The 124,080-nt window shown below is 48.5% G+C and overlaps 1 protein-coding gene across 1 annotated transcript; it reads right to left on the bottom strand.

Annotated features, from left to right (window-relative positions):
- Window positions 1-21,111: 21,111 nt before the first annotated feature.
- On the bottom strand, window positions 21,112-93,589 carry LOC140351369 (polycomb group RING finger protein 5-A-like). Its single transcript, XM_072437179.1, has 9 exons — window positions 93,435-93,589; window positions 90,366-90,892; window positions 88,921-89,017; window positions 82,383-82,438; window positions 53,654-53,713; window positions 47,519-47,697; window positions 37,845-37,943; window positions 28,599-28,688; window positions 21,112-21,408 (listed from the first exon to the last, which is right to left on the bottom strand). Exons 2-9 carry the CDS (start codon window positions 90,490-90,492, stop codon window positions 21,361-21,363), a joined length of 756 nt encoding a protein of 251 aa, XP_072293280.1. The 5' UTR covers window positions 90,493-90,892; window positions 93,435-93,589; the 3' UTR covers window positions 21,112-21,360.
- Window positions 93,590-124,080: the final 30,491 nt, after the last annotated feature.

The raw sequence follows: 124,080 nt of genomic DNA, 5'->3' as shown, positions 1-124,080 counted from the left end.
GGGAGAGGGAGAAAGAGAGAGAGAGAGAAGAGGGGGAGAGGGAGAGGGAGAGAGAGAAGAGGGGGAGAGAGAGAGAGAAAGAGAGAGAGAGAGGGGAAGAGAGAGAGAGAGGGGAAGAGAGAGAGAGAGAAGAGGGGGAGAGAGAAATGAGAAAGAGAAACAAGGGAGGAAAAGAGAGAGACAAGAGCAAGAGAAGAGGAAGAGAGAAACAAATAGGGGGAAAAGATAGAGAGAAGAGAGCGGGAGAGAAGTGGGGTTATAAAACAGTGGTTCCTGTCCAGCGTGTCCATATGTCCAGCGTGTCCAGCGTGTCCATATGTCCAGCGTGTCATGTGTCCAGCACGTCCATATGTCCAGCGTGTCCATGTGTCCAGCACGTCCATATGTCCAGCTTGTCTATATATCCAGAGTGTCCAGCGTGTCCATATGTCCAGCGTTGTCCATGTGTCCAGCACGTCCATATGTCCAGCGTGTCCATGTGTCCAGTATGTCTATATATCCAGAGTGTCCAGCACGTCCATATGTCCAGCTTGTCTATATATCCAGAGTGTCCAGCGTTGTCCATATGTCCAGCACGTCCATATGTCCAGCTTGTCTATATATCCAGAGTGTCCAGCGTGTCCATATGTCCAGCGTGTCCATGTGTCCAGTATGTCTATATATCCAGAGTGTCCAGCACGTCCATATGTCCAGCTTGTCTATATATCCAGAGTGTCCAGCGTGTCCATATGTCCATGTGTCCATATGTCCAGCTTGTCTATATATCCAGAGTGTCCAGCGTGTCCATATGTCCAGCGTGTTCATATGTCCAGCTTGTCTATATATCCGGAGTGTCCAGCGTGTCCATATGTCCAGCGTGTCCATATGTCCAGCGTGTCCATGTGTCCAGCGTGTTCATATGTCCAGCATGTCCATGTGTCCAGCGTGTCCATATGTCCAGCGTGTCTATATGTCCAGCGTGTCCATATGTCCAGCGTGTCCATATGTCCAGCGTGTCTATATGTCCAGCGTGTTCATATGTCCAGCGTGTCCATATGTCCCAGCGTGTCCATGTGTCCAGCGTGTCCATATGTCCAGCGTGTCCATGTGTCCAGTGTGTCTATATGTACAGCGTGTTCATATGTCCAGCGTGTCCATATGTCCAGCGTGTCCATGTGTCTATATGTCCAGCGTGTCCATGTGTCCGGCGTGTCCATGTGTCCAGCGTGTCCATATGTCCAGCGTGTCCAGCATGTCCATGTGTCCAGCGTGTCCATGTGTCCAGCGTGTTCATTTGTCCAGCATGTCCAGCGTGTCCATATGTCCAGCGTGTCCAGCATGTCCATGTGTCCAGCGTGTCCATATGTCCAGCGTGTTCATTTGTCCAGCATGTCCATATGTCCAGCGTCTCAAACTCTCTCTGTACAGCAGGTCCTCCCCACCTGTCCTCCTTCCTCCACCTGTCCTCCTTCCTCCACCTGTCCTCCTTCCTTCACCTGTCCTCCTTCATCCACCTGTCCTCCTTCCTCCACCTGTCCTCCTTCCTCCACCTGTCCTCCTTCCTTCACCTGTCCTCCTTCATCCACCTGTCCTCCTTCCTCCACCTGTCCTCCTTCCTCCACCTGTCCTCCTTCCTTCACCTGTCCTCCTTCATCCACCTGTCCTCCTTCCTCCACCTGTCCTGCTTCATCCACCTGTCCTCCTTCCTCCACCTGTCCTCCTTCATCCACCTGTCCTCCTTCCCTCACCTGTCCTGCTCCCTCCACCTGTCCTCCTTCATCCACCTGTCCTCCTTCCCTCACCTGTCCTCCTCCCTCCACCTGTCCTCCTTCATCCACCTGTCCTCCTTCCCTCACCTGTCCTCCTCCCTCCACCTGTCCTCCTTCCCTCACCTGTCCTACATCCTCCACCTGTCCTCCTTCATCCACCTGTCCTCCTTCCTCCACCTGTCCTCCTTCCTCCACCTGTCCTCCTTCATCCACCTGTCCTCCTTCCCTCACCTGTCACCCTCCCTCCACCTGTCCTCCTTCCCTCACCTGTCCTACATCCTCCACCTGTCCTCCTTCATCCACCTGTCCTCCTTCCCCCACCTGTCCTCCTTCATCCACCTGTCCTCCTTCCTCCACCTGTCCTCCTTCATCCACCTGTCCTCCTTCCTCCACCTGTCCTCCTTCCTCCACCTGTCCTCCTTCATCCACCTGTCCTCCTTCCCTCACCTGTCCTCCTCCCTCCACCTGTCCTCCTTCATCCACCTGTCCTCCTTCCTCCACCTGTCCTCCTTCCTCCACCTGTCCTCCTTCATCCACCTGTCCTCCTTCCTCCACCTGTCCTCCTTCATCCACCTGTCCTCCTTCCTCCACCTGTCCTCCTTCCTCCACCTGTCCTCCTTCATCCACCTGTCCTCCTTCATCCACCTGTCCTCCTTCATCCACCTGTCCTCCATCCTCGACCTGTCCTCCTTCCTCCACCTGTCCTCCTTCCTCCACCTGTCCTCCTTCATCCACCTGTCCTCCTTCCCTCACCTGTCCTCCTACCTCCACCTGTCCTCCATCCTCCACCTGTCCTCCATCCTCCATTTGTCCTCCTTCATCCACCTGTCCTCCTTCCTCCACCTGTCCTCCTTCCTCCACCTGTCCTCCTTCATCCACCTGTCTTCCTTCATCCACCTGTCCTCCTTCATCCACCTGTCCTACATCCTCCACCTGTCCTCCTTCATCCACTCCTTCCTCCACCTGTCCTCCTTCCTCCACCTGTCCTCCTCCCTCCTCTGTCCTCCTTCCCTCACCTGTCCTCCTTCCTCCACCTGTCCTCCTTCCTCCACCTGTCCTCCTTCATCCACCTGTCCTCCTTCCTCCACCTGTCCTCCTTCATCCACCTGTCCTCCTTCCTCCACCTGTCCTCCTTCATCCACCTGTCCTCCTTCATCCACCTGTCCTCCATCCTCGACCTGTCCTCCTTCCTCCACCTGTCCTCCTTCCTCCACCTGTCCTCCTTCATCCACCTGTCCTCCTTCCCTCACCTGTCCTCCTACCTCCATCTGTCCTCCATCCTCCACCTGTCCTCCATCCTCATTTGTCCTCCTTCATCCACCTGTCCTCCTTCCTCCACCTGTCCTCCTTCCTCCACCTGTCCTCCTTCATCCACCTGTCCTCCTTCCCTCACCTGTCCTCCTACCTCCACCTGTCCTCCATCCTCCATTTGTCCTCCATTTGTCCTCCTTCATCCACCTGTCCTCCTTCCTCCACCTGTCCTCCTTCCTCCACCTTTCCTCCTTCCTCCACCTGTCCTCCTTCCTCCACCTGTCCTCCTTCCTTCACCTGTCCTCCTTCATCCACCTGTCCTCCTTCATCCACCTGTCCTCCTTCCCTCACCTGTCCTCCTCCCTCCACCTGTCCTCCTTCATCCACCTGTCCTCCTTCCCTCACCTGTCCTCCTCCCTCCACCTGTCCTCCTTCATCCACCTGTCCTCCTTCCCTCACCTGTCCTCCTCCCTCCACCTGTCCTCCTTCCCTCACCTGTCCTACATCCTCCACCTGTCCTCCTTCATCCACCTGTCCTCCTTCCTCCACCTGTCCTCCTTCCTCCACCTGTCCTCCTTCATCCACCTGTCCTCCTTCCCTCACCTGTCCTCCTCCCTCCACCTGTCCTCCTTCCCTCACCTGTCCTACATCCTCCACCTGTCCTCCTTCATCCACCTGTCCTCCTTCCTCCACCTGTCCTCCTTCATCCACCTGTCCTCCTTCCTCCACCTGTCCTCCTTCATCCACCTGTCCTCCTTCCTCCACCTGTCCTCCTTCCTCCACCTGTCCTCCTTCATCCACCTGTCCTCCTTCCCTCACCTGTCCTCCTCCCTCCACCTGTCCTCCTTCCCTCACCTGTCCTCCTTCCCTCACCTGTCCTACATCCTCCACCTGTCCTCCTTCATCCACCTGTCCTCCTTCCTCCACCTGTCCTCCTTCCTCCACCTGTCCTCCTTCATCCACCTGTCCTCCTTCCCTCACCTGTCCTCCTCCCTCCACCTGTCCTCCTTCCCTCACCTGTCCTACATCCTCCACCTGTCCTCCTTCATCCACCTGTCCTCCTTCCTCCACCTGTCCTCCTTCATCCACCTGTCCTCCTTCCTCCACCTGTCCTCCTTCATCCACCTGTCCTCCTTCATCCACCTGTCCTCCTTCCTCCACCTGTCCTCCTTCATCCACCTGTCCTCCTTCCTCCACCTGTCCTCCTTCCTCCACCTGTCCTCCTTCATCCACCTGTCCTCCTTCATCCACCTGTCCTCCTTCATCCACCTGTCCTCCATCCTCGACCTGTCCTCCTTCCTCCACCTGTCCTCCTTCCTCCACCTGTCCTCCTTCATCCACCTGTCCTCCTTCCCTCACCTGTCCTCCTACCTCCACCTGTCCTCCATCCTCCACCTGTCCTCCATCCTCCATTTGTCCTCCTTCATCCACCTGTCCTCCTTCCTCCACCTGTCCTCCTTCCTCCACCTGTCCTCCTTCATCCACCTGTCTTCCTTCATCCACCTGTCCTCCTTCCTCCACCTGTCCTACATCCTCCACCTGTCCTCCTTCATCCACTCCTTCCTCCACCTGTCCTCCTTCCTCCACCTGTCCTCCTCCCTCCTCTGTCCTCCTTCCCTCATCTGTCCTCCTTCCTCCACCTGTCCTCCTTCCTCCACCTGTCCTCCTTCCTCCACCTGTCCTCCTTCCTCCACCTGTCCTCCTTCATCCACCTGTCCTCCTTCCTCCACCTGTCCTCCTTCCTCCACCTGTCCTCCTTCATCCACCTGTCCTCCATCCTCCACCTGTCCTCCATCCTCCATTTGTCCTCCTTCATCCACCTGTCCTCCTTCCTCCACCTGTCCTCCTTCCTCCACCTGTCCTCCTTCCTCCACCTGTCCTCCTTCATCCACCTGTCCTCCTTCCCTCACCTGTCCTCCTCCCTCCACCTGTCCTCCTTCCCTCACCTGTCCTCCTTCCCTCACCTGTCCTACATCCTCCACCTGTCCTCCTTCATCCACCTGTCCTCCTTCCTCCACCTGTCCTCCTTCCTCCACCTGTCCTCCTTCATCCACCTGTCCTCCTTCCCTCACCTGTCCTCCTCCCTCCACCTGTCCTCCTTCCCTCACCTGTCCTACATCCTCCACCTGTCCTCCTTCATCCACCTGTCCTCCTTCCTCCACCTGTCCTCCTTCATCCACCTGTCCTCCTTCCTCCACCTGTCCTCCTTCATCCACCTGTCCTCCTTCATCCACCTGTCCTCCTTCCTCCACCTGTCCTCCTTCATCCACCTGTCCTCCTTCCTCCACCTGTCCTCCTTCCTCCACCTGTCCTCCTTCATCCACCTGTCCTCCTTCATCCACCTGTCCTCCTTCATCCACCTGTCCTCCATCCTCGACCTGTCCTCCTTCCTCCACCTGTCCTCCTTCCTCCACCTGTCCTCCTTCATCCACCTGTCCTCCTTCCCTCACCTGTCCTCCTACCTCCACCTGTCCTCCATCCTCCACCTGTCCTCCATCCTCCATTTGTCCTCCTTCATCCACCTGTCCTCCTTCCTCCACCTGTCCTCCTTCCTCCACCTGTCCTCCTTCATCCACCTGTCTTCCTTCATCCACCTGTCCTCCTTCCTCCACCTGTCCTACATCCTCCACCTGTCCTCCTTCATCCACTCCTTCCTCCACCTGTCCTCCTTCCTCCACCTGTCCTCCTCCCTCCTCTGTCCTCCTTCCCTCATCTGTCCTCCTTCCTCCACCTGTCCTCCTTCCTCCACCTGTCCTCCTTCCTCCACCTGTCCTCCTTCCTCCACCTGTCCTCCTTCATCCACCTGTCCTCCTTCCTCCACCTGTCCTCCTTCCTCCACCTGTCCTCCTTCATCCACCTGTCCTCCTTCCTCCACCTGTCCTCCTTCCTCCACCTGTCCTCCTTCCTCCACCTGTCCTCCTTCCTCCACCTGTCCTCCTTCCTCCACCTGTCCTCCCTGAGTCAGGGCGGGGCTCAGATGAAGCAGTTTGATAAGTTGCAAACAACAACAATCAATATTTTATATTGATGTAACAAGATGATTTATTTCAAATGTAATTATAAATATTCTATTATAACAAATGAACTTTTAAAAAGAGTCAAAATAAAACAGACGTGAGACGTCTTATTTACAACTGTCTTCCACATCATCATCAGATGAGTCTCATTTACATATTCATCGTCGTTACTCTCACAAGTGACATCACCACCAGAGTCGTCATGACGACGAGCTGTTTGTATCAGAGCGACTTCTCTTCCTCCTCTGGAATGTTCCAGTGACATGAGTGAGTCACAGGGAGAGCGGGAGGAGCCACCGGGAGAGCGGGAGGAGCCACGGTGAGAGCGGGAGGAGCCACGGTGAGAGTGGGAGGAGCCACGGTGAGAGCGGGAGGAGCCACCGGGAGAGCGGGAGGAGCCACGGTGAGAGCGGGAGGAGCCACGGTGAGAGTGGGAGGAGCCACGGTGAGAGTGGGAGGAGCCACGGTGAGAGCGGGAGGAGCCACGGTGAGAGCGGGAGGAGCCACGGTGAGAGCGGGAGGAGCCACGGTGAGAGTGGGAGGAGCCACGGTGAGAGCGGGAGGAGCCACGGTGAGAGCGGGAGGAGCCACGGTGAGAGCGGGAGGAGCCACGGTGAGAGTGGGAGGAGCCACGGGGAGAGCGGGAGGAGCCACGGTGAGAGTGGGAGGAGCCACGGGGAAAGTGGGAGGAGCCACGGGGATCAATCAGTGTTTTTTTCGTTGACTAAAATATTTGTAGTTTTGTCAATGTCATATTTTTGAGAACTTTAATCTCATCATATGGAGTTGCTCTGTGGCATATGGACAGCACATGTGCCAGGCTCAAGTCCAGCTCTGGCATTACCTCATGTCTTTCCCTTTTCTCATCCCCATGTCATGCTCCACAGGACAAACATCCTTAGAACGCTTTAAAAAGAAAGAGAAAGGACTAAAGCTACAACTAAATGACAAAGTAGATATTTCCATGAGATAAAACTGAACTAAAACTAAAAACATGATGTCATTCATTGACTAAAACTCAGAACACCACGCAGCACTGACCACGCCCTCTCCAGAGGCCGCCGCCCTCTCCAGAGGCCGCCGCCCTCATTTTCCTCCCACACAAATAAAGTCACAGTCTTTCATTATCCTTGGATTTCCAAAGCTTTTCCACTCCTGATGGTTCCTCCAGCTCCAGCCTGGACGCCCTGAGCCACAGCTTTTTCCCACAAATCTTTGCTGAGTGTGCGTATTCCAGGAGCCACCTCATGGGCAGGGCTGGCAGGGCTGGCAGGGCTGGCAGGGCTGGCAGGGCTGACAGGGCTGGCAGGGCTGGCAGGGCTGGCAGGGCTGAAGCTACACAAACGCTGACTTAAGGCCGTTTTCTCCCATTACAACTTGTTCTGGCATCAGCTTCACTCACATCACTTTTCTGGTTTCCATGGAGACGTGCTCTGTCTGGAACGTTCCACAGAGAGAGCATAAAACCTTTGTCACCTCTTCACGAGTGGCAAGTTACAGGTCACATCTGTGGAGAGGCGAGCCCACTGCAAAAACACACATGGGGAGAGCGGGAGGAGCCACGGGGAGAGCGGGAGGAGCCACGGGGAGAGCGGGAGGAGCCACGGGGGGAGCGGGAGGAGCCACGGGGAGAGCGGGAGGAGCCACGGGGGGAGCGGGAGGAGCCACGGGGGGAGCGGGAGGAGCCACGGGGAGAGCGGGAGGAGCCACGGGGAGAGCGGGAGGAGCCACGGGGGGAGCGGGAGGAGCCACGGGGGGAGCGGGAGGAGCCACGGGGGGAGCGGGAGGAGCCACGGGGGGAGCGGGAGGAGCCACTGGACGAGTGGAAGGAGCCACCAGGACATGAACAATACAAAATGCTGGTGTGAAGACTGGACACATGTGGAGTGTGTCGTGTGCGAGGGTCTGTGTTCTGCCTTGTTCTTTCTGTCCTCTGATCCATGAGCCGGTCACTGCTGCAGAGGTCACCACGGCAACAGTGGAAGCTCAACGTTCAACTGACCAGAACAACTGACCGGAACAACTGACCAGAACAACTGACCAGAACAACTGACCAGAACAACTGACCGGAACAACTGACCAGAACAACTGACCAGAACAAGCCACAAAACGTTATTTTCTCACGTTGTTTTCTCGGCTCTTTCCCAGGAAACGTGACGTGTGCGTGGTCAGCGCCTCCATGTTTGTTTTCCTAGTTGTGCGTCTTCCATGGACTGGAGCGCGCTCTGGTGGTCATTCAGCAGAACACGGCCTCCACATCAGACACGAGACAGGGATTCTTCTGTTTGTCTTCTTTACGACACTTTCATAACTTTCACACATTTGCTCCGGAGCTGCTCAGGAGCTGCTCAGGAGCTGCTGCTCTGATCTGAAGCTCCATCTCTCCGTCATTGTGTCCTTGGGCAAGACACCTGAACCTCCTTGTCCCCAGTGCGTTCGCTGCATGAACGTGTGAACGGTTCTTTGAGGCTTTCATGTAGAAAAGTGCGTTATAAATGTGACCGTTTACTTTGCAGTTGGTTTGAGTCATATTTGTTGAACTAGTTTTGGTCACGATTGAACTGCATAAATCTGGTCAGGCTCTGAGAACATCCAAACCTCTTCTTGTTGTGCTGCTCAGTACTTTGTCTTTTACCCACTCTCACTTTTCCTTTTTTGCAGGAAAGTAAAGCGGGGATAATTGTGTCCGTGGCCTTCAGAGACGTGTTGGTTTGAGCAGGAGCCGCGCTAATGACACAAAAACACGGCGGCGATGCCACTTTCCACTGCTCACTGCTCTCGCCGCGCAGAGTCCAGTCCGAGCCGCGCAGAGTCCAGTCCGAGCCGCGCAGAGTCCAGTCCGAGCCGCGCAGAGTCCAGTCCGAGCCGTGCAGAGTCCAGTCCGAGCCGCGCAGAGTCCAGTCCGAGCCGCGCAGAGTCCAGTCCGAGCCGCGCAGAGTCCAGTCCGAGCCGCGCAGAGTCCAGTCCGAGCCGCGCAGAGTCCAGTCCGAGCCGCGCAGAGTCCAGTCCGAGCCGCGCAGAGTCCAGTCCGAGCCGCGCAGAGTCCAGTCTGAGCCGCGCAGAGTCCAGTCCGAGCCGCGCAGAGTCCAGTCCGAGCCGCGCAGAGTCCAGTCCGAGCCGCGCAGAGTCCAGTCTGAGCCGCGCAGAGTCCAGTCCGAGCCGCGCAGAGTCCAGTCCAACATGAAGCGTTCTGGGATCATAACCCGACATAACACACACCTCATTTTGTCTTGTTGGAAGAAAACTGAACATTATATTCAGCTTTTCCTCGTAAAGTCTGTATCAAGTTCACCTGAAATGTCCATCCAGCCAGATTTATGTGACAAAATGTGTTTTCTAAGTGTAATATAAACCATTTTGCACGAAAAAATGTTTTTTAATAAAAAGACAGCACTTATTTATTCAAAATGAGACAAGAATAACACATAAAAGAAGAGGACATTTTGCGAGTGTCTCCACTTGGGACAGAGGACCACCTCTTCTCTTGCCTGACCAGCCGTTCCCAACACAAACGACTTCTCCAAACTGTGTGAGGGCGGGGCTCGACTGCTGGAGGGCGGAGTTTAGAGCAGAGACAGAACCAATCACATAAAGCCAGAAGTGACACAAAAAACGCGGCCTCAGCGGATGTTACGTAGCCCATGTCAACAAGGCGTGTCCCGCGTTATCCGTCCTGACGCAGAAAATGTCTCCTGAATCGCAATGACGCCCTTCGTATAACCGCATCTAACGCACGTTCACGGGTCACGAGCCGGGTCACGAGCCGGGTCACGAGCCGGGTCACGGGCCGGGTCACGGGCCGGGTCACGAGCCGGGTCACGGGCCGGGTCACGGGCCGGGTCACGGGCCGGGTCACAGGCCGGGTCCGCCATCTTGAATGTTTTGAACGGGGGTGAAGAGCTACTTCAGCATCTCAGTGCGAGGCGTTCAAACCTGGGCCTGTGATTGGTCGGTAAATGGACGAGCGACGACTTCATTGGCTCTGACTCGGGGTCCAGCCCCTTACGCATTGGAACAGAATGTGGGCGGGGCCGGCGGGTTAAACTGTTGCCATGGAAACACAGCTGACATGTCTGACTCACAAACACATGGATGACAATAAATTGCACCGGGACAGACATTATGATGGACATTCAGCAAAATGGACTTATCTTTACGTCCTGTTCCCTCTTTGGTCTTTTTATGACATCATGTATTTCAGAATCAGAATTAATTATTAATTAATAATTATTGTCAATGACTTGCTTTGGTGATTCAGTGCAACATAAAACAACGATAAACAACTTCTATCAAATCAAAAGGTGAAACAATTTAAATTTGGTGTAGAATAAAGACAATTTAAAAAAGAACAACAATAAAAGGGCTAAAGTCCATTTCACTGTCACTGACCTGTACCTGTCACTGAGCTGTACCTGTCACTGACCTGTACCTGTCACTGACCTGTACCTGTCACTGAGCTGTACCTGTCACTGACCTGTACCTGTCACTGACCTGTACCTGTCACTGACCTGTACCTGTCACTGACCTGTACCTGTCACTGATCTGTACCTGTCGCTGACATGTCACTGACCTGTACCTGTCACTGAGCTGTACCTGTCACTGACCTGTACCTGTCACTGACCTGTACCTGTCACTGAGCTGTACCTGTCACTGACCTGTACCTGTCACTGACCTGTACCTGTCACTGAGCTGTACCTGTCACTGACCTGTACCTGTCACTGAGCTGTACCTGTCACTGACCTGTACCTGTCACTGACCTGTACCTGTCACTGAGCTGTACCTGTCACTGACCTGTACCTGTCACTGATCTGTACCTGTCACTGACCTGTACCTGTCACTGACCTGTACCTGTCACTGACCTGTACCTGTCACTGATCTGTACCTGTCACTGAGCTGTACCTGTCACTGATCTGTACCTGTCACTGATCTGTACCTGTCACTGAGCTGTACCTGTCACTGACCTGTACCTGTCACTGATCTGTACCTGTCACTGAGCTGTACCTGTCACTGACCTGTACCTGTCACTGACCTGTACCTGTCACTGATCTGTACCTGTCACTGAGCTGTACCTGTCACTGACCTGTACCTGTCACTGACCTGTACCTGTCACTGATCTGTACCTGTCGCTGACATGTCACTGACCTGTACCTGTCACTGAGCTGTACCTGTCACTGACCTGTACCTGTCACTGACCTGTACCTGTCACTGACCTGTACCTGTCACTGATCTGTACCTGTCGCTGACATGTCACTGACCTGTACCTGTCACTGACCTGTACCTGTCACTGAGCTGTACCTGTCACTGAGCTGTACCTGTCACTGACCTGTACCTGTCACTGACCTGTACCTGTCACTGACATGTCACTGACCTGTACCTGTCACTGACCTGTACCTGTCACTGACCTGTACCTGTCGCTGACATGTCACTGACCTGTACCTGTCACTGACCTGTACCTGTCACTGACCTGTACCTGTCGCTGACATGTCACTGACCTGTACCTGTCACTGACCTGTACCTGTCACTGACCTGTACCTGTCACTGACCTGTACCTGTCACTGACATGTCACTGACCTGTACCTGTCACTGACCTGTACCTGTCACTGACCTGTACCTGTCACTGAGCTGTACCTGTCACTGATCTGTACCTGTCACTGAGCTGTACCTGTCACTGATCTGTACCTGTCACTGACCTGTACCTGTCACTGATCTGTACCTGTCACTGAGCTGTACCTGTCACTGATCTGTACCTGTCGCTGACATGTCACTGACCTGTACCTGTCACTGAGCTGTACCTGTCACTGATCTGTACCTGTCGCTGACATGTCACTGACCTGTACCTGTCACTGAGCTGTACCTGTCACTGACCTGTACCTGTCACTGACCTGTACCTGTCACTGAGCTGTACCTGTCACTGACCTGTACCTGTCACTGACCTGTACCTGTCACTGATCTGTACCTGTCGCTGACATGTCACTGACCTGTACCTGTCACTGAGCTGTACCTGTCACTGACCTGTACCTGTCACTGACCTGTACCTGTCACTGACCTGTACCTGTCACTGAGCTGTACCTGTCACTGACCTGTACCTGTCACTGAGCTGTACCTGTCACTGACCTGTACCTGTCGCTGACATGTCACTGACCTGTACCTGTCACTGACCTGTACCTGTCACTGACCTGTACCTGTCACTGACCTGTACCTGTCACTGAGCTGTACCTGTCACTGACCTGTACCTGTCACTGACCTGTACCTGTCACTGAGCTGTACCTGTCACTGACCTGTACCTGTCGCTGACATGTCACTGACCTGTACCTGTCACTGACCTGTACCTGTCACTGACCTGTACCTGTCACTGACCTGTACCTGTCGCTGACCTGTACCTGTCACTGAGCTGTACCTGTCACTGACCTGTACCTGTCACTGACATGTCACTGACCTGTACCTGTCACTGATCTGTACCTGTCACTGACCTGTACCTGTCACTGACCTGTACCTGTCACTGACCTGTACCTGTCGCTGACCTGTACCTGTCACTGACCTGTACCTGTCACTGACCTGTACCTGTCGCTGACATGTCACTGACCTGTACCTGTCACTGACCTGTACCTGTCGCTGACCTGTACCTGTCACTGACATGTCACTGACCTGTACCTGTCACTGACCTGTACCTGTCACTGACCTGTACCTGTCACTGACATGTCACTGACCTGTACCTGTCACTGACCTGTACCTGTCACTGACCTGTCACTGACCTGTCGCTGACCTTTACCTGTCACTGACCTGTACCTGTCACTGACTTGTACCTGTCACTGACCTGTCGCTGACCTGTACCTGTCACTGACCTGTACCTGTTACTAACCTGTACCTGTCACTGACCTGTCGCTGACCTGAACCTGTCACTGACCTGTACCTGTCACTGACCTGTACCTGTCACTGACCTGTCGCTGACCTGTACCTGTCACTGACCTGTTGCTGACATGTACCTGTCACTGACCTGTACCTGTCACTGACCTGTCACTGACCTGTCGCTGACGTCACTGACCTGTCACTGATCTGTACCTGTCACTGACCTGTCAATGACCTGTACCTGACCTGTCGCTGACCTGTACCTGTCACTGACCTGTACCTGTCACTGACCTGTCACTGACCTGTCGCTGACCTGTCGCTGACCTGTCACTGACCTGTCACTGACCTGTTGCTGACCTGTCACTGACCTGTCATTGACCTGTCACTGACCTGTCACTGACCTGTACCTGTCACTGACCTGTACCTGTCACTGACCTGTCGCTGACATGTCACTGACCTGTCACTGACCTGTCACTGACCTGTACCTGTCACTGACCTGTTCCTGTCACTGACCTGTCGCTGACATGTCACTGACCTGTACCACAACCTGGCCCAACCACAAGGGGCGCTAGTATAAAAATGGCCGAACCACCAAGCCATTTCCGCTTCCTGCTCCGGCTGTGGACTGAAACGTCTGGTTATGAACTGTTGAAAACGTCTCGAAACTAACTGAAGCGGTTACAGATCATTCCAAGACTCAATGGTCAGGTTTTTTCCCCCCTGACACCCCCTGATTTTTATCCTCTGCAAGAGGTGGCGAGCGACCCATGTGAACCGAGAATCTGGATCACCCTTTGTTTTTCCCCGGATACGGACACCCTAAGTTGGAATATTTTTTTCGTTTCACTCGGAATATATTCACCTTTTTTTGAGATCCTACAAACTGAACTTAAGAACCCAAAGGAACAGACCTTTGCTGGGAACCTTTTTGTTGTTTTGAATATTTGTTTATATTTATTTATATTAATACAATTTATACAATTTATACTGCAACGTCCTCCTGTGTTACTTTTTTTCCCCACAAGCTCCTGTGGCCGAACTTAGTCACTTCTGACAGTCACATGCGTATTATTTTAAGTTAGTGTTACATGTCACTGACCTGTCACTGACCTGTACCTGTCACTGACCTGTCACTGACCTGTACCTGTCACTGACCTGTCACTGACCTGTCACTGACCTGTACCTGTCACTGACCTGTACCTGTCACTGACCTGTCACTGACCTGTCACTGACCTGTCACTGACCTGTACCTGTCACTGACCTGTACCTGTCACTGACCTGTACCTGTCACTGACCTGTACCTGTCACTGACCTGTCACTGACCTGTACCTGTCACTGACCTGTCACTGACCTGTCACTGACCTGTCACTGACCTGTACCTGTCACTGACCTGTACCTGTCACTGACCTGTCACTGACCTGTCACTGACCTGTACCTGTCACTGACCTGTCACTGACCTGTCACTGACCTGTACCTGTCACTGACCTGTACCTGTCACTGACCTGTCACTGACCTGTCACTGACCTGTCACTGACCTGTACCTGTCACTGACCTGTACCTGTCACTGACCTGTCACTGACCTGTCACTGACCTGTACCTGTCACTGACCTGTACCTGTCACTGACCTGTCACTGACCTGTCACTGACCTGTCACTGACCTGTCACTGACCTGTACCTGTCACTGACCTGTCACTGACCTGTACCTGTCACTGACCTGTCACTGACCTGTCGCTGACCTGTACCTGTCACTGACCTGTACCTGTCACTGACCTGTACCTGTCGCTGACATGTCACTGACCTGTACCTGTCACTGACCTGTACCTGTCACTGACCTGTCACTGACCTGTCACTGACCTGTACCTGTCACTGACCTGTACCCCTGTACCTGTCACTGACCTGTACCTGTCGCTGACATGTCACTGACCTGTCGCTGACCTGTACCTGTCACTGACCTGTACCTGTCACTGACCTGTACCTGTCGCTGACATGTCACTGACCTGTACCTGTCACTGACCTGTCACTGACCTGTACCTGTCACTGACCTGTCACTGACCTGTACCTGTCGCTGACATGTCACTGACCTGTACCTGTCACTGACCTGTCACTGACCTGTACCTGTCACTGACCTGTCACTGACATGTCACTGACCTGTACCTGTCACTGACCTGTACCTGTCGCTGACATGTCACTGACCTGTACCTGTCACTGACCTGTCACTGACCTGTACCTGTCACTGACCTGTCACTGACCTGTACCTGTCGCTGACATGTCACTGACCTGTACCTGTCACTGACCTGTCACTGACCTGTACCTGTCACTGACCTGTCACTGACCTGTCACTGACCTGTCATTGACCTGTTGCTGACCTGTCACTGACCTGTCACTGACCTGTCACTGACCTGTACCTGTCACTGACCTGTCACTGACCTGTCACTGACCTGTCATTGACCTGTTGCTGACCTGTCACTGACCTGTCACTGACCTGTCACTGACCTGTCATTGACCTGTTGCTGACCTGTCACTGACCTGTACCTGTCGCTGACATGTCACTGACCTGTACCTGTCACTGACCTGTCACTGACCTGTACCTGTCGCTGACATGTCACTGACCTGTACCTGTCACTGACCTGTCACTGACCTGTACCTGTCACTGACCTGTCACTGACCTGTACCTGTCGCTGACCTGTCAATGACCTGTCACTGACCTGTCGCTGACATGTCACTGACCTGTACCTGTCACTGACCTGTCGCTGACCTGTCACTGACCTGTCACTGACCTGTCACTGACCTGTCAATGTTCCGGTATACAATGTTTTATATATATATATGTATAGATGTATATCTTTAGAAAGAACACAAATACCTCTTCCCGGAGTAGACGGGACCGGAGTAGGAGACTTCCCGGTGGTGGACACCGGAAGTAAGGGATGTCGTCAGACTGAAGAAGGAGGCCTATCAGGCCACTCTGGCTTGTGGGTCTCCGGAGGTCATCGAGGGGTATCGGCAGGCCAAGCGAGCCGCGGCTCGTGCTGTCGCAGAGGCAAAAACCCGGGCCTGGGAGGAGTTCGGGGAGGCCATGGAGGAGGACTATCGGTCGGCACCAAAGAAATTCTGGCAAACCGTCCGGCGCCTCAGGAGGGGGAAGCAGTGTCTCACCAACACCGTTTACGGTGCGGGTGGAGGCCTGCTGACCTCGACTGGGGATGTCGTCGGACGGTGGAAGGAATACTTTGAGGATCTCCTTAATCCCTCAGTTATGTCTTCCGAAGAGCAAGTAGAGACCGGGGACTCAGACGTTGGCTCATCCATCACCCAAGCTGAAGTCACTGAGGTTGTTGGCAAACTCCTCGGTGGCAGGGCTCCGGGGGTGGATGAGATCCGCCCTGAGTACCTAAAGTATCTGGATGTTGTAGGACTGTCTTGGTTGACACGTCTCTGCAACATCGCGTGGCGTTTGGGGACCGTGCCTCTGGACTGGCAGACCGGGGTGGTGGCCCCTCTGTTCAAGAAGGGGGACCGGAGGGTGTGTTCCAACTACAGAGGGATCACACTCCTCAGCCTCCCGGGTAAGGTCTATTCCAAGGTACTGGAGAGGAGAATCCGACCGATAGTCGAACCTCGGATTCAGGAGGAGCAGAGTGGTTTTCGTCCCGGTCGTGGATCACTGGACCAGCTCTATACCCTCCATCGGGTGCTCGAGGGTTCATGGGAGTTTGCCCAACCAGTCCACACGTGCTTTGTGGATCTGGAGAAGGCTTTCGACCGTGTCCCTCGGGGTGTCTTTTGGAGGGTGCTCCGGGAGTACGGGGTCCGGGGCCCTTTGCTCAGGGCTGTCCGGTCCCTGTATGACCGGAGCAGGAGCTGTGTTCATTGCCGGCAGTAAGTCAGACCTGTTCCCAGTGCATGTTGGACTCCGCCAGGGCTGCGCTTTGTCACCGGTTCTGTTCATCATTTTTATGGACAGAATTTCCAGGCGCAGTCAGGGGTCGGAGGGTGTGGTCAGGGGTCGGAGGGTGTGGTCAGGGGTTGGAGGGTGTCCGGTTTGGGGACCACAGGATCTCATCTCTGCTGTTTGCAGACGATGTTGTCCTGATGGCTCCATCAAACCCGGACCTGCAACATGCACTGGGACGGTTTGAGCCGAGTGTGAAGCGTCTGGGATGAGAATCAGCACCTCCAAATCCGAGGCCATGGTTCTCGACCGGAAAAAGGTGGCTTGCCCTCTTCAGGTGGGTGGGGAGTCCTTGCCCCAAGTGGAGGAGTTCAAGTATCTCGGGGTCTTGTTCACGAGTGAGGGAAGGATGGAGCGTGAGATCGACAGTTGGATCGGTGCAGCAGCTGCAGTGATACAGTCGCTGCATCGGACCGTTGTGGTGAAGAAGGAGCTGAGTCAAAAGACAAAGCTCTCGATTTACCGGTCGGTCTACGTTCTGACCTCACCTATGGTCATGAGCTTTGGGTAGTGACCGAAAGAACAAGATCGCGGATACAAGCGGTCGAAATGAGTTTCCTCCGCTGTGTGGCTGGGCGCTCCCTTAGAGATAAGGTGAGGAGCTCGGCCACACGGGGGGAGCTCGGAGTAGAGCCGCTGCTCCTCCACGTCGAGAGGAGCCAGCTGAGGTGGCTCGGGCATCTGTTCCGGAGCCTCCTGGGCGCCTCCCTGGGGAGGTGTTCCAGGCATGTCCCACCGGGAAGAGGCCCCGGGGAAGACCCAGGACACGCTGGAGAGACTATGTCTCTCGGCTGGCCTGGGAACGCCTCAGGATCCCCCCGGAGGAGTTAGAGGAAGTGTCTGGGGAGAAGGAAGTCTGGGAGTCCCTGCTCAGACTGCTGCCCCCGCGACCCGGCCCCGGATAAAGCGGAAGAAGATGGATAGATGGAAGAACACAAATACTTCTGCTACTTTACTCATATATTTCATGTGGTTTTCCGACTCTCAATTTTTTACCTGATCAATTTTCAACTCGATACGGTTGTTTATTTTATGCTTCCCAAAAAGAATGAATTTAGTTTTATTTAAAGATCTAAAGATGCATCTAACCAGCAGGAGGGCGGGCTCCAATGTGCCACTCCACCCACAGAGGTTGAGGTAAATTGGGGGTAAATAACTATTTTTGTATTATTTTAGTAAATTTGTAAAATGGCAAATATACAAAATACATAAAATTGCATTAATCGAAAACGATTTAATCAAAATTAAAAGATCAAATTTAACAGAATTTCTTTTTTTAAATAGCACCTTAAAGACTTGCCACCCCTGTGCCGCCCCTGTGCCACCCCTGTGCCGCCCCTGTGCCGCCCCTGTGCCGCCCCTGTGCCGCCACATGTGCAGCTCTGGAGGTGCCGCTGGGTTAGAGTGAGCACATGTGCAGCTCTGGAGGTGCCGCTGGGTTAGAGTGAGCACATGTGCAGCTCTGGAGGTGCCGCTGGGTTAGTGTGAGCACATGTGCAGCTCTGGAGGTGCCGCTGGGGTAGAGTGAGCACATGTGCAGCTCTGGAGGTGCCGCTGGGTTAGTGTGAGCACATGTGCAGCTCTGGAGGTGCCGCTGGGTTAGAGTGAGCACATGTGCAGCTCCAGTGGACTTGAGCTCTGCAGTGAGAGTGTTTGGCCAGAGGAGGCGCTGCCTCTCTTGTCAGGAGGACAGAGCTCACATGTGGGACTGACTCCACAGCGCCCTCCTCTGGCCTCTGTGTGCATCACACCACACTGAGGTTCCGCCAGGTCAGTTCACGTCGCGTGGATCATAACTACTGATCAGGATCAGAACCAGAACCAGAACCAGAACCAGAACCAGAACCAGAACCAGAACCAGAACCAGGTTTATTGCCATTGTCAATGAACAAAATTCAAAAACATAGGAACTCGTCTTGGTCGATCATCGATGAGACTTTTCTTGATAAATTAAATCTAATTCTCCTTAGCTTTTTATGCATTCATTATCAATATAATATTATTGTGCCAAGTTCATATGGATCTTATCTCTACAGCCCCTTCTAGTTTCAATATAAAGTTATTATGTTTTACTTCCTGTTTATTCTTTAATATTAGTAAAATACTTTTAGTCATGTGACTGGGACATAGTACATCAAGTAATACAGTTTTAAGGCTTAAATGTTTAAACAGTAACTGTAATAGTGCAACATGTGTATTTAAGAAACGTGTGTATTTATGAAACGTGTGTATTTAAGAAACGTGTGTATTTAAGAAACGTGTGTATTTATGAAACGTGTGTATTTAAGAAACGTGTGTATTTATGAAACGTGTGTATTTATGAAACGTGTGTATTTAAGAAACGTGTGTATTTATGAAACGTGTGTATTTATGAAACGTGTGTATTTAAGAAACGTGTGTATTTATGAAATGTGTGTATTTATGAAACATGTGTATTTATGAAACGTGTGTATTTAAGAAACATGTGTATTTATGAAACATGTGTATTTAAGAAACATGTGTATTTATGAAACGTGTGTATTTATGAAACGTGTGTATTTATGAAATGTGTGTATTTATGAAATGTGTGTATTTATGAAACATGTGTATTTATGAAACATGTGTTCTCCCTCAGCCCGAACTTCTCTGTGGTGTTTTTTAGAAGTTTGAAGTAGTCTTCCAGGTGGCTGCCCACGAGTCCGAAGGTTCATTAGTCCGAAAATTCTGAAATTTTAAGGTTCATGAGTCTGAAGCTGTGTCTCCGTGCAGCGGGCTCTCCTCGCCTCCCTTTGTCCCACACACTGCTTTTTGGACTTTTCTAGTGTTGATGCACTTTTTATGATTAAACTCACGTATTTTCCATAACCGACTTGTTTCTGTGCATAGCCTGAGCTCCTTATCCTATTATTATTGAATTAATTAACTCAAATAGCAGCAGTTTCGGCCGCGCGCCGCGGCTCTGTAGACACTCCCGTCTTAGCGAGCTGAATTTCCTTTTTGACCAATCCTACGGTGATCGGATCACGCGTTTCTATATATACATATATCATTTCTATACTTTGATCAAATGAAGGCATAGAGTGGAGGATTCGAGATGTTCCCTTGTTATTTTCACCTACACAGTACAACATGGAGCCTCCTGTGACAAGTTAGCCACTGTCCAGGGTGTACCCCGCCTAAGGCCCGAAGTCACTGGGATAGGCTCCAGTCACCCGCGACCCCAAAAGGGAACAAGCGGTAGAAAATGGATGGATGGAGTACAACATGGAGCCTCCTGTGAGCAGCTGGTACATTAAACGTGACGAGCCCCTGTGCGTGTCTTCGCGCTTCGTGCGCATTTTACAGACTGACTACATCCCGATGCCGTCTGCACCTTCACTTTAGCCAATGAGGAACTTTCGGACCAGTGAACCTTAGGACTAGTGAACCTTCGGTCTTGTGGGGGGTAACCGGTGCAGCAGCTGCAGTGATGCAGTCGCTGCATCGGACCGTTGTGGTAAAGAAGGAGCTGAGTCGAAAGACAAAGCTCTCGATTTACCGGTCGGTCTACGTTCCTACCCTCACCTATGGTCATGAGCTTTGGGTAGTGACCGAAAGAACAAGATCGCGGATACAAGCGGTCGAAATGAGTTTCCTCCGCCGTGTGGCTGGGCGCTCCCTTAGAGATAAGGTGAGGAGCTCGGCCACACGGGGGGAGCTCGGAGTAGAGCCGCTGCTCCTCCAGCTGAGGTGGCTCGGGCATCTGTCCCGGATGCCTCCTGGGCGCCTCCCTCGGGAGGTGTTTCAGGCATGTCCCACCGGGAAGAGGCCCCGGGGAAGACCCAGGACACGCTGGAGAAACTATGTCTCTCGGCTGGCCTGGGAACGCCTCGGGATCCCCCCGGAGGAGTTAGAGGAAGTGTCTGGGGAGGAGGAAGTCTGGGAGTCCCTGCTCAGACTGCTGCCCCCGCGACCCGGCCCCGGATAAAGCGGAAGAAGATGGATGGATGGATGTACTGTAGCTCTACTGTAGCTCTACTGTAGCTCTACTGTAGCTCTGGTGGCTCTAGCACTCACACGTAACATCAGAGGGTTGCAGGTTTGACTCCTGGGCCAGACCTGACCTTTCTGTGCAGAGTTTGCCTCTTGGTGGAGAATTGAGGTTTTAATAAGTGATTATTAAAGTTGACCCTAAGTTTATAATGCCACAGAGTGGAACATTCAATGCAGGGCAATAACATCTCCAAGGAGACAAGCAGGTGACTAAGTCTGATGTAGGAGCGTATCCTTCATCAGAAAAGTGACCTAGTGTCCCTTTAAGACAAACACACACCCAAACTTCAACAATATAAAATCACCATTTAATCTACAATTAGTGAGACAGGGAAGTGACGATATGCTCAGACTTCATTGTCAGGCTTAGGCACACGGACATACATTTAAAAATATCATATATAATAGCATATATATTATTCTATTTAGTAGCATAAAACCTCTCTACCATAACAATGCCTGCACTTCTTTGTTAGCTGTACAAAAATACATTTAAATCTCTTGGTTAAGTGCTTGAAACAAGTGTGTGGGGTCTTCAGCCAAAGTCGATCCGGGGTCTGTACTCGAGGACCATGGGATACGTCTGCAAGAGGAGACAGGAAACACAAGTGTGAGAGTCGTTCTGGTGTGAAGGAAAGGATTCCATTTCAGGCAAAGAATAAACCAATCAAAAATAAGAGTAATACGATATTACACATGGTAGAAAAGGTTTCAAATGTGTCATATTCTGGACAGTTTTAGAAATCAAGGCATCAGCAGCAGCATTTATACTCTTTAACCCTTAACCTCCTTCACTTTCAAACTGTCCCCTCTTCCTTCAGACATGTATTACCTCAGATTAGTAGAGATATAGAATTGAGATGTTTGTGATTGAGATGCAATTTGTGTTTGAATCACACTTGTCCTCATGTAGAAGAAGCTCTGAGTGAAGTGCTGCAGGTGGATGTTTGTCCCGTCCTCTCATGTGTTCCTGTATCAAACACCAGGGGGATAAAGCAGGTGCAGGACCAGGTGCAGGACCAGGTGCATGACCAGGTGCAGCCCAGTAATCGTGCTCTAATTGTGCTCTCTCTCCTGGTCACTGCCACACCTGTCAATCAGCCCCTGTCTCAGACACAGGGACAAACTGGTCTCTGCTGTGGCCCAACATTCACTTTGTTTAATCAAGTCTTTATATATTCAAATTCTAAGTAACCCGAAGCCTCTGCGATGTTCCTGCAGCCGAAAGGTTTCATAGGAACACAAAGTACACGAAGTGCTTCACACGACAGGACAAAAAGAAATGACAGAAACGACAAAACCTTAATTCATTCAACTTAATATTTTTGCTGACATGAATCATGCATTTTGTCCGTGCTTAGTGATCCGCCAGATGGAAAACCAAATCTATTGGCCCACACTGGCCCACACTCTTTCCCATATTTGTTTCACATTGCCAGCGTTTCTGGGGCCAAAGACGATGATTTCAGTCTTGTCTGAGTTCAGCTGGAGAAAGTTGTTTTGCCTCCACACACTGATCTGTTACACCAGCAGGAGGCCCTCTGGCACCAGCAGGAGGCCCTCTGGCACCAGCAGGAGGCCCTCTGGCACCAGCAGGAGGACGGTCCACACACTGATCTGTTACACCAGCAGGAGGCCCTCTGGCACCAGCATTAGGCCCTCTGGCACCAGCAGGAGGCCCTCTGGCACCAGCAGGAGGCCCTCTGGCACCAGCAGGAGGACGGTCCACACACTGATCTGTTACACCAGCAGGAGGCCCTCTGGCACCAGCATTAGGCCCTCTGGCACCAGCAGGAGGCCCTCTGGCACCAGCAGGAGGCCGGTCCACACACTGATCTGTTGGATGCAGTGACAGAGTGAATCCACTGGTCCATATTCACCTGCCACAGTGAAACATAGATCTGACTCGTCTGCATCATTGTGATAGGACACAATGATGCGTATCATCTGACCTAACGGCAGCATGTAGAGGTTGAACAGAAGGGGACCCAGGACTGACCCTTGTGACACTCCCCAGGTCAGGGGCATGTGGTCTGAGACACAAAGTACTTCCTGTCTTCCAGATAGGACCTTAACCAGTTTAGGGCGGGGCCAGTGATGCCCACCCAGTCCTCTAGTCTCTGTAAGAGGATCCCATGATCGACAGTGTCAAAAGCAGCACTCAGATCTAACAGAATTCAGACTGAGGCTTTGCCCGTGTCAGTGTTCAGGAGGATGTCATTTGTCACCTTGACAACAGCAGTCTCAGTGTGATGAAGTCTAAAACCTGACTGAAAAACATCTAATGATATATATATATATATATATATATATATATATATATATATATATATATATATATATATATATATATATATATATATATATATATATAGCACTTTTCTACTGTTAAAGCACTCAAAGCTTTACATCAAGGAATCAGTCACCCATTCACACACACAATCACACAGCAGTGTTCACAGACACTGGGGGAGTCAGGCTAAGTGTCTTGCCCAAGTACACAACAACAGTATTCACATGAGGCAACTGCGATTGCATCGCCAACCTGTGGGCCAGTGGATCTGACTGCTCTACCGGAGTGGGATTTGAACTGCCGCCCCAAAGGTTAGAGATAGGGTAATGACTCAGTGCTGCAGCATCAAGACTGCTCTTCTTTAGGAGAGGCTTTATGACCACTCCCCCTGACCCCTGCTCTTCTTTAGGAGGCTTCATGACCACTCCCCCTGACCCCTGCTCTTCTTTAGGAGGCTTCATGACCACTCCCCCTGACCCCTGCTCTTCTTTAGGAGAGGCTTTATGACCACTCCCCCTGACCCCTGCTCTTCTTTAGGAGAGGCTTTATGACCGCAGTTTTCAAAGACATTGGGAATGTTCCAGATTGAAGCGACATGTTAACTATGTGAGTGATGGTGCAAACAAACTGTTCAGCACAGACTTTAGAAATCTGGAGGTCACACATGGACGCAGCTGTAGATGAACTCAGACTGGTGATGATCTCATGGACAGTTTTGTCAGTTACTGGTGCAAAGTGAGTTAGCTCTAAGTGTCTTGGTGGTTTTAGGGTAATTTTTTGCATTGTGGGATTTATAGCATTTTTAATGCCCTGAACTTTGTCATTAAAGAATAATGCAAACTCATTACACTTGGAGGTGGAAATGAGTTCTAACGGCAGCTGAGCTGGAGGGTTTGTTAATCTGTTTACTGTGGCAACAGGACACGCAAGTTGTTACTGCAGCTTCCAATTATTTCAGAGAAATATCTTTCCCTAGTTCTACATAAGATTAGGTTGTACATGTTCAGCTTTTCTTTGTAAATCTCTTTTTGAACCTGGAGCTTTGACTTGTGTCATTTCCGTTCGGCCCTGCGGCACTCCCTTTTCTGTGCCCTGACCCAATCATCATTTCTCCACGGCAACTTCTGCTTATTTTTAACCATTTTAGCCTTTATAGGGGCGATGGTGTCCAGAACATTCAAAACACTAGATGTAACAGAGTTCAACAAATCATTTACATTAGAACATGAGACATTTTCAAAGTTTATCATTTCCATAAACAGTGCACCTGTCAATCACTTATGTGTCTCCGCTGAACAACTGCAGGACCAGCCTCTGAACAGCTGCAGGACCAGCCTCTGAACAGCTGCAGGACCAGCCTCTGTACAGCTGCAGGACCAGCCTCTGAACAGCTGTAGGACCAGCCTCTAAACAGCTGCAGGACCAGCCTCTGAACAGCTGCAGGACCAGCCTCTGTACAGCTGCAGGACCAGCCTCTGAACAGCTGCAGGACCAGCCTCTGAACAGCTGCAGGACCAGCCTCTGTACAGCTGCAGGACCAGCCTCTGAACAGCTGCAGGACCAGCCTCTGTACAGCTGCAGGACCAGCCTCTGAACAACTGCAGGACCAGCCTCTGAACAGCTGCAGGACCAGCCTCTGTACAGCTGCAGGACCAGCCTCTGAACAGCTGCAGGACCAGCCTCTGAACAGCTGCAGGACCAGCCCCTGAACAGCTGCAGGACCAGCCGGAGGTTTGGGAGAAACAGAAAGGTCAAAGAAGACACAGAAATGATCAGACAGAGCAACATCGATCACATTAACATTTGAAATATTTACCCCCTTTGTAATTATGAGATCTAGAGTGTGTCCTTTGCTGTGGGTGGGGCCTCTCACATGCTGAGTAAGACTGAAGGTTTCAAGGACAGCATCAAGCTCTTTAGCGTTTCTGTCACAAATATTATCAACATGCACATTGAAATCACCTGTAATGACCAAACCATCAAAGTCTGTGCATAAGACTGAAAGCATCTCAGTAAAATCATCAATAAAACTTTGGCAGTGCTGGGGAGGCTTGTATAAAACAATGAAGAGTGTTTAAGCTCCATTTTTTAAATGAAAGAACATATAAAAACAAACACAGAGAAAGAGAAACATGATAAACTAGAGAGAAAGCAAACACAAAATAAAAGCAGCAGACATCAGACAAATAAATGAAAAATAAAATCATGGCCTTGAGAACCCTAAAAGAAACATGTCCCATTTTGTCCAGAGTCTGTCAAATTTGTCCATTTTCAATTATGGTCCAAATGTATTTTCTTTCCATTTTAAGTATGTCCAGTATAATCTCAGTCCAGCCCTTGATCGTCGGTGCATTTCGTGTCATAAATTTTGGTTTGGTAGGGCCTTTTCCACTGCTGTCAGGAGGAGAGCTGCTGGTTGGCCCGAATACAAAGTCCTGAGGTCCAAATACAGAGTCCTGAGGCCAAATACAGAGTCCTGAGGCCCAAATACAGAGTCCTGAGGCGCAAATACAGAATCCTGAGGCTCAAATACAGAGTCCTGAGGCTCAAATACAGAGTCCTGAGGCGCAAATACAGAGTCCTGAGGCCTAAATACAGAGTCCTGAGGCCCAAATACAGAGTCCTGAGGCCAAATACAGAGTCCTGAGGCGCAAATACAGAGTCCTGAGGCCCAAATACAGAGTCCTGAGGCCCAAATACAGAGTCCTGAGGCCCAAATACAGAGTCCTGAGGCCCAAATACAGAGTCCTGAGGCCCAAATACAGAGTCCTGAGGCCAAATACAGAGTCCTGAGGCGCAAATACAGAGTCCTGAGGCCCAAATACAGAGTCCTGAGGCCCAAATACAGAGTCCTGAGGCCCAAATACAGAGTCCTGAGGCTCAAATACAGAATCCTGAGGCTCAAATACAGAGTCCTGAGGCGCATATACAGAGTCCTGAGGCTCAAATACAGAATCCTGAGGCCCAAATACAGAGTCCTGAGGCCCAAATACAGAGTCCTGAGGCCCAAATACAGAGTCCTGAGGCCCAAATACAGAGTCCTGAGGCCCAAATACAGAGTCCTGAGGCCCAAATACAGAGTCCTGAGGCCCAAATACAGAGTCCTGACGCCCGAATACAGAGTCATGAGGCCCAAATACAGAGCCCTCCCTCACGGTTCTAAGCATCAGGAGCTCTCCTCTGGAGGTGTCTGTAGTTTTATTTTACCAGCGTTGCTTTGTTTTAAGGCTAATTTATGCTTCTCCGTTAAATCTATGACGCACGCGTCCCCGGCGCACGCGTCCCCGGCGCACGCGTCCCTGACGCACACAGCAGCCACTCTGAAAGTTTGCGTCTCTTGCTGTGCCATGTACATGCTGTGTTCGTGCTCCTACTTCCAACAGCCAAGCTGTGATTGGTTGATCCATGTGGACCATATTGGAAATGTATTAAATTAGAACTGCTGAGGTTTGGCACATAAATGTTTGCACATGAGCCTAATGTGATAGTTTATTGCGCTGGTAAATACATAATAATACAGAGGCCCCTGATCAGCTCAGCAGAAGCTCTGATGGTTCAGATTTGCGTGAGCACGGGAGCATGTGACTCACATGGGAGTCATGGGAGCATGTGCAAGGACTCACATGGTCAAAGCATTGTCCTGTGATATGTCCTGGTCAGAGCGCTGGTCAGAGCTCTCCTCCTCATATCCAGCTGCTGTGCTCTGTCCCACACACAAACACACACCAACTCCGCTGCCCTGTGAGAACATGAGCAGGACGTCCGTTCTGCTCCAGGCCAAACAATCTCGTCAGATCCCGCAGCATTTGTGTTCTTGGGGCCCAACACGGCCCAGACACTTGTGGCGCTGCTGGCCTCCTCCACGCGCCCCTCGCTGGTGGAGGCGGAGCTGTGTGATAAACATCTGCACTCACAGCACCACAGATCATGCCACAGTGTTACTCCACCTCCTCCGGGACGTGCCCACTCTGAATAAGCCAGATTTAGGCAAGTAATAAACTAAACTACACTTTATTTGTACAGTGCTTTTCACTGGCATATACTGTAGTCACAAAGAGCTTCACACAGATGGAAAACAAAACAGCTCAAAATACAATCAAATATAAAACACTATGCAGTGAAATTTTAGAAGCTGAGCCAGTCAGGCTTGTGCAGCTCGGACAATTTACTGCATGTCCTCACTTCTCTCCATCTCACGCTGAGCGATCCTGTCTTACAAAGCCTACAGGTCAAAGCATTTTTAAAAATAAAATAAAATCTCCAAGAATTAAAATAAATTATCAGAGAGAAGATGAAAATGCATGAAACCAGCAGGGCCTGGGAGACCAAAGCAATAAAACATGTCAGAAGAGTCAACTTTCATGATCTGTGCTTCAAAAGGAGCGTGACTGTCCAGTAAGGCCGCCGCTACAGCCACAGGGGCGGGGCTCTCTAACAGCAGAGCAGCGGTCAGGGCGGAGCTCATTTAGATGAATGACCCTCTGCAGGTGATGAATAGGACGTTCAAGCTTCCCCATGTGAACAGCTCATTGAGAACAAATGGTTTATTTGCAATTGAACGAGCATTTTATTGCCCCAGAAGACCCTATGACACCATCTCCCACGGTCATCTGATGTCCGGCTGCTGATGATCCCAGGGACCAGTCAGGCCGGTTTAGGTCCTGCAGCTCGGGATTGTGGCGAGGCAGTGGCGCAGGAGGGTTTCCAGGCATGTCCTGTTGGAGGAAAGGAATCAGCCGTAGCTCAACTTGTAGCTCCGCTTTGGACAGGACAAGCCAGCTGACCGCTCAGCCTTTCTGACCTTAGCCTGGACGCCTGCCCCCTGCAGCCGCAATCTCTTTTGACACTTTTGACAGCAGCACGTGTTGTGAGGAAGTTTGGCAAACACATAAAACTGTGCGAGTTTGTTTGTAACCACCTCAATCACTCAATATGTTCTCCGTATCCACGATGGTGGACTGGGCTCATAGGACTGCAGAGGCCACACCCATTCACAACAGACACGCCCCCCTCTCCGCCCCCGCCGCACTTTACTGTGAACATAAAAGGATGTCTTTAAATCATCTCGTGACCCCCATCTCAGTGCCCCGCGACCCCCACTTTGGGAACCACTGGTGTAATGCATGTTGCAAAATATTAGCACAAATGTCCTTAGGGTAAACTATGAATCAGGAAATATAGCAAAAGGTCATATAAAGCCGTAATATTGTAAATTATTGAAAAGTTCAGTTTTATTTAGCAAATTAGTAGAAAAACTAGCACGTTTTTCTTCTTCTGAGGCCAAACTAAAACTAGATCATGTGGAATCATGATCCATGTGTTGACAAAACTCTATCATACCTCCATGTTTAAATACATCATGTTTACAATATTTGTGCAGATTTATGAGGAAAACTCTTTATATTCCAAGAGTAAATATGATCAAACAAAGGCCCATAACTCCAAACCAGTAAAGTGCGGTAACAGGAAGTGCGACTCACGTTTTCCCCGTGCAGCCTCCAGCGCGTCATGTAGATAAACTCCAGAGTGTGGTCGCGGCCCATGATCTCACCGTTACACAACACGTCCAGCTGCAGACGCACAACACACACAACACACACAACAGAGCGGTCAGATGGGCACAGGAGCGCAGAGCAGAAGTGTGTCAGAATGTGTGACTGTCAGGAAGTCAGGTGCAAACAGGAAGTGAAAGGGAAAGTACATGGTGGTCATGTGCCGTGAGCTGGAGGCTGTGACTCATGTGGGACTTTCACTCTGTTAAAGAGAAACGTGTCAGACTCAAAAGAACAGAGGGTTCATGTGCACGTGCAAGTCACTGCGCCACTTCCTGGAGCCACGTCCTGGAAACCACTTTGGGCCTGTGTAGAACTTATTTGCTATAAAGGCCCAAAGCACACGTATGCCAGGCTCCCTGTGCAGCCGGCCCCCGGGCTCCGGCCCCCAGGCTCCGTGTGCGGGCGGCCCCCAGGCTCCGTGTGCGGCCGGCCCCCGGGTCCGGCCCCCAGGCTCCGTGTGCGGCCGGCCCCCAGGCTCCGGCCCCCAGGCTCCGTGTGCGGCCGGCCCCCAGGCTCCGGCCCCCAGGCTCCGTGTGCGGCCGGCCCCCAGGCTCCGTGTGCAGCCGGCCCCCAGGCTCCGTGTGCAGCCGGCCCCCAGGCTCTGACACTTTACTGCATGTCCTCCCTTCTCTCTCATCCCCATTTCACGCTGAGCTGTCCTGTCTAAAGCCGTAACAGTGAGAAAAAGAGCAAAAACACTCATGCAGGGCTGATGTAGGGCTCATGCAGGGCTCATGTAGGGCTCATGCAGGGCTCATGCAGGGCTCATGCAGGGCTCATGCAGGGCTGATGTAGGGCTCATGCAGGGCTGATGCAGGGCTGATGTAGGGCTCATGCAGGGCTGATGTAGGGCTCATGCAGGGCTCATGCAGGGCTGATGTAGGGCTCATGCAGGGCTGATGTAGGGCTCATGCAGGGCTGATGTAGGGCTGATGTAGGGCTCATGCAGGGCTGATGTAGGGCTCATGCAGGGCTGATGTAGGGCTCATGCAGGGCTCATGCAAGGCTGATGTAGGGCTCATGCAGGGCTGATGTAGGGCTCATGCGGGGCTGATGTAGGGTTCATGCGGGGCTGATGTAGGGCTGATGTGGGGCTCATGCAGGGCTGATGCAGGGCTCATGCAGGGCTCATGCAAGGCTGATGTAGGGCTCATGCAGGGCTGATGTAGGGCTCATGCAGGGTTGATGTAGGGCTCATGCAGGGCTGATGTAGGGCTCATGCAGGGCTGATGTAGGGCTCATGCAGGGCTGATGCAGGGCTGATGTAGGGCTCATGTAGGGCTGATGTAGGGCTCATGCAGGGCTGATGTAGGGCTCATGCAGGGCTGATGTAGGGCTCATGCAGGGCTGATGTAGGGCTCATGCAGGGCTCATGTAGGGCTGATGTAGGGCTCATGCAGGGCTGATGTAGGGCTCATGCAGGGCTGATGTAGGGCTCATGCAGGGCTGACGTAGGGCTCATGCAGGGCTGATGTAGGGCTCATGCAGGGCTGATGTAGGGCTCATGCAGGGCTGATGTAGGGCTGATGTGGGGCTCATGCAGGGCTGATGTAGGGCTCATGCAGGGCTCATGCTGGGCTGATGTAGGGCTCATGCTGGGCTGATGTAGGGCTCATGCAGGGCTGATGTAGGGCTCATGCAGGGCTGATGTAGGGCTCATGCAGGGCTGATGCAGGGCTCATGCAGGGCTGATGCAGGGCTGATGTAGGGCTCATGCAGGGCTGATGTAGGGCTCATGCAGGGCTGATGTAGGGCTCATGCAGGGCTGATGTAGGGCTCATGCAGGGCTGATGTAGGGCTGATGTAGGGCTCATGCAGGGCTGATGTAGGGCTCATGCAGGGCTGATGTAGGGCTCATGCAGGGCTGATGTAGGGCTCATGCAGGGCTCATGCAAGGCTGATGTAGGGCTCATGCAGGGCTGATGTAGGGCTCATGCAGGGCTGATGTAGGGCTCATGCAGGGCTGATGTAGGGCTCATGCAGGGCTGATGTAGGGCTGATGTGGGGCTCATGCAGGGCTGATGTAGGGCTCATGCAAGGCTGATGTAGGGCTCATGCTGGGCTGATGTAGGGCTCATGCAGGGCTGATGTAGGGCTCATGCAGGGCTGATGTAGGGCTCATGCAGGGCTGATGTAGGGCTCATGCAGGGCTGATGCAGGGCTGATGTAGGGCTCATGTAGGGCTGATGTAGGGCTCATGCAGGGCTGATGTACGGCTCATGCAGGGCTGATGTAGGGCTCATGCAGGGCTCATGTAGGGCTGATGTAGGGCTCATGCAGGGCTGATGTAGGGCTCATGCAGGGCTGATGTAGGGCTCATGCAGGGCTCATGCAAGGCTGATGTAGGGCTCATGCAGGGCTGATGTAGGGCTCATGCAGGGCTGATGTAGGGCTCATGCAGGGCTGATGTAGGGCTGATGTGGGGCTCATGCAGGGCTGATGTAGGGCTCATGCAGGGCTCATGCAAGGCTGATGTAGGGCTCATGCAGGGCTGATGTAGGGCTCATGCAGGGCTGATGTAGGGCTCATGCAGGGCTGATGTAGGGCTCATGCAGGGCTGATGCAGGGCTGATGTAGGGCTCATGTAGGGCTGATGTAGGGCTCATGCAGGGCTGATGTAGGGCTCATGCAGGGCTGATGTAGGGCTCATGCAGGGCTGATGCAGGGCTGATGTAGGGCTCATGTAGGGCTCATGCAGGGCTCATGCAGGGCTGATGTAGGGCTCATGCAGGGCTGATGCAGGGCTGATGTAGGGCTCATGTAGGGCTCATGCAGGGCTCATGCAGGGCTGATGTAAAGCTCATGCAGGGCTCATGCAGGGCTGATGTAGGGCTCATGCAGGGCTGATGTAGGGCTCATGCAGGGCTCATGTAGGGCTCATGCAGGGCTCATGCAGGGCTGATGTAGGGCTCATGCAGGGCTGATGTAGGGCTCATGCAGGGCTGATGCAGGGCTGATGTAGGGCTCATGCAGGGCTCATGTAGGGCTCATGCAGGGCTGATGTAGGGCTGATGTAGGGCTCATGCAGGGCTGATGCAGGGCTGATGTAGGGCTCATGCAGGGCTCATGTAGGGCTGATGTAGGGCTCATGCAGGGCTCATGCAGGGCTGATGTAGGGCTCATGCAGGGCTCATGCAGGGCTGATGTAGGGCTCATGCAGGGCTCATGCAAGGCTGATGTAGGGCTCATGTAGGGCTGATGTAGGGCTCATGCAGGGCTCATGCAGGGCCCATGTAGGGCTCATGCAGGGCTCATGTAGGGCCCATGTAGGGCTCATGCAGGGCTGATGTAGGGCTCATGTAGGGCCCATGTAGGGCTCATGTAGGGCCCATGTAGGGCTCATGTAGGGCTCATGTAGGGCACATGCAGGGCTCATGTAGGGCTCATGTAGGGCTCATGTAGGGCCCATGTAGGGCTCATGTAGGGCCCATGTAGGGCTCATGTAGGGCACATGCAGGGCTCATGTAGGGCTCATGCAGGGCTCAAGTAGGGCTCATGCAGGGCTCATGTAGGGCTCCCAGACTATTGAGGAGAACATTTCATCCACATGTTGCCCTCCTTTGGGTAGGTTTATGGTCGCAGTATTGCACTGTAGTAGTCCAAGCCAAGGTGTCCAAACCGTTTAGAAACATAAATGAGGCAGAGGGCCATATATTGAAACTAAGGATGTCACAATATTAATTTCAGACTCACGATTATCATGAGAAATATCACAATTTTAATATATTTGAATATTCACAATTATCAGCAAAAAGAAAGGAAACATTTGTATTGTATTTTTTCATGTTTCAATTTGCAAATATTCCTGTGAGAGGAAAATTTGGTTTTATAACAATTAACTTCCCTACTATTTAATACAGCATATTCATTTCAAAATAAAATATAATGGCCACAAATGGATTAAATAATATAAATATATGCTTTTTGGCCCCTCATTCTAGCTCTTTTAAAAGTTATATAATTTAATAGTGAGATCGGCTCCATGGTAATGCCAACAACAAACAGATTTGTGAAGAATAAAAACAGGTAAGATTACGCTCTGGCACTACCTGTCTCCTCTCTCTCTCACTCTCTCTCTCTCCTTCTAGCAGCTTCCAAATACTCCATGAATAACATATTATTGTGGCCATAAATAATCACAATGATAGAATAACTGGTGATACTGAAACATAAGCAAAGCAGAAGGACACAAATAGGCCTTTTTCCATTAATACCCACTTGGCTCTACTCTACTGCTGCAGCACATTTCCATTGGGTGCTACCTCCTCAGACCAAGTACTTTTTAGCACCTTCTTCCTCCTTGGGCCAAGTCGAGCTGAGCAGGGACTAAACATGATGTCCACAGACCGTCAGATGCTGACTGGGAAAAGTCTAATATATCTCGTGAACAAATGAGAAACAGAACACCGCGTCCTGCTGTGCACCACAGGAGTTTAGAGTCTTAACAATTCCCTGAAGTAAGACTAAACAATCCTGCATGAAAAAGACTCCACACTTTAACACAAGTTGTACTAAAGCTAGCAGACCTAGCATCAGCTGGTTCCTGTTCAGACTAATTTGGATACCCCCCACATGTTTTATTTTTCCAAAATATAATTGAAAAGTACTGTACTTTAGGTACATAGAATGTCTTGTAGAACTCATAACATTATAATCACAAAAGGTTCAAATGCATGCAGTACTGAGCTGGTGCCACCAGGAGGCGTTTGGGGCGAAGACGCTGAACGGAAATATGTGGCACGCAGTTGCTCGTCTATATTCCGGGATAATAAATGGAAAAGCACTGAAATCTACACAAGTTTCCTCCTCTTCTTCTACACAACACACATCCAAACTTGTTATCCTCATTTTTAAATGTGATTCAGTCGGAAAGATACATTATTTTAATGTAAAATAGTAGAGGGGTAAACTGCACAGGAAGGGAGTTTACTACTTATGTCTTAAACTGTTTTGTGATTTTACTTTCACTATTTGACAGCCGGAAAAAACGGAAAAAGGTGCCTTGCCCTCTCCAGGTGGGTGGGGAGTCCTTGCCCCAAGTGGAGGAGTTCAAGTATCTCGGGGTCTTGTTCACGAGTGAGTGAAGGATGGAGCGTGAGATCGACAGGCGGATCGGTGCAGCGGCTGCACTGATGCAGTCGCTGCATCGACTGTTGTGGTGAAGAAGGAGCTGAGTCGAAAGGCAAAGCTCTCGATTTACCGGTCGGTCTACGTTCTGACCTCATTGACCTCACCTATGGTCATGAGCTTTGGGTAGTGACCGAAAGGACAAGATCATGGATACAAGCGGTCGAAATGAGTTTCCTCCGGGGGGAGCTCGGAGTAGAGCTGCTGCTCCTCCAGCTGAGGTGGCTCGGGCATCTGTTCCGGAGCCTCCTGGGCGCCTCCCTCGGGAGGTGTTTCAGGCATGTCCCAACGGGAAGAGGCCCCGGGGAAGACCCAGGACACGCTGGAGAGACTATGTCTCTCTCTGGCCTGGGAACGCCTCAGGATCCCCCCGGAGGAGTTAGAGGAAGTGTCTGGGGAGAAGGAAGTCTGGGAGTCCCTGCTCAGACTGCTGCCCCCGTGACCCGGCCCCGGATAAAGCGGCAGAAGATGGATGGATGGATATTTGACAGCCTGAAACCCTTAAATGTCGTTAAATTAAAAGGTCTTTCTTTAGAGAAATTCTTTACAACTTTAAAACTACTATTACTATTTAGACACAATTACAATTGAACATGTAAATAATTCTTCTGGACACAATAGCCCTTTGTGGCGTGTCCAAGCGCAGCAGCAGAGCAGGTGTCTGGGGAGAGGGTTAGACACAGAGCCAGTTTAACACTAAAAGCTTTGGTCGAGTTTTGTCTGGGAAAATTAGTTAAGCCAAAGTTAAATCTAGGGCGGGGCAGACGAGACTGGCTCTGTTGTTAAAGATACAAAGCTCCACCCATAAGGTGGAGGCGTCAACCAGAGAGTCGTGCAGAGACAGATAGACCAGGTAGAAGGTCACATATTGAAACATAAACCAGGTAGGTCACATATTGAAACATAAACCAGGTAGAAGGTCACATATTGAAACATAAACCAGGTAGAAGGTCACATATTGAAACATAAACCAGGTAGAAGGTCACATATTGAAACATAAACCAGGTAGAAGGTCACATATTGAAACATAAACCAGGTAGAAGGTCACTTATTGAACCATAAACCAGGTAGAAGGTCACATATTGAAACATAAACAAGGTAGAAGGTCACATATTGAAACATAAACCAGGTAGAAGGTCACATATTGAAACATAAACAAGGTAGAAGGTCACATATTGAAACATAAACCAGGTAGAAGGTCACTTATTGAACCATAAACCAGGTACAAGGTCACATATTGAAACATAAACCAGGTAGAAGGTCACATATTGAAACAGTAATAAGGTAGAAGGTCACATATTGAAACATAAACCAGGTACAAGGTCACATTGAAACATAAACCAGGTAGAAGGTCACATATTGAAACATAAACCAGGTACAAGGTCACATTGAAACATAAACCAGGTAGAAGGTCACATATTGAAACATAAACCAGGTAGAAGGTCACATATTGAAACATAAACCAGGTAGAAGGTCACATATTGAAACATAAACCAGGTACAAGGTCACATATTGAAACATAAACCAGGTAGAAGGTCACATATTGAAACATAAACCAGGTAGAAGGTCACTTATTGAACCATAAACCAGGTACAAGGTCACATTGAAACATAAACCAGGTAGAAGGTCACATATTGAAACATAAACCAGGTACAAGGTCACATTGAAACATAAACCAGGTACAAGGTCACATTGAAACATAAACCAGGTACAAGGTCACATATTGAAACATAAACCAGGTAGAAGGTCACATATTGAAACATAAACCAGGTACAAGGTCACATATTGAAACATAAACCAGGTAGAAGGTCACATATTGAAACATAAACCAGGTAGAAGGTCACATATTGAAACATAAACCAGGTACAAGGTCACATATTGAAACATAAACCAGGTAGAAGGTCACATATTGAAACATAAACCAGGTACAAGGTCACATTGAAACATAAACCAGGTAGAAGGTCACATATTGAAACATAAACCAGGTAGAAGGTCACATATTGAAACATAAACCAGGTACAAGGTCACATATTGAAACATAAACCAGGTAGAAGGTCACATATTGAAACATAAACCAGGTAGAAGGTCACTTATTGAACCATAAACCAGGTACAAGGTCACATTGAAACATAAACCAGGTAGAAGGTCACATATTGAAACATAAACCAGGTACAAGGTCACATATTGAAACATAAACCAGGTAGAAGGTCACATATTGAAACATAAACCAGGTACAAGGTCACATTGAAACATAAACCAGGTAGAAGGTCACTTATTGAACCATAAACCAGGTAGAAGGTCACTTATTGAACCATAAACCAGGTACAAGGTCACATTGAAACATAAACCAGGTAGAAGGTCACATATTGAAACATAAACCAGGTAGAAGGTCACATATTGAAACATAAACCAGGTACAAGGTCACATTGAAACATAAACCAGGTAGAAGGTCACATATTGAAACATAAACCAGGTAGAAGGTCACATATTGAAACATAAACCAGGTAGAAGGTCACATATTGAAACATAAACCAGGTAGAAGGTCACTTATTGAACCATAAACCAGGTAGAAGGTCACATATTGAAACATAAACCAGGTAGAAGGTCACATATTGAAACAGTAATAAGGTAGAAGGTCACATATTGAAACAGTAATAAGCTAGTGGGCCACATAAGCGGGTGCATCTATCTTTGCTCATTATACATTGCCTGGTCCTGTGTATTTGGGTTTAACCGTGTCTGGACCTTTCCTGGACAATAAAACTTCATATAAACACTTTCCACACCGAACCTACTACAGATGTTTGCAATTTGTCAAACTTTCAGTTCAAATGCAATCTGGGCCAGTTCAGCACAGAGACTCAGGGCCAACAAATATTGGTCTGAGGGCTGCATTTGGCCCCGGGGTCATAGTTGTTATGGACAAGATTAAGTTTGAATGTAGACGCTCAGATACTTTCCCGAGGCGTGGTCAACAGTCAAAACATAACAAGGCAATTACATATCTAAAGGTCTTTGAAACAGTTTTGTGATGTTCATCCCAGTGGAGGACCAAGTCTCCAAAGTCTCATGTTTGGAGGGAATTTTGTTGGAAAAATATGTCAAGTTTTTTTCACCACACCATGTCAAAGTGCCCATTATTCACAAGGAAATGCTAACTGCTGGAGAACCCAGCAGGCAAACCACTATCAGGTGTTATGGGGCTGTGCCCAAATATTAGACTGAAATTCACAGGGCACTGCAGACTGTTTTTGACATTTCCATATAGGGCTGCAATGATTTCTAGTAAATCGGGTAATTTGATAACAAAAAAGCTTTGATTATTATTTCATTGCCTCGATAATTTGTTTCATTTACATATTTTATTAAAAACATGTGAATCTGTGGTGCGCACGGAACGACTTGTGGTGCTTTTGTTTCACTTTTTCCGCTTGGACCTGCAGCAGCTAAAGCTTAACAGAGAGCGGCATGTTTTAAACTCACGAGTGCGACAGGGAAAGGTTTTGTTGTGTGAAAGACCCCAGTGTCCGACACTGCCACTCTAACCACCGCCTGTATCAGCCCTGCGTCCTCGCCCCGCCCCAGCGGACCCCAGTGTCCCGAGCTGCTACCGCAACGAGCTCTGCACACGCATCACAAAGAAATGACACCAACGATCAAAGGCTGGACTGACATATTAACAGACATTAGACAGATGGAAAAAAGGACAGTCAGGCTTCATTTGGAAATGGACTAATTTGACAGACTTTGAACCAGATTAACCACTTTAATTTTCATTCACCGTAAATGTGCCGTGATTTTGTTTGTTGTTTAGTTGATGTCTATTTGTGTCATTATTTTTGATTTACACTTCTTGGTCTTTTTGTGTTGTGTTTTGTTTCGATACTCATGTGTACATATTCTGATACTGTGTGATACTTGAGTATCAAGCCTTTTCCTTTGTATTGAAATTCAATTTGAACTTTTAGTTTTATATTCCCATAAAATAATGATCTACTATGAACGCCACACAATCACAATAAAAAGCACTTGTGACTTTCTTACCTCGTAAGAGCTGGGCAGCTTGAGTTTGAGGCTGAGGAACTTCTTGATGGTTCCCACGGTGACTCTGCTGGAGCAGCGGATGAACCTCTTCATCAGGTCCTGAGGAGAAGACACTAACTATGAGACTAATGACACATGAGACTAATGACACATGAGACTAATGACACATGACATGTTTACAGCCTACGTCACATCTGAGGCGGTGTTTCTAAAGGGTCTGCAGGTCACATACAGAGCTCAGCAATGCCACCCACCTTTGCTTTGAGATCACTTTAAAGGAGAAAACTTCCACGGACTGGACTAAAATAACTTTGGACACACAGCTCAGATTATTGGGACAAGTAGCGTCCTTACAATGCGATCAGATGAGAACGTGTTTCTACAGACGAGCTGGACATGTCCACATGTCTCCACAGACGAGCTGGACATGTCCACATGTCTCCACAGACGAGCTGGACATGTCCACATGACTCCACAGACGAGCTGGACATGTCCACATGACTCCACAGACGAGCTGGACATGTCCACATGTCTCCACAGACGAGCTGGACATGTCCACATGACTCCACAGACGAGCTGGACATGTCCACATGACTCCACAGACGAGCTGGACATGTCCACAACCTGTCTCCACAGACGAGCTGGACATGTCCACATCAGGAGGACTTGTGCTACTTAAATGGCAACGACAACATTTTTCTGATATAAATCGATCAAGACGCGTAGTCTTCATTTCCTCTTTCGAACACAAGTTCAATGAATGGGCCATAGCCACGCCCACCCTGCACCCTTCATGTTTATCTAACAGTCGATCTCATGGATCTAGGAAGCCGTGAGTTGCGGGAGTTTTAAAGCTCTGACGTTCGGACGAACTCGGGGTCGTGCAGAAATGGTCGGAGGTCAGAAACTGCGGAAAATCCCTGAAAACAGGAATCTCCGTTTTTGACGTTGGCGGCCTCGAGAAACAACTTATTAAAAAACTCTCGCCTTACAAAATAGAAAAAAATACTTAAAGATGGCTGCCACTGCCTGAACAGGTCAAACATCTGTCTACATCAAATAGTCATTTTAAACTAATCCGTCAAAAATCTTCATGCTACACGGGGCACTTTTAATTACTGAGCACTTTTTTATTATTTTATGCCACACTGCTTGACATTTTTATCATTTTTAGAGGTTTTTATTGCCCCACTAGAACATAGGCCCGGGGTGGCCTACACTGCCAACCATGACACCTGGAGAAACAAAGTTACCACTTGATCCGGACACCACCACTCATCATCAACATCTGGAAGAAGAAATCATTTGACTCTCCAACGAACGTAAAAAGAAAGATGAACTGATATCAAAACTTATGGACATTGCCACCGGACAGCACACAAAGATTGCATCACTCAACAGCGCCCTCATAGACACAGTGGTGTGGGACCCTCATGGACACAGTGGTGTGGGACCCTCATGGACACAGTGGTGTGTAACCCTCATGGACACAGTGGTGTGGGACCCTCATGGACACAGTGGTGTGGGACCCTCATGGACACAGTGGTGTGTAACCCTCATGGACACAGTGGTGTGTAACCCTCATGGACACAGTGGTGTGGGACCCTCATGGACACAGTGGTGTGGGACCCTCATGGACACAGTGGTGTGGGACCCTCATGGACACAGTGGTGTGGGACCCTCATAGACACAGTGGTGTGGGACCCTCATGGACACAGTGGTGTGGGACCCTCATGGACACAGTGGTGTGTAACCCTCATGGACACAGTGGTGTGGGACCCTCATGGACACAGTGGTGTGGGACCCTCATGGACACAGTGGTGTGTAACCCTCATGGACACAGTGGTGTGGGACCCTCATGGACACAGTGGTGTGGGACCCTCATGGACACAGTGGTGTGGGACCCTCATGGACACAGTGGTGTGTAACCCTCATGGACACAGTGGTGTGTGACCCTCATGGACACAGTGGTGTGGGACCCTCATGGACACAGTGGTGTGGGACCCTCATGGACACAGTGGTGTGGGACCCTCATGGACACAGTGGTGTGGGACCCTCATGGACACAGTGGTGTGGGACCCTCATGGACACAGTGGTGTGGGACCCTCATGGACACAGTGGTGTGGGACCCTCATGGACACAGTGGTGTGTAACCCTCATGGACACAGTGGTGTGTAAGCCTCATAGACACAGTGGTGTGGGACCCTCATGGACACAGTGGTGTGGGACCCTCATGGACACAGTGGTGTGGGACCCTCATGGACACAGTGGTGTGTAACCCTCATGGACACAGTGGTGTGGGACCCTCATGGACACAGTGGTGTGTAACCCTCATGGACACAGTGGTGTGTAACCCTCATGGACACAGTGGTGTGGGACCCGCATGGTTCCCCTCAGCCCTCCTGCTCAACTCCTCACTCCAGATCCGCCCAAAATACTTCAACAATACAAAAGAACCAACAAAGACGCACACTTGGAGCTACAATTATCCCCAGTTTAAACCTCACTAACCGTTTTGCTGCACTGGCAAATGACTCACCTGCTCCAGCCGCCCCAGTTCAGACACTTTCCAGTCTGAACTCATCTATTGATTTCCCGGCGCTCCAGGATAGTGTCCCGAGTCACCTGTCCATGCAGACCGAGGACCCGCCACAAGCCCCGGTGCGTCCCGAGGCAGCTGTAACCACCCCCACCTCTACCTCCTCTGAGTCAACCGGGTTTAAAACATCTAAACGGCACAGAAAATCTTCGGCCAGACTGAATGTGATCAGAGAGGCAGTCCTGAGACGATCCAGTGGTGGTGCTCGGGCCCTGGCTCCAGTCTTGCCGCTTTCCTCAGCGCTGCGTGTACCCTCGCCACCATCGGGGGTGTCACGGTCCCAAGCCGCAGCACATCCGATGGCCCCGCAGTCACCAGTGGAGCTACGGCCATAACAAGTCGCAGCACAACTGGTGTTCGTGCCCGAGAACGCGCCTCTGCACAGGGACCCTCTACTGAAGGGTCCGGGTACACCGCCGCATCTGGCCCACAGCCTGGAGCCTCCCGACTCGAGCCCGGCCCCAGCAGCCCGTCCTCCGTACAAGGCGATGGCTCACAGCACCGAAATCCAACCACGGATCGCCCTCAGCCACTGATCTCTCCCACAACAGTCATCATCGGTGACTCCATCGTCAGACATGTCCGTTTCTTTAACGCAATAACGCACTGCTTCCCAGGAGCCGCGGTCTCACGGATTGTGAGCAGACTTCCTGATCTGCTCAAGTCCATCCCATCAACAGTTCACAGGATCATTCTTCACATCGGGACAAACGACATATCATACAGACAGTCTGAGACTACAAAAAGGGACTTTGTGGAGCATTTTAATGCCCTGAAACCGTGGATTATTCAGGGCATGTCTGTGTTTATCTCCGGACCCATTCCCACCATGATCGCGGTGCTGAAAGATTCAGTAGAACTCTCTATTTGAACACCTTTTGTAGGCTCCACTTCATACATTTTATTGACAATTTTAACCTGTTCTGGGATCGTCCCTCTCACACCGGGTGGATGGCCTGCACCTGAACAGATTTGGAACCCGTCTCCTCACAAACAACCTGCTCTACGCTGTCCACTTCCTGGTGGACGTTCCCGCACGCGAGTGACTGTTTACACAATCCACGCCCCTCACAACCCCGTCTTCTTCAGACCGGTCAACACACAACTGTCAACGCACTACTGCCCCCTCCACTGCCCCCTCCACTGCCCCCTCAACTGCCCCCTCCACTGCCCCCTCTAGGTCACTGCACACAATATCTCAAAATGGACAAAAGCAAGAAAACTTTCGTTGTGGCTCTAGCGCTCTCTGTCAGTCAGAAACACTGGACATGATCTTCCCTATTATGCCAATTATAACTATGAGAAACCGCAGATATAAACACTCATGAAACACGTGAAACTGTAAATCAGGGACATTTAATTCATGTTCCACGTGGGAGGACGATGTGTTGTTCTGCAGAAATCAAAGTGAAACTTGCTGTACTAAATGTCAGGTCTTTATGCAACAAATCATTTTTGATCAATAATTTTATTTCCTCTTATAATCTTGATTTCATGTTTTTAACTGAAACATGGCTTGATGAAAACACTGCTAATCCAGTTCTTATAGAATCTGCTCCACCCAATTTCAAGTTTGAATCTGAAATACGTAAAAACAAAAAGGGTGGTGGTGTGTGTGCTGTCTTTAGAGATGAAATAATCACCCACAGGTTGTTCTTTTGGGGTGTTTTCATCATTTGAGTATGTATCTTTTAAAATGGAGCTAAAGCAGTCTACATCCGTCCTCTTCATTGTTTTATACAAGCCTCTCCAGCACTGACAACGTTTTATTGATGATTTTACTGTTTTTTCTTTTAATGTTTTCAGTCGTATGCACAGACTTTGATGGTTTGGCTACAGGTGATTTTAACGTACACATGGACAGTGTCTGTGACAGAAGCGCTAAAGAGCTCGATACTGTTCTTGAAAACTTTGGTCTTACTCAGCATGTGAGTGGCCCCACCCACATCAGAGTGGCCCCACCCACAGCAGAGTGGCCCCACCCACAGCAGAGTGGCCCCACCCACAGCAGAGGGCACAATCTGGATCTGTTAATCACAAAGGGGGTAAATATATCAAATGTTAATGTGGTGGATGTTGCTCTGTCCGATCATCTCTGTGTCTTCTTTGATCTGCTTGTCACTCCTAAACCACCAGCTGATGCAGCCATTGTTCAGAGGAGACACATAAATGACAGGACGGGTGCACTGTTTATGGAAAGAATCAACATTGAAAATGTCCCATGTTCTGATGTCAATGGTTTATTGAACTCCGTTACATCAAGTATTATGAATGTCCTAGATAACATTGCTCCTATGAAGGTTCAGGTGGTTAAGAATAAGCAGAAGGCTCCATGGAGAAACGATGATTCAGTCAGGGCACAGAAAAGAGAATGCCGCAAGTCAAAGCTCCAAGTTCACTATGAAATATACACAAGAAAAATGTCGGTATACAACCAATTATTATGTAAAACAAGAGAAAATTATTTCTCAGAAATAATTGGAAATAATAATAACAACTCCCGCATTCTGTTAGCGACAGTAACCGACTGACAAACCCTCCAGCTCAGATGCCGTTGGAACTCATTTCCACATCAAAGTGCAATGAGTTTGCCACATTCTTCAAGGACAAGGTTCAGAACATTAAGAACACAATCAATCCCACAGTGCAAATACTAATTCAACAGCCAGTCAAACATGTGGAGCTGACTCAGTTTGTACCTGTGACTGAAAAAATTGTCCAAGAGACCATCACCAGCCTGAGAGACCGTCACCAGCCTGAGAGACCGTCACCAGCCTGAGAGACCGTCACCAGCCTGAGAGACCATCACCAGCCTGAGAGACCATCACCAGCCTGAGAGACCATCACCAGCCTGAGAGACCGTCACCAGCCTGAGAGACCGTCACCAGCCTGAGAGACCGTCACCAGCCTGAGAGACCGTCACCAGCCTGAGAGACCGTCACCAGCCTGAGAGACCGTCACCAGCCTGAGAGACCGTCACCAGCCTGAGAGACCGTCACCAGCCTGAGAGACCGTCACCAGCCTGAGAGACCGTCACCAGCCTGAGAGACCGTCACCAGCCTGAGAGACCGTCACCAGCCTGAGAGACCGTCACCAGCCTGAGAGACCGTCACCAGCCTGAGAGACCGTCACCAGCCTGAGAGACCGTCACCAGCCTGAGAGACCGTCACCAGCCTGAGAGACCGTCACCAGCCTGAGAGACCGTCACCAGCCTGAGAGACCGTCACCAGCCTGAGAGACCGTCACCAGCCTGAGAGACCGTCACCAGCCTGAGAGACCGTCACCAGCCTGAGAGACCGTCACCAGCCTGAGAGACCGTCACCAGCCTGAGAGACCGTCACCAGCCTGAGAGACCGTCACCAGCCTGAGAGACCGTCACCAGCCTGAGAGACCGTCACCAGCCTGAGAGACCGTCACCAGCCTGAGAGACCGTCACCAGCCTGAGAGACCGTCACCAGCCTGAGAGACCGTCACCAGCCTGAGAGACCGTCACCAGCCTGAGAGACCGTCACCAGCCTGAGAGACCGTCACCAGCCTGAGAGACCGTCACCAGCCTGAGAGACCGTCACCAGCCTGAGAGACCGTCACCAGCCTGAGAGACCGTCACCAGCCTGAGAGACCGTCACCAGCCTGAGAGACCGTCACCAGCCTGAGAGACCGTCACCAGCCTGAGAGACCGTCACCAGCCTGAGAGACCGTCACCAGCCTGAGAGACCGTCACCAGCCTGAGAGACCGTCACCAGCCTGAGAGACCGTCACCAGCCTGAGAGACCATCACCAGCCTGAGAGACCATCACCAGCCTGAGAGACCATCACCAGCCTGAGAGACCATCACCAGCCTGAGAGACCGTCACCAGCCTGAGAGACCGTCACCAGCCTGAGAGACCGTCACCAGCCTGAGAGACCGTCACCAGCCTGAGAGACCGTCACCAGCCTGAGAGACCGTCACCAGCCTGAGAGACCGTCACCAGCCTGAGAGACCGTCACCAGCCTGAGAGACCGTCACCAGCCTGAGAGACCGTCACCAGCCTGAGAGACCGTCACCAGCCTGAGAGACCGTCACCAGCCTGAGAGACCGTCACCAGCCTGAGAGACCGTCACCAGCCTGAGAGACCGTCACCAGCCTGAGAGACCGTCACCAGCCTGAGAGACCGTCACCAGCCTGAGAGACCGTCACCAGCCTGAGAGACCGTCACCAGCCTGAGAGACCGTCACCAGCCTGAGAGACCGTCACCAGCCTGAGAGACCGTCACCAGCCTGAGAGACCATCACCAGCCTGAGAGACTTTTAAAATCCGTGCTCAGTAGTCTGCTGACTCCACTTACTGAAATAATCAACGGTCACTTAAATCCAGAACATTCCCAACGGTCTTGAAAACTGCAGTTATTAAGCCGCGGCTAAAGAAGAGCAGCCTCGATCCCACAACACTTAACAACTATCGACCGATCTCAAACTTACCTTTCCTGGGAAAAAGTCCTTGAAAAAGTCATTTATAAACAGCTCACTCAGTTCCTCCTGATAAGTGACTCCTGTGATGTCTTCCAGTCCGGTTTTAGATGGCATCACAGCACTGAGACGGTCTCATTAAGGTTACAAATGACATCCGTCTGAGCACTGATGATGGCAAGGCCTCTGTTTTAGTCTTGCTGGATCTCAGTGCTGTATTTGACACAGTTGACCACGGGATACTTCCACAGAGGTCAGAGGACTGGGTGGGCATCACCGGCATGGCCTTAAATTGGTTGAAATCCTACCTCGATAACAGGAAATACTTTGTTGAGATTGGTGACTGTGTCTCTGAGAGCCTGGCATTGACCTGTGGGGTGCCCCAAGGGTCAATCCTTGGACCCCTTCTGTTCAATCTGTACATGCTGCCATTGGGACAGCTAATGTGAAACTGTGGTGTGTCCTGTCACAATGATGCTGACGACACTCAGATCTATGTCTCACTGACGGCAGGTGAATATGGACCTGTCAATTCAGTCATTGCCTTCAACAGATCAGTGAGTGGAGGCAAAACAACTTCCTCCAGCTGAACTCAGACAAAACCAAAATCATCGTCTTTGGCCCACAAAAACTTAGAGAGACTGGAGGTGGTTGCTAACACTTTCTCTCTCTAAAACCCGTAACCAAGGTAAAAAATGTAGGAGTAATTATGGACTCAGACATGAATTTCAACCGCTACATCAACTCAATAACATCAGTAGCTTTCTTCCATATAAAAAAAACATTGCCAAAATTAAAAACATAATGTTCCAACCAGACTTGGAGAGACTTATCCATGTGTTTGTCTCCAGTAGATTAGACTGTAACGGCCGCTCACTGTCTCTCCAAACGAGCTGTAAAACATTCAGAACGCTGCTGCTCGGTTCCTGACTAGAACCAGGAAGTACCATCACATTAGTCCTGACTAGAACCAGGAAGTACCATCACATTAGTCCTGTTCTCAGGTCTCTGCACTGCCCCCTGTGGATCAGAGAATAGACTTTAAAACAGCTCTAATTGTGTATAAGTCTCTCCATGGCCTAACACCAAAATACATCTCACACTTGTGTGTGCCATACGAACCACCTCGGACTCTAAGGACCTCAGGGACCGGCCTCCTGCTGGTGCCAGAGCCAAGACCAGACACGGAGAATCTGTGTTCCAGGTCTATGGGGCAAGGAATAGCCTCCCCGAAGTTGTGAGACAGGCCCCGCCCCGGCTGTGTTTGAATCCAAACTAAAAACTGTTTTGTTTAGCCGCGCCTATGACTGATTTTACCTGGTTTTTAATATTTTAAAATACTACATTATTTTTATTCTTTACTTTACTCTGATGTACATTGTTTTTACGTTTTTATAAACTGCATTGTGTTTTTAATTTATTACTTGTTTTAAATTGTGTTTTAAACACTGTAAAGCACTTTGAATTGCAGTTTGTATGAATTGTGCTTCATAAATAAATTTGATTTGATTTGATTTGATGGGACATACAGAGGACATACGCCTGACCGGCACGTCTCTGGCATACCGGGGTGGTGGTCCCAACTACAGAGGGATCACACTCCTCAGCCCGGTAAGGTCTATTCCAGGTCCTGGAGAGGAGAATCCAAACAATAGTCGAACCTCGGATTCAGGAGGAGCAGAGTGGTTTAGGTCCTGGTCGTGGAACACTGGACCAGCTCTATACCCTCCATCGGGGGCTCGAGGGTTCATGGAAGTTTGCCCAACCAGTCCACATGTGCTTTGTGGATCTGGAGAAGGCTTTCGACCGTGTCCCTCGGGGTGTCCTTTGGGGGTGCTCCGGGAGTACGGGGTCCGGGGCCCTTTGCTCAGGGCTGTCCGGTCCCTGTCTGACCAGAACAGGAGCTGTGTTCATTGCCGGCAGTAAGTGAGACCTGTTCCCAGTGCATGAGGGACTCCTCAGGGCTGCGCTTTGTCACCGGTTCTGTTCATAGTTCATGTTCACGAGTGAGGGAAGGATGGAGTTTGAGATTGACAGATTGAGATTGCTGCATCGACTGTTGTGGTAAAGAGGGAGCTGAGTCGAAAGGCAAAGCTCTCGATTTACCGGTCATTCTACGTTCCTACCCTCACCTATGGTCATGAGCTTTGGGTAGTGACCGTGTGTGCGTTTGATGTGTGTGCGTTTCCCATTCATGTGCAGTTCCTGTGCAGCTGCTTTACGCCATTCGCAGCATGTTCATTTCAACATTGTCCAGGACTACTTTTGCCCACACCCACCTCAAGGGCCATGTATTCAAAACACTTTCATTTGGAGACTTTGGTATTTAAAAATACAGTAAAACAAGATTTCATAAAGATTGCTATTCCACCTCCTTTTGCTGGGTCTATCACAACAAAACATATTATAATTGTCCAAATAAATGTCGGCATACGAGATTTTGGCGGTTAGCCATGTTTCAGAGAATATGAATATATATGAGGCAGAACTTAAGATGTCATTCATTACAAATGAAAAATAGCTGAGATGTTGCGCTTCCATTTCTGTTGTGTTCAGTTTCAGAAACAGAGACAGGAAAAACAAAAGTGATATTTATCACAAAATATTTCTTTTTGCATTTGTGACATACTGTGACGGACGTGTCGGCCTGGCTTTGTCCTGTGTTGTGCAGACAGTCCAGACAGATGGCGATCTGTGGGTCACTCCTGTGGTAGTCTTGCCTCTCCTCCTCCTCTGCTCCTTCGTCCTCTCTTCCTCCTCCAGGATCAGCTCCTCCCTCGAAGCCCTTCTGATGCTTCGCGCTGTCGACTGGAAATCACACGGGAAACATTAGAAAACAGTCATGTTTATTGGTCATCATTCGTAAAGGCTGAAAGTTTAATTGTAATTGAATTGGTCGCACTTGGGAAATCTCAAAGCTTAATTTATTCAGGTAATAAAAATGTTATTACCTGAATAAATTAAGCTTTGAGATTTCCCAAGATATACGCTGCAGAGAACTGAATGTCTCTAATGTGTCTTTAACCATCTGAAAGCTGCTGAAATTGAATTCTAGACTTCGTGTCAGGCTCTGAAATGCATGGGATTCTTGGATTAGTTTAGCAGTTGAACTAAACTGAAATGAACTAAAGACAGTTTATTCAAGTCCAAACCAGAAAGCAGAACACGCTGGATCCAAACCTGTAGTGAGGACTCAACGCCCACCCTCCCATTTTAATATATTTAAACTTTTCTATTATGCACTAAATATTGATTGTCTGCATGCCCATCCATAAAAGTCACCACACACTACTGGATAGTAGTCTGTCTTGGACTGATCACATAAACACCATTGTTAACAAAAGAGTAGTCATTATGTGACAGAAATAATCAGTCACAGTCAACATTCTGTCATTTTTCATGTTGTCTGAAGTGTGGTCTTCTGCATCTCAAAAGGAATTAGCAACAATACAATTGTTAAAAATAAAGCAGATAGACTTGTTCTTAGTTGCTCTAATAGAACAAGCAGAGAGCTGATGTATTCCACTCTGTCATGGCTTAATTTAGATAAAAGAATACAAGTTACATTGGCCACTGTGTAATACAATACACTGAGCCTAAAATTGCCTCATTTGAAATTGAATCAAATAGTCGGCCCGGGGGTCAAATATTGGCCCTCTAGCTTCTTGCTAAGTTTGTCCGAACAACAAAAAGTAGTTATTTTTATTATAAAATTAAAAAAAAGAAAAAAAATTAAAAAAGCATTTTGATACCAACCTATTATTACAGTTCCAAGTCTTATTAAAGGTGTGGAGGCATCGAAATGCAAACTTTTGATTGATTCACTTTGTCATTCAACAAATTCAACATTGTTGGGTTGTTTGTGGCCTTCTGCTTCGGATAAGTTTCAAAATGCGGCCGCCACGTGTTGGAGTTCACCCCAGTGAACGAGAGGGCGTCCCTACGCCTTCAGGTGGGGGACAGGTCTCTCACTGTCGGCCTACGGGCGGAACAGCAGTGGAGAGCACTGGACTGTGCACCAACCGGGGACTAGAACGTTGTTCTACTGGGGGACTTCAACGCCCACGTGGGCAAAGACAGTGGCACCTGGAGAGGGGTGATCAGGAAGAACGGCTTCCCCGACCTAAACCGATCTAAGCAGGGTTTGGACTTCTGTGCTAGCCATGGATTGTCCATAACGAACACCATGTTCAAGCACAAGGGTGTCCATCAGTGCACATGGCACCAGGACACCCTAGGCCGGAGGTCAATTATCGACTTTGTTGTCATGTCATCTGACCTCCGGCCGCGTGTCTTGGACACTCGGGTGAAGAGAGGGGCAGAGTTGTCACACCACCTGGTGCTGAGTTGGATCCGCTGGCGGAGGAGGAAGCCGGACAGACTTGGCAGACCCAAGTGCATTGTGAGGGTCTGTTGGGAACATCTTGTGGAGCCTTCTGTCAGCAGGGTCTTCAACTCACACCAGCTTCTCCCAGATCCCGGGGGAGGCTGGGGACATTGAGTCCAAGTGGACCATGTTCTTGACCTCAACTGTCAATGCGGCTGTGGTCGCAAGGTCTCAGGTGCCTGTTGAGGTGGCAACACCCGTTGGTGGACAACAGAAGTAAGGGATGCCGTCAGGTGGAAGAAGGAGGCCTCGAAGGTCTCCTGAGGCCGTTGACAGGTATTGGCAGGCCCGCAGTACCGCAGCTTGGTTCCTGATGGCAAACCATCAGGAACCTCATGAGTGGGAAATAGGGCTGAGCGAAATAATATGTCTGTTTGCCGTAACCCGACCGACCCGGTACGAAACTAGCCAACTGAAAAAAAATTATCAGCATTTTGTTGATAAAACGTCAAAATCTTTTATTTTTCAATTATTTCGCCAACTCACCGACCGGTCTTTCCTAAACCGCTGTGTCGAATATTTTTATCACGCTGGTAAACCTATCTGTCATCCCAAAGGACTGATAACGCACTGCACAACACATGTGCGTCTTCATTTTCGGTCCTCCACATGCGTCTGTAACAAAACAGACCGTGCATCAGGGTCGTTGAATTGCCTTTAACAAGTTGGTATCTTACGCAATGCATTCTGGGATTGAAACACGCCCAGCAGCGTCATCACAACAAACATGGCGGTGCCCGTGTCCCCCGCATGTTCCCCCCGCTCGCCTTGGCTACCAAAGTAAAGGATAACGACGTACAAAAGGTCGATTGAAATATCTTAAAACCGTGAGATTTAGTCTCACAATCGGGTTGATAGAGACGTTTTGCGTCATTGACTGTTGAAGCCTCTGACCCCTGGACTGTTGAAGCCTGACCCCTGGACTGTTGAAGCCTGACCCCTGGACTGTTGAAGCCTGACCCCTGGACTGTTGAAGCCTGACCCCTGGACTGTTGAAGCCTGACCCCTGGACTGTTGAAGCCTGACCCATAGGCGCAGTAGAAGGTGTAAAGCTCCTTGGTCAGTCATCGGTTGTCTGCACCGTGGAGGGCTTTAGGCTTGTAGTTTGTGAGAAGCCGGAGCCCACTCCACACAGAGGTGGAGTTGTTGTCAGAGAACTGCTGCTTCAGATGTGAATTGTACTGGGATCTAGGTCTCAAAACCTCCCTGCTAAATCCATACTTTGCATCTTTGTAGTGCTCTCTGTCACCGGCCCTGTGCGCTGCCTCCTTCTGCTGCCTCAACTAACTCAGTTTGGGTGTGAACCTGGGTTTGTCTTTATTGAAAGTGACTTTGGTGTGTGATGGTATAATGCTGTCCTCACAGAATCAAATTGATGTCACAGTGTCCGTGTCCTCATCTAAACTACCTGTGGCAGCTCAGGAAACCTCCCAGTCTGTAATGTCCAAACACACACTTCTTAGAAGTCCTCACTACAGGTTTGTGGAGCCTCTGTCTGTACGTGGGGATCAGAAGTACCATGGCATGATCTGAAAAACCTACAGCTTCTCTCTCAGAGAGAACCTTTTGTCTCTCCACACGGAGCAGCTGGAAGCCCTTCAGCTGTACGGCACAGTCCGGGACCGACTCGCTGAGCCACGTCTCCATGAGGCACACAACAGAAGAAGAGGAAAAGTCTCTGTTTTGTCTCATGAGCAGCGCCAGTTCATCCAGTTTGTTGGAAAGTGAGTTCACGTTAGAGAGGAAAATCTTATGAGGGCGTACGAGTGCCGCGTTTCCTAAGGTGCATGAGCCCACCAGCTCGCTTTCCTCGTCTGCGGCGTCTCACTCTTCTGGCCAAAAAAAGGATTAATTCCGCAACAGATGCTAAAGAAGATGCTTTTCACAGGTGTAAGAGCACGCTGACACACAATTTATGTACAAAAACAGACAAAACAAAGTGGACTGAAAATCCAGGGCATCCGTTTGCAGCGCCATCTTGGTTGTTAAGCCATCTTCCAGTAAGGTTTACAGGAACCCCCGACACATTCTCCATTGTTAAAGAAGCCCACACAGTCTCTTCATTCAAGACCAGGCTTATGGTCAGGCCAGGAACAGAAATATAAAGCTACAGTTTCAGCTACGCTGCCCTAGGAGAAACTCTGCTGGGGGAAGTATGGCAGCCTGAGCACTATCCTCTGATAAATACTTATTCTATCAAACAATATTTAATATTTGATTTCACTTGCAAACTGCTCATTGCCTTTTCTTCTTCTTTTCCCACTTACCGGCCCCCTCGAGGGAGTGGGACAGACACATCGATGACCTGTGGACACAGATGCTCCTCGAGTCCCTGGAAAATCGGTCTCTACTCCATATGAACGGTTCTTCATCTGGTTGTCCTGCTGAAGAACTGGTTGTCCTGCTGAAGAACTGGTTCTCCTTCTGAAGAACTGATTCTCCTCCTGAAGAACTGGTTATCCTCCTGAAGAACTGGTTCTTCTCCTGAAGAACTGGTTCTCCTCCTGAAGAACTGGTTCTCCTCCTGAAGAACTGATTCTCCTCCTGAAGAACTGGTTCTCCTCCTGAAGAACTGATTCTCCTCCTGAAGAACTGGTTATCCTCCTGAAGAACTGGTTCTTCTCCTGAAGAACTGGTTCTCCTCCTGAAGAACTGATTCTCCTCCTGAAGAACTGGTTCTCCTCCTGAAGAACTGATTGTCCTGCTGAAGAACTGGTTCTCCTCCTGAAGAACTGATTCTCCTCCTGAAGAACTGGTTCTCCTCCTGAAGAACTGATTGTCCTGCTGAAGAACTGGTTCTCCTCCTGAAGAACTGATTCTCCTCCTGAAGAACTGGTTCTCCTCCTGAAGAACTGGTTCTCCTCCTGAAGAACTGGTTCTCCTCCTGAAGAACTGGTTCTCCTCCTGAAGAACTGGTTCTCCTCCTGAAGAACTGATTCTCCTCCTGAAGAACTGGTTCTCCTCCTGAAGAACTGATTGTCCTGCTGAAGAACTGGTTCTCCTCCTGAAGAACTGATTCTCCTCCTGAAGAACTGGTTCTCCTCCTGAAGAACTGGTTCTCCTGCTGACGAACTGGTTCTCCTCCTGAAGAACTGGTTCTCCTCCTGAAGAACTGATTCTCCTCCTGAAGAACTGGTTCTCCTGCTGAAGAACTGGTTCTCCTGCTGAAGAACTGGTTCTCCTGCTGAAGAACTGGTTCTCCTGCTGAAGAACTGGTTCTCCTCCTGAAGAACTGGTTCTTCTCCTGAAGAACTGGTTCTCCTCCTGAAGAACTGGTTCTCCTCCTGAAGAACTGGTTCTCCTGCTGACGAACTGGTTCTTCTCCTGAAGAACTGGTTCTCCTCCTGAAGAACCGATTCTCCTCCTGAAGAACTGGTTCTCCTCCTGAGTGGCTGCAGCTCCACTGTCTATCTCGCATCAGTCTGTCTGATGGAGTCAGATCTCTCCTTCACTGTGGAACTCTGAGAAGGAGGGTCTAAGGACAGAAGGATGGTCTAAGGACAGAAGGAGGGTCTAAGGACAGAAGGAGGGTCTAAGGACAGAAGGAGGGTCTAAGGACAGAAGGAGGGTCTAAGGACAGAAGGATGGTCTAAGGACAGAAGGATGGTCTAAGGACAGAAGGAGGGTCTAAGGACAGAAGGAGGGTCTAAGGACAGAAGGATGGTCTAAGGACAGAAGGATGGTCTAAGGACAGAAGGAGGGTCTAAGGACAGAAGGAGGGTCTAAGGACAGAAGGATGGTCTAAGGACAGAAGGATGGTCTAAGGACAGAAGGAGGGTCTAAGGACAGAAGGAGGGTCTAAGGACAGAAGGAGGGTCTAAGGACAGAAGGATGGTCTAAGGACAGAAGGATGGTCTAAGGACAGAAGGAGGGTCTAAGGACAGAAGGAGGGTCTAAGGACAGAAGGATGGTCTAAGGACAGAAGGATGGTCTAAGGACAGAAGGATGGTCTAAGGACAGAAGGAGGGTCTAAGGACAGAAGGAGGGTCTAAGGACAGAGGACTTGCTCCTCGTCCCTATGGACATTGTTTAAGTTTTTAGTGAATTTTGTTCACTGACCAGGGCAATAAATGTATCATCACATTTGTTTCTAATTTCAGTTTGCACGTAAGGAACACTAAGGGCTGTAAACCCAGACTAGACTCAGACTAGACTCAGACTAGACTCAGACTAAATCAAGATTAGCCCAAGTCCAAAACCCGGAGATGCTGAGCACAGAATGTGCCAGAGTGCGTGCAAACATCTCTGATAACTCGACTCATGCAGAGGCAGATTCATGTGGTGTCGCTCCTGTTCGGGTGGATCAAAAAGTCTCCTTTAAAATGTCTTAAAGGTACATTTGACATAACTGTGTTTGTCCTTTAAAAGAGATGTTACCTTTTCCATTCTCCAGATGCTGGTTTCTTTTCCAGAATTCGACCTCCCGCTGCTCCTCCTCTGCACACACACACACACACACACACACAGAGACACACACACACACAGAGACACACACACACACAGAGACACACACACACACACACACAGAGACACACAGACACACACACAGGCACGCACACACAAACACACACACACAAACACACACAGACACACACACAGACACACACACACACACACACACACACACACAGACAGACACAGAGACACACACACACACACACACACGCACACACACACACGCACACACACACACACACACACACAAACACACACAGACACACACACACACAGAGACACACACACACACACAGAGACACACACACACACACACACACACAGACACACACACACACACACACAGTTAGTGTCCACAGTGGAGCTGGTTTCATGTCCCTGAGATGCTCCAGAGCTCTGGAGCAGAACATTATATCTTCTGTCTCTGTGATTGAAATTCAAGGCTCAGCTTAGCTCACTGTAAACTGCTTTATTTTCTCATTTTCTAAGTCATTTCAGGTGAAATTGAAAACCTTACAAAAAAAAAGTGAGTTACTGGACATTCTAATCAGATTGTGTCTGTATTTTTAAGTCACTGAACTTCAAAGTGCAAAGAATGTACTAAATATGCTAACAACACACATTACTGCATTAACAAATAATAATAACGGTAATATCAAAAGAAAAGCATTGATTTTTGGACTTCAGAGTCAGAGGTGGCAGAATAGCCAGGATATCAATGTAATGTTACTTTAAAGGCACAGTATATGAGTTTTAGCCAGAAAATTGGTTATTATTCTAAAAATGTATAAAAACTGTGTGTTTATTGTGAGCAGCTGCATCTCCACAAACTTTACTTGGCTATAATATTCCGGCATAAAACAACTCTATATTCATAGAGAAACATGCAGGTGACCTGCCTTTAAAATAATATAACTCAAGTAAAAGTATAAATAGTGATTCCAATAATGACTCGAGTAAGAGGAAAAAGGTATTTGGAGAAGCTTGTACTCGAGTCCTGAGGAACAGTTTGAATGTAAAATGTCCTTAGAGGGGCTGTGCCTAAGGCTGGCCAATATGGAAACAAATAATGTATTTTCTCATACTGATCGATCTCAATTTTCGATTAAATTGTATTTGGTCTTTCCAAATAAAAAAGTGGCTTTTAATAATGATTTCATGGACATAAACTATGCAGACTTTAAATTTAAGCCATTGAACACAAATTATATTCAAATGTCTTCAAAGTCTGGCCTCTGCTCAAAACCAGTGTGTTAACACTGTGTTCACTGTACATTTAACGTGACCCTTGACCCTGGACCTATTTGCACACACAATATGTGTGGCATGACTCTTCTACTGTTCTTTCAAACAGTGAAATAAGCAGGGGCCTTCTCCTGCAGAGACGGAGCCAGACAGAGATAGGGGGACGCACACTCTTTGAAGGGTCTCGTCTTTCACTGATCCACCGCCTGTGACAGCGGAACTCATGTCACACTAAACTAATCAGGCTGGATTTTAAAATAAGGTAGAGACTGAAAATGGCTTTGGGGTCTGGATCAAAGGCTCTGAAGGTCCGGGCCCTATTGGGGACCCCTGTGTACAGTGTAAAGGTGGGTTTATGCTTGACACGTCCGAGAGGGGCCGCACAGCGTCATTTCATCATTTTTTGCCGACGTGCCCCTCGCACACTGTCCAAGTGGACCCGTTTTTGTAGCGTTAGGGAAAAATGTTTAAAGGTCCCATAACATGCAAAATCGACTTTTCAGAGCTTTTAACCTTCTTACATTGCTATTTGTCCTTCAAATATGTCCAGAGTGTTTTTTGGATTGATTCCCGCAGTTTTTAGCTATATTACAGACTATCTCCTTTCCACGAATCTCCAAACTGACGGGGGTGTTCACAGGACCGCGTCGTCATCCCCCCTCCCCTCGGCTCCGCGCTGCAGCAGGCTGTGTATATATATATATCTATATAGTTATATAGATATATATAGATAGATAGATAGATAGAGAGATAGAGAGCGAGATAGATAGAGAGATCTATAGATACATCTGTTCTGCGCACGCTGTAGAATAAACACCAGATTTATTTAGGCTCAAAGTAGTGTTGATCTGAAGTTCTATCGTTTCTCACTCACTCGCGCGGAGCGGCGCAGCGCGGAGCTAACAGCTGTGGGACACACACTACGTCACGGGTGGGCGGGGCACACACGCTCTCTGAGACTACGTCACGGGTGGGCGGGGCACACACGGTCTCTGAGACTACGTCACGGGTGGGCGGGGCACACACGCTCTGAGACTACGTCACGGGTGGGCGGGGCACACACGGTCTCTGAGACTACGTCACGGGTGGGCGGGGCACACACGGTCTCTGAGACTACGTCACGGGTGGGCGGGGCACACACGCTCTGAGACTACGTCACGGGTGGGCGGGGCACACGCTCTCACTGAGACTACGTCACGGGTGGGCGGGGCACACACGCTCTGAGACTACGTCACGGGTGGGCGGGGCACACACGGTCTCTGAGACTACGTCACGGGTGGGCGGGGCACACACGGTCTCTGAGACTACGTCACGGGTGGGCGGGGCACACACGCTCTGAGACTACGTCACGGATGGGCGGGGCACACACGGTCTCTGAGACTACGTCACGGGTGGGCGGGGCACACACGCGCTCTGAGACTACGTCACGGGTGGGCGGGGCACACGCTCTCACTGAGACTACGTCACGGGTGGGCGGGGCACACACGGTCTCTGAGACTACGTCACGGGTGGGCGGGGTACACACGCTCTGAGACTACGTCACGGGTGGGCGGGGCACACACGGTCTCTGAGACTACGTCACGGGTGGGCGGGGCACACACGCGCTCTGAGACTACGTCACGGGTGGGCGGGGCACACGCTCTCACTGAGACTACGTCACGGGTGGGCGGGGCACACACGGTCTCTGAGACTACGTCACGGGTGGGCGGGGCACACACGCTCTGAGACTACGTCACGGGTGGGCGGGGCACACGCTCTCACTGAGACTACGTCACGGGTGGGCGGGGCACACACGCTCTCTGAGACTACGTCACGGGTGGGCGGGGCACACGGTCTCTGAGACTACGTCACGGGTGGGCGGGGCACACACGGTCTCTGAGACTACGTCACGGGTGGGCGGGGCACACACGCTCTGAGACTACGTCACGGGTGGGCGGGGCACACGCTCTCACTGAGACTACGTCACGGGTGGGCGGGGCACACACGCTCTGAGACTACGTCACGGGTGGGCGGGGCACACACGGTCTCTGAGACTACGTCACGGGTGGGCGGGGCACACACGGTCTCTGAGACTACGTCACGGGTGGGCGGGGCACACACGCTCTGAGACTACGTCACGGGTGGGCGGGGCACACGCTCTCACTGAGACTACGTCACGGGTGGGCGGGGCACACACGCTCTGAGACTACGTCACGGGTGGGCGGGGCACACACGGTCTCTGAGACTACGTCACGGGTGGGCGGGGCACACACGGTCTCTGAGACTACGTCACGGGTGGGCGGGGCACACACGCTCTGAGACTACGTCACGGATGGGCGGGGCACACACGGTCTCTGAGACTACGTCACGGGTGGGCGGGGCACACACGCGCTCTGAGACTACGTCACGGGTGGGCGGGGCACACGCTCTCACTGAGACTACGTCACGGGTGGGCGGGGCACACACGGTCTCTGAGACTACGTCACGGGTGGGCGGGGTACACACGCTCTGAGACTACGTCACGGGTGGGCGGGGCACACACGGTCTCTGAGACTACGTCACGGGTGGGCGGGGCACACACGCGCTCTGAGACTACGTCACGGGTGGGCGGGGCACACGCTCTCACTGAGACTACGTCACGGGTGGGCGGGGCACACACGGTCTCTGAGACTACGTCACGGGTGGGCGGGGCACACACGCTCTGAGACTACGTCACGGGTGGGCGGGGCACACGCTCTCACTGAGACTACGTCACGGGTGGGCGGGGCACACACGCTCTCTGAGACTACGTCACGGGTGGGCGGGGCACACGGTCTCTGAGACTACGTCACGGGTGGGCGGGGCACACACGGTCTCTGAGACTACGTCACGGGTGGGCGGGGCACACACGCTCTGAGACTACGTCACGGGTGGGCGGGGCACACGCTCTCACTGAGACTACGTCACGGGTGGGCGGGGCACACACGCTCTGAGACTACGTCACGGGTGGGCGGGGCACACACGGTCTCTGAGACTACGTCACGGGTGGGCGGGGCACACACGGTCTCTGAGACTACGTCACGGGTGGGCGGGGCACACACGCTCTGAGACTACGTCACGGATGGGCGGGGCACACACGGTCTCTGAGACTACGTCACGGGTGGGCGGGGCACACACGCGCTCTGAGACTACGTCACGGGTGGGCGGGGCACACGCTCTCACTGAGACTACGTCACGGGTGGGCGGGGCACACACGGTCTCTGAGACTACGTCACGGGTGGGCGGGGCACACACGCTCTGAGACTACGTCACGGGTGGGCGGGGCACACACGGTCTCTGAGACTACGTCACGGGTGGGCGGGGCACACACGCGCTCTGAGACTACGTCACGGGTGGGCGGGGCACACGCTCTCACTGAGACTACGTCACGGGTGGGCGGGGCACACAGGCGCTCTGAGACTACGTCACGGGTGGGCGGGGCACACAGGCGCTCTGAGACTACGTCACGGGTGGGCGGGGCACACACGCTCTGAGACTACGTCACGGGTGGGCGGGGCACACACGCGCTCTGAGACTACGTCACGGGTGGGCGGGGCACACGCTCTCACTGAGACTACGTCACGGGTGGGCGGGGCACACACGCTCTGAGACTACGTCACGGGTGGGCGGGGCACACACGCGCTCTGAGACTACGTCACGGGTTGGGCGGGGGAGCCAGATGGCTCTTCACAAGGGTGGGGGCGAATATCAAACCAAGCCGTTTGCATTTCCGGGTTGGTGAGGGGGTCCAAGGTCTGGGTGATATTTCTTAACTATTATGTTAAGGGTGTTGCACAACCCTTATTATTATCAATTATATATCAATATTACTTAGGATAGACTATGAAACATTAAAAAAGCATGTTAGGGCACCTTTAACTATGCGGACGGTTCCACGCAGAAATGAACGTATTTGATGTGGACGCCACAGGAAGCCTCCACGTCTCATTTCCACAGAACGTACATGAAGTATGATCCAGCCCTTGTGGAATGTCTTAGAACTATATTTTCCCATTAAAAAAGGGATGAAATAACTGCTGTCTCCTCGCCCCTGTCGATGCAGGCATGTCCAAACTATGGCACCGGGGCCAAATGCGGCCCTCAGACCATTTTTTGTTGGCCCTCCTGCTTCTTGCTAAGTTGGTCCAAACAACAAAAAGGAATTTTTACTGTAAAATTTGAAATTTTGAAAATGCAAGTATTTTGATGTTATACCAACCTAATATTAATGTTCAAGTCTTATTAAAAGGTGGAAGCATCGAAACTATGTCAAATGCAACATTTCACTCATTTGACAAATGTAACATTGTCGGGTTGTCGTGGCCCTCTGCTCATTCTCTTTTTATTTGACGGTAGTTATTACAATATACATTTCAGAGTGATATTTAAAGCACATGATGTTTGGTGGAATAGGACTTATAGTAGTTAAAACAGAGTGTGTGGTTTTGCCTCTACCTGTGTCACATCTGGTGACCATGTGTGTCCGACCAGTAGAGTATACACTTTAGCAAAATCACAAATATTTTAACTATGTTTTATTGAAAACTATTTCTTGCTATATTGTATTTGTAGTTTGTTCATGTCATTGTATTAGGGCAATTACGAGCACACAATTGTCTCTCCGGGTTCTCCGGCTTCCTCCACCGTCCAGAGACATACCTGTGTTATTGGCATCTAAAAACATTGGCCTTAGTGAATGAATGTGAGAGTGAAGAGTTTTCTGTAATGTCTATGTCTCTGAGTTGGCCACTGTCCAGGGTGTACCCGGCCTAAGGCCCAAAGTCACCCGGACAAGGGAACAAGCGGTAGAAAATGAATGGATGAAAAATGTATTTGATTTTTACAGAGCATTTTATTTTATTTTACCTTCTGTTTTTTGACCCAAACCTATGACTAGGGATGTGTACCGCTCCGCAGGACCGGATCCGGACTTTCAGTTCAGGTCCAAAAAAAACGAAACCCCGGTGATTCGGTTCTGGACTCATTAAAAATCTACCACTCACATTCTATATCCTTTACGTTCTAGAATCTAAACCATCCTAAACCTTCCATAGATTGCGAAATTCGCGCTAGAAAAGACGTAAACTCTGACATCGCTGTCAATGGCGCACCCGGAGCATCAGTGACGCACGCGTCTTCCGCGCGGCAGAAGTTGAAGCCGGCGCAATGAGTTTAAAGACGCGAGAGACCGAAGTTGTCACTTTATTTCTTGAACAGAGTTGGTTACTGTTGGCCGTAACCATGGTGATGGAACAGGAACATCAAAAACCACCTCGTCTCCTGAGCCCGCTCTTAGCTCCGCCCCAGAGACCACGCGCACTAGAGACTAGAGACGCTACAATATGAATAAAATAACTGTTATGGTGTGATGTAGCATTTATTTAGGTGGGTTAATGTGCAATATACATATTTATACATCTAAGTAAATACTAAGTCAAAGTAATGTTTAATTGCTGGATTCATTAATTGGAGCTTATATTTTGTAATAGTATTTGTATTCTACAGTTGTTAAATATGGTCTTGTGTTTAATGCTGTTAATATGATGTATTGTGTAAAATATTTTCATATTCTATTTTTGATACTGCTAAGTTGATTGATTTATAGTGGTTCTAGTTGACTGTTATGCTAGTTTTTGAAGGTTTTTACATGACTTTGATGCCAATGGATCTGCTAAATTTGAGAGTAAATGTATCTAAAGCATTAAACTTCAGGTGTGGGAACAGCCCAGTCAAACCAGTAACACACTTACACACATAGTATCAGCTGAAACAGCTGCCCCAATACTCAACATGCTCTTGTTCAGAAGTTGTTCCTCTAGTAAAACACATGAACGTGTGTTAGCTCGTAGCTCGTAGCTCGTGATTTGTAAGTTGTAACTTCTGTTAATAAACAGTGAATAAACCAGATAAATTGAGTTTATTTCAGTCTGCAGTTAAGCCTTGTGTTTGATAGTCGTCCTTGTTCATGTGTCCAACTTAATTTAGCCAAGTGTCTTGTGTTATGCTGTTATAACATTATACAAATATGGCATGTGTTTAGGTCCGGACTCATTAGGTCCGGACCTGAACCTAAACCTCTGGATTCGAATCCGGACTTGAACCTGAACGTGGGTTTAGGTCTGCATCCCTAACTATGACATTATATTTATTGGGATTTTGCTGTTCATTTGTTTGACACACACTGAATACATGTCTTTGTCTTTGTCTGTTTCAGTAAAAGAATGTGGTTTGGACTATAAGTTTTGGTCGCTATGTCCAAATACTTCAATAACAAAAGCTGTATTCATAATAAATATAATCACATCAAAAATGGTGATTTAAAGCCCCTAAAGTGAGTAGTTCATGTGTGAGTGGTTCATGTGTGAGTGGTTCATGTGTGTGAGTGGTTCATGTGTGTGAGTGGTTCATGTGTGAGTGGTTCATGTGTGTGAGTGGTTCATGTGTGAGTGGTCCATGTGTGAGTGGTTCATGTGTGTGAGTGGTTCATGTGTGTGAGTGGTTCATGTGTGTGAGTGGTTCATGTGTGTGAGTAGTTCATGTGTGAGTGGTTCATGTGTGTGAGTGGTTCATGTGTGTGAGTGGTTCATGTGTGTGAGTGGTTCATGTGTGAGTGGTTCATGTGTGTGAGTAGTTCATGTGTGAGTGGTTCATGTGTGTGAGTGGTTCATGTGTGTGAGTGGTTCATGTGTGTGAGTGGTTCATGTGTGAGTGGTTCATGTGTGTGAGTAGTTCATGTGTGAGTGGTTCATGTGTGAGTGGTTCATGTGTGTGAGTGGTTCATGTGTGAGTGGTTCATGTGTGAGTGGTTTATGTGTGAGTGGTCCATGTGTGAGTGGTTCATGTGTGTGAGTGGTTCATGTGTGTGAGTAGTTCATGTGTGAGTGGTTCATGTGTGAGTGGTTCATGTGTGTGAGTGGTTCATGTGTGTGAGTGGTTCATGTGTGAGTGGTTCATGTGTGTGAGTGGTATGTGTGTGAGTGGTTCATGTGTGTGAGTGGTTCATGTGTGTGAGTGGTTCATGTGTGTGAGTGGTTCATGTGTGAGTGGTTCATGTGTGAGTGGTTCCAGTGTGAGTGGTTCCAGTGTGTGAGTGGTTCATGTGTGAGTGGTTCATGTGTGAGTGGTTCCAGTGTGTGAGTGGTTCATGTGTGAGTGGTTCATGTGTGAGTGGTTCCAGTGTGAGTGGTTCCAGTGTGTGAGTGGTTCATGTGTGAGTGGTTCATGTGTGAGTGGTTCCAGTGTGAGTGGTTCCAGTGTGAGTGGTCCATGTGTGAGTGGTCCATGTGTGAGTGGTCCATGTGTGAGTGGTTCATGTGTGAGTGGTTCATGTGTGAGTGGTTCATGTGTGTGAGTGGTCCAAGTGTGTGAGTGATTAATGTGTGTGAGTGATTCATGTGTGAGTGGTCCATGTGTGAGTGGTTCATGAGTGAGTGGTTCTTGTGTGAGTCGTTCATGTGTGAGTGGTTCATGTGTGATTGGTCCATGTGTGAGTGGTTCATGTGTGAGTGGTTCATGTGTGAGTGGTTCATGTGTGTGAGTGGTTCATGTGTGTGAGTGGTTCATGTGTGTGAGTGGTTCATGTGTGAGAGTGGTTCATGTGTGAGTTTTTCATGTGTGAGTGGTTCCAGTGTGAGTGGTTCCAGTGTGAGTGGTCCATGTGTGAGTGGTCCATGTGTGAGTGGTCCATGTGTGAGTGGTTCATGTGTGAGTGGTTCATGTGTGAGTGGTTCATGTGTGTGAGTGGTCCAAGTGTGTGAGTGATTCATGTGTGTGAGTGATTCATGTGTGAGTGGTCCATGTGTGAGTGGTTCATGTGTGTGAGTGGTTCATGTGTGAGTGGTCCATGTGTGAGTGGTTCATGAGTGAGAGTGGTTCTTGTGTGAGTGGTTCATGTGTGAGTGGTTCATGTGTGAGTGGTTCATGTGTGAGTTGTTCATGTGTGTGAGTGGTTCATGTGTGAGTGGTTCATGTGTGTGAGTGGTTCATATGTGTGAGTGGTTCATGTGTGAGTGGTCCATGTGTGAGTGGTCCATGTGTGAGTGGTCCATGTGTGAGTGGTCCATGTGTGAGTGGTCCATGTGTGAGTGGTCCATGTGTGAGTCGTTCATGAGTGTGAGTGGTTCATGAGTGTGAGTGGTCCATGTGTGTGAGTGGTTCATGTGTGTGAGTGGTTCATGTGTGTGAGTAGTTCATGTGTGAGTGGTTCACGTGTGAGTGGTTCATGTGTGAGTGGTTCATGTGTGAGAGTGGTTCGTGTGTGAGTGGATCTTGTGTGAGTGGTTCATGTGTGAGAGTGGTTCTTGTGTGAGTAGTTCATGTGTGAGTGGTTCACGTGTGAGTGGTTCATGTGTGAGTGGTTCATGTGTGAGAGTGGTTCGTGTGTGAGTGGATCATGTGTGAGTGGTTCATGTGTGAGAGTGGTTCTTGTGTGAGTGGTTCATGTGTGAGTGGTTCATGTGTGTGAGTGGTTCATGTGTGAGTGGTTCATGTGTGTGAATGGTTCATGCGTGTGTATGGTTCATGTGTGAGTGGTTCATGTGTGAGAGTGGTTCATGTGTGAGTGGTCCATGTGTGAGTGGTTCATGTGTGAGTGGTTCATGTGTGAGTGGTTCATGTGTGAGAGTGGTTCGTGTGTGAGTGGATCATGTGTGAGTGGTTCATGTGTGAGAGTGGTTCTTGTGTGAGTGGTTCATGTGTGAGTGGTTCATGTGTGAGTGGTTCATGTGTGAGTGGTTCATGTGTGTGAGTGGTTCATATGTGTGAGTGGTTCATGTGTGTGAGTGGTTCATATGTGTGAGTGGTTCATGTGTGAGTGGTCCATGTGTGAGTGGTCCATGTGTGAGTGGTCCATGTGTGAGTGGTTCATGTGTGAGTGGTCCATGTGTGAGTCGTTCATGTGTGTGAGTGGTTCATGTGTGAGTGGTCCATGTGTGAGTGGTCCATGTGTGATTGGTCCATGTGTGAGTGGTCCATGTGTGAGAGTGGTTCATGTGTGAGTGGTTCATGTGTGAGTTTTTCATGTGTGATTGGTTCCAGTGTGAGTGGTTCCAGTGTGTGAGTGGTTCATGTGTGAGTGGTTCATGTGTGAGTGGTTCCAGTGTGAGTGGTTCCAGTGTGAGTGGTTCATGTGTGAGTGGTTCCAGTGTGAGTGGTTCCAGTGTGAGTGGTCCATGTGTGAGTGGTCCATGTGTGAGTGGTCCATGTGTGAGTGGTTCATGTGTGAGTGGTTCATGTGTGAGTGGTTCATGTGTGTGAGTGGTCCAAGTGTGTGAGTGGTTCATGTGTGAGTTTTTCATGTGTGAGTGGTTCCAGTGTGAGTGGTTCCAGTGTGTGAGTGGTTCATGTGTGAGTGGTTCATGTGTGAGTGGTTCATGTGTGTGAGTGGTTCATGTGTGTGAGTGGTTCATGTGTGTGAGTGGTTCATGTGTGAGAGTGGTTCATGTGTGAGTTTTTCATGTGTGAGTGGTTCCAGTGTGAGTGGTTCCAGTGTGAGTGGTCCATGTGTGAGTGGTCCATGTGTGAGTGGTTCATGTGTGAGTGGTTCATGTGTGAGTGGTTCATGTGTGAGTGGTTCATGTGTGTGAGTGGTCCAAGTGTGTGAGTGATTCATGTGTGTGAGTGATTCATGTGTGAGTTGTCCATGTGTGAGTGGTTCATGTGTGTGAGTGGTTCATGTGTGAGTGGTCCATGTGTGAGTGGTTCATGAGTGAGAGTGGTTCTTGTGTGAGTGGTTCATGTGTGAGTGGTTCATGTGTGAGTGGTTCATGTGTGAGTTGTTCATGTGTGTGAGTGGTTCATGTGTGAGTGGTTCATGTGTGTGAGTGGTTCATATGTGTGAGTGGTTCATGTGTGAGTGGTCCATGTGTGAGTGGTCCATGTGTGAGTGGTCCATGTGTGAGTGGTCCATGTGTGAGTGGTCCATGTGTGAGTGGTCCATGTGTGAGTCGTTCATGAGTGTGAGTGGTTCATGAGTGTGAGTGGTCCATGTGTGTGAGTGGTTCATGTGTGAGTGGTCCATGTGTGAGTGGTCCATGTGTGATTGGTCCATGTGTGAGTGGTTCACGTGTGAGTGGTTCACATGTGAGTGGTTCACGTGTGTGAGTGGTTCATGTGTGTGAGTGGTTCATGTGTGTGAGTGGTTCATGTGTGTGAGTGGTTCACGTGTGAGTGGTTCACATGCGAGTGGTTCATGTGTGTGAGTGGTTCATGTGTGTGAGTGGTTCATGTGTGTGAGTGGTTCATATGTGAGTGGTTCATGTGTGAGTGGTTCATGTGTGTGAATGGTTCATGTGGTGGAGTGGTTCATGTGTGAGAGTGGTTCATGTGTGAGTGGTCCATGTGTGAGTGGTCCATGTGTGAGTGGTTCATGTGTGAGTGGTTCATGTGTGAGTGGTTCATGTGTGAGTGGTTCATGTGTGAGTGGATCATGTGTGAGTGGTTCATGTGTGAGTGGTTCATGTGAGAGTGGTTCATGTGTGAGGGGTTCATGTGTGAGTGGTCCATGTGTGAGTGGTCCATGTGTGAGTGGTCCAAGTGTGAGTGGTCCATGTGTGAGTGGTTCATGTGTGAGTGATTCATGTGTGAGTGGTCCATGTGTGAGTGGTTTATGTGTGTGAGTGGTCCATGTGTGAGTGGTTCATGTGTGTGAGTGGTTCATGTGTGAGTGGTTCATGTGTGAGTGGTTCATGTGTGAGTTGTTCCAGTGTGTGAGTGGTTCATGTGTGTGAGTGGTTCATGTGTGTGAGTGGTTCATGTGTGAGTAATTCATGTGTGAGTGGTCCATGTGTGAGTGGTTCATGTGTGAGTGGTTCATGTGTGAGTGGTTCATGTGTGTGAGTAGTCCATGTGCGATTGGTTCATGTGTGAGTGGTTCACATGTGAGTGGTTCATGTGTGTGAGTGGTTCATGTGTGAGAGTGTTCCATGTGTGAGTGGTTCATGTGTGAGTGGTTCATGTGTGAGTGGTTCACATGTGAGTGGTTCATGTGTGTGAGTGGTTCACGTGTGAGTGGGTCATGTGTGTGAGTGGTTCGTGTGTGTGAGTGGTTCGTGTGTGTGAGTGGTTCGTGTGTGTGAGTGGTTCATATGTGAGTTATTCATGTGTGAGTGGTTCATGTGTGTGAATGGTTCATGTGTGTGTATGGTTCATGTGTGAGTGGTTCATGTGTGAGTGGTCCATGTGTGAGTGGTTCATGTGTGAGTGGTTCATGTGTGTGAGTGGGTCATATGTGTGAGTGGTTCATGTGTGTGAGTGGGTCATATGTGTGAGTGGTTCATGTGTGAGTGGTCCATGTGTGAGTGGTCCATGTGTGAGTCGTTCATGTGTGTGAGTGGTTCATGTGTGTGAGTGGTCCATGTGTGTGAGTGGTTCACGTGTGAGTGGTCCATGTGTGAGTGGTTCACGTGTGAGTGGTCCATGTGTGAGTGGTCCATGTGTGAGTGGTCCATGTGTGATTGGTCCATGTGTGAGTGGTTCATGTGTGAGTGGTTCACATGTGAGTGGTTCATGTGTGTGAGTGGTTCATGTGTGTGAGTGGTTCATGTGTGTGAGTGGTTCACGTGTGAGTGGTTCACATGCGAGTGGTTCATGTGTGTGAGTGGTTCATGTGTGTGAGTGGTTCGTGTGTGTGAGTGGTTCGTGTGTGTGAGTGGTTCATATGTGAGTGGTTCATGTGTGAGTGGTTCATGTGTGTGAATGGTTCATGTGTGTGAATGGTTCATGTGGTAGAGTGGTTCATGTGTGAGAGTGGTTCATGTGTGAGTGGTCCATGTGTGAGTGGTCCATGTGTGAGTGGTTCATGTGTGAGTTGTTCATGTGTGAGTGGTTCATGTGTGAGAGTGGTTTGTGTGTGAGTGGTCCATGTGTGAGTGGTCCATGTGTGAGTGGTCCATGTGTGAGTGGTCCATGTGTGAGTGGTTCATGTGTGAGTGGTTCATGTGTGAGAGTGGTTCTTGTGTGAGAGTGGTTCTTGTGTGAGTGGTTCTTGTGTGAGTGGTTCAGGTGTGAGTGGTTCATATGTGAGAGTGGTTTATGTGTGAGTGGTTCATGTGTGAGTGGTCCATGTGTGAGTGGTCCATGTGTGAGTGGTTCATGTGTGAGTGGTTCATGTGTGAGTGGTTCATGTGTGAGTGGTCCATGTGTGAGTGGTCCATGTGTGAGTGGTTTATGTGTGTGAGTGGTCCATGTGTGAGTGGTTCATGTGTGTGAGTGGGTCATGTGTGTGAGTGGTTTGTGTGTGTGAGTGGTTTGTGTGTGTGAGTGGTTCATGTGTGAGAGTGTTCCATGTGTGAGTGGTTCATGTGTGAGTGGTTCACATGTGAGTGGTTCATGTGTGTGAGTGGTTCACGTGTGTGTGGTTCAAATGTGAGTGGGTCATGTGTGGTTCTTGTGTGAGTGGTTCATGTGTGAGTGGTTCATGTGTGTGAGTGGTTCATGTGTGAGTGGTTCATGTGTGTGAATGGTTCATGTGTGTGTATGGTTCATGTGTGAGTGGTTCATGTGTGAGAGTGGTTCATGTGTGAGTGGTCCATGTGTGAGTGGTTCATGTGTGAGTGGTTCATGTGTGAGTGGTTCATGTGTGAGAGTAGTTCGTGTGTGAGTGGATCATGTGTGAGTGGTTCATGTGTGAGAGTAGTTCTTGTGTGAGTGGTTCATGTGTGAGTGGTTCATGTGTGTGAGTGGTTCATGTGTGAGTTGTTCCAGTGTGTGAGTGGTTCATGTGTGTGAGTGGTTCATGTGTGTGAGTGGTTCATGTGTGAGTAATTCATGTGTGAGTGGTCCATGTGTGAGTGGTTCATGTGTGAGTGGTTCATGTGTGAGTGGTTCATGTGTGAGTGGTTCATGTGTGTGAGTGGTCCATGTGTGATTGGTTCATGTGTGAGTGGTTCACATGTGAGTGGTTCATGTGTGTGAGTGGTTCATGTGTGAGAGTGTTCCATGTGTGAGTGGTTCATGTGTGTGAGTGGTTCACGTGTGTGTGGTACACATGTGAGTGGGTCATGTGTGTGAGTGGTTCGTGTGTGTGAGTGGTTCATGTGTGTGAGTGGTTCATGTGTGTGAGTAGTTCATGTGTGAGTGGTTCATGTGTGTGAGTGGTTCATATGTGTGAGTGGTTCATGTGTGAGTGGTCCATGTGTGAGTGGTCCATGTGTGAGTGGTCCATGTGTGAGTGGTCCATGTGTGAGTGGTCCATGTGTGAGTCGTTCATGAGTGTGAGTGGTTCATGAGTGTGAGTGGTCCATGTGTGTGAGTGGTTCATGTGTGAGTGGTTCATGTGTGAGTGGTCCATGTGTGAGTGGTCCATGTGTGAGTGGTTCACGTGTGAGTGGTTCACATGTGAGTGGTTCACGTGTGTGAGTGGTTCATGTGTGTGAGTGGTTCATGTGTGTGAGTGGTTCACGTGTGAGTGGTTCACATGCGAGTGGTTCATGTGTGTGAGTGGTTCATGTGTGTGAGTGGTTCATGTGTGTGAGTGGTTCATATGTGAGTGGTTCATGTGTGAGTGGTTCATGTGTGTGAATGGTTCATGTGGTGGAGTGGTTCATGTGTGAGAGTGGTTCATGTGTGAGTGGTCCATGTGTGAGTGGTCCATGTGTGAGTGGTTCATGTGTGAGTGGTTCATGTGTGAGTGGTTCATGTGTGAGTGGTTCATGTGTGAGAGTGGTTCTTGTGTGAGTGGTTAATGTGTGTGAGTGGTTCATGTGTGAGAGTGGTTCATGTATGAGTGGTTCATGTGTGAGTGGTCCATGTGTGAGTGGTCCATGTGTGAGTGGTCCATGTGTGAGTGGTTCTTGTGTGAGTGGTTCTTGTGTGAGTGGTTCATGTGTGAGTGGTTCATATGTGAGAGTGGTTCATGTGTGAGGGGTTCATGTGTGAGTGGTCCATGTGTGAGTGGTCCATGTGTGAGTGGTCCATGTGTGAGTGGTTCATGTGTGAGTGATTCATGTGTGAGTGGTCCATGTGTGAGTGGTTTATGTGTGTGAGTGGTCCATGTGTGAGTGGTTCATGAGTGTGAGTGGTCCATGTGTGTGAGTGGTTCATGTGTGAGTGGTTCATGTGTGAGTGGTCCATGTGTGAGTGGTCCATGTGTGAGTGGTTCACGTGTGAGTGGTTCACATGTGAGTGGTTCACGTGTGTGAGTGGTTCATGTGTGTGAGTGGTTCATGTGTGTGAGTGGTTCACGTGTGAGTGGTTCACATGCGAGTGGTTCATGTGTGTGAGTGGTTCATGTGTGTGAGTGGTTCATGTGTGTGAGTGGTTCATATGTGAGTGGTTCATGTGTGAGTGGTTCATGTGTGTGAATGGTTCATGTGGTGGAGTGGTTCATGTGTGAGAGTGGTTCATGTGTGAGTGGTCCATGTGTGAGTGGTCCATGTGTGAGTGGTTCATGTGTGAGTGGTTCATGTGTGAGTGGTTCATGTGTGAGTGGATCATGTGTGAGTGGTTCATGTGTGAGAGTGGTTCTTGTGTGAGTGGTTAATGTGTGTGAGTGGTTCATGTGTGAGAGTGGTTCATGTGTGAGTGGTTCATGTGTGAGTGGTCCATGTGTGAGTGGTCCATGTGTGAGTGGTCCATGTGTGAGTGGTTCTTGTGTGAGTGGTTCTTGTGTGAGTGGTTCATGTGTGAGTGGTTCATATGTGAGAGTGGTTCATGTGTGAGGGGTTCATGTGTGAGTGGTCCATGTGTGAGTGGTCCATGTGTGAGTGGTCCATGTGTGAGTGGTTCATGTGTGAGTGATTCATGTGTGAGTGGTCCATGTGTGAGTGGTTTATGTGTGTGAGTGGTCCATGTGTGAGTGGTTCATGTGTGTGAGTGGTTCATGTGTGTGAGTGGTTCATGTGTGAGTGGTTCATGTGTGAGTTGTTCCAGTGTGTGAGTGGTTCATGTGTGTGAGTGGTTCATGTGTGTGAGTGGTTCATGTGTGAGTAATTCATATGTGAGTGGTCCATGTGTGAGTGGTTCATGTGTGAGTGGTTCATGTGTGAGTGGTTCATGTGTGTGAGTGGTCCATGTGCGATTGGTTCATGTGTGAGTGGTTCACATGTGAGTGGTTCATGTGTGTGAGTGGTTCATGTGTGAGAGTGTTCCATGTGTGAGTGGTTCATGTGTGAGTGGTTCATGTGTGAGTGGTTCACATGTGAGTGGTTCATGTGTGTGAGTGGTTCACGTGTGAGTGGGTCATGTGTGTGAGTGGTTCGTGTGTGTGAGTGGTTCGTGTGTGTGAGTGGTTCATATGTGAGTTATTCATGTGTGAGTGGTTCATGTGTGTGAATGGTTCATGTGTGTGTATGGTTCATCTGTGAGTGGTTCATGTGTGAGTGGTCCATGTGTGAGTGGTTCATGTGTGAGTGGTCCATGTGTGAGTGGTCCATGTGTGAGTGGTCCATGTGTGAGTCGTTCATGTGTGTGAGTGGTTCATGTGTGTGAGTGGTCCATGTGTGTGAGTGGTTCATGTGTGAGTGGTCCATGTGTGAGTGGTCCATGTGTGAGTGGTCCATGTGTGATTGGTTCATGTGTGAGTGGTTCACATGTGAGTGGTTCATGTGTGTGAGTGGTTCATGTGTGTGAGTGGTTCATGTGTGTGAGTGGTTCACGTGTGAGTGGTTCACATGCGAGTTGTTCATGTGTGTGAGTGGTTCGTGTGTGTGAGTGGTTCGTGTGTGTGAGTGGTTCATATGTGAGTGGTTCATGTGTGAGTGGTTCATGTGTGTGAATGGTTCATGTGTGTGAATGGTTCATGTGGTAGAGTGGTTCATGTGTGAGAGTGGTTCATGTGTGAGTGGTCCATGTGTGAGTGGTCCATGTGTGAGTGGTTCATGTGTGAGTGGTCCATGTGTGAGTGGTTCATGTGTGAGTCGTTCATGTGTGTGAGTGGTTCATGTGTGTGAGTGGTCCATGTGTGTGAGTGGTCCATGTGTGAGTGGTCCATGTGTGAGTGGTCCATGTGTGAGTGGTCCATGTGTGAGTGGTTCATGTGTGAGTGGTTCATGTGTGAGTGGTCCATGTGTGAGTGGTTTATGTGTGTGAGTGGTCCATGTGTGAGTGGTTCATGTGTGTGAGTGGTTCATGTGTGTGAGTGGTTCATGTGTGAGTGGTTCATGTGTGAGTTGTTCCAGTGTGTGAGTGGTTCATGTGTGTGAATGGTTCATGTGTGTGAGTGGTTCATGTGTGAGTAGTTCATGTGTGAGTGGTCCATGTGTGAGTGGTTCATGTGTGAGTGGTTCACATGTGAGTAGTTCATGTGTGTGAGTGGTTCACGTGTGTGTGGTTCACATGTGATTGGGTCATGTGTGTGAGTGGTTCGTGTGTGTGAGTGGTTCGTGTGTGTGAGTGGTTCATATGTGAGTTGTTCATGTGTGAGTGGTTCATGTGTGTGAATGGTTCATGTGTGTGTATGGTTCATGTGTGAGTGGTTCATGTGTGAGTGGTCCATGTGTGAGTGGTTCATGTGTGAGTGGTTCATGTGTGTGAGTGGGTCATATGTGTGAGTGGTTCATGTGTGAGTGGTCCATGTGTGAGTGGTCCATGTGTGAGTGGTCCATGTGTGAGTGGTCCATGTGTGAGTGGTCCATGTGTGAGTCGTTCATGTGTGTGAGTGGTTCATGTGTGTGAATGGTCCATGTGTGTGAGTGGTTCATGTGTGAGTGGTCCATGTGTGATTGGTCCATGTGAGTGGTTCATGTGTGAGTGGTTCACATGTGAGTGGTTCATGTGTGTGAGTGGTTCATGTGTGTGAGTGGTTCACGTGTGAGTGGTTCATGTGTGAGTGGTTCATGTGTGAGTGGTTCATGTGTGAGTGGTTCATGTGTGAGTGGATCATGTGTGAGTGGTTCATGTGTGAGAGTGGTTCTTGTGTGAGTGGTTCATGTGTGTGAGTGGTTCATGTGTGAGAGTGGTTCATGTGTGAGTGGTCCATGTGTGAGTGGTCCATGTGTGATTGGTTCATGTGTGAGTGGTTCACATGTGAGTGGTTCATGTGTGTGAGTGGTTCATGTGTGTGAGTGGTTCATGTGTGTGAGTGGTTCACGTGTGAGTGGTTCACATGCGAGTGGTTCATGTGTGTGAGTGGTTCATGTGTGTGAGTGGTTCGTGTGTGTGAGTGGTTCGTGTGTGTGAGTGGTTCATATGTGAGTGGTTCATGTGTGAGTGGTTCATGTGTGTGAATGGTTCATGTGTGTGAATGGTTCATGTGGTAGAGTGGTTCATGTGTGAGAGTGGTTCATGTGTGAGTGGTCCATGTGTGAGTGGTCCATGTGTGAGTGGTTCATGTGTGAGTGGTCCATGTGTGAGTGGTTCATGTGTGAGTCGTTCATGTGTGTGAGTGGTTCATGTGTGTGAGTGGTCCATGTGTGTGAGTGGTCCATGTGTGAGTGGTCCATGTGTGAGTGGTCCATGTGTGAGTGGTCCATGTGTGAGTGGTTCATGTGTGAGTGGTTCATGTGTGAGTGGTCCATGTGTGAGTGGTTTATGTGTGTGAGTGGTCCATGTGTGAGTGGTTCATGTGTGTGAGTGGTTCATGTGTGAGTGGTTCATGTGTGAGTTGTTCCAGTGTGTGAGTGGTTCATGTGTGTGAATGGTTCATGTGTGTGAGTGGTTCATGTGTGAGTAGTTCATGTGTGAGTGGTCCATGTGTGAGTGGTTCATGTGTGAGTGGTTCACATGTGAGTGGTTCATGTGTGTGAGTGGTTCACGTGTGTGTGGTTCACATGTGATTGGGTCATGTGTGTGAGTGGTTCGTGTGTGTGAGTGGTTCGTGTGTGTGAGTGGTTCATATGTGAGTTGTTCATGTGTGAGTGGTTCATGTGTGTGAATGGTTCATGTGTGTGTATGGTTCATGTGTGAGTGGTTCATGTGTGAGTGGTCCATGTGTGAGTGGTTCATGTGTGAGTGGTTCATGTGTGTGAGTGGGTCATATGTGTGAGTGGTTCATGTGTGAGTGGTCCATGTGTGAGTGGTCCATGTGTGAGTGGTCCATGTGTGAGTGGTCCATGTGTGAGTCGTTCATGTGTGTGAGTGGTTCATGTGTGTGAGTGGTCCATGTGTGTGAGTGGTTCATGTGTGAGTGGTCCATGTGTGAGTGGTCCATGTGTGATTGGTCCATGTGTGAGTGGTTCACATGTGAGTGGTTCATGTGTGTGAGTGGTTCATGTGTGTGAGTGGTTCACGTGTGAGTGGTTCACATGCGAGTGGTTCATGTGTGTGAGTGGTTCATGTGTGTGAGTGGTTCGTGTGTGTGAGTGGTTCATATGTGAGTGGTTCATGTGTGAGTGGTTCATGTGTGTGAATGGTTCATGTGTGTGAATGGTTCATGTGGTAGAGTGGTTCATGTGTGAGAGTGGTTCATGTGTGAGTGGTCCATGTGTGAGTGGTCCATGTGTGAGTGGTTCATGTGTGAGTGGTTCATGTGTGAGTGGTTCGTGTGTGAGATGTCCATGTGTGAGATGTCCATGTGTGAGTGGTCCATGTGTGAGTGGTCCATGTGTCAGTGGTTCATGTGTGAGTGGTTCATGTGTGAGAGTGGTTCTTGTGTGAGAGTGGTTCTTGTGTGAGTGGTTCTTGTGTGAGTGGTTCATGTGTGAGTGGTTCATATGTGAGAGTGGTTCATGTGTGAGTGGTTCATGTGTGAGTGGTCCATGTGTGAGTGGTCCATGTGTGAGTGGTCCATGTGTGAGTGGTCCATGTGTGAGTGGTTCATGTGTGAGTGGTTCATGTGCGAGTGGTTCATGTGTGAGTGGTCCATGTATGAGTGGTCCATGTGTGAGTGGTTTATGTGTTTGAGTGGTCCATGTGTGAGTGGTTCATGTGTGTGAGTGGTTCATGTGTGTGAGTGGTTCATGTGTGTGAGTGGTTCATGTGTGAGTAGTTCATGTGTGAGTTGTCCATGTGTGAGTGGTTCATGTGTGAGTGGTTCATGTGTGAGTGGTTCATGTGTGTGAGTGGTCCATGTGTGATTGGTTCATGTGTGAGTGGTTCATGTGTGAGTGGTTCACATGTGAGTGGTTCATGTGTGTGAGTGGTTCACGTGTGTGTGGTTCACATGTGAGTGGGTCATGTGTGTGAGTGGTTCGTGTGTGTGAGTGGTTCATGTGTGAGAGTGTTCCATGTGTGAGTGGTTCATGTGTGAGTGGTTCATGTGTGAGTGGTTCACATGTGAGTGGTTCATGTGTGTGAGTGGTTCACGTGTGTGTGGTTCACATGTGAGTGGGTCATGTGTGTGAGTGGTTCGTGTGTGTGAGTGGTTTGTGTGTGTGAGTGGTTCATATGTGAGTGGTTCATATGTGAGTGGTTCACGTGTGAGTGGTTCATGTGTGTGAATGGTTCATGTGTGTGTATGGTTCATGTGTGAGTGGTTCATGTGTGAGAGTGGTTCATGTGTGAGTGGTCCATGTGTGAGTGGTTCATGTGTGAGTGGTTCATGTGTGAGAGTGGTTCGTGTGTGAGTGGATCATGTGTGAGTGGTTCATGTGTGAGAGTGGTTCTTGTGTGAGAGTGGTTCTTGTGTGAGTGGTTCATGTGTGAGAGTGGTTCATGTGTGAGTGGTTCCAGTGTGAGTTGTCCATGTGTGAGTGGTTCATGTGTGTGAGTGGTTCACGTGTGTGTGGTTCACATGTGAGTGGGTCATGTGTGTGAGTGGTCCATGTGTGAGTGGTTCATATGTGTGAGTGGTCCATGTGTGTGTGGTTCACATGTGAGTGGTCCATGTGTGTGAGTAGTTCATGTGTGAGTGGTTCACGTGTGAGTGGTTCACATGTGAGTGGTTCATGTGTGTGAGTGGTTCACGTGTGTGTGGTTCACATGTGAGTGGTTCGTGTGTGTGAGTGGTTCGTGTGTGTGAGTGGTTCATATGTGAGTTGTTCATGTGTGAGTGGTTCATGTGTGTGAATGGTTCATGTGTGTGTATGGTTCATGTGTGAGTGGTTCATGTGTGAGAGTGGTTCATGTGTGAGTGGTCCATGTGTGAGTGGTTCATGTGTGAGTGGTTCATGTGTGAGCGTGGTTAGTGTGTGAGTGGATCATGTGTGAGTGGTTCTTGTGAGTGGTTCACGAGTGAGTGGTTCATGTGTGAGAGTGGTTCATGTGTGAGTGGTCCATGTGTGAGTGGTCCATGTGTGAGTGGTCCATGTGTGAGTGGTCCATGTGTGAGTCGTTCATGTGTGTGAGTGGTTCATCTGTGTGAGTGGTTCATGTGTGAGTGGTTCATGTGTGAGTGGTCCATGTGTGAGTGGTCCATGTGTGAGTGGTTTATGTGTGTGAGTGGTCCATGTGTGGGTGGTTCATGTGTGAGTGGTTCATGTGTGTGAGTGGTTCATGTGTGTGAGTGGTTCATGTGTGAGTAGTTCATGTGTGAGTTGTCCATGTGTGAGTGGTTCATGTGTGAGTGGTTCATGTGTGAGTGGTTCATGTGTGTGAGTGGTCCATGTGTGATTGGTTCATGTGTGAGTGGTTCATGTGTGAGTGGTTCACATGTGAGTGGTTCATGTGTGTGAGTGGTTCACGTGTGTGTGGTTCACATGTGAGTGGGTCATGTGTGTGAGTGGTTCGTGTGTGTGAGTGGTTCATGTGTGAGAGTGTTCCATGTGTGAGTGGTTCATGTGTGAGTGGTTCATGTGTGAGTGGTTCACATGTGAGTGGTTCATGTGTGTGAGTGGTTCACGTGTGTGTGGTTCACATGTGAGTGGGTCATGTGTGTGAGTGGTTCGTGTGTGTGAGTGGTTTGTGTGTGTGAGTGGTTCATATGTGAGTGGTTCATATGTGAGTGGTTCACGTGTGAGTGGTTCATGTGTGTGAATGGTTCATGTGTGTGTATGGTTCATGTGTGAGTGGTTCATGTGTGAGAGTGGTTCATGTGTGAGTGGTCCATGTGTGAGTGGTTCATGTGTGAGTGGTTCATGTGTGAGAGTGGTTCGTGTGTGAGTGGATCATGTGTGAGTGGTTCATGTGTGAGAGTGGTTCTTGTGTGAGAGTGGTTCTTGTGTGAGTGGTTCATGTGTGAGAGTGGTTCATGTGTGAGTGGTTCCAGTGTGAGTTGTCCATGTGTGAGTGGTTCATGTGTGTGAGTGGTTCACGTGTGTGTGGTTCACATGTGAGTGGGTCATGTGTGTGAGTGGTCCATGTGTGAGTGGTTCATATGTGTGAGTGGTCCATGTGTGTGTGGTTCACATGTGAGTGGTCCATGTGTGTGAGTAGTTCATGTGTGAGTGGTTCACGTGTGAGTGGTTCACATGTGAGTGGTTCATGTGTGTGAGTGGTTCACGTGTGTGTGGTTCACATGTGAGTGGTTCGTGTGTGTGAGTGGTTCGTGTGTGTGAGTGGTTCATATGTGAGTTGTTCATGTGTGAGTGGTTCATGTGTGTGAATGGTTCATGTGTGTGTATGGTTCATGTGTGAGTGGTTCATGTGTGAGAGTGGTTCATGTGTGAGTGGTCCATGTGTGAGTGGTTCATGTGTGAGTGGTTCATGTGTGAGCGTGGTTAGTGTGTGAGTGGATCATGTGTGAGTGGTTCTTGTGAGTGGTTCACGAGTGAGTGGTTCATGTGTGAGAGTGGTTCATGTGTGAGTGGTCCATGTGTGAGTGGTCCATGTGTGAGTGGTCCATGTGTGAGTGGTCCATGTGTGAGTCGTTCATGCGTGTGAGTGGTTCACATGTGAGTGGTTCATGTGTGTGAGTGGTTCACGTGTGTGTGGTTCACATGTGAGTGGTTCGTGTGTGTGAGTGGTTCGTGTGTGTGAGTGGTTCATATGTGAGTTGTTCATGTGTGAGTGGTTCATGTGTGTGAATGGTTCATGTGTGTGTATGGTTCATGTGTGAGTGGTTCATGTGTGAGAGTGGTTCATGTGTGAGTGGTCCATGTGTGAGTGGTTCATGTGTGAGTGGTTCATGTGTGAGCGTGGTTAGTGTGTGAGTGGATCATGTGTGAGTGGTTCTTGTGAGTGGTTCACGAGTGAGTGGTTCATGTGTGAGAGTGGTTCATGTGTGAGTGGTCCATGTGTGAGTGGTCCATGTGTGAGTGGTCCATGTGTGAGTGGTCCATGTGTGAGTCGTTCATGTGTGTGAGTGGTTCATCTGTGTGAGTGGTTCATGTGTGAGTGGTTCATGTGTGAGTGGTCCATGTGTGAGTGGTCCATGTGTGAGTGGTTTATGTGTGTGAGTGGTCCATGTGTGGGTGGTTCATGTGTGAGTGGTTCATGTGTGAGTGGTTCATGTTTGTGAGTGGTTCAAGTGTGAGTGGTTCTTGTGTGAGTGGTTCATGTGTGAGTGGTTCATGTGTGAGAGTGGTTCATGTGTGAGTGGTTGAGAGTGGTTCTTGTGTGAGTGGTTCATGTGTGAGTGGTTCTTGTGTGAGTGGTTCATGTGTGAGAGTGGTTCATGTGTGACAGTGGTTCTTGTGTGAGTGGTTCATGTGTGAGTGGTCCATGTGTGAGTGGTCCATGTGTGAGTGGTCCATTTGTGTGTGGTCCATGTGTGAGTGGTTCATGTGTGTGAGTGGTTCATGTGTGTGAGTGGTTCATGTGTGAGAGTGGTTCATGTGTGAGTGGTTCATGTGTGTGAGTTTTTCATGTGTGAGTGGTCCATGTGTGAGTGGTCCATGTGTGAGTGGTCCATGTGTGAGTGGTCCATGTGTGAGTGGTCCATGTGTGAATGGTTCATGTGTGTGAGTGGTTCATGTGTGAGTGGTTCATGTGTGAGTGGTCCATGTGTGAGTGGTCCATGTGTGAGTGGTTCATGTGTGAGTGGTTCAAGTGTGAGAGTGGTTCTTGTGTGAGTGGTCCATGTGTGAGTGGTTCGTGTGTGTGAGTGGTTCATGTGTGAGTGGTCCATGTGTGAGTGGTTCATGTGTGAGTGGTTCATGTGTGAGAGTGGTTCATGTGTGAGTGGTCCATGTGTGAGTGGTTCATGTGTGAGTGGTTCATGTGTGAGTGGATCATGTGTGAGTGGTTCATGTGTGAGAGTGGTTCTTGTGTGAGTGGTTCATGTGTGAGTGGTTCATGTGTGAGAGTGGTTCATGTGTGAGTGGTTCATGTGTGAGTGGTCCGTGTGTGAGTGGTCCATGTGTGAGTGGTCCATGTGTGAGTGGTTCATGTGTGTGAGTGGTTCTTGTGAGTGGTTCATGAGTGAGTGGTTCATATGTGAGAGTGGTTCATGTGTGAGTGGTTCATGTGTGAGTGGTCCATGTGTGAGTGGTCCATGTGTGAGTGGTCCATGTGTGAGTGGTCCATGTGTGAGTCGTTCATGTGTGTGAGTGGTTCATGTGTGTGAGTGATTCATGTGTGTGAGTGGTTCATGTGTGAGTGGTCCATGTGTGAGTGGTCCATGTGTGAGTGGTTTATGTGTGTGAGTGGTCCATGTGTGGGTGGTTCATGTGTGAGTGGTTCATGTGTGAGTGGTTCATGTTTGTGAGTGGTTCATGTGTGAGTAGTTCCTGTTTGAGTGGTTCATGTGAGAGTGGTTCATGTGTGAGAGTGGTTCATGTGTGAGTGGTCCATTAGTGAGTGGTTCATGTGTGAGTGGTTGAGAGTGGTTCTTGTGTGAGTGGTTCATGTGTGAGTGGTTCTTGTGTGAGTGGTTCATGTGTGAGAGTGGTTCATGTGTGACAGTGGTTCTTGTGTGAGTGGTTCATGTGTGAGTGGTCCATGTGTGAGTGGTCCATTTGTGTGTGGTCCATGTGTGAGTGGTTCATGTGTGAGTGGTTCATGTGTGAGTGGTTCATGTGTGAGTGGTTCATGTGTGTGAGTTTTTCATGTGTGAGTGGTTCCAGTGTGAGTGGTCCATGTGTGAGTGGTCCATGTGTGAGTGGTTCATGTGTGAGTGGTCCATGTGTGAATGGTCCATGTGTGAATGGTTCATGTGTGTGAGTGGTTCATGTGTGAGTGGTTCATGTGTGAGTGGTCCATGTGTGAGTGGTTCATGTGAGAGTGGTTCTTGTGTGAGAGTGGTTCTTGTGTGAGTGGTCCATGTGTGAGTGGTTCGTGTGTGTGAGTGGTTCATGTGTGAGTGTTTCATGTGTGAGTGGTCCATGTGTGAGTGGTCCATGTGTGAGAGTGGTTCTTGTGTGAGAGTGGTTCTTGTGTGAGAGTGGTTCATGTGTGAGTGGTTCATGTGTGAGTGGTTCATGTGTGAGTGGTCCATGTGTGAGTGGTCCATGTGTGAGTGGTCCATGTGTGAGTCGTTCATGTGTGAGTGGTTCATGTGTGTGAGTGGTCCATGTGTGAGTGGTTCATGTGAGAGTGGTTCTTGTGTGAGTGGTCCATGTGTGAGTGGTTCGTGTGTGTGAGTGGTTCATGTGTGAGTGGTTCATGTGTGAGTGTTTCATGTGTGAGTGGTCCATGTGTGAGTGGTCCATGTGTGAGTGGTCCATGTGTGAGAGTGGTTCTTGTGTGAGAGTGGTTCTTGTGTGAGAGTGGTTCATGTGTGAGTGGTTCATGTGTGAGTGGTTCATGTGTGAGTGGTCCATGTGTGAGTGGTCCATGTGTGAGTGGTCCATGTGTGAGTGGTCCATGTGTGAGTCGTTCATGTGTGAGTGGTTCATGTGTGTGAGTGGTCCATGTGTGTGAGTGGTTCATGTGTGAGTGGTCCATGTGTGAGTGGTCCATGTGTGAGTGGTTTATGTGTGTGAGTGGTCCATGTGTGAGTGGTTCATGTGTGAGTGGTTCATGTGTGTGAGTGGTTCATGTGTGTGAGTGGTTCATGTGTGTGAGTGGTTCTTGTGTGAGTGGTTCATGTGTGAGTGGTCCATTAGTGAGTGGTTCATGTGTGAGTGGTTGAGAGTGGTTCTTGTGTGAGTGGTTCTTGTGAGAGTGGTTCATGTGTGAGAGTGGTTCATGTGTGAGAGTGGTTCATGTGTGAGAGTGGTTCATGTGTGAGAGTGGTTCATGTGTGAGAGTGGTTCTTGTGTGAGTGGTCCATTTGTGAGTGGTCCATGTGTGAGTGGTTCCAGTGTGAGTTTTTCATGTGTGAGTGGTTCCAGTGTGAGAGTGGTTCATGTGTGAGTGGTTCATGTGTGAGAGTGGTTCATGTGAGTGGTTCATGTGTGAGTGGTTCATGTGTGTGAGTGGTTCATGTGAGTGGTTCATGAGTGAGTGGTTCATATGTGAGAGTGGTTCATGTGTGAGTGGTTCATGTGAGTGGTCCATGTGTGAGTGGTCCATGTGTGAGTGGTCCATGTGTGAGTGGTCCATGTGTGAGTCGTTCATGTGTGTGAGTGGTTCATGTGTGTGAGTGATTCATGTGTGTGAGTGGTTCATGTGTGAGTGGTCCATGTGTGAGTGGTCCATGTGTGAGTGGTTTATGTGTGTGAGTGGTCCATGTGTGGGTGGTTCATGTGTGAGTGGTTCATGTGTGAGTGGTTCATGTTTGTGAGTGGTTCATGTGTGAGTAGTTCCTGTGTGAGTGGTTCATGTGAGAGTGGTTCATGTGTGAGAGTGGTTCATGTGTGAGTGGTCCATTAGTGAGTGGTTCATGTGTGAGTGGTTGAGAGTGGTTCTTGTGTGTGTGGTTCATGTGTGAGTGGTTCTTGTGTGAGTGGTTCATGTGTGAGAGTGGTTCATGTGTGACAGTGGTTCTTGTGTGAGTGGTTCATGTGTGAGTGGTCCATGTGTGAGTGGTCCATTTGTGTGTGGTCCATGTGTGAGTGGTTCATGTGTGAGTGGTTCATGTGTGAGTGGTTCATGTGTGAGTGGTTCATGTGTGTGAGTTTTTCATGTGTGAGTGGTTCCAGTGTGAGTGGTCCATGTGTGAGTGGTCCATGTGTGAGTGGTTCATGTGTGAGTGGTCCATGTGTGAATGGTCCATGTGTGAATGGTTCATGTGTGTGAGTGGTTCATGTGTGAGTGGTTCATGTGTGAGTGGTCCATGTGCGATTGGTTCTTGTGTGAGTGGTCCATGTGTGAGTGGTTCGTGTGTGTGAGTGGTTCATGTGTGAGTGTTTCATGTGTGAGTGGTCCATGTGTGAGTGGTCCATGTGTGAGAGTGGTTCTTGTGTGAGAGTGGTTCTTGTGTGAGAGTGGTTCATGTGTGAGTGGTTCATGTGTGAGTGGTTCATGTGTGAGTGGTCCATGTGTGAGTGGTCCATGTGTGAGTGGTCCATGTGTGAGTGGTCCATGTGTGAGTCGTTCATGTGTGAGTGGTTCATGTGTGTGAGTGGTCCATGTGTGAGTGGTTCATGTGAGAGTGGTTCTTGTGTGAGAGTGGTTCTTGTGTGAGTGGTCCATGTGTGAGTGGTTCGTGTGTGTGAGTGGTTCATGTGTGAGTGTTTCATGTGTGAGTGGTCCATGTGTGAGTGGTCCATGTGTGAGAGTGGTTCTTGTGTGAGAGTGGTTCTTGTGTGAGAGTGGTTCATGTGTGAGTGGTTCATGTGTGAGTGGTTCATGTGTGAGTGGTCCATGTGTGAGTGGTCCATGTGTGAGTGGTCCATGTGTGAGTGGTCCATGTGTGAGTGGTCCATGTGTGAGTCGTTCATGTGTGTGAGTGGTCCATGTGTGTGAGTGGTTCATGTGTGAGTGGTCCATGTGTGAGTGGTCCATGTGTGAGTGGTTTATGTGTGTGAGTGGTCCATGTGTGAGTGGTTCATGTGTGAGTGGTTCATGTGTGTGAGTGGTTCATGTGTGTGAGTGGTTCATGTGTGTGAGTGGTTCTTGTGTGAGTGGTTCATGTGTGAGTGGTCCATTAGTGAGTGGTTCATGTGTGAGTGGTTGAGAGTGGTTCTTGTGTGAGTGGTTCTTGTGAGAGTGGTTCATGTGTGAGAGTGGTTCATGTGTGAGAGTGGTTCATGTGTGAGAGTGGTTCATGTGTGAGAGTGGTTCCTGTGTGAGTGGTTCATGTGTGAGTGGTCCATTTGTGAGTGGTCCATGTGTGAGTGGTTCCAGTGTGAGTTTTTCATGTGTGAGTGGTTCCAGTGTGAGTTGTCCATGTGTGAGTGGTTCATGTGTGAGAGTGGTTCATGTGAGTGGTTCATGTGTGAGTGGTTCATGTGTGTGAGTGGTTCATGTGAGTGGTTCATGTGTGAGAGTGGTTCATGTGTGAGTGGTTCATGTGTGAGTTTTTCATGTGTGAGTGGTTCCAGTGTGAGTGGTCCATGTGTGAGTGGTCCATGTGTGAGTGGTCCATGTGTGAGTGGTCCATGTGTGAGTGGTTCATGCGTGAGTGGTTCATGTGTGAGTGGTTCATGTGTGTGAGTGGTCCAAGTGTGTGAGTGGTTCATGTGTGTGAGTGGTTCACGTGTGAGTGGTTCGTGTGTGTGAGTGGTTCATGTGTGAGTGGTCCATGTGTGAGTGGTCCATGTGTGAGTGGTCCATGTGTGAGTGGTCCATGTGTGAGTGGTCCATGTGTGAGAGTGGTTCACGTGTGAGTGGTTGAGAGTGGTTCTTGTGCGAGTGGTTCATGTGTGAGTGGTTCCAGTGTAATATATCTTACTCTCTCTGAGGCCGGGCACCAGCTTGAAAATGATCTCCTCCAGCGTATTGTCCAGCCTGAGGATGGCAGAGCAGAGGACACAAGACAAAATTAGACACAGGGGACATTTGTACTTTACTTTAAGAGCACAGCCAGTGTTGAGAAGAAAGTATTTAGTTACAGAATACTACATGCCTGCATCATTATGTATTTTGTAAAGTATTCTATTCCATGGGTTAGTGAGATCTCTGTATTCTGTATTATATTAATACAGTGTCAAAAGTGACATACTGACATACAGACATAGTGACATACAGATATACTGACATACAGATATACTGACATAGTGGCATACAGATATACTGACACAGATTTACTGACATACAGATTTACTGACAGTGATATACTGACATACAGATATACTGACAAACAGATATACTGACAAACAGATATACTGACAAACAGATATACTGACATACAGATATACTGACATAGTGACATACTGACATAGTGACATACAGATATACTGACATACAGATATAGTGACATACATATATACTGACATACAGATATACTGACATACAGATATACTGACATACAGATATACTGACATAGTGACATACAGATATACTGACATACAGATATACTGACATACAGATATACTGACATAGTGACATACAGATATACTGACAGATATACTGACATACAGATATACTGACATACAGATATACTGACATAGTGACATACAGATATACTGACATACAGATATACTGACATACAGATATACTGACATACAGATATACTGACATACAGATATACTGACATAGAGATATACTGACATACAGATTTACTGACATAGTGACATACAGATATACTGACAGTGATATACTGACAGATATACTGACAAACAGATATACTGACATACAGATATACTGACATACAGATATACTGACATACAGATATACTGACATACAGATATACTGACATACAGATATACTGACAAACATATATTGTCTCTAAAGTCATGTGATCCAAAACCAAAAAGTGTTCTTTTGATTTAGACGGAAATAACTGCATCCTGGATAACACCTAAAAGAGTAACTGTTATACTGAAGAGAAGAGAGAAGAAGAGAGGAGAGAGGAGAAGAGAGGAAAAAAAGAGAAGAGGGGAAGAGAGGAGAAGAAGAAAGGAGAAAAGTAGAAGAGATGAGAAGAAGAGAAGAGAGGAGAAGATAGTAAAAGTGGAGAAGAGAGAAGAGAAACGTTTTCCGTCATTGACTGTTGAAGCCTGACCCCTGGACTGTTGAAGCCTGACCCCTGGACTGTTGAAGCCTGACCCCTGGACTGTTGAAGCCTGACCCCTGGACTGTTGAAGCCTGACCCCTGGACTGTTGAAGCCTGACCCCTGGACTGTTGAAGCCTGACCCCTGGACTGTTGAAGCCTCTGACCCCTGGACTGTTGAAGCCTCTGACCCCTGGACTGTTGAAGCCTGACCCCTGGAATGTTGAAGCCTGACCCCTGGACTGTTGAAGCCTCTGACCCCTGGACTGTTGAAGCCTCTGACCCCTGGACTGTTGAAGCCTGACCCCTGGACTGTTGAAGCCTGACCCCTGGACTGTTGAAGCCTCTGACCCCTGGACAGTTGAAGCCTGACCCCTGGACTGTTGAAGCCTCTGACCCCTGGACAGTTGAAGCCTGACCCCTGGACTGTTGAAGCCTCTGACCCCTGGACTGTTGAAGCCTCTGACCCCTGGACTGTTGAAGCCTGACCCCTGGACTGTTGAAGCCTCTGACCCCTGGACTGTTGAAGCCTGACCCCTGGAATGTTGAAGCCTGACCCCTGGACTGTTGAAGCCTCTGACCCCTGGACTGTTGAAGCCTCTGACCCCTGGACTGTTGAAGCCTGACCCCTGGACTGTTGAAGCCTGACCCCTGGACTGTTGAAGCCTCTGACCCCTGGACAGTTGAAGCCTGACCCCTGGACTGTTGAAGCCTCTGACCCCTGGACAGTTGAAGCCTGACCCCTGGACTGTTGAAGCCTCTGACCCCTGGACTGTTGAAGCCTCTGACCCCTGGACTGTTGAAGCCTGACCCCTGGACTGTTGAAGCCTCTGACCCCTGGACTGTTGAAGCCTGACCCCTGGACTGTTGAAGCCTGACCCCTGGACTGTTGAAGCCTCTGACCCCTGGACTGTTGAAGCCTCTGACCCCTGGACTGTTGAAGCCTGACCCCTGGACTGTTGAAGCCTCTGACCCCTGGACTGTTGAAGCCTGACCCCTGGACTGTTGAAGCCTGACCCCTGGACTGTTGAAGCCTCTGACCCCTGGACTGTTGAAGCCTCTGACCCCTGGACTGTTGAAGCCTCTGACCCCTGGACTGTTGAAGCCTCTGACCCCTGGACTGTTGAAGCCTGACCCCTGGACTGTTGAAGCCTCTGACCCCTGGACTGTTGAAGCCTGACCCCTGGACTGTTGAAGCCTGACCCCTGGACTGTTGAAGCCTCTGACCCCTGGACTGTTGAAGCCTCTGACCCCTGGACTGTTGAAGCCTGACCCCTGGACTGTTGAAGCCTCTGACCCCTGGACTGTTGAAGCCTGACCCCTGGACTGTTGAAGCCTGACCCCTGACACAAAAATAGCCAAATTTGAATCTTTTTTTTTTGCCTTCAAAGTTAAAAAATAAAAATTTACTTACCGACCAACACACTTGAAAAATGTTGGGTCGGGTTACAGCAAACAGACAATTTATTTGGGGCAGACTTAATGATTTTCTTTTAGGTTTCCCTTTCCAGATTGTTTGAATTTCGTCCAATGCCGTTTCCATTCAGGCCACGCCCGGATCATCCACCCAAGCATGAGTTTCCTTTATTATTTTCATTTGCAGATGAAGTTTAGGGCTAAACCATTAATTGCATTTGCGATTAAATTGCAATGTGATCAAACGCGATTTGCTAATCGCAACGTACGCGATTAGAATGTGGTCATGTGGTAGAACGTGGGCACTAGCCCCACGGCAGCTAGCGAGCTAGCGCTACCCGGAAGAAGGACCAAAACAAACCCAACCCGCATTGGGTTTCGGCCAATCACAGAAGCAGTCCACGTGCTTTGGTCTCAGTGAGAATGTCTTCTGTCGTTCTTACAGCAGGTAAACAAAATGTAACATGTGGGAAAGAATATCTTATACAAAATGTATCCAATATTGTCTTATTTAAGTCATTCATTACGTTTTCTTACGAAAAAAAAGAGGATACAATAAAAAAAATTTAAAAGCGCACATTAAATCACAATCGCAATATTGGGGGAAAAAATCCTCACATGTTTGCCGTGTCCCTCACATGTTTGCTGTGTCTCCCACATGTTTGCTGTGTCCCTCACATGTTTGCCGTGTCCCTCACATGTTTGCCGTGTCCCTCACATGTTTGCTGTGTCTCCCACATGTTTGCTGTGTCCCTCACATGTTTGCCGTGTCCCTCACATGTTTGCTGTGTCTCCCACATGTTTGCTGTGTCTCCCACATGTTTGCTGTGTCCCTCACATGTTTGCCGTGTCCCTCACATGTTTGCCGTGTCCCTCACATGTTTGCTGTGTCTCCCACATGTTTGCTGTGTCCCTCACATGTTTGCCGTGTCCCTCACATGTTTGCTGTGTCTCCCACATGTTTGCTGTGTCCCTCACATGTTTGCTGTGTCCCTCACATGTTTGCCGTGTCCCTCACATGTTTGCCGTGTCCCTCACATGTTTGCCGTGTCCCTCACATGTTTGCCGTGTCCCTCACATGTTTGCCGTGTCCCTCACATGTTTGCCGTGTCCCTCACATGTTTGCCGTGTCCCCCACATGTTTGCCGTGTCCCTCACATGTTTGCCGTGTCCCTCACATGTTTGCCGTGTCCCTCACATGTTTGCCGTGTCCCTCACATGTTTGCCTTGTCCCTCACATGTTTGCTGTGTCTCCCACATGTTTGCTGTGTCTCCCACGTTTGCTGTGTCCCCCACATGTTTGCTGTGTCCCTCACATGTTTGCTGTGTCTCCCACATGTTTGCTGTGTCCCCCACATGTTTGCTGTGTCTCCCACATGTTTGCTGTGTCCCTCACATGTTTGCTGTGTCCCCCACATGTTTGCTGTGTCCCTCACATGTTTGCTGTGTCCCCCACATGTTTGCTGTGTCTCCCACATGTTTGCTGTGTCTCCCACATGTTTGCTGTGTCTCCCACATGTTTGCTGTGTCTCCCACGTTTGCTGTGTCTCCCACATGTTTGCTGTGTCTCCCACATGTTTGCTGTGTCTCCCACATGTTTGCTGTGTCTCCCACATGTTTGCTGTGTCTCCCACATGTTTGCTGTGTCTCCCACATGTTTGCTGTGTCCCCCACGTTTGCTGTGTCCCTCACATGTTTGCTGTGTCTCCCACATGTTTGCTGTGTCCCCCACATGTTTGCTGTGTCTCCCACATGTTTGCTGTGTCTCCCACATGTTTGCTGTGTCCCCCACATGTTTGCTGTGTCCCTCACATGTTTGCTTTGTCCCTCACATGTTTGCTGTGTCTCCCACATGTTTGCTTTGTCCCTCACATGTTTGCTGTGTCTCCCACATGTTTGCTGTGTCCCTCACATGTTTGCTGTGTCTCCCACATGTTTGCTGTGTCTCCCACATGTTTGCTGTGTCCCTCACATGTTTGCTGTGTCTCCCACATGTTTGCTGTGTCCCTCACATGTTTGCTGTGTCTCCCACATGTTTGCTGTGTCCCTCACATGTTTGCTGTGTCTCCCACATGTTTGCTGTGTCTCCCACTTGTTTGCTGTGTCCCTCACATGTTTGCTGTGTCTCCCACATGTTTGCTTTGTCCCTCACATGTTTGCTGTGTCTCCCACATGTTTGCTGTGTCCCTCACATGTTTGCTGTGTCTCCCACATGTTTGCTGTGTCTCCCACATGTTTGCTGTGTCCCTCACATGTTTGCTGTGTCTCCCACATGTTTGCTGTGTCCCTCACATGTTTGCTGTGTCTCCCACATGTTTGCTGTGTCCCTCACATGTTTGCTGTGTCTCCCACATGTTTGCTGTGTCTCCCACTTGTTTGCTGTGTCCCTCACATGTTTGCTGTGTCTCCCACATGTTTGCTGTGTCCCTCACATGTTTGCTGTGTCTCCCACATGTTTGCTGTGTCCCTCACATGTTTGCTGTGTCCCTCACATGTTTGCTGTGTCCCTCACATGTTTGCTGTGTCCCCCACATGGTGTCTTATGGCTCCTTCCATCTAAGTTTGTAGTGGTACTTGATCCACAACTGTTTCCTGACCTGTCTGCTGTGTTCCTTGGACTTCATGCTGCTGATTGTGGCCCTTAATAACCGTCTGTGGCCTTCACAGAACAGCTGCATTTAAACTGAGATTAGATGACACAGCTGTGGACTCTATTTAATCATTAGGTCAACATTCAGCCTTTCACCGGTCATCAGGACACTTCTGGCAGCCACTTGCACTCAAGGAAAACATGTTTTTTCTTTCTCTGGGGCTGAGGCGATAGCAATAGTTCTACCTCTCAAAACACCTTTAGCTGCATCCCAGAGGATGGGTGGAGAAGTTTCACCATTGTTTTCCTCTACATAAATCTCAATGTCATTTGACACAAAGGCTCATTAAGCAGACTGGAATTCAATCTCCAGAGTGTTTATTTTAAATATCTATTACAACTCCACATGTCATTTTTGACATATCTTTGTTGAAAATAAAACATGTAATATATTCTAATAATATATTTGACTATAGATCATATGTGGATAAGAGAAGGGTGTATTGGTGAGCACCAGGGTTCATTTCCCAATGGCCCTATATTTTTATGAATTTACATAATTGATCATTTATTGTTTTTCCAGTGCTTTTTGAGCTTGATATGGCTGAACATGGAGGTTAAAGACACCGCCGCAGATAAAGACTCCAAAGAGTGGTTTGCAATCAAGTCCATGACATTATTATATATAGTGACATCACTTCCTGGTGGAGTAAACCTTTCCATTAATAACTTTAAGCAGTAAAAATGTGCCATCAATATGTTCAAAACTCAGTTCAAAAGCTATTCGGCTTGAAACCAATATTGCAACTCCCCTTTGTTGTTGTTTACCTTAGTACAGTCTATTATAACCAAATGTAGTTAGTTGATGATGTTCTAGGTCATTTAGATGGGTTTCTTGTAAAAAGTGTATATGATATATATTTAGTCTTTTCTCATTTTTGTTTGTGTCCTCGACTGTTTGATTGGGTTTAATATCAAAGGATGCGACTTTTCAGGGTTAAATATTTTGAATTTAACACCCTTATTTTGCCAATATTCATGTCAACAATACAAAATGACCCCAAATCTGATGAAATAAGAGATTAAAATGGGAGGGAAAACCATTCCTAATGAAGGGCCCTCAAAAGAAACTTCCCCTTAATCAAAACAGAATGTGTAAAAACACCTCTCAAAAATGAATACTTAATAAAAATGAGGTCCCTTTTTTTCATCATAGAACAGCCAAAGTCCCATATAATCCTATATAATCCATGGCTCCGAGATATGCTCACCTCAGCATCTCCAGAGGGTTCGTCTCATGGACCTGGATGCCACACTCTGGACAGTCGTTGCTCTCCTCAAAGTGCTGCACGATACAGCTCTTGCAGACTGCAGCACAAAGCACAGTCACTTCCATTATCATCTAGATCATGTATTATATATATATATATATATATATATATATATATATATATATATATATATATATATATATATATATATATATATATATATATATAATCTGTATAACTCTGCTTTATTTGTTCTTAATGCTTATTGGTGTAAATGTTTTATATTTGTGTGCCGTCGTGTCCCTTTGTGCCCAGTCACTCTTGTAGAGCTTTTACCTGCTTAAATAAAGGTTAATAAACAAAAACAAAAACTGGCATGAAGTCCGACACTATCTGTAGCACTAAAGAACTAAAATGAAACAATGTTGCATGATATTCCCTGCTGTAATAGTCACCCAGAGTTACACAGAACCCTGTCCAAATTCCAAGTGTTCTGAACTCAAACTATAATGAAAGTTTTACTCTGTAACTTTTCTAGTGGGGAGGTCACATTCTTTTTTGTCAATTAATATGCATGTTCATGCTGTTTATTTGCATCTTTTTGCCCTGGGTATCATAACATGAGGTATGCCATGTCCATATTGGCGGAGCTGAACTTGAAAAGATTGGGCGCAAATCAATATCTTGCGAAAACCCAACATGGGCAAACCGAACGGGCCCCATTTTCCTTCCTGTGAGTTGGATCTGGAGCTTTTACTCTACAAACCCCCGCAGCCCCTGCGCTCTTCCACAGTGGGATCCTAGTGATTCCCAAAGTCAGGAAACACATTGACAGCGAGGCTTCTTTCCAGAAGCACGGCCCTGGTCAATGGAGGAGGACCTCAGGGCCGCAGAGAATGTTCAGGTTTTAAAGAGCAGGCTCTATAGTAGAAAAAGCTTCAGTTGTAGCCTGGACGAATGAGGGATTACACAGACATATTTCCAAGAATTTTGGGCCTAAAACCTTGGATTTAGTTCGGGAACTCGAATCTGTAGCAGGCTCTATGTTTTATTCTGCGATTTTATATTTCTGTTCTAGTTTTGAGCTACCATCGTTTTATTGATGCTATCTTATACTCTGGGTGTCAGCTTTAACCTATACTGTTCATTTTGATATGGCGCAGACTGCTCCTCTGATGGAGCTTCCTCAGCAGGTTAATTTGTACTCAGCTTGAATTCTTAGTGCGTGTGATTAAGTACATTTCTCTGTTTTGGGGTCACGAGGTTGTGGGAGTGGTTGTGTGGCATGTGGAAGTTACATTTTAAGTATGAGAAGCCCTTTGATGGGATGTGACGGTTCAATCGTTTCTCCACACATCTGACAGCTCGTCTCCATGGAGATAGACAATGCCATACAGTGAAGCAGTAACATGTGTGACAATGTGTAGCAGAGGCTCCATACTCACAGGTGTGCAGGCACTCGGTGACTGTGGTGGGTTTGATCAGGTACCCACGGCACAGGTAACACGTGATGAAGTGGTTAAAGTCCCGCACAGGGTGCTTCCTCGCGGCGGCGGCGGACATGTCTGTCATGGAGCGATGCTGCTGCACTGAGAGGAAGGTTAGTCCATGTACGGAAGTTCAGACCGGAAGATGCAATTTAGAAGCAGGTCCACATGGGTATGTCAAAGTTTTAAGGTCTGGTGGTGAGTGCAAAAACAAGTGAAAAAGGAAAGGAAGCTACTGTGTGAAGTCCTTCTCCATTTTGATAATTCCCAACTGAATTAAGTGCAATTACTGGTACATTCCAAGTTTTAATCCATGTCGGAAAATGCTCAAGATAGTATGGTTCAAGTCATCCTTCATGAGATCATTCCAAGAAGCTTGAGTTGGAATGATGTTTTATTTGAATATTCATTATAAATCCCATGATCCTTTTTGGTGTCCGCTGTCTTTCATTCGTCTGGACGCTTGGACCTCCGGACAGAAGTCACTGCAGGAGAAAAAATACATCATTATTTCTCAGTTTTTAACATGTCTTTAGTGTTTCAATTGAGGCAGATTTGAGTCAGGCTCAAGTCCTCAGAGGTCAGAGGTCGAGTTGACCTTTCACATCTACAAAGGAGGAAAGACACAAGTCCAGCCCATTTTCATCTACTTTAGATTGAACTACACTCATTGTTGTCTACAATTCTAATAATACATTATATTTTTTGGTCTTACCGTAATTATATTGTGACCTGAATAATCAATAGTATTGATTAACAATTATGGATTAATAACATACATAACTGTGTACACAGTTTAAGGTTATGTGTTTGGAAAGACTAAACGTTAGAATTATATCAGATGTTAGATCTAGACAATGGCTCTTACTTGAGTATTGAAAATACTTTTTTCTTTTAAAAGCATATTTCTTGGACCACTACTTTGAATTACTACTTGAGTCATATCATTTTGAAGTAACATTATTCTTAGGCTGTGTTTTGTGGCTCGGGGTTACTGTACACGGGCGTCCCTGACCCACTTGTGTCTGTCCTTCTCACTCGCCCTCATTCTCTCCCCGTGATGAGGATGGATGAGTTTCAGCCTCTCATATGTAGACAGAGATGAACTTTAGTTTGGACTGTGCACCGCCTTCGAAAAGCCATTTACTTTAATGTGTTGCTATGGCAGCCAGGCTAACACTTAGTGACAGTGTTCTCAAGCACTACATAGATTTTTCAGTTGGCTTAGGGTTAATTTAACGGATTGAAATAGATTGTTTTGGCTGATACATTGCCCTTGGTGACTCGGGTGGACCCGCCCTCTGCTCATTCTGCAACAAACATGGCACATGTCCCCAGAACGATGGTGATGTTTGGTCCTGAGCGGGCGTGTGAGCGTCATGGTTACAGGCTGCAGAGGGCGGGGTGTAACACCAACAATACAAGGCCTACCTGAAAGTCAGACTACTCCTTTCAATTCATGGAAGTCAGCTTCTTGTACAAAGGCCACATTTTGACCATTCACAGACAGAATATGTAATCGTTCTGTGCAACATGCAAGTTTTGAAACCCATAGATTCATATTCAAAGCCGCAGCTTTGTAAAAGAGTTTTTTAGTATTAGTAATAATAATAGTAGTAGTGTTGTTAAGAGAAGGCCAGTTGGAGCAGGCTGGTTTGTCCGTAGGCTTTAGGCAAGTTCTGAAATCAAAACATTTCAAACACTAATAGTTAGTTAAAGGCGCAATGGATGATTTTTCGGCGATTTGAGAACTCAGGCGGAAGTGCTCATGCCACTCCCCCGTGCGCATGCCACTCACCCGTGCTCATGCCACTCCCCCGTGCGCATGCCACTCACCCGTGCGCATGCCACTCACCCGTGCTCATGCCACTCACCCGTGCTCATGCCACTCCCCCGTGCACATGCCACTCCCCCGTGCACATGCCACTCCCCCGTGCGGACTGATACAACACACACGTTTGTTTATTAGCGCGACAGATCACATCATCGCTCGTCTCCCGTAGATTTCTGTCCACTTCTGCGTCAGCTCGAACAGTCTTTCTCCGTCTTCATTTTGCCCCGTACACTGAGGGAACTATATTATGATAGATCCATGCACTTAGGCACGCGGAAACGTGGGGACGAGCCTGACGCGGCTGCAGGTGAACGATAGGTGCGTTTTATGATTGATACGTGGCAGGACAAATGATTTATCCACGCCACGAAGATATATGATAAAAAATTTGCTGAAAAAAATCGTCCATTCCAATAACTGACAAACTGTTCCCACTTACAAAGACATGTTTCACATGACAAACATTTAGCCCCAAAAATTATTGCTCCATTAATAATATAATAATACAATAATAGTGCTGAGCTCTGGTCAGGGACACGTCTGCCCTGAGGACAGTGACGTAAGCACTGCTCACGGGCCTGTCTTACAGGAAGTGACGAGGACACATGCGCCAGTCCCGCGCGCCGCTTTACTACAGCAGCCGCGTGCCTTATGGCGGGATGACGTCACGTGGCCAGAGCGCGCGGCGTGTCAGGTGTGTAAACAACAGACAGCCCGGAAAAGGAGCACGCGCGGGAGAACCGCACGCGCGGCAGAGAGCCGCGGACGTAGCGGAACATCTGAAGTGCGCAGCTCCAAAAGCCCAGTGTCCGCGGGGACGCCGCGCACGCGCCCCGACACACACACGGCGGATCTGCTTATCTCATCTTACGACACGTCACGCTTTACGTCACCTCTGTCAAAACAACATCAGCGGACATGACATAATCCCGTCACATAGCGCGTTATTACACGTGTACCCGCGGACACGCACACGCACACACTTTCTCCCGCACGTACCGTACGCACCGAGGTAAAAGTTTACGGACGTCGCTTCTGAGTGAAGCGCGCGAGCTCGAGCTGCTACTAATGGCGTGTGCACTTTGCGTGGAGGAGAGCGCGCGTGAGGGGGCGGTGCAGCGTCAAAGTTTGGCTCAAAAAGCGAAGACGACACACGATCCGGACACGCACACGCTCCGCACGCCTGGCCTCACCTCCAGCAGCACCGCGTCCTCCTCCATGACGTCCTCAGCCCGCGCGGTCCTTGTCGGCTCCGTCCAGAAATCTGAAGGCGGAACTGGTCTGCTCGCTCTGCCCAGTCCTCCCAGCGGCCGCGCGGCTCTCTGCGGTGGGCGGGAGCAGCGGAGGCAGCAGGGCTCGAACTGAAAGCGCTTGTGTAACTCTGAGTGACTATTGGCCCGCTGCGCGCACGCGGGCCAACACGCGCAGACACGGAAAGAGCGGAGGCAGTTTGTTCAGCTGCGCGTGCTGCATGCGCACACGATGCGCACTTTTAGGAAGTGTCACCGCGCGGGGCCGGTCCTTTCTCTCAGTTCTTACGTAGAACAGCCCTATTCAGTAACTAAGCAACCTTTCTGTCTCCAGAGTGTCCCCTGTTTTGTCACACACAGGGGGACTCTCCTGGGGTGTGGGACACAGAGGGACTCTCCTGGGGTGTGGGACACAGGGGACTCTCCTGGGGTGTGGGACACAGGGGACTCTCCTGGGGTGTGGGACACAGGGGACTCTCCTGGGGTGTGGGACACAGAGGACTCTCCTGGGGTGTGGGACACAGGGGGCAGGGCTCTGAGGACAATACCAGAACCTTAATTGGAGCAAAATGGGGAAATATAAATGTTGCAAACATAGAACAAGTACAACAGATGAATAGTGAAAATAAGAATGATGATAAATAATATAAATATTTCCTAAAACTATAACAATTAAGAAACAAAGTGGAGTGAAAAAATTTAGAAAATAAAATGAGACACGACGCTTGAGTCAGAGCTTCTCAAACTATCAAATCAATGTTTATTTCTATTTTCACAAACTAATCTGCTTGACATTAAATGATGAATGTTTTGAGACGTCCAAGCATATATTCATATATATATATATATATATATATATATATATAATATATATATATATATATATATATATATATATATATATATATATATAATGTATATATATATATATATATATGTATATATATATATATATGTATATATATGTATATATATATATATATATATGTATATATATACATATATCTCATCCCTCTCATCACCTCTCATCACCTCTCATCCCTCTCATCACCTCTCATCCCTCTCATCACCTCTCATCCCTCTCATCACCTCTCATCACCTCTCATCCCTCTCATCACCTCTCATCAGCTCTCATAGCCTCATCCCTCTCATCCCTCTCATTACCTCTCATCACCTCTCACACCTCTCATCCCTCTCATCCCTCTCATCACCTCTCACACCTCTCATCCCTCTCATCAGCTCTCATAGCCTCATCCCTCTCATCCCTCTCATCACCTCTCATCCCTCTCATCACCTCTCATCCCTCTCATCAACTCTCATCACCTCTCATCCCTCTCATCACCTCTCACACCTCTCACACCTCTCATCACCTCTCATCGCTCTCATAGCCTCTCATCACCTCTCACACCTCTCATCCCTCTCATCACCTCTCATCACCTCTCATCACCTCTCATCCCTCTCATCACCTCTCATCACCTCTCACACCTCTCATCACCTCTCATCCCTCTCATCACCTCTCATAGCCTCTCATCCCTCTCATCACCTTTCATCACCTCTCATCCCTCTCATCACCTCTCACACCTCTCACACCTCTCATCCCTCTCATCCCTCTCATCACCTCTCATCCCTCTCATCACCTCTCACACCTCTCACACCTCTCATCCCTCTCATCCCTCTCATCACCTCTCATCACTTCTCATCACCTCTCATCACGTCTCATCACCTCTCATCCCTCTCATCACCTCTCACACCTCTCACACCTCTCACACCTCTCATCACCTCTCATCACCTCTCATCACCTCTCATCCCTCTCATCACCTCTCATCCCTCTCATCACCTCTCATCCCTCTCATCACCTCTCATCACCTCTCACACCTCTCATCACCTCTCATCACCTCTCATCCCTCTCATCACCTTTCATAGCCTCTCATCCCTCTCATCCCTCCCATCACCTCTCATCACCTCTCATCACCTCTCACACCTCTCACACCTCTCATCACCTCTCATCACCTCTCATCCCTCTCATCACCTCTCATCACCTCTCATCACCTCTCATCACCTCTCATCCCTCTCATCACCTCTCACACCTCTCATCACCTCTCATCACCTCTCATCCCTCTCATCACCTCTCACACCTCTCACACCTCTCATCACCTCTCATCACCTCTCATCACCTCTCATCCCTCTCATCACCTCTCACACCTCTCATCACCTCTCATCACCTCTCATCACCTCTCATCACCTCTCACACCTCTCATCACCTCTCATCACCTCTCATCACCTCTCATCACCTCTCATCACCTCTCATCACCTCTCATCACCTCTCACACCTCTCATCACCTCTCATCACCTCTCATCCCTCTCATCACCTCTCATCACCTCTCATCCCTCTCATCACCTCTCACACCTCTCATCACCTCTCATCACCTCTCACACCTCTCATCACCTCTCATCACCTCTCACACCTCTCATCACCTCTCATCACTCTCATCCCTCTCATCCCTCTCATCACCTCTCATCACCTCTCATCCCTCTCATCACCTCTCATCGCCTCTCATCCCTCTCATCCCTCTCATCACCTCTCATCACCTCTCATCCCTCTCATCCCTCTCATCACCTCTCATCCCTCTCATCCCTCTCATCACCTCTCATCCCTCTCATCCCTCTCATCAGCTCTCATAGCCTCATCCCTCTCATCCCTCTCATCACCTCTCATCGCCTCTCATCCCTCTCATCACCTCTCACACCTATCATCACCTCTCATCCCTCTCATCACCTCTCATCCCTCTCATCCCTCTCATCAGCTCTCATAGCCTCATCCCTCTCATCCCTCTCATCACCTCTCATCACCTCTCATCCCTCTCATCACCTCTCATCACCTCTCACACCTCTCACACCTCTCACACCTCTCATCACCTCTCATCCCTCTCATCCCTCTCATCCCTCTCATCACCTCTCACACCTCTCATCACCTCTCATCCCTCTCATCACCTCGCATAGCCTCTCATCCCTCTCATCACCTCTCATCACCTCTCATCACCTCTCATCACCTCTCACACCTCTCATCACCTCTCATCCCTCTCATCACCTCTCATAGCCTCTCATCCCTCTCATCACCTTTCATAGCCTCTCATCCCTCTCATCCCTCTCATCACCTCTCATCCCTCTCATCACCTCTCACACCTCTCACACCTCTCATCCCTCTCATCCCTCTCATCACCTCTCATCACTTCTCATCACCTCTCATCACGTCTCATCACCTCTCATCCCTCTCATCACCTCTCACACCTCTCACACCTCTCACACCTCTCATCACCTCTCATCACCTCTCATCACCTCTCATCCCTCTCATCACCTCTCACACCTCTCATCACCTCTCATCACCTCTCATCACCTCTCATCCCTCTCATCACCTCTCATCACCTCTCACACCTCTCATCACCTCTCATCACCTCTCATCCCTCTCATCACCTCTCATCACCTCTCATCCCTCTCATCACCTCTCATCACCTCTCATCCCTCTCATCCCTCTCATCACCTCTCATCCCTCTCATCAGCTCTCATAGCCTCATCCCTCTCATCCCTCTCATCACCTCTCATCACCTCTCATCCCTCTCATCACCTCTCACACCTATCATCACCTCTCATCCCTCTCATCACCTCTCATAGCCTCTCATCACCTCTCATCACCTCTCATCCCTCTCATCACCTCTCACACCTCTCACACCTCTCACACCTCTCATCACCTCTCATCCCTCTCATCACCTCTCATAGCCTCTCATCCCTCTCATCACCTTTCATAGCCTCTCATCCCTCTCATCCCTCTCATCACCTCTCATCCCTCTCATCACCTCTCACACCTCTCACACCTCTCATCCCTCTCATCCCTCTCATCACCTCTCATCACTTCTCATCACCTCTCATCACGTCTCATCACCTCTCATCCCTCTCATCACCTCTCACACCTCTCACACCTCTCACACCTCTCATCACCTCTCATCACCTCTCATCACCTCTCATCCCTCTCATCACCTCTCACACCTCTCATCACCTCTCATCACCTCTCATCACCTCTCATCCCTCTCATCACCTCTCATCACCTCTCACACCTCTCATCACCTCTCATCACCTCTCATCCCTCTCATCACCTCTCATCACCTCTCATCCCTCTCATCACCTCTCATCACCTCTCATCCCTCTCATCCCTCTCATCACCTCTCATCCCTCTCATCAGCTCTCATAGCCTCATCCCTCTCATCCCTCTCATCACCTCTCATCACCTCTCATCCCTCTCATCACCTCTCACACCTATCATCACCTCTCATCCCTCTCATCACCTCTCATCACCTCTCATCCCTCTCATCACCTCTCATCACCTCTCATCCCTCTCATCACCTCTCATCACCTCTCATCCCTCTCATCCCTCTCATCACCTCTCATCCCTCTCATCAGCTCTCATAGCCTCATCCCTCTCATCCCTCTCATCACCTCTCATCACCTCTCATCCCTCTCATCACCTCTCACACCTCTCACACCTCTCATCCCTCTCATCCCTCTCATCACCTCTCATCACTTCTCATCACCTCTCATCACGTCTCATCACCTCTCATCCCTCTCATCACCTCTCATAGCCTCTCATCCCTCTCATCACCTTTCATAGCCTCTCATCCCTCTCATCCCTCTCATCACCTCTCATCCCTCTCATCACCTCTCACACCTCTCACACCTCTCATCACCTCTCATCACCTCTCATCCCTCTCATCACTTCTCATCACCTCTCATCCCTCTCATCACCTCTCATCACCTCTCACACCTCTCATCACCTCTCATCACCTCTCATCCCTCTCATCACCTCTCATAGCCTCTCATCCCTCTCATCCCTCTCATCACCTCTCATCACCTCTCATCCCTCTCATCACCTTTCATAGCCTCTCATCCCTCTCATCCCTCTCATCACCTCTCATCCCTCTCATCACCTCTCACACCTCTCACACCTCTCATCACCTCTCATCACCTCTCATCCCTCTCATCACCTCTCATCACCTCTCATCACCTCTCATCCCTCTCATCACCTCTCATCACCTCTCACACCTCTCATCACCTCTCATCACCTCTCATCCCTCTCATCACCTCTCATAGCCTCTCATCCCTCTCATCCCTCTCATCACCTCTCATCCCTCTCATCACCTCTCACACCTCTCACACCTCTCATCACCTCTCATCACCTCTCATCCCTCTCATCACCTCTCATCACCTCTCATCACCTCTCATCCCTCTCATCACCTCTCATCACCTCTCACACCTCTCATCACCTCTCATCACCTCTCATCCCTCTCATCACCTCTCATAGCCTCTCATCCCTCTCACACCTCTCATCACCTCTCATCACCTCTCACACCTCTCATCACCTCTCATCCCTCTCATCACCTCTCATAGCCTCTCATCCCTCTCATCCCTCTCATCACCTCTCATCACCTCTCATCCCTCTCATCACTCTCATCCCTCTCATCACCTCTCATCACCTCTCATCCCTCTCATCCCTCTCATCACCTCTCATAGCCTCTCATCCCTCTCATCCCTCCACCGATGGCTTGGCTTGTCACGATAGAAGTTGCAAACGTAGTATAAAGGTAAATGTAAGTTCTAACTACATCTGGTGAGGGGAAGAGGCTGGTTTTGTGTTCCAGAGCGCGAGCCAAATCCACACACATGTGGACCAAATGGGACTTTGGACAAAATATGCCAGAATTCTACTTCATTCGACGTCTTGTGCCTATCGTGTTCTTGGTTCTGTGTTTTATGATTATTTGCAACTATATTAGCCAATATAATGCCAATGTAAAACACTACAAGACATTTTCTCAGTAAGTCTGTGATACAAGCCTCGCATTAGGGCACAGATAGAGGTACTAAAAATATACAAGGAATTGAAGTTATGCTTCTGAGTTCTCACATGATTTTGGACCTGGATTGTGCAGTTTTCAGATGAATTGTGTGTGATTTTCTTGCCATCTCTTTGGGAATGTTTCAGACGCTGCAGTGACGTACATCAGGGGCCAGCGGAAGGGCCACAGCTCCGCAGGATCTGACCTCTGTTTTCATGTTTTCAGGAAGCAAGTGTGTCTCCATGGCAACGGGACCCTGTCCAGCACTGCGACAGGACACAACAGAGAGAACCGTGGAGACTAATAACATTGACCAGAAGAGTGTGAAGTTATTGGAGAATCATTTAGTTGTAACATATTTTTCCGTGAGTTTGTATGTTCTGCACTTCTGACCCGACTGCTCAGGACTCCAAAACATGTACTGAGGCCCCCGGGGACCCATCTCTGCATCGTCAACTAGAGACCGCTGCTGTGCCTGTTTTAGGTTTGAGCTGTCGTACCAAAATGATCTACTGTTTGCTCTGTATTCAATATCTCATAAATATGACACATCTGTCCACAGAGAGTGAGTGTTCAAATCAAACACTGATTTTACTGACAACCATTTTGAAGTTGATTTATTCTTAAAGTGACATTATGTAACTTTCTGGCAGTGGAAAGTCACCTGTAGAATTCCATGGAAATAGAAAGTTAATGCCCACATTTTTCCCAGGATAAAATTATGACATCCATGTACCATTTGTAGTCATTAGTACATAAACAAAATAATCAAAAAGTGCATGAAAATGATTTTTATGGTTACGATTGTGACCAGTGGGATGATGCATTTAAGGTGCAGATAGGGTCAGAAGCAGAAGATAGAGCTCCAGCTCCCACTTCCCCTGAGCTGGAAACTGTAGGTTTTTATTTCTGTTCCTAACTGGCCTGATAGAGCTAGAGCTCTTTTATAGAGGAATGTTTTAAGGTCTTAAATGAAGAGACTGTGTCTCTTAACATGGAGCTGATTCCAGAACACAGGAGTTTGGGAGCTAAACGCTCTACCTCCTACTGTACTTTTAGAGACTCTTGGGACCACCAGAAGGCTTTACCTCCTACTGTGCTTTTAGAGACTCTTGGGACCACCAGAAGGCTCTACCTCCTACTGTGCTTTTAGAGACTCTTGGGACCACCGGAAGGCTCTACCTCCTACTGTGCTTTTAGAGACTCTTGGGACCACCGGAAGGCTCTACCTCCTACTGTGCTTTTAGAGACTCTTGGGACCACCAGAAGGCTCTACCTCCTACTGTGCTTTTAGAGACTCTTGGGACCACCGGAAGGCTCTACCTCCTACTGTGCTTTTAGAGACTCTTGGGACCACCAGAAGGCTCTACCCCCTACTGTGCTTTTAGAGACTCTTGGGACCACTGGAAGGCTCTACCTCCTACTGTGCTTTTAGAGACTCTTGGGACCACCAGAAGGCTCTACCTCCTACTGTGATTTTAGAGACTCTTGGGACCACCAGAAGGCTCTCCCCCATACTGTGTTGTTAGAGACTCTTGGGACCACCAGAAGGCCAGCATTTTGAGAGCGAAGAGCTGTGTTTAGATGATATGGTACAAAAGCATATTTTAGGTAGGATGGGGCCATTGGATGGGTCATTCATGGCTCTGCAAGTCAGGGGGAGGATTTTAATTGAAGAGCCAGTGAAGAGACTCGAGCACTGGCCTAATGTGCTCTCTTCTTTTAGTTCCTGTTAGTAATCTTGCTGCTGCATGAACAGCAGGAAGATTTTGAACCAGTTCAATTATTTTATAGAGCTTTTAGGACGCGCTGCGAGCAGGGAATTCTAGATGAAACAAAATGCATGGATACATTTTTAACCATGGATTTAGGCAAGTTTTTATTCTATTTTAGCTATATTACACAGCTGGAAATAGGCTGTTTTATAGACAAGATTTATATGAGCTTTAAATGAGAGCTCCTGGTCAAATAAGACTCTGAGGTTTCTTACCGTAGAACTGGAGGCTACACTGACAATGTCCATTGTGACTGTCTGCTATTGTTATGGCCTAGTATAATGATCTTGTATTTTTCAGGGTCAAGAAGCAGATAATTAGGTTTCATCCAGGTTTGTATAATCCTTCATACAAGCACTAAGTCTGTCTACTATCGCTCTGATCAGGTTTCTTATTTTTCCATCAGAACATAGACCAACACAAACACAATGATGACACCAGAAGAGAGGGTAAAATACAAGCAAAGGCAAAACAAATGAAAAACAAAAACTAAACTAAACTAAACTAAAAAAATTAAATAAAAAAACACTCACAGAGTGCGCTAGACTTGGGGGGGCTTAAATTTTAGGAGCAAAAGTTGAGAATAGGGGAGTGGCATCAGAGAAAAAAATAAAGAAATATATATATATATATATATATATATATATATATATATATATATATACACACACACACACACACACACACACACAAAGAAGAGTTACTTAAGATAATTCAAGATAATGTCCAATTTTGACCATTGTCTCTATTTTGAAGTTGAGTCCTGAGGTTATTTGTTCCATTCTGGGTACGTCTGTTATATTTGTCCAGTCCTGTGTCGTTGGGGCGGTTTGAGTCATCCATTTTTGTGTGAGCGCCTTCTTCCCAGCTGCCAGGAGTATATTCCAGACATAGTCTTTGTGTCCATTGTGGGAGGTTTGAGGCCCGAGTACATCATTCCAAAGTTAAAGGGGATGATGGTGTTAAAGACAGTCCCAAAACACATGACAATGGTTTGCCTCCTGGTTTCCACAATGTCTCCAGCATTCTGCCCCGCCCTGTGAATAATGTACACTCTGAATAATGTACACTCTGAATAATGTACACTCTGAATAATGTACACTCTGAATAATGTACACTCCGAATAATGTACACTCCGAATAATGTACACTCTGAATAATGTACACTCTGAATAATGTACACTCTGACATGGGTCACATCCTTCCAACAGAACTCTCGCCAAACATGGGGCCCCGTGGTCCTCCAGACATGGGACCCCATGGTCCTCCAGACATGGGACCCCGTGGTCCTCCAGACCCATGGTCCTCCAGACATGGGACCCCGTGGTCCTCCAAACATGGGACCCCGTGGTCCTCCAGACCCATGGTCCTCCAGACATGGGACCCTGTGGTCCCTCTAGACCCATGGTCCTCCAGACATGGGACCCCGTGGTCCCTCTAGACCCATGGTCCTCCAGACATGCATTCTCCATTGTGATGTACATATCTGTTTCCAGTTCTCATCCGTCAAAACTACTTTAGCCTCTTCTTCCCATTTGGTTTTAATATACTTAGTAGATTGTCTGTCCAAATTATGAAAGCATTTATATACTTTTGATTTGAATCCCTTTGAAAGTTCTGATTTATATGCCTTGATCGAAGATTTTTGCTTTATTTCTTGATTATAATAGTTCCTTATTTGTAAATATCTATAAAATCCTGTTTTTCCAGGCCAAAGGATTCCTTCAACATATCAAAACTTTTCATTTGATTTTCCTTTACAATCTGGTAATAAATTCTTATGCCTTTGGTTGTCCATATCCTGAATCTCTGATCGATGCTGTTCGGCTTCAAACTTTGGTCGTATGCCATCCAGTTTAAGATTTTAACATCCTTATTCAATTTATACGTTTTAATTAACTTTTTCCATGTCGTGAGCACTGATTTTACCCATTTTTTACTTATCTTCTTCTATCTCTTTACTTATTCCAAGTGACTCAGCCGTTTGTCATCTGCGAGTAGGGCCTGCACAGGAACCCCCGGCACAACACTACATTCGATGTTTCTCCATTTTGCCTCGTACTCCGGGTCACACCAGAACAACATTGCTCTGATTTGACCTGAATTAAATTAACTCTTCAGGCAGGGAAGGCCCCATCCTCCTTTTTCTTTCGGTAAAGGTCCTGAAACGGATTCCAGTTTTTTTACCATGCCATATAAATCGAGAGATTGTTTTATTCCACTCCTCAAACAGCTGCTTGGGGACAGAAATTGGTAGTGTCTGGAACAGATAGAGAAATCTGGGCAAGAAATTAATTTTGATAGTTTAAATCCTTTGACTTAGACTTAGCTATGAGATAGATAACATTTTTTGAACATTCAGTTTGTATCCAGACATTGGGCCATTTTCATCCAGGAAAGGCACCACCTTTGGTATGGATATATCCGGCCTGGTTAGAAACAATAAAATCTCATCTGCATAACAAGCAATTTTATGTTCCTTCCCGTGAATTGTGACACCATAAATTGTTTCTGATTGTCTAATACATTGAGTCAGTGGTTCCAAATACAGAGCAAACAGGAGGGGGGACCAGGCACAACCCTGTCTCACCCCTCTTTCCAGGGTCATTTTTATTCTTGATGTTGGACTATCGTAGAGAGCCCCAATGTTTTATTTTTATTTTTAAATCATCTATTTGAAATTTGTGCAATACTTTAAATAAATAAGGCCAGCTACAGAGTCAAACGCTTTCTCAGCATCAGGGCTCATTATTACTGCCTTGTTTTGTTGATTTTGTATGTAGTTCATTATGTGTAGTGATCCTGTGTTTGTCGTTTGTTGATCAATCCTGTCTGATCTCTGTGGATTAAGTTTGGGAGGATTTGTTCCATTGGTTTGGACATAACTGAGGTGTATAAACGATAGTCCACATTCAGAATAGATATTGGTCTGTATGAGGCACAGTCTAGTCGATCCCTCATCTCTTTAGGTATCAAGGATATAATTGCTTCTGTGACGAAGGACCCGCCCCGTTTCGGCCGGGTGCTTGATTGACAGGCCGAATAACCAAACACGAGTTAGCACAGGCAAGTTAGGTTGAGGATGCTACATGTTTGCTGAGTTTGAGTTGTTTTCCCCCACATGGTGTAGAGCTCGTGGTTGTTGTTTGGTGTGCATGATCAAAAGTGAGTATTTGTTAGAAATGAAAGCATAAACATAGTCATAGCATTTGTTCCTAGACTGTATAAAGTGTTGCATGTCATTTGAATTGTTAAATAGTGTAGCCATATAGCCATACATTTACCTCCTTTGTATTTGTAAATGCTAAGTGCCTCGAGCTAAGTGCTAACAGCTGTAGCTACGACGGAGCTCATGTGTATTTGTGCATTATATGTTATTGTTTACAGATTGTATTATAATTTATGTTCTCCTTGTTTATATTGCAGAACCACACACGTATTTACATGATTAATACCTGTTATTGTAAATACCAACCACCATTATAATTGACTAAAATATTTCATTAAGAGAAAACCCTGGATCATTCTTGCCGATGCCCCCTGGCGGTCACAACCCGTATAAACCACACAATTAGCTCTCCCCAAAACAGCTTCCTTCCAACTTGGGGGATCTGGGCTTTTTTAAGGGCCCAGTTAAAGGTTTTTACCACTCCGAGGGAAAACCGTCACTCCCTGGGGACATATTGTTTTTTAGTCTTTTAATTGCCCTTTGAGTATTTCAGCACCTAGTTTTTTATTTTGCTCCTTGGTCATGGTCGGTAAATCAAGAGTATCTAGAAAAGATTGTATTTATTCTACATTGTTTTGTTATATTTTAGTAAGAGTTTTTTGTAATTGGGATTCATTGTATTTGATCTTGTTTAGTTAAAATTACATTGTTCTGGTTATCTCGTATTTTAAAGATGGTTTTCTCTGCTTGTTGTTTTTTTAATTTCCAGGATAGCAATTTAGTGCATTTTGAGCCACTTTCATAGTGTCTTTGTTTAGTAAAAAGCATTTTTTGAATTATTTCTTGTGACGCTAGGTCAATAATTTCGCCCCTTTTCCTGCAGCAGATGAGGGTTCCTATTTTCTGCATGTTTTGTTTCCAATAGTTTCAATTTATTCTGTAAGTCATTTAGTTTTTCTTGCTTTTGTCTCTTTTTAGCTGAGGCGAAAGCAATAAGCCTGCCCCTCAAGACGGCCTCCGCTGCATCCCAAAGGATGGATGGGGAGGTGTCACCATTATCATGGTCCTCTAGTATAGTATAGGTTTCAATATCCTCTGACGTTTTCTTTTTAAATTGAGGGTCATTAAATAGACTAACATTGAATCTCCAGAGTGTGTTCTTCCGTTTCTGTTCCAGATCTATAGTCATGTAAATCATGAGTCTCTTGTTCCTATGTCCGCTTCTGTCATTTTTGACCTATCTTTTATAAATAAATTAAAAATAGTCTTTTCTAGTGTATTTCTTATGTGGATTAGAATAATGTGTATATTGCCGCACTCTGGGATTCATTTCCCTCCAAATATTGATCAGTCCTCTGTTATGCATTACTTTGCGAAATGTATGATTTATAGATTTATTTGTACTTGGTGAGCTGGAGACGTCTAAAATTTGCTGTATGTGCAAATTCCAGTCACCCGCAGATAAGTGTTCCCTCTGAGTGAGTTGCTATCAAATCCATAACTTCCGTGTAAAGGTGAAGTCACTTCCTGGTGGTGAGGTCACTTCCAGGTGGTGAGGTCACTTCCTGGTGGTGAGGTCACTTCCTGGTGGTGAGGTCACTTCCAGGTGGTGAGGTCACTTCCTGGTGGTGAGGTCACTTCCTGGTGGTGAGGTCACTTCTTGGTGGTGAGGTCACTTCCTGGTGGTGAGGTCACTTCTTGGTGGTGAGGTCACTTCCTGGTGGTGAGGTCACTTCTTGGTGGTGAGGTCACTTCCTGGTGGTGAGGTCACTTCCTGGTGGTGAGGTCACTTCCTGGTGGTGAGGTCACTTCTTGGTGGTGAGGTCACTTCCTGGTGGTGAGGTCACTTCTTGGTGGGGCATATACAGACTTCCGTTAATAGTTCCCTTGACCGTCACAAATCTGCCTTCTCTATCTTTGTGTTCAAAGGTCGATTCACCTAGAACGCTATTCTGGTTGAAATGAGTATGGCCACACCCCTTTTATGTTTGGCCCTGTATGAGGAGTAGTAAAGTTTATTATAGCCAGTTCGTTATTTTTTATGTTCTAAATTGTTAAATGAGTCTCTTGTAAATTTACAATATCTATCTTCTCTTTTTTCATCTTGTTATTATCCTTGACCGCTTAATCGGGCTCAATATAACATTGACGTTAAAGGATGCTATTTTTACTTTATCAGATGCCATTTTAATAACTATATCAACATTATCAATCTGCACTTATTACAAGATTCTCTGATCGAGCCCAACACATAAACACAAAAGTTACAGGAATATAACAAACTAATAAACTGACGGGGAGGAAAATAAAAAAGAACAAGAAAACAAAAGGAGCTCTTGCCAGAAACGTGCATCCTGATCCAAAAGGACCAGGAGGGGGAGGCAGACCCTCCGATACTGTTGGTGTAACATTTTACATCCCAAGTGTCCTTGTGTGAAAGGGGAGAGAAAGAGAGGCTCCATCAGGAAAATAGGAGAAAGGAAGAAATAAAAAATATATGTTTCCACATGAATGTAAAAAGTCTGATCAGGTTTCATAGATAAATACAGAGTGTCATCTGCATAGCAGTGGAAGTTAATGTCATGTGACCTGATCATGTGACCTATAGGACTGGGTATTGCCAAGACCCTCACGATACGATACGTATCCCAATACATTTTTGAAAAGGGAGTGTCTACAGAGCCGCGGTGCGCGGCCGAAACTGCAGGTTTTTTGTGCCGCAGCTCCTGAAACTGCTGGGCTATTTGACCGCGCCGGGTTAGGGTCAGGGTCAGGGTCAGGGTCAAGGTAAGGGTTAGGGTTAGGGTCAAGGTCAGGGTTAGGGTCAAGGTAAGGGTCAGGGTCAGGGTCAGGGTTAAGGTTAATGTTAGGTTTAAGGTCAGGGTTAAGGTTAAGGTTAGGGTTAAGGTTAAGGTTAGGGTTAAGGTTAGGGTTATGGTTAGGGTTAGGGTTAAGGTTAATGTTAGGGTCAGGGTTAAGGTTAATGTTAGGGTCAGGGTTAGGGTTAGGGTTAATGTTAGGGTCAGGGTTAAGGTTAGGGTTAAGGTTAATGTTAGGTCAGGGTAAGGGTTAAGGTCAGGGTTAGGGTTAGCCATGAGGTTATTTGACCGCGCCGCGGCTCTGCAGCCACGGCCTTTTGAAAAAAGGGTCTTAAAAATGTACCAAATGGGTCATGTTTTTACTCTGAATAAGAAAATGTATGAAATTTTATGTTTATCCACAAAGCACTTCTTTATAAATCCATTATGTTCTAATAACTTCATACATCCAACTGATCCAAATAGAAATATAAGGAACACATTCTAGTAAAGTATTACATGTTTCTTGCCAAACAATTAGCATGATCTGAACATGCTGCAGCAGCATCTTCTGCACAGATCAGCTTCTGATCAGGTCCACAGCTCCTTCTCACCTCAGCCCAGAGGAGCGCAGCACAAACAGCAGATCAAAAGTACTATTCCACTTCGTGTACAATTTTTTATTTTTTTTAAAATAGTTTTTTATTAAAAAAAATATCTATACTGTGACTCAGTATCGATACACGTATCGATATGGAGTCCGTGACGATATATCGCTGTATCGATATTTTGAACACAGTCCTAGTGGCCTAATTGGGCCAAGTACTGCTCAAAGCATGCACCAGGTCAAATCCTCCAGCAAAGGTGGTCCCAACCAAGCCTTGAGCCAAGATCTGGAAATGGGTCCTCGGGCGCTACGTGCAGTGATCACTCCTGGGGAGATGCCACAGTGATGGGTCAAATGCAGAGGACAAATTTCCCTACAGGGACATAAAAGTACAAATAAAGTGTACCTTAACATTACAGGTTACTTTATAACGAGGTGAGAAGCTCTGGTTTACATTAACACATTGGTATCTATCAGATAAATAGGATTTAAACCAGCTGAGGGCTGTTCCTCCAACACCTACATCACATTCTAACCTCTGCAGTAGAATGTTGTGGTCGATGGTGTCAAACGCTGCGCTGAGGTCCAACAGGACCAGGATTGAGACCAGTCCATCGTCAGCGGCTAATAACAAATCATTTGTGACTTTAACTAGTGCAGTTTCAGTGCTGTGGTGGGCTCTGAACCCTGCTGTGGTGGGCTCTGAACCCTGCTGTGGTGGGCTCTGAACCCTGACTGGAAAACTTAATATAAATGATTGTCCTGTAGGTGGCGATAAAGCTGATTAACTACAGCTCTTTCAAAGGGAACATTTGAAATAGATCTATAGTTAACAAACAGGTCAGTCTGCTTGGAATTGGGTCTAGGGGACTTTCAGGATGATGGCTGCTTAGTCCGGACATGTCTGTCTGGCTGCGATCGTACCCGTGGAAATAATTTATTCGGAGTTCGCCAGGGGAGATTCGATATTTCGACGTGGGAACAGACATATAATGAGCTTGGGCGCTTATTTGGGGAAAATGTTTCAGAGATTCAAGAAGAAAAATCCCACCGCAAACCAGGCTGGCTATGCTACAATCGCTGGCTCCGCCCCGGTGCAGGCCCCAGCGATCCCAGGCGCGGGTTGGGCACAGAGGTGGAGATAGACCTGGTGATTTTGGTGGCTTTACGGGAGATTATTGACGAAATGACAAAAACAAAGGATGCAAATTATAGACGCAGCCCTGGCGAGCTGGACACCTAAGCTGCAGTGGCCGAGGAGGAGGTCTCCGACCTGAGGGACACTGTCTCTACTTTACAAACCAAAGTGACAGAATCGACAAACTAGGCAAGTGTTTTGGCAGACAAACTGACAAAGTGTAGAACCGAGAACATAGCTGTCATTTGCGGATTGTCGACATTCCAGAGGACACTGAGGGTAAGGATGTGGTCAAGTATATGTCGACCTGGATCAGCATCCAACACTTTTTATACTGAAGTTCCACAACTTCAGTGACAAACAGCGTGTCATGGCTGTATACAGACGTCTCGCCACAGGCCAACCCGAAACAATCAAGCCCAAAGTCTCTTTCTTCGACTACTCAGTGCAAGTGGTCAATAAACACAAAGCTTTTGATCCGGTGAAATCCCGCCTGAGAGAGAACATGGAATACGCTCTGCTTTAGAGATTAATTTCAGCGGATCTGGATCTGGGGGATCTGGTATGACTTTTTCTCCCTTTATTTTCTTAATTTCAATTAAAGGGACTGAGACTGTACTGGAGACGTGTGAGTGTTTGCCCAATGTGGGCCTGAGTGTTCCAATTTTTTTGTAAAAAATAAAGGATCCAATCCTAATGCCCAGGTGAAAACGTTGTCTGTGGCAGTTACTGGGACTGACATGTTCAGCCGACATTGGATGTCTCAAGCTCACAAAGTTCTGGTGAAACAATAAATAATACATTTTGTAAATTAAAACATAATGTAGGGTTAATCGATATCTGGAGATAGATGAATCCTAATGTTTGCCAATATACACATATTTCCAACCAACATAAGGTTCAGCTATGATGCAAAGTGTTGATTGGCAGGCGAGAAACACAAATGTACAGAAGTTGATGCCGTTTTGGGGCTTCTGGTGATGAGGGCTGTAGGCTCGATAACCCAATCAAGGAGATCAATCAGAATAATTAGAACAATTAAAAGAGGGTGGGAGGGAGGGGCACCACGTCATTAAACATAGGTGTATGTGATCTGTGATAATAATAGAGTAGCCGCAGGAAGGGGCGTAGTCCTGCTCCCTAACCTAAGATAACAAACCTATCTTCATTACAATAGGTATAATAGTTTTAAGTGATCACAGTAAATCGGGATAAGAAACAATAAAACACACTTTGCAGATTTAATGGTAGTCTACTCAATTAAGGACATTGAGACATATGTAGAGGAAAATGACAATGGTGAAGTTTCTCCACCCGTCCTCTGGGACGCAGCAAAGACAGTTTTGAGAGGCAGGGTCATCACTGTCCTTTGAAACTTTAGAAAACAGGCAGAAAGAACTATTTTTAAAATACGAGATAGGCAGAATAATGTCATTTTAACTACACCAGTTCAAAAAACGCTTTCAAATCTTTGCTTTTGAACATTGCGCTTTTCCATGCGGCATGTCTATTTCAACTTGATGTGTATCTTTGATTGATTTAATTGATGCATCAATCGAATCCCTTATTTTGTACTGCTTTTACTGGAGCATTTCATGTGGAGGTCATCACATGTTAAGCCCCTTGAAGGTTTTTTTGCGACCACCCATTGCATTCTTTTGTGTATTAATATAATATAATCACTATACAATCACTTTTTTTTTTTTTACTAAGTGGAAATAAATAAACCTAACCTAACCAAACAAGAACAAAAACTACTTCTATAAAAAAAAAAAACTTTCAACAAAATGTAAGGAAACATAGAAAAATAAATACAATCTTTTATGGACACTTTAAATTTACCTGTCATAACCGAAGAGCAAAACAAAAAAATTAAAATCAGTGCAATCAAAAGACTCCAAAACAATACATTTCCAGGGAGTGCCGGGTTCACATTTGTTTTATTAATTTTTAACTGGGCCATTAAAAAAGCTCAGATCCCTCAACACTCACATATACACCTCAATTATGTCAAAAAAGAATCAAACAAATACTCAAACAAATTTAATTCACAATGCTCAGACAGGTGTTAACCCTGTGACGAGCTGGCCCCTGTCTAGGGTGTACCCCGCCTAAGTCCCAAAGTCACTGGGATAGGCTCCAGTCACACGCGATACTGGGATAGGCTCCAGTCACTCAGGGAGATTGCCGGCCAACACTGAGGATATTTACACTGAAGTGGACAGCAATCGCGACGAAAACACGAGTGAATCCTCCTCAAGTGAGAGGATTTCAACGGATGACGAATAGCATCCAGTTGAAGAGCCTGACGCCTCGTCGGACGATGAAAATGGAGCGGAGGAGAATGCTGATGAGGAGATGAGAATGATGATGAAGAGATGAGAATGATGATGAGGAGACGAGAATGAGATGGCGACTGGACATCGACAGACTTTCTGAAATGGTGCGTGTTAAACTGGAAAATTTCCCATGAAATGATGTGAAATACAATGATGACGAGGTTCCTTACTGTATTAGTTTGAAACTGCAAATTACTAGTCAAACGGTTCCACCCCACAAGTCCGAAGGTTCACAAGTCCTATAGTTGCATTCTCTTAAGTGCCTGTACGTGCTGCTGCTCACCGATGTGGATGATGGAGTCTGCGCTCGCCATGGTGTTGCACCACAATATCCACAGCGCGGCGAACACCCACCAGAATCAGTGTTTCCATCTCGGGTCGGAGCCAGAATGTGCATCCAGACCGGCGCTAGAATCCACAGATGCTGTGGGAGTGTCGGCGAGGCACGAGGTAAATCCCAAAGTCGCGGACGAAAAGCAAAGAATTCCAGGCGGCCCGGTGATATCGCGGCGGGAGGCGGGGAGAGGCCGAGAGAGCCTGGTGTGAGTCCGCTGCGCTGGAGGAGAGCTCCAGAGCCTTCGGACTTGTGAACTTTTGGACTTGTGGGCAGCCACCAGTCAAACTGACCTGAAAACGTGAGTCGAGAACGTGCCGTTGGCTCGAGTCAATTTCATTTCAAATCCATTCAACTTCCTGGTATCATTATTAAAACCAGTAATATGCATAAAATGAGCACTCTCAACAACAACACGCCATCATGCTCACGCCGTCAGTCAGACAGCCGCATACGGCGACTACAAAAGCACAGACAACTGCCTTGATGCGAAAATATCTTGCAACTTACTTTTTCGAATATCCAAGTCAATATTTCACGAGGTTTAGGAAACTGTCTACTGTGAAATGTCGGTAGCATAGCATTGGACCAGACATGCCACACATCGCAGATTTGGGATTCAAAAACATCCTCTACTCCTCTACGTGTGTTATTGCAGATAACAGCAAAATTCGTATTATAAAACGTAAAATTCCGCTCTGTTTAGCACATGTCCGACGAGAACAATGAGGTCTGGCTACAGCAAGCTCCCGGGGTGACATCACTGATTTTGCGACCGCGGTTGAAGCATTCGGTTACCAAGGCGCTTGCTATGGCGCGTTCTCAGGTTTGGTGGAATGAACTTGTGAATTTTTTTTGTCATTGGTTAAAACTAACCGTTCAGACTTCGTTGTGAAAAAATGAAAGCTGTATTCCACTTATTAACCGACGTTGCACTTTAAACCAATTGGGATTACCTTTTTTCTAAAAGTGGACACTTCTATGGCTTACAGGCAATTGTCAGGGTGTAAAGCTCGCTACCACTACGGAGGACATGCTTTGAAAAGACTGAACGCATGGCAAGGCTCAAGTTTGTCAAAACACACATGCACAAGTGTTGTCCTGGCTCCATCAAACCCGGACCTGCAGCTGCACTGGGACGATTTGCAGCCGAGTGTGAAGCGGCTGGGATGAGAATCAGCACCTCCAAATCCGAGGCCATGGTTCTCATCCAGAAAAAGGTGGTTTGCCCTCTCCGGGTGGGTGGGGAGTCCTTGCCCCAAGGGGAGGAGTTTGAGTATCTATCTTGGGGTTGTTCGCGAGTGAGGGACAGATGGAACATGAGATTGACAGGCGGTTTGGGGCAGCGATTGCAGTGATGTGGTCGGTGGATTGGACTGTTGTGGTGAAGAAGGAGCCGAAAGGCAAAGTTCTCGATTTACCGGACCATAGGTGACCTCACCTATGGTCATGAGCTTTGGGTAATGACCAAAAGGACAAGATCGCGGATACAAGCGGTCAAAATGAGTTTCCTCCGCCGGGTGACTGGGCACTCCCTTAGAGATAGGGTGACGTCCAGAGGAGCCAGCTGTGGTGGCTCGGGCATCTGTTCTGGATGCCTCCTGGGCCCCTCTCCGGGGAGGTGTTTCGGGCATGTCCCAACGGAAAGAGGCCCCGGGGAAGACCCAGGACACGCTGGAGGGACTATGTCTCTCAGCTGGCCTGGGAACGCCTCGGGATCCCCCCGGAGGAGAGTTAGAAGAAGTGTCTGGGGAGAGAGAAGTCTGGGAGTCCATGCTTAGACTGCTGCCCCCGCGACATGGCCCTGGATAGGCGGAAGAAGATGGATGGATGGATATTGTTTTGCCCAGATTTCTCTATCTGTTCCAGGCTCTCTCGGCTACCATCCCTCACCGGCTGTTTGATGAGTGGAATAAAACAATCTCAGAATTTGTGTGGCAAGGCAAAAACAAAAAAAAATCCGATTTATAACTCCACAATTATGAAAATGGAGGTTGGGGTTAGCCTATCTGAAAATCTACTTTGTTTCAGCTCAAATCAGTGCGTTTCTGTACTTGTGTGAGCAAAAATATGAAGCTCATTGGAGTACCTGTACAAGCCAAACGGTTGAGACATTTGGAGGAAGTTCAAAATCCCTGGTTAAAATCTGTACTTACTACATGGGAGGAGCTAATCAAAATCTCATAAAAGAAACATATGCTCAGCGTGTGCAGAGGCAGATAGCGCGTTGGCGTCTAGGGACGGTCAAACATGGGAAAGAATCAATCTAAAAGTGAGGTGTCCATCCCGGAGACACCTGTCACGCTGGCAATGTCAAATAAATGAGGGAAAGAGTGTCTGGAGTATCTGCCAGTGTGGGCCAAAAGTTCTATTTCATCGCTACTGACCGCCAGAGGCGGAGCATAAAGCACTGGATGATCATACTTGCGCATACACAGGTCGAGAATTAATAACAACCTTTGACCCCCGGTGGCTCACGTGAGTCTATATAGTCACGTGACACCGGGAGCTCAGTCCCTTTTTACCTTCTCGCATGCAGGTTGTATATGTGGTTGTTGTTCGGCTAATATTGCTGTTTCCCACAAAGTTTGGTTTGTTTTGCCGCTTGTAGCCTGTTAGCGCTGTTAGCCTTGTTAGCCCTGTTAGCCCTGTGACTGTGGTACAGTCGGTGCAGCGAGTTCGCTCGCCCTCCTGGGGCTGCACAAGCGTGTCGGACCTGTTGCAATGAGGAGGTATATTTACATTGTTTTCTACGACTGGTAAGTACCCCTTTAATGCATTTCGCCGTAGCCGTGCGCTCGGTAGATTTTTGTTGAATTTGAACCGTACAGTCGTACCCGGTTTTGTGTTTATCCAGGCTAAAGCCGTTTGTTTTGGTTTACGGATACAGCCACGTGGCTTAATGTTCTAACTATAGCCGTGTTCGGGTCATTAACTGCTTTATTTTCAGCCGGTTACCCACCATCGGTGGCGTTTTCGGCTCGACCTGGTTGTTCCTGTAGCTGGTTTTGTTTTTACATTGGGTCATTAGTGGCGTGCTCAGCTCAATCTGATCCCGCACGCCTCCTTCACATAGCGGGTCATAAGTGGCGTTCCCTGCTTGACCTGACCCCGCTGCGCCCCTCTTACCGGGGTAGAGGTTTTATATCTTAGAGTCGCTAGTGGCGTTCCGCTTGACCCGACTTTATTTGGCTCCGGTCTTATCATGCTGGAGTCCCTGTGTTGCCGGTCCTGTCTGGCACCGCTGCAGCCTGACGATGGGCATGATCTCTGCCCTGCGTGTCTTGGAGTGGATCATCTTCGGGAAGCACTCTCCGATGGTGCTTGCTCCAACTGTTCAGTTATGCCCCCCGCTTGGTGGCTTTCGAGGACGCTTCAGACTGGTTGTTTGTGGCGCCTCCAAGTCAATTACTGGCTGGCCAGACTGGGGGCCGAAAGCGGCCGTCCACGGCTACTCAAGGCGGCTCCCCATTTAAGAAAAAGAAGGGGCCCGGAAAGTTAGCGGCGCAAGTGAGAACGCTGACATCTGAACTGGCCCAAATGCGGGCAGTTATCCAGACTCTCCAGACTGATGCCAGTCGGGTGGTGGCACAACGGCAGGAGGGTCATGACACAGCCTCAGCATTTGATGACGTCATATCTGTGGCTGCTTCAGACACTCAGTTCCAGCTGGAGTCTGACCTTCTGAGCTCCAGAGTTTCAGAATCTGACTCATTGGCCTCTGCCGGCTCTCAGGTCGACAGTGATGACACTGTCACAGCGGCTTTACGGACCGCACTTTCTCGCTTAAAGCTGGATGTTCCGCAGGATGAGGCAGCACCCTCTGCACCACCCTGCAGCGTCCCACTTTGCAGTTCCTCCCTCGGAAGAGTACATTAAGGAACTGCATGCCTGTTGGACAGACCCAAAGGCATTTTCGAGGCCTACTTCAGATGGGAGGGTCTTGGCACTGATGCAGGATCCTCAGAAGCTTGGCCTGGGACATATGCCGGCAGTGGAGCCGGCTATTGCCTCCGTCATCGTCCGTCCAGAGGAGACTTAACGGACTAATGCCCGGTGTCCACGACCACAGTGCCGGGTTACAAACGACCTTCTGTGTAAGGCGTATGACATGGGAGCTCGTATCGGTCGCATTGGGAACTCCTTGTCTCATTTGATGCTAGGCCTGTCGGTTTCCCTTGAGACGTGCCGGTGGACCAACCAACACATGGGCTGGTTGACGCCTCCTTGCAGGCTTTCGCCCTCATGTCAAGGGAACTAGGGCGTCTGCTCTCTACATTAGTGCAAGCTCGCCGCCAAGTATGGCTGGCACAGTCTCCGCTCTCTGAGGCCAGTAGGAAGACCTTGAGAGGTGTTCCAGTTCTGACTGGAGAACTATTTGCCCCGGCCGCCCTGGAGGCTCTAGAGCACACGGCCCAGGCTTGCCGTACACGGCAACAGTTGGCGGGGCTTCATAGGCGGGGGTCTCATCGACCGGCTCAGGCTGCCCCTCCCGTTTCTTCACGGAGGTACACACCACCGCCCCATCACTCCCCCGTTCATTGCTCGGACTTGCAACATGCCCCAAGGTTTGCGTTTCGTCCGTCCCGTGCGTCCTGTTCTTCACAACCCGGTTGTCGCCCCCACAAGCCCGTGGGGGGTCGAGGGGCCTCCAGATGAGGTTACAGGGCCGGCGGTTGGACATTTTTCCCCTGGACAGCTGGAGTACTGGACGGCTCACTCCCCAGATATTTGGGTGCTGGCCACGCTGTCCCAAAGATATTGTCTGCAGTTCCGCCGCCGGCCACCTGTTCCTGGTTGGATCCGAATGACTGTTATTCAGGATCCGGCCAAGGCGCAGGTGCTCTCTCAGGAGATTCGCACCTTGCTGGACAAGGGTGCGATAGTTCCTGTGGACTCCCTGCTGGATCCAGGGGGCTTTTATTCCCGATTTTTTTAGTACCCAAGAAGACGGGCGATTTACGCCCAGTTCTGGACCTCAGGGGTCTAAATATGTTCTTAACGGTGCTCCCCTTCAAGATGTTGGCAGTCAGACTGCCAACATCTCCCCAGGCGACTGTTTCACAACAGTAGACCTGAAGGATGCATATTTTCATGTCCCCATTGCATCGCCACATTGGAAGTTTCTCCGCTTTGCTTTTCGGGGAGAACACTTTCAGTTCAGGGTCCTGCCATTCGGGCTATCTCTGTCCCCTTGAGTGTTTACAAGGTGCGTCGCTGCAGCCTTGTCCCCCTTGCAGGCCCAGGGGTTGCGGATTCTGCCCTATCTGGACGACTGGCTCATTTGTGCGTCCAGCCACGAGCAGGCGGTTCAAGATACAGTGCTCAGATCCCTGCAGCCTGTGGAATCTACTACTTCGAGGTGAAGATCATCAGCTAGGGCGTGCAGAGACTGTGCTCAGGCACATGGCCAACTTGCGGCTGCGGGTGAACTTGACAAAGAGCTGCCTGGTGCCGTCACAGGTAGCAACTTTCCTCGTCATGGTCCTCAACTCCCATACAGTGACTGCACGCCCTTCGCCCAAGCGGGTGGACGATATTTTGAGAATGTTGCGGGACTTTCGACAGGGGAATTCTCTTCCCTACTTCTTGTTCCTAAGCCTCTTGGGAAAGCTGACTGCGGCCGCAACGGTGGTTCCTCTGGGGCTGCTGTCTTTGCGCCCCCTTCAGATGTGGCTCAACAGCCTACACCTGGACCCCACACGTCATGATCACAGGCGGCAGCGGCAACCTGTATCTCCCCAATGCCGGGTGTCTCTATGCAGGTGGCGGAACGAGGCTTTTATAACGCAAAGCGTTCCGCTTGGGCCTCTTCCTTCCAGATGGGAGGGTGTGTACACCGACGCATCCCTCCTAGGCTGGGGTGCGACATGGCAGGCACGGATGGTGCAAGGGTCATGGTCCCAGAGGCAGAGCAGGCTACACATCAATGTGCTGGAGTTCTTGGCTGTCGAGCTAGCGCTGCGCCATTTCTTGCCACACCTGCGCGCCCGTCATGTCATGGTACGGTCCGACAACACCAGTGTGGTTTTTCACATAAATCACCAGGGCGGCACTGGGTGGGTGACCCTGTTCAGGATTGCACAACGGGTTCTGACTTGGGCTACCCGGCGTCTTGCCAGTCTGAGCGCTGTTCACATTCCTGGGGTTCGGAATGTGTCCGCGGACTTCCTGTCTCGCCATCAGCCGCTGCCGGGGGACTGGCAGCTTCACCCGGAGGTGGTGAGGGACATTTGGGAGACCTTCGGCAGGGCACAGGTGGATCTTTTTGCCTCCTGCGACGCGACACACTGCCCTCTGTGGTTCTCGCTGGCGGACAGGGCCAACCCACTGGGTCAGGACGATGCTCTATGCATTTCCCCCTGATTCATCAGACGCTTCTCCGGGTCCTTCAGGAGGGCCACAGTCTCCTGCTAGTGGCCCCGTTTTGGCCGGGGAGGACATGGTTTCCTCTGCTGCGCAGGCTCTGCTGCGGCACAGCGAGACGTCTCCCCCCAGGCGGGATCTCCTCTCTCAACTAGGGGGTCAGATTCTGCACCCCAATCTCGAGCGCCTGAAGCTCTGGGTATGGCCGCTGCAGGGCCCGGCCTGACCTTCTCGAGGTACCCAGGAGAGATTGGGAACACAATAAGCAATGCTCGTGTAGCATGTGTGTCACAAGTTTACAAGTGGATAAATACAGGTAACAATGTGTTGTTATTGGGCTAGATCAGAAGTGCTAGATGCGGCTCTCGGAACAGAGTGAGTAGGAGACAATAATTACGTGTGCAGGTACCATATATTGAGTTGACATATAAACATAATAATATACAAGAATGGCCATTCATTACTATTTACAAGATAGGGATAGAAGAAGATATGTACATCGTAAAGTTCAATCTCAAAAAATCATCCACGTAGGACAGTTTACAAAGTGTCCTCAGCGTGTGTCACGCTGAATTGTAAAGTGCAGTGTGGTTTCAAATTGTTCATTAAGCAACAGTACAATGTTCTTTGGAAAGTTCTAAAAGGGTGGCTACAGGAGCCTCCTACCGGCCCGACCAGAGCAGGTGGAGTCCTTGTGGAGTCCGGGCTTGTGAAGCTTTAGGCAGTCTGGATCAGTTTGACTCTTTCCTAGCTCGCCATCCAATCTGGCCAGTTTCGACGTTAATATATGATCTAAATAAGATGATCTGGGTCCAGTAGTCGACTCCTGTAGCGCAAACCGAATTCCCCGACCGGCATTTCCCGAGCCGCAACTCATTTCCTGTTTATGTGCCGACGATTGGCGGCGCAGCGCCACGTGACCGGCTGACGCACGGCGCAACAGCTTGATGACGTAATGAGCCGAAAGAGAGAGTGCGAGGAGCGCGCAAACGGGAGATCCGCATTTCTCACCTGGGTTACACCCTCCCCCTTTTAGATCATGCAACTCCCGATGCATAACTAAATGTCTTGAATTTGCGACTGTGAAAATTTGGTTGCTATAGGGGTTGTAAGTACTTCACTATAAGCGTCAATTAACCCGTGGAAAAGTGTTTGCACAACTGATATAAGTGGATTACCTAAGGTTGCGTATTGTAAGCGCGAAGGTGGTTTACGCTGTCGGGTAGGACGCTGGACCGATGGTTCAGACTCATCTACAAATGAATTTGCCGATTCCACAACTGGTTCAAGTTGGCTGAGTAAAGAATCATTAGGGTGAGGTGATATCCCTGCTTGGCCAAGGGGCTCCAGCTCTTCAGGTAAATGTTCATGCATAGAGTCGTCCGTCACAGGTAGGGACACTTCAAGAGCTTCTTCCGGCAAGCAGGTTTCTGAGGTTTCGGCGGGTTCAGAACTGACTATAGTCAACGGTACATTATTGGCAGCATTGGGTAAAGGCTGGTTACAACTGGCTTGTTCTGGTTCTGTACGGTTGATATGGAAGGTTGCTGGCTCCACATAAAATGGACGCACCTCCCGCTCATCCTCCTCCTCATTCAAGCAATCATCAATAGTCTCATCCCACGCCGGTTTCTGGCTTCAGGTCAAAGGCCGTCGTGATGGTTCGAGCAATGGATCTGAATCGTCAGCAGCCGGAAGGAAAGGACATGGAAGAAGCAGATCTCTGTGAAGTGTACGAGTTGGTCTGTCAGGTTTATTCTCTGGACGCAGGGTGTACACTGGTAAATCACCAGCACGTCCCAGCACTACGTATACATCCTTCTCCCACTTGTCCTCAAGTTTATGCTTCCCCCGCAGTCTCACATTTCGAACCAGCACTCGATCCCCTTCCTCTAAACTGGACGGAGTGACTCGCTGGTCGAAACGGCTTTTGTTTCTTTCTCCAGATTTGGCTGCGTTCTTTGATGCTATTTGGAAGCCCTCCTCCATACGAGATCTCAATGCTGCAACATATTGGGAATACGTTCTGGAATTATTCTCCCGCAACGGCAATCCAAACGCCAAATCTACTGGAAGCCGTGGTGCTCGACCGAACATCAACTCATAAGGTGCAAACCCTGTAACATCATTTCTCGTGCAATTGTATGCATGCACCAAGGGCTTTACATAGTCCTTCCATTTAGTTTTTTGCTTTGGTTGCAATGTTCCAAGCATGCTGAGTAACGTGCGATTGAACCGTTCCACAGGGTTTCCCCGAGGATGATATGGAGTTGTTCATGTTTTTATGATTCCAGCGAGTTGGCAAAGATCTTTTATGAGTTTTGATTCAAAGTCAGGTCCTTGATCAGTATGAAGACGTTCTGGAATCCCGTAGACAATAATTATGTTTTCCCATAAAACTCTCGCCACTGTTCTTGCTTTTTGATTGGCGGTTGGTACTGCTACTGCAAATTTTGTAAAATGATCGGTGAAAACCAGAATATCCTCAGTGTTACTTTGGTCTGGTTCCAGCGATAAGTAATCCATGCAAAGTAGCTCCAAAGGACGGGTAGTTTTGATGTTAACCATGGGTGCAGAACGTTCCGGAAGTGCCTTGCGCCTCACACACCGGGAACAGGTTTTGATTTTCATTTCCACGTCAGCAGACATACGCGGCCAGAAAAACCTTGAGCGAACCAAATCCAAAGTCCTCTCAATTCCCAAGTGGCCCATATCATCATGGAGGCTTGACAAGACTGTAGCCCTTAAGTCCTCAGGTAAAACCAACTGATAGGAAAGCTGTTCTGAATCCTTCCTTCTCCAATATAAAATTTCTTCTTGTAATTCCAACCGATTTAGTTCTCTCAACAAGAGTGCAAGATCTGGAAGTTCATGCCGTGTTGTCGGAGGAACAGTTTCACCAGTTTCCAATTGATGAATAACTTCCTTTATGATTGGGTCAGCTCTTTGTTTCTCTTTGAGGTCCTGTCGAGAAAGAGGGGAAAGTACGGGCAGTCCATGTTTATTTTCGTCTGCATAGCAGTCGGGAATAGCTCTCGATGACACACCCAAGGATTCCACTACAGCAACCACAGTATCTGGTGGAATGATCGGGAGGCTTCTCACAAGGCAACTGTGACAGATGGCGGAGACGATGGTGGAATCAATCTCTACGTCAGATGGAGACCAGGAATGCTCTTGTGTGAAACGATGGATAAGGTCCATGTCCTCCTGCTCCTGATTGTCAGTAGAATGATCATGCAAACGGCGAGATAAACCATCGGCGTCTTGGTTCTTCTTGCCGGCTCTATATTGAAGTTTAAATGTGTATGTTGAAAGGGCAGCAACCCATCTGTGACTAGCAGCGTCCAACTTTGCTGATGTTAAGAGGTAAGTTAACGGGTTGTTATCAGTCACAACGACGAAGCTGGCCCCATACAGGAAATTGTGGAATTTTTCGGTGACGCTCCACTTGAGGGCAAGGAATTCCAGTTTGTGTGCCGGGTACCTCGACTCGCTAGCTGCCAACCCTCGGCTAGCATAAGCAATAACCCTCAGTTCTCCCCGCAGCTCCTGATACAACGCAGCCCCAAGGCCAGTAGCACTGGCATCGGTGTTGAGCATATATGGCAGCTCTGGATCCGCAAAGCCAAGGATTGGGGGACTTGTTAGTTTTCCAATTAAGGACTCAAAGGCCAGCTGGCATGCGGAGGACCACCGCTCACCAAAAGGCTTCCTTAAGTCTAGAGAGTTCGAAGTGTTCTTTGGTTGACGCTTGGACGGAGGAGTTAAACCTTGTGTGAGATTATTCAGTGGTTTAGCAATGCCGGCATATCCTTTGATGAATCTCTTATAATATCCGGCAAATCCCAGAAATGACTTGAGTTCCTTCAGTGTTGTAGGAACTGGCCATGACTTCAAGGCTGAAATTTTATCTGGATCCGTTTCAACTCCTCTCTCCGAAACAACGTGTCCCAGGTAACGCACGGATGTCTGGAAAAATTTGCATTTTTCTGGAGAAAGTTTTAGTCCATACTCCTTCAACCGTTGTAGTACCCGCAGCAACCGTTCTTCATGCTCTTCCAAGGAGTGGGAAAAAACAATAATGTCATCAAGGAAGACTAAAGCTTCCTTTAAATGGAGATCTCCCATGCACCGCTCCATTAATCGCTGGAAGGTGCTGGGCGCATTTGTCACACCTTGGGGCATCCTGTTAAACTCCCAAATTCCAGTCGGAGTAACAAAAGCAGTTTTGGCTTTGTCAGACTCCTCCATCTCGATTTGATAATATCCCGATTTTAAATCCAAGACACTGAACCATTTTGAACCAGTCAAGGCAGATAATGACTCCTCCAAATCGGGTAAAGCATAAGCGTCTTTGACTGTTTGCAGGTTCAGCTTCCGGTAATCAATGCATAGTCGAATAGTGCCGTTTTTCTTTCGGACAACAACAATTGGTGAAGCAAATGGAGACTCCGATTCACGTATGACACCAGCCTCCAGAAGCTCCCTTAAATGTTGCCTCACAGCCTCAATGTCCTGGGGGTGAATAGGTCTGGGTCTATGCTTGAATGGAGTTATGTTGCTTAGGTTGATTCGATGTTTTATTTTGTCTGTATGGCCGAAATCCAAATCGTGATGTGAAAAGACATCTGAAATTTCATGCAATTTGTTAATCATTTTTTCCTTCCAGTCCGGAGGAATAGGAGATTCTCCAAAATCCAAGTTGAGAAAATGAGTGTGAATGTCAGGTGTCAAATGATTAGTTGCCACGCTATGCGAGAAGATTTGAGGAGACAAAGACAGCATAGCAATGGTACTGTAGGGCTGAATATGTATATTGTGTTCAGTCTCATTTGTTAAGATAACTGGAATCTTTGAGTTCGATTGGCTTGGGAGCTTTATGAGAGAGTTCTGTACACAGAGCCCACCTGGCAAGGGTGAGGCTGGATGCTCCACAAGCGCCCACTGACTGGAAGTTGGTTCACTGCTTATATGGATTGACCCATCAACAACCATGGTCTGCCCAGCTAAAACCAGAAAAGGGGTCTTGCTGGCTAAACGCACCACTCCATCACTACCTCTCTCCTGGTGCTGATGCCGGATCTGCAGTAACTTCAGGACTGCGCAATATCCTGGTGCAGATGGATGGAAACTAGGCATCTGGCTTTGCAAATAGTGATTGTACATTGATTCGAGGGTGTTCATGCCAATTAGCACCAGTGAGGAGGAATCTTGGTGAACATCAGGAACCACAAGTGCTAGGGTGACTACAGCAATATCAACTCCCAGGAACTCACTTGGAAAAGTCAGTGTTACTTCAATGTACCCAAGATGGGGAACTGTTTGGCCAGCAGCTCCTTCCACATGCAACAAATCATGGAGAGGCTTCACAGGTTGCTCGGCAAAATAAGAATTATAAACGGATACAGGGATTGTTGTGACTTGGCAACCTGTATCCAAAAGACAGTAAAGTTCATGACCAGACACTTTCACACTGGTTGTGCATTTGGATCCAACTAAACCCTGAGGTAAGCGTGATGGCTCAGCCTGAGCGGGTTGATTTAGCCGGTTGCAGGTTACTCTGTTCTTTCTTATGGGACATTGTTGGTCCGCAGTAGTTCCAGTTCGCCCCGTAACTGAAACTGGTTCTAGTTTAAAGTCTGTTGAGATGACGGATTGAATCTCTGCCATCTTTGTTGTTTCTCAGTAAATTGTCTTTTCTTCGCTCCAACAAGGCTGGAGTTTGGGGAATTGACACATTGAGGTTTGATATGACCATCTTCACCACACCGATAGCAATAGCCAGGCTTGGGTGCAGAAGACGGGTTCTTTGATGGCTTGGCCGCCCTCTGACCCTCACCTGTCTGACTGCGAGGTGTGGCCTTTGGAACATACTGGTTCGGATTTGACTGGACGGCGGTGAGGGCGGCCAGCTGCTTCTGAATGTCCGCAAGCTGCTGGGCAAGTTTTTGTGTTACAGTAGTGAGTGTAGCAATTTCTACTTTCTCCCCAATATCGGTGAAGGCATACTGGGCTTGATGGATGGCTCGGGGTCTTCCAGCGCCCAGATGTTGCTTCATACGGCACGTTTTGGCAGCCTCACGATCTTCCTCCGTCCGGAGCAACAATAATAATTCTGCAAAAGATGGGGGATTAAATTTGCGTTGTTTTAGTTGAAGGTCTGAAATTAGCGAATT

Source organism: Eucyclogobius newberryi, unplaced genomic scaffold (assembly GCF_026437365.1).
Source record: "Eucyclogobius newberryi isolate DKJ021-1_F unplaced genomic scaffold, fEucNew1.0.hap1 SCAF_8, whole genome shotgun sequence".
NCBI lineage: Eukaryota > Metazoa > Chordata > Actinopteri > Gobiiformes > Gobiidae > Eucyclogobius > Eucyclogobius newberryi.
The sequence above is the reverse complement of the archived record's forward strand: the minus strand, read 5'-3'. Positions and strand labels throughout refer to the sequence as shown.

Coding starts and splice junctions, on each gene's coding strand:
- LOC140351369 (XM_072437179.1), bottom strand. CDS start 90,492: ATGACAGACATGTCCGCCGCCGCCGCGAGGAAGCACCCTGTGCGGGAC. Junction 89,018..90,365: donor CACCGAGTGCCTGCACACCT/GTGAGTATGGAG, acceptor TTTGTGCTGCAG/TCTGCAAGAGCTGTATCGTG. Junction 82,439..88,920: donor AACCCTCTGGAGATGCTGAG/GTGAGCATATCT, acceptor TGCCATCCTCAG/GCTGGACAATACGCTGGAGG.